This window comes from Rousettus aegyptiacus, unplaced genomic scaffold, assembly GCF_014176215.1.
Source record: "Rousettus aegyptiacus isolate mRouAeg1 unplaced genomic scaffold, mRouAeg1.p scaffold_m13_p_8, whole genome shotgun sequence".
NCBI classification, from domain to species: domain Eukaryota; kingdom Metazoa; phylum Chordata; class Mammalia; order Chiroptera; family Pteropodidae; genus Rousettus; species Rousettus aegyptiacus.
In genome coordinates this window covers 30,277,147-30,392,755 of record NW_023416311.1, presented here as the reverse complement: position 1 = coordinate 30,392,755, position 115,609 = coordinate 30,277,147, and the positions used below count along the sequence as shown (strand labels likewise).

The following is a 115,609-nucleotide window of genomic DNA, read 5'->3' as shown; positions in this document are numbered from 1 at the left end:
ATGCACTATTGCCATAGTTTGCTCACCTCTGCTGTAGAAATGCAGCACTCTGCTAATAGACACAACTTGTGGGGAAATGACAACTTAGGAAAGAACCCCAAACTTATAGTTATCCTAGAAGATTAGAAGAGCTGTTAATGCAAAGGAGGAAGTAACGTGTCATTTGTTGTCTCAGATATCTTAACAGAAAAAATAGGTAGGGGGTATCTTTCTTTTCAACACAGAAAACTTTCTAACTGGAGCTGTCCAACAAGCAATTGACCAAGCAGTGCAATTTCTATGTTATGCTGATTTCATTGTGACAGGGATACTGTAGACTAGAGAGACTGTCATAGTAGGAAGCTGCATTAGAGCAGTGATACGGAGAAAAGAAAGGGAAGGCATTCTCAGAATCTCTGAGGCTGTTGTAGTTTGAAAAAGCATAAGAATGACACGCTTTTGATTTTTCTTATATTTGACATCAAATAGCATTAAAGGATGACATTTAACTTAAACAGAGGAGTAATATCTAAAATCCCTTCCACAACACTTTTTTGATTCTTTAAGAAGATCTAGTTCCTACACAAGACATTATATTCTCTAAGGATCCAGGTCATAATGCCCTAGGGGCTTCTATTCTAGCCTGCCTGGCCTGCCTGTCCACGAGCTCCGTGCGTTACCTGTCCTTGTTTCTGCATAGTCCCATCATCCCCCAGGAACTGGCTCTCTTCTGTTTCTCTCTTCCACTCCAATTTGCTCAATGCTCCTCCCTTCCCCCAAGAACTTTTGTAGATTCCGATCCCATCATTATCTGTGGTCCTCATATTACCAAAGCGCCTGCAATCCTCTCTTTAATCGGTGTATTCTGTACCCTTGTCCTAGTTCCCTACCAGCTGACTCCTGGAAGTTGGACTATTAGGTCTGCCATTCCTTCTCGCCTGGATACGCACAAACGTGGGCTGGCCAGCATCCCTCAGGGAATCTCGAGGGATGGGGCGCCCTCCCAAGTCCGGGGCTGTCACAGTCATCACTGGTATATTAGCTACAGAGGCGCCTAGCGGGGTTAGCAGGGAATGAGGTGAGGCCGGGAGACCGACGTGGAACAGCCACAGAAGCCAAGCTCCAAGAGTCCCAGCCCTGATCCCGAGCCCTCATCCGGGGGCCGGTCTTCTGCACCCGGCCGTCGGGCTCCGCCTCCGGAAGTGCCACTGAGAAGCACCGCCTCCGAGCGACATAGAGCGACCGCCCAAAGGCCAGAGTTGGCCCCAGGAGCTAAGGTGTCTGCGACTGGACGGCAGCTTGGCCCGACGTTCCGCTCGGGTGAGTGCCGGGAAGCCTTTCTGGGGTCGCAGTGGGGATGTCTCTTCGTTAGCCTCCCGGGGAGGAGGAGGAGGCGCCCGGCCCTGCGGACGGCGGTTTACGTCCCCAAGAGCGCGCGGGGCCGGCGGTGGGAGGGCCTGATTCTCCTCAGTCCGGGTTTGCTCCGACGCTCCGCGGACCGAGGGCCTCGCTGTCAGAACCCGGTGACAGTGCCCTGCAGTGAGCTGGGTCTCTGTGGCCCGCCTCGTCCTTTTGGGACCGTGTCTTCACCTAACAGGGAAGTGGGAGGAGGGCAGCGTCGGGCGAGGCCTTCAGAGGACCCGGCGCGAGGGCCCTTTGAGGGTTGCGGAAAAGGGACGGGATCTCTGTTGCGTCCTTGGGTTTGAAGGACACCAGTCAAACCTGTTTGAATCGCAGTACTTCCCTGGGTTATTGTCAGGATTGTGGGGAAAAGCCCTGCCTCCCTAGTCTGTTAGCGAAGGTTCTGACTCAAAAAGTGGAATTTTGTTATTAGTCAAGACCATTTAGTAATTGATAGTGGGTTGACAGAGTGTTTACTGAGGTGCCTGCTTTTAAAAAAATAATGAGTAATCATGACTAGTATATTTCTCTTGGTACAAACTTGAGCCTTGAAAGAAGTTGGTAAATTTTAAATATTTTAAACTTGCCACAGAAATCTTTACACAATTAAACCGTACTTTCTTGATTTTTTAATTAAATCTGAATTAGTGGAGTCCAAATAAACCTGCATATGATTGGTTTTTAAATATTTGAATTTAAATAGTATCCATTTTTCTTTGATATTTAATTTAGGTGTTTAACAATCATCAATTATTTTTGAGTATCTACAGTGTGTAAGATACTTTGCTAAGTCCTAAGGTTATGAAATGATGGTCTTTTTAAAACTTAGTACAATAATTTCTACTAATCTCACCCCACAGTGATGGTCATTGTCCTCCAGAACGAGAATGGAGGAAATACCGGTTCAGGAAGCAGCAGGATCACCAAGGGTCCAGTTTCAGTCTTTGGAGACCCAGTCTGAGGGTCTACCCCCAGAGCCTCAGCTCATACAGGACACCGACATGGAACAGGGACTCTCTGTGGGTAAGGCAGCGAGCACACTTATACCGAGGAGAACGGAAGTGTAGAGAGACTCCTGGGCTTGGTGTAAGAGGCCACAAACTTCAATAAGAAGATGGCCCCTAAAGGGAGGTCTGGAAGGGAGGGAAAGATGCAATTCAGTTCAGTCCTGATGTGGGCCCCTCTATTAAGTACAGCCTATCTTTCCTTAATAGGCAGAGTGGTAATCATTTACTTTGCTCCAGCTGTTTTTGTTCATACACCCTTCACTTCATTCCAGTTACCACAGTCACAAATTTTCTAAGATATGTTGCTCTTGCTGCATCTCACAATCCCTGCCTGGCTTTTATTTCTTAAGTGTAGGAGCTCTTCCTCCTTCTGTTCCCTTCACTTAATTTCTTCCCTCCTTGACCTTTTGTGCTTTGCCACATGCCATTTTGTTGTAATTGCAGTGTTGGTGACTAACCTAATTTTGATCAAGAAAGCACCTGTTTAATTCCTTGGTTGAGCACAATGCCTGTGAATATATATATGTCACATATTGACTATACAATAACATTTTAATGTATAGATAGGTTGATCTGTCTTTTCCTTTTTTTGTAAGAATCTTATCTTTGATTACTTGTGGCCAACTGCAGTGCCTGAAATAACTTGTGTCAGCAACACTGATTGAGTGCCACATTGTGTAGAATGCTGTGGGGAATTGTGGGAGTGTGGAAAGGATTGTGAGGAAACAGATGACCATTCCTTATTCTTAGGGGCCTTACACTCTGGTTGCAGAGACAGTGTCCATTCACAAGAATAAGCTTAATGATATTTATAGAACAGTGTCTGGGAAAGGGTCAGAACTCACTAAATAACCATGGCCTGGGACAAGTCACTGCAAGTCTTTGTGCTTTGCTTTGCCCGTCTGCAAAACAGGTATAGTTCTTACCCTTCTCTTTGAGGAATGTCATGTCATGAGGTTAAAGTGAAATATGAGATTTCGTAATCAAATCCTGTTTCACGGGTCTAAACATGTGTAAGCAGGGCATACCAAGTGCTGAGAAGGAGCAGAATACCCATTCAATACCTGATAAATGTTCATTGGTTTTACTAGAATGTTGATGTGAAGAAGGGTCCCACTGACTCTCTTCTGTAAGGGAGCCCTGGGGAAGGGCTGCTCTCACTCTTGGCTCCTTTCTCCTCCCTTAGCTCCACCTGTTCCCCAGGTGCCTGCTCTTCCCCACGAGGGAAGCCCAGGAGACCAGGCAGCTGCGCTCCTGACAGCCAGGTACCAGGTGAGCTGAGGAACCCTCTGCTTTTCCTCAGGGATTATTGCTGCTGATTGACTGTGGCCCTTCCCTCATCCCATCTGTAAACCTTGCCTGGAATTTTTTTCAGTAGCAGACCTGAGTTTGGAAACTGATCCTCCTCAGAGACCTGGACTTCACACAAACCACTTTCCCATTTCCCCCAAACCCCCAGCAAAAAAACACTGTTTCTCCTTTTCTCTCTGGTGCTGTCATGGGCGCTTATTAGGTGTTAAAGGGTTATGGAACTTGCTCCCTAGATTCTAATCTGTTCTCACTCCTCCCCAACATAAATGTACACTGGAGAGTCTACCTCTATCATTTCCTTTATCTTCTGGCCATGATGCTATAGTGGCCTCATTCCCCAGAGCAGCCAGGCTGTGTTATTTCAGGAGTTTGTGACATTCGAGGATGTGGCCGTGCACCTTACTCGAGAGGAATGGGGATGCCTGGACCCTGTTCAGAGGGATCTCTACAGAGAAGTGATGTTAGAGAATTATGGGAACGTGGTCTCGCTGGGTAAGGACTGTCTTTATTCGGTTTACCTATTGGGATTTCTTATCTGAGTAGGTATGAGGTTTCTGAGAAAGTAGAGTGTGGCTTAGATTCTAGATTTTAATTTTCGAATCCTCCATCTTTAAAGTCGTCTCCTCCAGGAGTGGTTTTCCTTTGGGGGTTTAAAGACGAGATGTTCTACTCCTTATCCTGAGTTATTGGTTCTCGCTTTTGTGGAGTATCTGTTTCCCTGGTAGAAAAGGGAGACTTGCTTGTGCTTTGCTTAAGTTCTCACTTTCCCTATCTTTTCCTTTTTTATGAGACTCTAGGGCCTCCAAACCCACAACCATACACTTTCCTTCCTGGTAATTCAGTGCCCATGTATCTGACAGTTCCTCATTTTCCTCAGAAGAAATGCTTTTTTAAAAGAGAGGTTAAAATCTTTTTGAGTAATCCCTCACCTCTTAGGATACCTAAATCTATATCCAAGCAGGCAGAATTTGAGAGACTTCATTTCAGTGACTACATTTCTATGAGTCACCCAGATGATAATCCTAAGTAATCTCATCCCCAGCAGCAGAAGTCTCAGAACTTAAACCGAGTCTCTCCTTGGTCATTTGATGGTCCAGTAGGCAGCTGAGATTAGGTAACCTGTGGTGCCATGGAGAAGCATCAGTAGGGGTTGTTGTTGGCAGCCCCCCTTGATGTGAGTGAGCATTGTTCCTTTTTCTTTTTTAGCCTGGCTCTGCTTTTGTTCTTTTTATTTACGTATGTATTTAATTGCATTTCTGTCTCTCTCCTTCCCTTCCTTTCTCTCTCCCTCCCTTTGCTTTGCCTATGCTGAAGGAATCCAGGGTGTTGCTTTGTGTCCTTAATTACACAGGATTAAAGAGGTCTTCTTGACTGTGGGGAGGCAGCCTGCCCACTGGGAAGGTTTTTAGCGTGTTTTCCATTCCTGGCTCTTTGATCTTTGTAGGCATACTTCTCCGTCTTCCCACCAACCGGATTCATAGTGTGAATTCCTGTCCGGCCCTGAGTCATACCCAGGCAAGTGCTTTCTCTGGAGAAACACTTGCAGTCCTTTCAGCAGGAATCTCCAAGAGATGGCCCAAGTATCGGCTTCCCATCGATATTGCTCATCCCCGCTCGGAAACTCCTTTTCCACAATTATAAGATTACACTTGATTGTTGGAATAGATGCTCCCCAGGATGCTACCACTATGTAAAATTGCAGCTCCTCAAATGACCTTTGTTAAATTTCAACCTTTGCGTCCGCCATCCATTGCAACCAGATGCATTTTGAATCCTGAGTTCTAAGTTCATTCAGAAACCACTGTTGGTGGTCATCTACTTGTGTTTTGAGAAACCAGAGTTCAGCTCCAGCTCTTCAGTTAATGATCTTTCGTGTTATGTTAGGGTGTGGAATGTATGCTGCGTGCCCTTCCTTTTCTGTAGTGAACAGAACCCTACCCCTTCTGTTGCCTAACTCTCCTGTGACCCCTGGGCTTTCCTCATTTAATATTCTAGTCTTCTTTAAGTCCCTGTGGTCCCCTCCAGGGTCCTGCCTTTGTCCCTTTATTCTTTGTTGCTAAACTGATTGATGCATTTATATGACCTTTCCTGATCAAGTGTTCCTTAGCCCTGTCCTTGATGGGGGGCGGGGGGAGGGGGAAAGGGAGGGCAAAAGAATTCCATTTCTTTATTTCAGGATATCAAAATTGAATGTATATTTAACAACTTTGTATACTGTAAAATGATATGTAATTGTAAGATACTGTTAATTTTATCTAATAATTACATAATTTCCAACAGTTAACCTGTCTACTTTTTGAAGTAAAGAAACTTAGCAGCTTAATCAGCTTGATAGCACAGCATGCTATAAGACTGAATTTCATACTATTTCCTCTGTCATCTCTGCACATGCATAGCACATGCATGCACATTCACATATACTGGGCACAAATGCACACAAGAAACCTTCCTACTTAATTTGCTTTTGTTTCCAAGTCAGTAGCCTCTCCTAGTAATTATTTTTTACAGTCTTTTGGAAGTCATTTTCTTATTTGTGGGTTCACCAAACTCCATGTGAAATTTAGTTATACAAAGTTATAGCAGTAGCTCTGAGTTGTATTTATCACAAACATCAGAACTTTGGTCCTTTGGTTAAGTGCTTTGACTATATTGTAGTAAATATGCAGAGTATGAACAGCTGAGTAAAAGTGAAAAAGTAGGTAAAAAGTCATACTTTTCATTACCAAATCTAAAAATCACATTCTATTGACAGTGAATGAATTACTGGCTTGAGAGTCATACTCAAAGGGAAGTTATCTGTGACTCAGTGCTTAAATTAAGATTAAGCATTGGAGATTAAGACTGGGAAAGAGGCCTGGATTGCATTTCACATGGGGCAATGTGGCAGGTGCCCTCTTAGGTGACAGCATTAGAAGCATGCTTATCAGAATTCTAGTTGGTAAGTGAGTTGAAAAATAAGGAATGTTTTACATATACTCCTTACTTTTTGAAGTTGATGTCCGGGGGACAAAAATGATTTTGCATAGACAATCTTTTACTGCCATAGCTCTTTACTATTTATTGAGTAACCAATATGTTACTAGGTACTAGATATCATTTAATCTTTACCATTATCCTGTGAGCAGGTATTATTCTATTTTATACCTGAGGAAACTGAGGCTCAGAGAAGTTTAAGTGATCCACGCAGGGTCAGAGCTAGGTTTGGGACTCAGATCTGACTCTGAAATCCATGTTCTTTTTCACTATTTAGTGCCTCAAAACAGTTAGTCAAACCACATTTTGCATTTTTTATGTTTTTATGGCTTTGTACTCATAACAAAAGTGGCCATGATAAATTGGACAGACAGGAGTAAGGTTGTACATTTTGGGAGCAGAAGAAACATTCAAAAAGAAGTAAAATTGTGTAGGCATATATTCCATTATACTAGGTATACACACAATAATGATATTGCTAAGAAGAGAATTTATTTGTTTATTTGTTGAGGACCAGGAAGAAAGACGTGAAGTTTCCAAATGGCCAAATCTTAGCACAACTCTGGTACAGGCAGCAAACTAGATAATGAGGTATATTTTAAATATTTTTAAAGACTGGATTAAGTTAAAAATAAATCTAATTAGAAAATGATCAAGGTTTAAATTAAAAATTCGAGTAATTTTAGGTGGGAAAAAAATTTAAAGCAAATGCATATTTTGAAAGCATAAGAGTTTTGACTTAAATTTAGGAAAAAGCATTCAGGCCACTGGCAAGAAAACTTGCCTTTAATGCTTTCTGTGACCTTTAGTATGGTAGATTGGAAAGACTATAAACTGTGGAATCAGACTTGAGTTCCACTTATCAATTGTGATACACCAAGCAAATATTTAAACCGACACTCATTTTCTTTATCTATAAAACATGAACAATAATGTCTACTTTCTGGTTTGTCCCAGGGATTAAACTAGATTATATTTGAGAAGGACAGCAAATGATATAAGATAGAGACCAGATTGTTTAATACAAACAAAATTTCAGGGGAGTGTTTAAATTATTTATTTATAGTGGAATTTCTTCAGATTGTATATTGCTCAAACTGTGTCTAAAGGTTTGGATTTTTATTATAAAGAGATTTTTTTTTTTTTTTGACACTAATGAACTCTTAGATCCTTTTTAATTAAAACATCCAACAGATCCAAATCTGTTGGATCCTGGCTCTCTATGTATTCTTCTAATCACTATTTCTCTGTTGTTTTTGTTATTTTCAACTTTTTCTCCATTGTCAATATATTGGTCTTTTGTTCTCTTTCTGTACAAATTTTGGAGGAAGGGATGGATTTCATTCACAATCATTATTTTTTACTAGTAGATTATTTAAAATTTAGGTTCTGAAATAAGACTGTCTGGTTGTGCCCTAGCTTAACCATTTATGACCTTGGACAAGTTAATTAACCTCTCTGAAGCTTAGTTTTCCCATTTATAAAATAGGTACAATAATAATTCCTACCTTATGAAGGTAGGGTGAGTATTAAGTGAGCGAAAGTATCTAAAGCTCTGGGCATGGTCCTTTGCACCTTACCAATTGCTTAGTAAACCTTGTCTTTATATTTTGATGATATAGTGACTAAGTCTATATCTTGAACCCTGTTCTGTCTTCTAAACTGCAGTCTTGTATCTTTAACTGCCTGCTAAGCATTTTCTCTTATACCTTTCTACATTACCTTAAATACAAGTCTAAAATCAGACCGCTGGTACTACATGAAGATAATCTTTTTTGTAATTTAAGTATAGATATAGAGTAAATAACCAAAATTTGTTTCAGTTCTCAAATACTGAGAAATATCTTAATGAATATTTCAAAAGTTAAAAGTTGCAAATTATGTTATCAGAATTTTGAGCAGAATAGTTGCTATTTCATGCCACACTAATTGTTTTTTTTTAACTTGCGAAACTATTTCATTTGACATGGAGGACCTTAATTAAATAAATGTCCAAAAGGAGAATTCGCTGTATTAGTATCCAGCAGGAAGTCAGAAACATAGTAAATGTCTTTTTTAATAAATGTCTTTCTTATATCTGTTCTGATCTCTCTGCTCATAGGCTCTCACGTGGAATCCCAAGAGGGCAGCTGTTGATTTATCATATTTTCAAGGTCCAAATGCCCTTTTTAAAACATCGGTTTTCTGTTATATGTTGATACTGGGGCACAAAATTGGCACTAGTAAGTAGCTCTTAAGTAAATGAATCAAAAGAAGTGCAAGATACAAGATAAATGATCCCTGATATGAAAGAGTTTACAATCAGGTAGGGATGATGATAACCAATTTAAAGTACCTATGAATTCCATCATATAATGACATGTCAGGATAAGAGGAATAAATAATAAATTTTGTAGACATTCAGTAAGTGGAGAGGAAGGCTTTTGAAGATGAGAGGCTTGATCTAGACCTTGTATGTGTGCTACTAGAAGCTTTATGGGCTGAACATGTATTAAAAAAAAAATGCCCCTTTGATACTGTAAGAGTTCTGCCCCTTCAAAAGCAGACTGCCTTACTTATGCTTTAAAAGAGATTAGACCCTTGCAGTCCATTATACCAGAGAAAGACCATTTTATGTGAAGATGTACTTATGTTGCACTTTGCTCACTATATCATAGTTAGTTTATATCTGTCTCTGCAGTTAGGAGTGTAAGGTCCTTGAGGGGATGGACCTTATCACCTTGGGTTCTTTATCCCCTATGTATTTTGCATATGGGAGGCCCCCATAAATATTTGTTGGATAAACAAAAATATAAGCTCCTAATGGGTGAGAATGTGTCATTATTCTTTGTTTCCTCATGTGAACTAAAAAGAATTGTTTCTTGAGATTGGTTTTAGGAATATTTGTTCAGTCATTACTGATTCTGTTGCTACAGCTCAGCTCACCATGCAACGGGTGCTTAAATATACACCTTTCTGATGACATCTATTTTGACTAGGTCTGATACTATAGATCAGGTCTAATACAAAATTGATCTATAGGCAGCAGATGAAAAGTGAAAATGATAATTTCTGTGAAATTATCCCATGCACAAATTTCTTTGTCTGAGTAATGTTTAAATGACTGCTCTTGCTCCCCAAAGTCATCAACTTGCCCCTTAACACATCTCTTTTTAGAGCACAAATAGGAGCTCCTTGTAGAGGATCTTTGTCACTCTCACTCTCCAGGCCTTCCTAATGTCTTCTAAGAATTTACTTTCTCCATTAACCATTAGTTAATAGAAAAAGTGGCTGGCATAGTATCCGGGGACAAATTGCAATTTGCCACATCCCATTTCCTTCTCTATGAGCAGGATTTCCAATTTCCAAGCCTGATGGGATCTCCCAGCTGGAACAAGATCTACAGGTCTTTGATCTGGAAACTAAGAATAGAGAAGTCTTAAGAGATGACTGCTCAGGTGAGTAAGGCAGAATTAATCAGATGGAATTAGTAGGGAAGTAAAATCCATTTGTTGAGCCAAGTTATAGCTGCTCAGGCAGTCAAAAGGAAGAGCTCTGTCTATATCCAAGGATGGAGAGAGCTCTTTCCTTTTCCCTTTAGTTTTGATGAACTCTTTGTATTTATTTTGTGCCTATTGTCTCTATTCAAGTTGCTTATCATAATTCTTTTGAACTATTTTCCTATTAACTCCTTTGAAGCATCTTAATTGTTCATTTTCTTACTCTGTTGAAAGTGTTTTCTGTTTCTACCACACCCCGAACCATTTGGATTCTACCTCACTGCTTCTATTCGTGCCTTTACATCTGCTGTTGAGAGTTTGTGCTTGTGTTTCAAGTGTAAATAAACTTCTCTTATCCTGGTAGAGTCTAGCTAATTTAGTTTTCTCCTCTCTGAGTTTTCTTTTTCTAAGCACAGGGTACAGATTACATTTGCATTTTCTATTTATATATTGAATCAGATGGAGAAACCAGAGAAGAGAACAAGCTGTTGATTCCTAAGCAGAAAATTTCAGAAGAAGTGCATTCATACAAAGTGAGAGTAGGAAGACTGAAAAAGGATATTGCCCAAGTTCCTGAAACTAGAGAAGTGTATAAACCTGAGGACAGATTAGAAAGGCTTCAGGAAATCCTAAGGAAATTTCTATTCCTGGAGAGAGAGTTTAGGCAAATAACAATCAGCAAGAAAACCTTCACCAGTCAGAACAATGAATGTAATGAACCTGAAAAAAGCTTCAGTCTGGAAACTACCCTTGATACAGATCAGAGAGATCTTAGAATACAGAGTGTTGATGACATTGATAAGTATGATATGAGCCGCAACCAGAATTCAGCTGCTGTTAAACATGAACAAATAAATCTAACACAGGATTTTCAAAGTAGTGAATATAAAGAAAGCTTAATGGATCTCTCCCACCTTAGTAAATGTGAGAGTATTCCCACTGAGAAATCCTATAAATGTGATGCATGTGAGAAAATCTTCCATCAGAGCTCAGCACTTTCTAGACATCAGAGAATTCATACCAGAGAAAAACCCTACAAATGTAAGGAATGTGAAAAATCTTTCAGTCAGAGTTCAAGTCTTAGTCGACATAAAAGAATCCATACTAGAGAAAAACCCTATAAATGTGAAGCGTCTGATAAGTCCTGTGAATCATCTAATAAATCATCTAGTCAGAGCTCAGGCGTAATTCAGCATAAGAGGATTCACACTAGAGCAAAATCTTATAAATGTAGCAATTGTGAGAGAGTCTTCAGTCGTAGTGTACACCTTGCTCAACATCAGAGAATTCACAAAGACATGCTCTATAAGTGTACTGTATGTGGCAGTGACTTCTATCATACCTCATATCTAGTGGAACATCAGAAGGTTCACTGTGAAGAGAAAGCCTATGAATACAATGAATGTGGGGTGACGTTTAGTAAAAATCAAGGAATTCATCTCAGAGAAAAGCCCTATACATGTCATGAATGTGGAAAAGACTTCAGATCGAATTCCCATCTTATTCAGCATCAAAGAATTCACACAGGAGAGAAACCACATGAATGTGATGAATGTGGAAAAGCTTTCAGTCAAACCTCATGCCTTATTCAGCATCACAAAATTCACAGGAAAGAGAAATCCTCTGAGTGTAATGATTATGAGGAAAGGTTTAATCATAGCTCAGATCTTGTCCTGCAACGAGAAGTCCTCGCCTTTGATTGTGATGTATGGGAAAAGAACCTCAATCAGAGAGCACACCTTGTTCAACATCAAAGAATTCATACCAAAGAGAAACCTTATGAATGTAATGAACATGGGAAGACATTTAGTCATGTTCAGGCCTCATTCAACATCTGAGAGTTCACACCAGGGAGAAATCACATATGTACTGAATATGGTAAAATCTTCAGTCATAGTTCAACCTTTATTCAGCAATGGAGAGTCCACACTAGAGAGAAACCCTCTGAATGTGACGAATGTGGGAAAGATATTAAACTCTTAATTGATGCCTGCAAACCCATACCAATGAGACCTACAAATATGTTGAATGTGGTAAATGCTTCATGCTGTGTTCATACCTTAGTCACCATTGAAGAAGTCCTATAGGAATAAAATTACATCACTTTAATGAATGTGAAAAAGGCTTCAAAGAAACTACCTTGTTCAGCATCAGATTCATTTTGTGTAGAAAGCCTATGAATGTAATCGATGTGAGTGTATGGGGGGGAGATTCAGTCATATTTCAATCCTTATTCAACATCAAAGAAGCCATACCCTAGAGAAGTCATTTGAATGTAGGAATTTAAGTCTTTTTCATCATCAGAATATTTACTACACCAGAGCAGAATCTGATATGCAAATGGAAAATTTTACTTCCATATTTCAGGTTTTCTTCAGCATCAAAATATTGGAGAGAAAATTGTTGATAATTTGTATGTGAAATTGCTAATATATAGTCACAGTCTTTTTCATTGCAGAAGAATCTAGTCAGAGGAGTGACTTGGTGAATATAGTGCTGTTTTCTCATGGCATTCTTTAATGTAATAGGTGTTGTAAGTAACTATGTATACTTTATTTATGGAATTCATTTAAGCTATTTATATTTTAATATGGCCTAGAAGCATTTTTATTTTTCTTGAATTTGGTACTTGTTCTTCACAGCTTTCCTAAAGTATTGCTATTACACTAATGTTAAAACATCTCAGCGTCTGGAAAGTAAATCATTTAGTTTTTTCTGCTTTTCTCAGCCCAGATTCTCTCCAAAACAGACTATTAGGCCTGCTCTTTTCTGAGGACTCTACTTATTTGTTTCCAGCCACAATACTTAGAGTCCTGTTGATTTTTCCATTTTCTTAAGCATCTTGCAAAGATGGTTTCCTACTTTTAACTTTTCACCAGCAGGTATGCCCTCCCTACTTTATGTTGCTATTTGGGTGTCTTCTTTCTTAAAATGAAGCATCTTCCTTTAAAAGAATTGGATTTTGACATCCTGTGCATCTATGAACATGGAGGATTCTGTCTCCCCTGAGTTTATGGCAGGCAGCTAAACATTTTCAAGTGATGCCCAAGTTCTTAGCTGCCTTGTCCACATTCACAGCTCTCTAAAAGAGATGATAAGGACACAAGAGGGTCAACAAGACTCTAGTAGTCTAGTTATGTTCATTTGTCGCCCGTTCTATATATCTTAAGTTTAGAATTTATATACTTCCATTGAAGTCCAACAGAATGCTCAGGTCATCTTTTGATAGGGCAAAACATAATGAACATATACGAAAAAATCCGAGAGCTTCATAAAGCAGAGAGCTCAGCCTTCCAACAAAGATATTGGAGTTCTTATGTAATATCTCTATCAAGAGTATTTCAAGAGAGTGATAGATCTGTTCCTGGTAAAATTTTAACTGTTATGAATTGCTTTTTTATCTGTTTGGATTTCTGCCCTCAGTCTCCATTAATTCGGGACAGTAATTGAAGTGTGGACGCTTTTTGTGTATTTATTATCACTTTTTTTTTTTTTTTGTATTTTACTACAGTCTAAAGGCCATATATGGTTTTCTTGATTGATAAAGATGATCACAGATGTTGGCTCCAGAGTTCAGGGTCACCATCATAACACCTAGCAACAGTTCATGATTCTTTAGATGTCAAAGCATTTTGTTATATTTTTCCATCTTAAGCTTCATAACATTTCGTGAATAAGACAAGTGTTATTTAAAATTCTAGTCATTCCAGCAATTGAGGCCTTCATAGTTCAGATGTTATAATATTCACTAGGGATCCTCAGCAAGTATATAAAATGTATTCCTCCTTTTATAAGCATCTTATGGCTAACCTCTAAGGTAGTCTTACCACTACATTTTACTTCTTAGCCATCAGCAAGCATAGGATCACAGCAGGGCAAGGTAGGGATCTAAATGAATTGATCTAAATGTAAAAGCAAATGAAAATGCAGGTTTTTTCTGTCAGTGAACATGTATACCCTCACGTATAGAGACTAATAGTCACCTCCAGTGATTATGAAACAATCCCTAAATAGCAGGATATGTAAAAATCACATGTATGCATTTGGTTTAGGAATGTGCTCTTGTACCTCCACTTGAATAAAGGTATGTTTGATACTCAGAATCTGTTTCAAATAAAATCTGAAGGCCTTTACCAGAGCATTTGGGAATCTTGGAGTCACCTTCCTGATTGCAAACTCAGTTTCTTCCAGAAACCTGCTTCACAACAAGAGTGGATCATTCTCCTTTGTACTGATACTTGCTCTTCCACAAACCTGTAAAAGAACAAAGTCTGAATATTTAGGATTTAAAGGGTTATTCAATCGGGGTGCTGTCAGTACATAAGAGTAAATCATTAGAGGTTTCAGTCTAGGCAGAATGTGTGTGTGTGTGCGCTTTAAAAATACACTTTAAAAAAAGAAACCAAAATAATCCTTGAGGGCAAGTAACTTGCCACTTAACGCTTGTGGATATATAATCTGTGCAATATGATATGAGTTTATGTTCTTAGTCTTTCAATCTTGAAGATTTGAGAGGGAAGAAAAGAAATCTAATAGTTGAGGGACACCTAATTTTATTGATCTTTTGTCCACCCACCAAGATGTACATGTCTGTACATACATATTCAAACTTAATCCTTAATTCTTCAAGGGAACTAGCTCTGTTTTACAGAGGAACTGAGGTGTAGAAGCTAACTTGCTAGGGTCACACAGCAAGTTCAAAGTCAGGTCTGTTTGACTTCAAAGCTTTCCATCATCATGAAATTGATATTAGACACCAACCACAGTTTTCCTTGGTAGCTCTTGAATTCTGTTACATCCTAGTGATTCACTATTATTGGTTTGCAGCTGATCCTAAATGCTCCTAAAGCTCTCTGGGGTACTAGGAGAAAATATTTCAAAATATATTTTGGGATCTGGATACCCTACACCTCCCTCCTTGAAATAGACAATTTTGACAGTTACAGGCTACAGGTCAAAGCTCCCAAATTCATATATCCTGCCAAGACACTCCCACTTCCATTACTAGACTTATATTTTCATTTTTCAATGACCAAACACACTCTTAATTTTTTCTGCTAACTAGAACTTGCTGATGAACATGTATCCTTACCAAGATTTACTGTCACCTCTGGTTATATTATAGCAGTGGAGTAAAGTGGGTAATGGGAAAATCAAATTTGATTCCTAGGTTTTGGCTTGAGCAAAGGAGTAGGTAGAGGTAGACTGGAGAGATGCAGTATGCTGGAAGAGGAGCAGAGAGTATTTCAGGCAAGAAGAGAGCATGTCAGAAGGCCTACAGTTGAAAGAACATGGCATTTTCAGGGTAATATGCTCCATGGAGAAATGCTTCACCTTAGGAAATAGTATATGAGTAACTGAGGAAGTTTAAGAATAAAGTTCAAAGGAGGCCCCTGGGTGTCATCTCAGCAAATCATGAGATTCTCACATCTAAAAATGTAACCTCATCTATCTATTCAATCATACAATTGCCAGGTGCTATGATATTCAGTGCTAGCCAGTGGATACAGTTAACTTAATCTAATGAATTAAACCATCCACCAAGTAAAGACAAATTAGAGTAGTTGTCAAAGCAGTGGCTTTGGAATTAGATATACCTGCGTTTGAACTTTGCTGTTTACTAGCTGTGTGATTTGGAAATTTTACTTAGCTTCTCCAAGTTTTTCTTGACCATACAATGTGGTTAATAACATGAAAATTAAAGAGATAATGTAAAAGGTATTGGTCATACAGTGCCACAAAGTTATAAATACTAATATAAAAACATAAAAATAGAGATGTTTGTATAGAAATGAGATAAAATCTAAAAAGGGGAATAAGCAACTATTTAACAGTGCAGGACTAGTATTACCCAGGGAGGGATACTCTTGGTTTGGAGAACTTAAATATGACTAAAGAAATGATCAGGCATCCTGGGCTGTGGGTAGGAACTACCTCCCAACAAGCACTCCCTACTGGAGTCAGCAAACTGTGACATCTGTCTCAGAACATTCATATCATGACAGCACATTTTCAAAATATGAGTGCACGAAGGAACCAATGTTGAATGCAAGACTGTAAGAGCGATTTCAATCAGAAATCAGATGGTGCCCTGTACAAATCGACAAGAAAATGATACTGTAATTTTTTTATTTTGCCGATGCATTCTATTTGCTCTCTTCATTTTAGAAAATGGTTAACCTCTTATATTTGTATTTCATTCATGTTTATAAATTTAAAACTTGGGCATAATTACAAGTGTCTGTCTTTTTTCTTTTCTGCAGTTGCTCATATTACAAATCTCCACCCAGGCTTTCTTCGTAGTCCTTCCTGGGTGCAGGTAGACACCAGGCTCTGGTTTGAATGACCAGGGTTCAGATGCCTCTAGTTGCTTAATACCTCTGCAGCTTCTGGCATGTAAAATAGTAAATGTACCAACCTCATGGGATTATTGTGAGGATAAATACGATGTCAGTTTAAGTACTCCACAACTGGTACCTGTTATTTCCGAGTCTAGCAGGAAACTACCTTTGTCATAACTCATTTTCTTAACATGTTTTTTCCTGCTTCAATATATCATATATGCTGACAAATCTGTACTCCATGTGGAGTAGGGTCTTTGGATCTAGATCTCTCTAAAGTTTTTCTTCCTCATGTTGGTATGGGTACACTCCTGCTTGTTTATATACTCCAAGCAAAACTGGGAGGGGCCGGGTTGAAGGGACAAAGGAAGAGGAGGACAGGGTGGACTGAGGGCCTAAGTAACGAATTCAGGCCCAGCAGGGTTAAGCTGGCCTGTGATTATGAAAAAGGAAGGTGAGATGGTGGTAAATCAGCAGGAGTCAAGCTGAGGAGGCAGATGGGGTGTGCACAGATAGGGAATGGCAAAGAAGGAAACAAACCGATTTAGATCCTTGGTTCACTTAGGCGATGGTAGGGCAAATAGAGGAATCTGTTCCATCCTCTTACAATCCTTCCTGGGGAAAGCACAAATACCAAAGTAAGGCCCTATCCTCAGGTTGCTATGGACCCAGCTCCCCAGCGGCCCCTAGAAAACCCTCTATCGGGATTAGAGAACCCGCGGTCGAGATTAGACCTCCGAGTTGCCTAGATAGTACCCGGAAGTGTACGCCTAGGAACCTGAGTTTTCAGGGGACCCTGAGGTCACTGACAGGGCGGAGCACAAGGATCCGGCACGGCGAGTGAGTGTCCGGGCCCAGAGACCCCGGGCCCGGGTAGGAGAGTGGTGTGGCTCGCACAGTCGCAGTGACAAACTCGGACTGTGGTGGCAGACTCAGGCTGGGGGCACTCTCTTGGGATTGATGTGGGGCTGCAGGAACCTGCTCAGTCTGGCCGGTGCGCGGCGCCTGGGGCCTCAGGCAGTATCGGTGCTGCCGGCCGGGCAGCCTTCTCTCGGCGGGGCCCAGTCGGCTTGGAGAGAGAATGAAGCTTCTCAGACCCTGTCCCGGGTTGGGCGTCTCTTATGGGAAAGCTTCACCTACCATTTTCCCTACATCTATCCCCTTCTCCCACCCTTTCCTGAAGTGCCTGCCCGTCTCTTGTATTGTGTTCTGAAGAATTTTTAGAGAAGATCTTGGCCTTGGAGCAGCACCGAAGATTGGACCCAGCCCATGGAGAAGCTGCCTGAACATATGTCCCCGGAGTCCCTGTTTCCAACCCCCGAGCAGGAGCCTCGAAAGAGCAAGGGTGAGGAGCTGACCTAATTGGCTTTCTTTGTCTAAACTTTGTCCTTCTAACCGGGGCCTGAGATCAAATGGACACGATTTACCTTACACTTAGAATTGTTCTGGCACAAGAGTACTGATTTTTAAAAAATTACTATTATCTAAAGTTCTACCGCATGTAAATAAAGCCTTTTAACTAATTTTTCTAGAGACCGTGTGGGGCAAACCTGCAGGAGCATTATCGTAGCACTAAGTCTTGAGCTGTCATTCCAGCACCTGCTAACTTGTTTGGCCTTTGGAGAAGCTCAGTGAATGTCAGTGATAAATGAATGAACCCAGCAAAGCCTCATACCCCAAGTAGCAGGAAAAGAGTGGACTCCTCCCCTCACTCAACCCAGGCTCTCCTTAATCATTAGGGAAGACACATTTTCCATCTGAGGTATAAATTGCCTGTGGTGCCTTGCCTGTGGAGTACAGTAGACAAGCCAGCCACTTGCTGTTGGAAAATGAAGTTAAACTATAAATATCCACATTTTTATTTCAGTCTTCCATTTCACCATTATCTGGCATATCTGACCAGATAATGGATTATTGAATTAGGACGACAGTTTAGATAATCCAGATCATGGACTTTGAGATGGCTTGTGCTAGGGGAGATTTTCTTTTACACATTTAGCCTTCTAGTGATGTTTTTAGGGTAACTTTTAACTTGATAGTATTTATTGAGTAATGAGGTGTCGAGACAAATTGAGAGGAAAGCTAACCTCTACTCACCCAGGAGCTTAGAATTGAGTTGAAATAGTTAAGTATTAGAGGCAATGGGACAAAAAACAATGTAGAAGTTCATAAGAGATCTCTGTGAATTGAGTATTAACCCAGAAAGCCTTAGAAAATCATGAGTTTGGCCTTGGAAGAATTTAGGGTAAGAAAGAAGGTTTTAGAGGAGAAAGGATAGGATAGGCCCTTACCGCAGACTCCTTGCTGCTAGTCTTTATAAGAGGCCAGTGTCTGTATTCACCTTCCAAAAATAGTCATTTATTCATGTTAGTTCACAGTGCCCACTGGACTTAGTACATACTTCTTAACCTGGCATTCAGGATCCTCTGCAATGTGGCCTTAACCCAACTTTAAAGTCTTACCCTCTGTTCCTCAAGGCAAACCCAGCAAGAGTGGTCTGCCTATATAGGTAATGCAGAAGACACTGTGCTGTCCACTATTGTGCATTTGTGCCCTTTTACTCACATACACTACTGCTTCCTATATTCTCTGTCTATCCATACCCCACACATCTCAAAGTCCCATGCTTGAAGACTCAGTGCAGAACAGCCTCTTCCTTGAAGCTTCTGAAATAGACCAGGGCTGTGAATAAGGAAACAAATTCAAGAGACACTTACCTGGAAACCTGCAGGATTTGGTGACTGAAGAGTACAGGGAAGTTGGTAAAATTGCCTTCACTATCATACCTTTTTAAAATAAATCTTCACCAGTTGCTAATAACTTTGTAATTGCCATTCTGTTCTCAACACAGGGCACTGTTTCTACACCATCTCAGCTGGTTATATTAAGTTGCCAGTGGCTTAACTAAGGAATCCATTGGACACATTTTTTTCAGCCCTAATTCTTTTGACACCTTCGTGTTTATGTGATCACTCTTCCTTATAACTTGTTCTTTGGTTTTGGAAGCATCATTTTTTCCTGGTCTGCCTCTTGCCTTCTCAGGGCTTTTCCCACTCCTATTTCTCCACCTGTTCCTTAAACATTGATTTTCCCCAAGACTGTTCTCAACTCCCTCATCCTCTTACTACTGTGGGCAATTCTATCCCCTTACATGATTTTAATTACCACTATATGCTGCTTTTGCTTCCAGCTGACTCCTGAATAGTAGATGTTCTCTTGAGCTCATCCCTTTACGCCACCTCTCACCCTGACCTTACCTTCTAATAACTACCTTGGTTAATTTTAGTAACTGGCTTTCCCAAGCCAGAAAACTTGGAGTCATCCTCTACTGTTTGCCTTCCCTTCATATTCAGTCACCAAATCCTATCAGTTTTTCTTCAGAAAGACCTGATTCTGTTGTCTGTCACTGCTACTTCCTTATTTTAGGCCCAGTATATTTTTTCTGGGTTGACGACACATCCCTATGCTTTGGTCATTTCCCTCCTCCATACTGCTGCCAGGATAAATGCCCCTGGAAACAAATATAATCATGCTCTTCTCTGCCTATAGGATAAAGTCCAAAATCCTGAGTATGGCTTACATGTCTCTTCATTATCTGGCTCTGCTCTATTTTTCTGCCATATCTCCTGCTTTCTGCCCACACAGAGCATACATTTCAGTCACGTTGAAAAATTATTTTAATATACCTTAAATTTAGTATCTCCTTTTAGATTTCTGAGCCTTATCATATACTGTTATTTTTGTCTGGAATACTCTACCTTATTGGTCCTGGTCATAGTTCAAGACCAAGCTCAATGTCATTATTTGAGGATGCCATACCCAACTCACCTAGGTAAGTGTTGTCATTCCTGATTTTGTGCTTTGGAGCACTTTGGTCATATATATCCATTATAATACCTCTATCAGTGTCTTACATACAGTAGATGGTACATATATTTGTTGATTGGTAAAATCAAACAAGAAGTATATTAGTTTCCTAGGGCTACTGTAACAAATTACCATAACTGTATGACTTAAAACAACCAAACTGTATTCTGTCACCATTCTAGAGGCTGGAAGTCCATGAGGCCAAGCTCCCTCTGAAGGCTCTAGGGAAGAATCCTTCCTTGATTGTTCTTAGCTTCTGGTGGCTCCCAGTAATCCTTGGCTTGTAGCTGCCTAATTTCAATCTCTTTCTCCAGGCCTTCCCCGTGCATGTCTGTGTCTGAATCTTCTCCTTTATCTTATAAATATATCAGTCATGGGATTTAGGACCCACCCATATCCATTATGACCTCATTTTAACTTGCTTCTGCAAAGACCCTGTTTCCAAATAAAGTCACATTCTGAGATTCCAGGCAGCCATGAACTTTTTTTTCGGAGGCAGTGGAGCATGGAGGTGGGATACACTATTTCCCAGTACAGGAAGCATTGTTGCTCATTTCTTCCGCTGTTAGAAGTAAATGTACTTGGGATCACATACCTTTTAGTTAAATTACTTGAAGAACTATAAAGATTTCCCCCTTCCTTTAAATTAGAAGATCAGACAAGAAACTTTTTTCTTAAACCTTTGGCTGTAGGGACACATTTTATTTGCCTGTTATTTCAGGAAGCAGTTACCCTTCCCTTGGGCTTTTCTAGCTCTGCCTCAGACTGGCTCTTGTCTGCTGAGGCATTCTAGGAGGTCCTACCATGGAGGGATATAGCTCTCTGAATTCCATTTGCATCTCAGTCCAGAAGAGTTTTAATAAATGGTCAGTTAGGACCCTCAGTGATTTATAGATTCTTCTCTTGGAGTAGAACTTCCTTTTAATGGATTGCTGGGAAATAATCAGGAGCACTTTTAAGCACCTAATGTGTACAGAGTTCTTTACCATAATCCTGGGGTTGGAGAAAATGAAATGGAAGACATCTTACTCCAGAAATCTTTTCAATATAAACTGAAGGGAACACACACACAAAACTAAAACTATTTCTAAGGTGAGGCCCAAAAACACTGGTTAATGAAATGCCATGAGGGAGGCAGAAACTAAAGGCTTTAGTGATTAAAAGGAAAGGAACCACTTCCAGCTGGAGGCTGGAACAGGGTTTCATTTGACAGAGGAGGGAGTGGCTCCATGTGTAGTGGTTAGCATGTCTGCTTTACACGCAGAAGGTCCCGGGTTTGCACCCCAGGTGGGGCCATGAACTATGCCCTGGTGTGCCGGGGCCTGGTGCGTGCCGCCATGAGCGCATGGCGGGAGATGCCCTGCCTTCAGAGATCTAGCTCTTAAAAAAAGGGAGATGGCAATATCCATGGGTCAGGGGTGGAAGTAGAGGGGGGAACTAAAGAGGGGAAAAAATAAAAATAATAAAAAGTAATTTCACAGGGGAGGCTACCTTTGAGCTGAGTCTCGAAGGATAAATAGAATTTTGATAGTTGGAAGAGAGGCTCTTCGGGTGTAGGGAGAAGGGTGGGCAGAGAAGGAAGTGTCTGGGGACATAAATGTTCAGGAGACATTAGTTCAGATTAACAAGCACAGAGAAGATGTGATGGGGATGACACTGTAAAGGTAGAGTGTAGTAAGATTGTGGAAAATGAATGCCAGGCCTAAGAGTTCGGATTTTATTTGGCAGAGATAGTGAGGCATATTAGCTTTTCTTAACAGGAGGATAGTAGCTGAGTGTTGTATCTCAAGAAAGAGAATCTGATTTGTCTAGGGAGTTGAGAAATGCTTAGGATCTGACTTTAGGATGTTAGCAGTAATAACAGGAAGGCAGGGACAAAATCAAGAAATATGTTGTAGGTAGAAGCAATACTAGCTGTTTACTGAGTGGATGTGGAGCAAAGAAGGGAGTCCCCGATCATTGTTGCCCCTTTCTTTTCTCATTCTGAAAAACATTAAAGCTACAGGAGAGTTTCAAAAATATTATACCAAATACTCATATACACCAGAAGGAAGAGCAGCTTTGGAACTGGTATGAGAGCCACATGGAGATGCTGTTTACAAATATTCCCCATCTCAGTAGATGGGAACACCACTCCTCCAGCTACTCAACCGAGAGAGCAACCTTTGTTTCTCTCTTACCTCTTACCTGTATCTATCAGTCAGTAATCCTGTCATTGCAACCATCAACATTTTTCCCTAGAATCCAAGTACTTCTTACTAACTCCTCTGCCACGGTATTGGTCCAAATTGCCATCATCTCTCACGTGGGTTATTGCAGTAGCCACCTGGCCGGTTGTCCTGTCTCTACTGTTGCCTTTCTACAGCTTTTGCCCAACATAACAGCTAGCCTGAACCTGTTGAAATATCATCTCTTGTCGTCTTCTGGTCGGAACCCTCCAGTGGCTTCCAGTCTTTCTCAGTGAATGGCAAACCTCTTATAGTCTATAGGGTCCTGTGCTCTCTGATCCTCTTTTTATGTCTCTGATCTCATTTCCTACTACACTCTTCCTTGCTCATTCTGCTCCAGTCACACTTGCCTCCTTGAATACCGAGGACTTTTGCACTTGCTGTTTCTTCAGTGTATAATGCTCCTTCCAAGATACCCTTATCTACTTCAAATTTGTTTAAATGTAATTTTCTTAGTCCTTCTTGGGCCATGGGGTTTAAAATTGCAATCCTTCTGTCCATGCACTCCCTTTGGCACTCTAATCCTTGTTCCTTGCTTTTTTCATCTATAGCACTTTTATCACCTTCTAATAGTATATAATTGACATAGTTTATTATTTATCTTCCTTTCTAAAATGAAAAAGAGGACAGGAGATTTTTCTGTTTGGCCCCCTGATGTATCTCAGAGCCTGGAACTGTGCCTAGAATGTTGCTGGTGCTCAGGAAAATATATCAAATGAATGTGAATGAGTGAAGTATCATATGACTTGTAAACGTGAGAAATATTTCCGGAACAAAGGAGAAGGATCACCTTTCAGCTTCATGGACAAGGTGATGTTGAACGGGGCCTGAAAGCAGTAGGAGTTACATTCTTGAATATGTCCAGCAGGCTGTCAAATTTCTGGCAATGGGCCAAATAAAAGGCACATCCTCTAACAGAAGCCCCCAAACTTCGTGCTGTGTACTGGTCTGTGGTCTGTTAGGAACTGGGCTGCTCAGCAGGAGGTGAGCAGCGGGCAAGTGAGCAAAGCTTCATCTGCATTTGCAGCCACTCCCCAGCATTAGAATCACCACCTCAGCTCCACCTCAGATCATCAGGCATTAGGTTCTCATAAGAGCACTGGTCCCCAGTGCCAAAAAGGTCAGGGACCACTGCTCTAGAATGTCTAAGTCTGCACATGTTGTGGTAGAGAATGAACAGAGTGGTTCAACAGATGTAGAAAAGGCTTTGTATAGGGGAGAAGATCAGAATGAGACTGGAAGGCGTAGGTAGGGGCCTATCAGGAAAACAGAAAAAAATCTTCATTTTAATATTTGCCTAAGCCATGTACAGCAGGCAATTATTATGAAGTATTTCAAGTCCAAATGGAGACATGGTCCAGCTGTTGCTCTTTCAGTTGTTTGATGAGCTGATGGAGACTCTGTTGTCTTCTCTTTCTCGTGTTTCATCTTATTTAGTGAATCCAGTTTTGAAGGGCTTTTAAGTTTAAGTGTCCCAAGCCGTGTGGGACAGATTTGGCAGATTTAGAAAGCTCTAGAGTTGTACTGTCTGGCAGGGTAGCCACTAGCCACAAGCGGCTAACTAAAATTAATTAAAATTAAATACAATGAAAAGTTCAGCTCAGTTGCACTAGCCACATTTAAGTGCTCATTAGCCACTATTGGGTACTGTATTAGACAGCACAGATGCGGAATGTTTCCATAACCATACAAAATTCTGTTGGATTGTGCTGTTTAAGGCATCAGTGAATGACTTGAATCAATTATGGTACCTATCAGACCTAGTCCCTGCTCTCCAGGAGTCCGCAATTTGTCTGACACATAAGGTGAATGCAGGTGCAAAGGGGTAGAAAAACATTAAACCAGTAATCCACCAGTAATTCACACCTATTAGAATGGCTGTCTCCGGAAGATAAAAGATAATGTGTTGGTGAGAATGTGGAGAAAAGGGAACCGCTGTGCACTGTTGGTGGTAAATTGGTATAGTTATTATGAAAAATGATATGGAAGTTCCTCAAAAAAATTAAAACTAGAACTACCATATGATCTAGCAATTCCACTCTTGGGTATTTATCTGAAGGAAACAAAATCATTATCTTAAAAAAATATCTTCTCTCTCATGTTCATTGCAGCATTTATAATGGCCAAGGCATGGAAACAACCTAAGTGGATGAATGGATAAAGAAAATATGGTATACGTATACCATGGAATATTACTCAGCCATGAATAGTAGGAAATCCTGCCATTTGTGACAACGTGGACGGACTTTGAGGGTATTACACTAAGTGAAATAGTGAAATAGAGAAAGATAAATACTGTATAATCTCACTTATATGTGGAATCTAAAAAATCCAAACTTGTAGATGCAGAGAACAGATTGGCCAAAGGTGGCGGGGGGAGTTGGGGGTGCAGTATTTGGATAAAGGTGGTCAAAAGATAGACACTTATAGTTATAAGATAAATAAATTGTGGGCATTTAATATGCAGCATGGTGACTATAGTTAACAAAGCAGATTATATATTTGAAAGTTGCTAAGAGAATGGGTCTTAAATTTTTTCATCACAAGAAAAAAAATTGTTATAAATCCTCCAAATATCCAAATTGAACACACAGAAGATGAAAGCATATCTGGAGGTGGAGAACAAGTATATATATTGTTCTGTGATGATATCACAAATCATTAAGTCCTTAAAGGCAATGACCATTACCTAATAAAGTCAAGACTGCGTACGTGTTAGGCTTTCACTGCTGATGGAAATGCTGCAGTGGAAATTCCTCAGCATCACCTTCCAGAAAGATCCCTCTAAGCACAGGGCCTGCTTTCTCTACCATCACTGCAAAACAACTTTAGCTTCAGTAAGCTCTATTTAATAAGTAACACTGATTTGTATAAAAGTACACAGGAGACTTTTTTTTTTTATCATGTCTCCCTTAGATGCAGTTAGGGTACAGAATTAGTTTTTGTATATTCTCTTAGAGTTGAAATAGATTTGGAAATATTTCTCGTACTATGCTTCATATTTTAAAGAACCTTTTCTCCTGTTCTTCCTTCTCCCCACCTGCCTTTATCAAATTCTTCCAATTTGCACTATTTCTAAAAATTGCATATAAGGTCTGAGTGTGTCTGTGTTCATGAGCAAGCATGCGAGCGTCTGTATGTAGAGAGAGACTCTCAACAGGAGTGAAGAAGGTGTTGGTGTCTGATTATGTGCAGAGATAATCCATGTAGCCAGGGTACCATGTAGACAGAACCTCTTGAGTGAGGTTCTCTTCTATTCATCTGTTCAGACCCTGTCCCTCCTCATACATATTCCCCAACATCACCCATCCTGTAATCTGAGATACCACACTTCCCTCAAACTCTGCTTCCCTTTTCTGTTAATCCTACTATATCTGTCTGTTTGGCTACTTCATATATAAATCCTAACTTTAGCTTCCCTACCACTTTCTGGAAATCTGCTCAACTTGTATCCATCTTTTCCCTATATTGTAAGGCCATTTTCCCTACTTTTTTGGTCATCCTGTTTCCCACTAGGAACTTTTCTTATTACATTTACCTATTTTATATTTTCTGTCAGATGGTGAGACCTGGACTGAGGATCAATTAATTATAAAGGAGAAAACTCTTGAAGTAGGGACATGACTACATGAAGGAGATGGATGTGAATAAAACACACATGAAGGAGCCTTTGAATATGGACGAAACTTCGGTAATATGGCAAATGTTATCCAACAGCCACAAATTCTTACTGAAGAAAAATCTCAAATGTGCAATATTTGTGGAAAACTATTCAAGCGGAGCTCATACCTTATTCAGCATGAAAAAATCCACACGCAAGAGAAAACTTATGAGTGTTATGAATGTGGAAAAGCCTTTGGCCATAGCTCAAACCTTATTCAGCATCAAAGAATACATACTGAAGAGAAACCCTATGAATGTAGTGAGTGTGGGAAAACCTTCCAGCACAGTTCACACCTCATCCAGCATCAGATAATTCACACAGGAGAGATGCCTTATGTGTGTAATCAATGTGGAAAATCTTTTGGTCGGAGCTCAAGTCTTATTCGACATCAGAGAATCCATACTAGGGAGAACCCTATGAATGTACTGAATGTGGGAAGGCCTTTAGTCAGAGCTCAAATCTCACACCAAAGAGAGACCATATGAATACAATGACAGTGGGAAAACTTAGTCGTTAACTCACACCTCATTGAACATCAAAGAAATCATACAGGGGAAGCTCCTTATGATTGTAATGAGTGTGGGAAATCTTTTAGTAGGAGTTCACTTCTTATTAAACATCATAGGATTCACCAGAGAGAGACCCTATGATTGTAGTTAATGTGGGAAGGCCTTTAGTTGGTACTTCCACCTTATTCAGCATCAGAAAACTCACAGTGGAATCAAACCCTCTGAATGTAAACAATGTGGGAAAACCTTCAAGTATAGTTCACACCTTATTGGTCATCTGGGAATTCATACAAGGAGGAAACTGAAATGAAGGTGGTAACGCCTTTGGTTGGAGTTCAGATCCCATTGAACATAAGAGAATCTGCATTGGGAAGAAACACTTTGGGTGTAGTGAGTGGATGGTCTGCAGTCCTAGTTCAACCCTTATTAAGACCTGAAAGTCCACACAGTGGATAGATCTCATAGATGTGTTCAGTGCCTGAAAACCTTTAGACTGAGTTCCTCCTGCCTTATTCAGAATCAGCAGGTTCACTTTGGAGGAATGATGGATATGGAAAAAGCCTACTCATGTATCAGAGAGGGGCACAAAAGGGGCACAATGCAGTACTACAAAGCTGAAGACTAAAGTGGAACCTTAGAACTACTTTTATTTGATATTGAGGATCTACATCAGAGGGAGATTCTATGGTTTGCTTTTCAAATGTCCATAGTCATCCTCTGAAAATGGAATGAGTTAGATCCATTCCAGAGAAGAAAGAATCAGGGAATTTTGGATTCAAACTCAGATCAAGAAAGTTGTAGGGTGAACTTTGAACCCCATAGCTTTCCTTCTATATCACCTGTTCTGTTGTAACTAGATGGAAGTTGCTCTTGGGTCTTCTTGGGCCAGTATTTCGCTCCTCAATGTCCTGCAGACTACTGAATCTATTTGTTTTATGTGACTTAAATGTGAAGATTTTCTAAGCCAAATAATTTCTCAGTATGACATATCATGGCTTTAATGTGCTGTGGGTAGACTGAATTGCATTTGTCAGAATTCCTGCAGTTCATGTGGGCTCCAAGGAGATTTTTGGAGGGCAGAAGAAAAGCAGCAGTTATTTTATAACTCACACATGATGTTGCTGATCTGCTGACTCACCTCACTGGCTTGAAGCAGCAGTTGGGGTGTGTGTGTGTGTGTGTGTCCATCCTGGCTCTCCTCTGACTGAATCCTAGTGACTTAAAAAGAAAATTATAAGTTTCAAGATTCCTATCAGAAAAAGCTACTGTTCAAACTCCTTTCTCCCCTTATAATAAAAATTCTGCCATAGCTTGAGGTAGAGCTTCACTACCACCTAATTGTTGAGGGAGAAGTTTGCAAAGCAGTTGAATAGTGTGATACCTAATTGATACATAAATAAAAAAACTTGGAGCACCCATTTACCATAAATATTTTAATCATTAGAAGTTCTCAGAGTACCTCAACTAGGTAGCACATTGTTAGATTTGTTGTAAATGCTTATTTTTGAGCTAAAAAAATATCAGATGTTCTTCCACTTAGTCTGGATTAGTGGTTACCTAAAAATCATCGGTGAAAATTATATTTATGTTGTGGACTGTTGAATTGTAAGATGCCTCCTGTAGTCTCCATGCCTGGTCTGGTGCTGTGCACACTGTTGGTGTTCAGTGGATGGCTGCAGAATGCATCTGTTTACTGGAAACCAAGGTCTTCTTGTTTCAGCTCTCTGCATTCTTCCACCTTCCTTCTTCTGTCATTCCTATAGGTGGTTATTGACATTAAATAAGGGTCACCTGACTCTAAGGACCACCTTGCTATCTGGATGTCCTGAGTATGAACTTACACTCTGTGAGGTCAGATTTGAACTCTGAGCTACTGGGCCCACATACTCTGCTTGGCATGTGACCTTCCTTGAGTTCCTCTCCACCCTCTTACACCATAGAAAAGGCCCTTCTGTGAGGTCCGAGAAGCTCTGGGGATGAGGCAGGGCTTGAAGAATTGGCTGTGAAGGTTGGGCAGGATTCTAATAGACAGAAAGCGTAGCAGGGAATGACACCCAGGACAAGGTGAATGTGCAGGGTTGCATGCCAGGCTCCAAGGACGGAGGTGTTTATGGAGGCCAGGAAAGGGGAGAAAAGAGTTTGTCTTGCAGCAAGGCTCTGGTTCTTTGGGCACAAGTACCACTAGTGAACAGACTAGTTCACCAGGCTCTTAAAGCTCAATCAGGTGAATATGGGGGGTAACTAACTTACTACAATTTGCCAGAACTTTCTCAGTCATAGCATTGAAAATCCCACATCCTGAAAATGTTCAGTCCTGTGCAAACCAGGATGTTTAGTCACCAGAACCCATAGTGACCTCATTCCCCTGCTTCCTCATGGCACCTAGCTGTAACAAGACACAATAGAACAGGAATTCTCAACTTAGGTTGTATACTGGACTCGCCTGGGGAGCTTTCGAAGTACTGATGCCTCAATCCTGGTCTCAAGAGGTTCAATGTATTTGCTGTGGGGTATGGCCTGGATATTGGGATTTTGTAAGTCCTCAGGTAATGCGCAACCAAGGTTGGGAATCTATACAATAGAGGATATCAACATTTCATAGGTGCTGAGAGGACAGAGACTACATAAGATCTGGTGGCTTGGTTGTTGAGAGCTAGTAAGAGGGCAGGACTCGGAGTGTGGAGAGCATCAGGGGCCTATGTGAAATGAGAGGGCGTCCTGGCTAGATGGAAGGAGCAGTGGGAGGGGGCTATTGCATGGGGGTGAAGCCAGGTATTGGGTGGATTCCCCAATGGCAGTAAGCTGAGATTCACAGGGGCAGGGGCCTGCTCCTTTCTCAGTTCTGTTACACAGTGTAACTACAGTTTGGGGCTCAAGAACCAAGGATCAAGGGCAACTTTGGTGCTCTGGACCAAGGAAGCACAGAGCCTGAGGGAAGTCAGAACTCTAGACTCCAGTCCCTGCTCCCTTTCCCAGAAGGCAATCCCCTCTTCCCTTGCCTGTCCCTCTATCCTAGACCTGGGAAAATACGAAAATGCTTCCAGAGGAGGCTATAACCTAAACTTGTGTACACAATCTAAAATTTCCACTCCTAGGAGGGGCTGGCCTGGCAGTCCTTAGCCATGCCTTATACATAGGCTTGCACACCCCTGGGCAAAAGGCATTTCTGTGCACTGGCTAAAGAGGTAGAAGTCTTTGGGCAAAGGGGAGATAGGAAGAGGAAGATGAATTTTAGCACTGGTGCCCAAGTGTGACAGCTTTAATCCCATCAAAAGACCCTCATGGCCCTCAGGATGAAATCTGATAAGACCCTTCGTGTCCCAGTTCTGACCACTGACCACTGACCACTGACTTCTCCAGCGTTCTTGTGGCCACTCCTCCCAGTCATTTTGATATTGGTTGGGTCCATGAACCCAGTATTTTTCAACTATAGGTTAAAAGCCAATAGGTCATAAAATTAGTTTATTGTAATGAACTGCATGAGCACTAAGTGTAAAAGAAAAAAGCAGGCAGGACTAGAATGGAATAGAAAACATCCATGTGCACTGCATGTAACAAAGGTAAGTAAGACTTGTTCTGTGTGTTGGGTGCACACACATGTGATGTACAGTATTTCTTGCCCATAGAGCAGGTGAAAACCCCTGAACAATGCAGCCACATTTTGGGAATAAGATTCTATCTAAATGATGCCTCCTTGACAGGTCTTCCCTTGGACTGAATTGTTCTTGCTCAGCAATTCTCATAGCATGCTATGCTTCCTTCATGCACTGATCATACTTTTCAAAAAATGATTTAGTCGTTTGCCTGTTTTCTGTGCTAGATTCCAAGCTCTAGGAGGGCAGAGACTGTATGCACCTAACACTATCTGTCATTAGAGAAGGTTCTCAAATATTCAAGTATTGAGTGGCTGGATGATAAACCTAAATTTAGGTTCCAGCTGTGTGTATGTTCATGTTTTTGTTTTATTTTGTTTTTTTTAAGGCGAGACAACCCTTGGTTGACCTCACAGATTGCAAGGACCTCGTCAGCTTACAATCCCTTATTTTTTATTTTTTTTACACCTACAGCACCTGGTTTTCCTAGGTGGTCTCCCATCCAAGTACTAAGCAGGCCTGACCTTGCTTGGTTTCTGAGATCAGATGGGATTGGGCTTGTTCAGGGTAGCATGGCTGTAGACTGTATGTGTGTGTTCTTATATAGTTCTCTTTTTCCAGCTTTTTATCTGAAAGATTTCAACATACAGAAAAAGTGAAAGAATAGTATAACACCTTATATAGCCTCCACTTAGATGAACAATTATTAATGTTTTTCCATATTTGCTTTTTATCTATATACTTTTTTTCTGAATCATTTGAAAGTAAATTTGAATATAACCTTTACCTCAAGATACTAAGGCATGTTTCTCCTAAGGGTAAGTTTATTCTACATAATCAAAATACTATTAACATGCCTAAGAAAAAGAATATAATCCCATAACTAATCTAAAATATAGTCCATACTTAGATTTTTCCCAGTTACCCCAAGAAAACTATTTTATTTCAAATCAGAATAAAAGCAAAGGTCACATACTGCATTTGGCTTTATGTCTTTCTTTTTATCTGTAACAGTTTCTCCACCTTTTGTTTTTTTAATGATACTTTTGGAGGAGTCAAAACCAGTTATCCTTGAGAATTTTCCACAAAACCACTTTCTGTTTTCTTGTGGTGATGTTTAACCACCTTCTCAACTTTTGTATTTCCTCTAATCTGAAATGAGGTTTAGAGAATCGATTAAATATTTTTGGCAAGAATAGTTCACAGGTGATGTCTCCATGTTGTATCACCTCCAGAGCCACGTGGTGTCAGATTATTCCACCCAAAGTAGTGCTTTGTTCACTATTTAAGATCTCTGCTATGTAAAGATATGTCTTCCTTTCGCAATTAGTAAATTTGCAAGGATGATCAGCACCATGCAAAGGATCTATTCCTCTACATCCTAATATTTTTAGTGATCATCATCTTTTAGCAACCATCCATGATCGTTTGGGCAAGTTCTTATCCTGAGACTCAATTTCTTAATCTGCAATGTGGGGATAATAATACCTGTCATTTCTGGATTTGCTATGTAATGATATTTAAAAGTAATGGATAAGAGTGCATATGAAAATGCTATCATGGTCTGCCATCATTTCTCTCTCCTTCTGAGAACACTATCCCTCTTCCTTTAAGAAAGTTCTCTCTACCTTACTCCAAGTATGTGGTTAAAATTGCTGGCTATTTAGATGACCCTATCTGCCTGGCCACTGAGGCACAGCTGACTAAACTTTGGCCAGAGTGGGATGAACATGTGACCCAAGCTGAGCCAATCTGAATGCTTCCTTGGGAAATTTTGAACCAAGTAGGGTGGGAATAGGGAGAGGAAAATATTCTTTTTCCCTAGGTTGCTGAATGTGAGGATGTGAGTCTGGAGGGTGACTATTTCCCTTGCTACCTGGAGAATGAAAGCCTATTAGGTGGAGCTATCTTTGAGATCAGGGCAGAGAAGAGTTGTCTAGGGGTCTTCCTGACCTGGCTCCAGTTCTCACTAGCTGTACCTCTGCCCTGTACCAGCTAAGCCAATAAAGGCCCTCTCTTGCCTGAAGGCTTACAAATTGGGTTCTGAATCTTATGACAGAATATAAATATCACAAGGCCTGTCATGTGCCTTTCACATGATAAATGACTCAATAAATTAAGGGTCCATGCACTCTCATCCCTTCCTGTTTTAGTGGAAAGGTGTGAAAGGATGCCAGACATAGTCCTGGTCCTAGATTTTAAAAATCTTATGAATTTTAAACGTATTTTCCTAGTAAGTGCAGACTCAGAGCAAGAAAGGCTGGTGATTTAACTGGCTCCAAGCGTGGCTGCTATTGCCACTAGAACAAGCTCCCCACCCGGATCACCGGGGCTGGAAGCCAGCCCTGCCTCCATTGAGTGTCCTCTCTTGTAAAAGTTTAAAACCTGCCCGGGTGCTATGAGGTGCAGACAGCCTTAATCCGGGAGGGCAGAGTAGGGCAAAGAACGTGAGGGGCAGGGAGGCACCAAGGCGATCAGAGCGCATGCGCGGGACAAGAGCGCGGGGATGGGGGATGGGAAGGTCTGGAAGCGAGGGTCTTGGGGTAGAGGAGTGAGCTGAAGGGGCAGGAAACTGAGCTTCTCGCAGGCTCCATGTGGAAGCTGCTGTTTGTGTACCACTCTCTCTGTGTGGGGTCGATCGTGACGTTTTTTCAAGCCATTTCTCATTGGATCCTTTCTGCCATCCAACAGGCGGAGTTACTATTATTATTCCCCTTTCACAGATGAGAAAACTGACACCCAGGAAAGAAAAGTAACTTACCTAAGGTCACCCTGCTGGTAATGGCAGAGCTGGCATTCCAATTCAAATCCTGCCAACACTAGATTGCTCCAATTCCGACTGGATTCTGCGCACCGGAGAGCGAGGCCCCTACGCATCAGCCCCAGAGGCCGGGTTCCCCCTGTCGGGAGACCAGGTGAGCGGCGGGGGCGGCCGACCAGAGGGGTGAGCTCCGCCCTCCTCTGCGAGGCCCTAGGGCTCGGGGACTGCCCAGAGACCAAGCAGACCGCGCCGGGCCTCCAGGACCAACGGAAACCCGAACCGCGCGGGCCGAAGGGAAGTACGAGGGACAGCGGCTCGCCCCGCGGCCAGGGAGCAGCCAGGAGGGAAACCCTGCCCAGGAGACCTGGAGACCGGGACAGTGCCCCGGCGGAGGGAGGGGAGACCAGTAGGGGGATAGTATGGAGAAGCCCCCACCCCAACTCGCCACTCCTGGGCCAAACAAAACCCGAGGGCCTGTTGGGATCCACGGGGCGTGATCTGAGGGCGGATAGCCAGGTCGGGGCCCTTCTTTGGGTCTGGAAAATGTCACTCTTTGGGACCACAGAAGGGGTGTGCAGGGAAAGGTTGTCTCTGGGAAGAAATAGTGCTCCTGCCCGCGGCTCACACGGTTCCCTCGCGGTCTCGTCTCCATTCCAACCCAGGTGTACTTTATGTTGCTCACCTCTTTCATCCCCCAGTAGAGTTCCTAGGGGTGCACAGGTCCTGGGGAGGTGACAAAGCTTCCCGCAGGCTGCTACTGCAGGGTGGTTCAGGGAGACTCTCCTAGAGGAACCCGATTGAGGACCCTCCACCGAGCTGGTGGTTCCCAGATGCTGGTCCAGACCCCGCAGAGGAGTATGCAGCTCTTCTACTTGCCAGTGTTGTAGGTCCTTTTTAAATAATAATTAAAACAGTCAATGATAATAGATGACAGTTTTTGTTTTGTTTTGAATGCCCTTAGGAAAAAAAAAAAAAAGACTACATTCCTTCATTATCTCTTTCTCACACATTCACATGAACATATCTATTAGAAAAAATTTACGGTTCCACAGAATTCCACATTTGGGGGTCACTGAAATGAACTGCTGGCCAGTGGTGGCTGGTGAGGTAGGGGGCCAGCCATGTGACTTTTGGCCCCTGGTTTGCACAGACTGACTGTGGGATCCTGTACTAGTGGAGCCTTCTCTCTGGCTCTGTATTTTCATCAAAGGGATCTACAAATCCCTTTTTATATTAAAATGTCTGTGGTCCTTTCAGTCCAGCCTGTATCAGTGCATCCCCCAAACTGCATATCCCTGGGGCATAGTAATCCCGTCCCAGCACAAAAGGCTGTTCCATGCAGGATCCTGCCCTATCCCTGGAGAAAGGCTGAACAAGGTCCTTCTCACTGGAGAGCAGGGTGGAGGGTGGAGAATGGTGGGTGGGGGTGGGGTGTAGACAGGAGGTAATACTATGGGGTATACTGGGCCCCACGGTGACCCCAATCTGAGGAGAAGAAAGCACTGTATCATGTGATGTGTTTGTTTATCTCTCTTCCCTGTAGTTCTCAAGAGCCTGTGAGTTCCTGTCTTTTTCATACCTGAATTGCCCCCATTGGCCTAAGCTGGGTATGGGACGTCCAGTAAGTGCACAGTTAATTTTTGTGGAGGGGATGGATAATGTCTGGTGGCTGGGAGGTCTACATGGAGTAGACCAGGACCAAGCTGAGTTTTGCAGGAGTAGCTGGACTTAAAACATCTGGAGGAGCAGAGAGGGCACCCCCAGGGAAGGAACCGAGGCATGGAGGCTACAGGTGCATGAGGCCGACTGTGATTTTCCAGGACCAGAGGGAGACAAGGCAGGTGTCGGGGCAGAAAGGATGGGTGGTTGGGGAACTCTGTGAAAGGAAAACTAAGAAGATGAGGAAGGCTCTTGAGCTGGAAGCATGGGAGAAAGGGAGAAGCCAGCATGAGCTTCAGGCTAGAGTTTGGGTGATGAAGAGAATGGCTGAAACAGGGACAACACTCAGGTCAGTTTTAGACAAGTTGAGGTTGTGGGGGGTGGACAGAATGGGGCACAGGCCATCAAATAAAAACGTCCGTGGTATTCCATCCCAACCACGGGATGGGGTCAAGATGTAGCCATGATTCCTACATAGAGAGTTTTAGAGCTGGGACTCTACAGTCTCTGGTCCCACAGACTTCATCATTTTAGCGTGAAGGAAACTGAGGCCCTGAAGTTCAGGTGTCTCATAAGCAGGCCTGGAGTCATGGAGGGGAGATTGAAACAGGAGCTTTGGAGAGAGGGGAGGATCAAATTTTTCAGGTTGGAGAAGAGAATCTGGTGAATGACAGAAAGGAGGAGAAAGCACATTAGAACATTTCCAAAGCACTCTGACAACGTTCAAAGAGGAGCAATGGTCTACCCATTTATAAACAGCATAGTTGGATGGGTGGTGTAGGAGGGCACCCATACCTCTGCCTTCTGCCATTAGGCTTGTTCTACTATAGCAATCAGTATTCAAGGCCTCAAAGATACTCCTTGCCCCCAGCAGTGAGGGGGTTCTGCATCAGAACAGTGGAGAGGCCTCAGTCCCTGGACATGAGCAAGGGTGTTTGCACAGGGTGCGGAGAGGAGAGAGCAGCTCTGACGGCCCTGTCTTCTGCACTCACCATGCACAGCTTGAATCCTTGGTGCTGCCAAATACAACCCTGCTTATTCAGGAGTCTCCAGGCCTGGCTTTGGGCATGACTTAGAAAGAAGGGTTATTGTCTTGGGGTGCCCTTACCTCCCTTGTCATGTCTCTCTCACACCTCCTGATGCTTCCCTTCTGTACCACCAGGTGGCCAGGGTCATCACAGTGCCATCTGGACACCTCCTGACCAAGCCTGCCCTACCTGCAGCACCTCAGATTCCTACCCAACTCCTTTCCTTCCCCCATTTGATCCTCTCCATCTTGGGAAAACTTATTTCTCAGGGCTGCCGGGTTGACAAAGACAGAAAAGGAAGCAGACTAGATGAATAAATTTGCCTTTAGGTGGTAAATGGCCACCAGCCCACTTAGGAGAAGTCTGTCCCCTAAAGGCCGCCAACTTTAATTAAGCACTTGAGTCCCAGCACTGTGCTTGACCCTTCAGTATGCAGTATTTAATTTGACCCTCCAAGTGACCTCACAGGGCAGGCGTTATGTCCTCCCTTTCCAAATGGTGGACCCAAGCTCCTGAGAGTTTTAGCAAGTTCCCCAAAATTGTACAGCTAGCAAATGATAAAGATGAGATGATAGTCAAGGGCTTCTACAGGCAAGTCCAGCCAGCTCTTCTACATCACAGGTGTTCATTTAAAAGAAGGCATCTTTCATCACGGATGGTGGTGAAGGAGAGGATATGAGGGATCCTTAACTGAGGGCCTTGACCACCAAGCCTAGAGGGTACCCAGGGCTTCAGAAGAGTCTATGAAACTCTAAAAACTATTTGTAAAACTTACCGTGTGCATATGATCTGCTCATCTTTTAGTGGAGGGCTCCTCCTGGCCAGGTGGACCCCTCCCAATCTAAACCCCAGGTCCTGAGGCAAGAAGGCCACTCACTGAGTAAGGATACTTAGACCCTAGTCTTATTATCTTCCCCTGGTCTTCATTCTGTAATCTCAAAAGGCAAATAGCTGTGAAAGAAGGTGGTGGAGGGGTTCTTCTGTGGTCAGCGGGTGGGTATTAATATAATTGAATGGTTAAAACTGTAGAGCTAGAAGAGATTGGGGATGGCCTAGTCCAACCTCTTCATTTTAAAGAGGTAGAGATTGGGGCTCAGAGAATGGACCCCATGTGACCAGGATCACACAAAGAGTTAGGTCACACAGAAAATGGTTTATGTGTTTTTTGGGTCTGCTGAAGAGGTCTGTAAGGCTATCAAGTTTATCAAGGCAAAGAAATGGGCATTTACTGAACCTCATGTGCGTGCTAGCATTTTCACAGGCATTATCTTGTGCCACGTGAGAATTTTGAGTAGGTATCCCACTTCTCACCCTCACATTTCCCTTACACAGGTGATACTGACTTTAGAGGACGACGACATGAAGGGCTACACATGGGCTATAGCCCCAGCCTTGACCGCCTTGGGTTACTTGCTCATAGTCCTAGTCGCCATCTTCCCCTTCTGGGTACGCCTTGTGAATGAAGAGTCCCGTGAAGTGTTTTTCAGTGGCTTGTTTGAAAACTGCTTTCATATCAAATGCTGGAAGCCTCGACCCTTATCCAGTAAGGAAGGATGGAGGTGGGGGTCTGGGGAGAGGAAAATGGGGCTAGTGTTGGGAATAGAGGTGACAAAGGACTGGCTGGGGGCAGAGAGAACAGAATTTAATATGCTCAGAAGGGCATTTTTCTGAGTCTCCACTCTCTTGGTGTCAGAGGAAAGTAGGTGGCCGGGAAGGGGTTAATAATGTCAGGCTGACCACTGGAGTCAGGAGCAAATGTGTCAGCAACAAAGTTTATTTCTGGGGAAGCAGCAGCTCTATCTGTGATGAGGGAAAAGAGCCTGCCCTACTCCGTGAGGCTCTCCCACTTTTTGGCCTCCATTAGCCCATCGAGACAGCACCCTTCTGGGTGGGCATGACTCCTAGCTGGGGGAGCAGCCAGGTTAGAGTGCAGGCAGGATTTCAGCTTCCACTTGTCCCCTCGGCCACACACCTGTCCAAATCTGGGTGGCAGCTCTGCAGATAATGTGCTCAGACCTGGGTACCACATTTTCAAGAGATGCTTGAGACCATGTTTTACAAGGAATTTGGGAAGTTTGTGATGGTGTCTGTCTTGGAAAAGAAGTGACCCTGGGAGACCCAGGGGTTATCTCCTGGTAATAGGTGAGAGGAGCCACTTTGGGAAAGATGGGCCAGACTCTGTGTGTAAGCTTTTTGATTCAGGGTTCCTCAACTGTAGCGCAACTGACACTGGGTTGGATAATCTTTGTTGTGGGCTCTCTCTTGTTTCTTTCAGGATGGTTAGTAGTACCCCTGCCCTTTTCTACCCACTAGATACCAGAAGAACCCTCGCCTCTTAGTTGTGACATCCAAAATTACCTCTCGACATTGTCAAATATCCCCGGTGAGGGGCAAAACTGCCTCTAGTTGAGAAGCACTGGTTTAGCCCAAGAGTCGATTCTAGAATTCTGGATCTTCAACACTTTTGTCTCTTTGTTCCACCTCCAGCTGTCCATCTCTGCATGCTCAGGAGTGTATACAAACTCATTTTAGCATGGGTTTGAATCATGCCAATAGTAGAATAAATCACCATGTTCTCAAGACTCTGACTCTGCTATTTTGGTCTGTTTCATTAATTCTATTAACCAGGACGATTAAATAGGGGTTCCCCACAGAGTTCAGAACATCTTGACCTCATAAAGTTCTGATTTTCCACCTGTGACTCGTTTCAGTGTGACCAATACAGATGTGATTCTTCACATTTCCATATGTAACAAATTTTATCATGAGGGTTTTATATTTTTTATTAAAACCATCATTTGTTTTGTTCATCTTTCTTTCTTTTCTTTTCTTTTCTTTTGTTTTTTTTTTTTTTTTTTGTATACTTCTATGTCATGGGGAACTTAATGGGCCGAGTATTCCTGGGAACAAAGTGGAAGGACCAGAACCTTGGTCCCAAGCCACACGTTGGGACCTGAGGGTGGCAGAGCTCCAAGGACCGTGCCCAGGTTCTGTGGGCTCTGCCTTTTGGGGTCAGGGTGCCCAGCGCCAGCCTGCTCTCCCTCCCCTGCAGTTTACATCATCCTCGGCCGAGTTTTCCTGCTCTCTGCAGTCGTCTTATCTTTCCTCACCACCCTCATCATGGTGTCCTTTGCGTCTCAGCTCTTTCCGAGGACCCGGAAGCACAATTTTGTGTCAGCCTGCATCAGCTTCCTCACAGGTGTGAAACGGGCAGGCAGGCCTTGTCCTCAGGCAGGCCCCCACCTTGGGGAGGGCCTGGGGCAGGGCCTAAAGACAGGGGTGGGGGTGGTATCTGTGATGTCAGGACAGAGAAGATTTTAAAGCATCTCCTCTGTAGCCTTCTCTATGAAGTGTCCCACCCTCAAGCCCGGTGTGAGGATGGATACTTTATAACTCCTCCCCTTTGGGGCTTTCCGGCACTCTGCACTTCCAGCTAGCAAGGCTCTTACCACCTTGGCTTGGAGTCATTTGTCTGGGCGCCTTTTTACCATAATTATCCCAGCGACTGCATAGAGTCTGGCATAGAATTCTAATGTAATGAAATATATGATATAAGTGAAATATAAATATTTCTTGGATGAATGAATAGAAGAGATCATTTCTGCCTTTTGGAACCTTTGACTTTAAAAGCCTGAAGGCTGACCAAGGCTGTCTCCTGGGAGGCTCCCATTAGATGGAGGAGATAGATGGCTTGCAGTGAGAAAATCAGGTTCAGTTTCATCCAAAGCATCACACCCAGAGGGCCCAGCCTGAATCAGCTGAGGTCACAGGCACACAGGATACCTAGGAAAGGGATTTCTAGTTAGGGGCCCCTGAGAGGTGAGGTACATGGGCTTTGAGATGAGTTGGGATAGAGGGTGAGACAGGTATTTGGGGTGGAACTTACTGGCTCCGAGAGGGCAAGCAGTAGAAAGGAACCCTCATGCAGGAGCCATATAGGTTATGTTTAAGTCTGAGGAGGGCTAGAGTGAAAGAGGAACCATGGAGGAGAGCAAGGGTGCCTCTCTGTGACCCTGCAGGGGCCTGTGCTTTCCTGGCCTTGTTGCTGCATGCCCTGGAGATCCAGAGTCTGAGGATGAAGCCCAGTCCCCCCCAGTTCACCGTGCAATGGCCTTACTACATCCTGGGCTTAGGCACCATTCTGTTCATAGTGGCTGGTGAGTGTCCAGGGGCTTGCACCCCTCTTTCTGCCCTCTGTCTAGATTCAGGAGCTGTGGATGCTCTAGAGCTATGCTTTTCAAAACTGCAGTTGCTAAGCTACATGTGGCTAATTTAATTAATTAGAATGAAATGAGGTAAAAAATTCAGTGCCTCAGTCACAAAAGACACATTCCAAATGTTCAGTGACCACATTACTATGTGTTTAGTGGCTACCATATTGGACAGTACAGATACAGAAATTTCCACCGTTGCAGAAAGTTCTACTGGACAGCACTGCTCTAGAGCTCGACCCTATTCCCTGTGTTGTCCTTCCCATTCTGACCTTTCTTGACTTGGGAACCATACTCTTGCAAATTTTTGTACTCTTCCTTATACCATCCTCCTTCCTAAGGCTTTCTATTCCTATCTCTATCTTTATCCTGAAATCTGTGATCTTATTCTCACCCTACCCCCTTTATATACTATCACCATCTAAGTTCTTAATTGCATCTAATTTTGCCCCTACTCCTAAATCCACTTGCTATGTTAACCTGACTCATGATTATAATCTATTTTAAATCAATTTTATTATACAATGAGTATATATAATAGAGAATACTTACATCTGTGAGATATAAGTAATAACAATAAACCACACTCATATTTCCACCATATAGTATAAGAACTAGCCATATTTCATTGAATCCATAGTTTGTAAGTTACACTCTTATTTTATATGCCACTAAGAAAGAAATATTGATACCAAGTATAAGTCTAAGATGCTATAGCTTGTAAGATGCTATAGCTTGTAAGATATATCCTCATTTCAGAGATATTAAAATGTGAAAAAAAAACTAATTTGTCAAAATTAATGAAATATGGTAGAAAAGTATCTTTGAAGTCTCTCCCATTCAACCACGTGGCTCTTCCTGATCTCATCCTCTTCTCTCCCCACCAGAACCAATTACTCTGAAATTTACGCTAATCACATTTACTACACATATATATTCATAAACAATATATTATTTAATTTGCATGCTTTAAAGCTTTGTATAAATATACTTATTCTTCTGGAACTTATTACATTGGTCAACATTATAACCCTGAGATTCCTCCATGTTAATGCAAGGAACTGAGGTTTATTTATATTTACCACCTTAAGTATTTAGTTGTATAACTAATTCACAGTTTATTCATTTTCCTGTCAATGGACATTGGATGGTTTCCAGTTTATTTTTTCTACTACCAACAACACTGTGAACTTTCTTGTGCATGTCTCCTGCTGCACATGTGCAAGAGGGTCTCCAAGATGCCAAGTACTAGACTTGCTGGATCCAGATTATGCATAATTTCAAGTTTTCTAGATAGTGCCAGATAGGTTTCCCAAGAGATAGAGAGAATTTGCACTCCTACTGGCAGGGTGAAAGAATTCATGTTGTTTCACTTCCTTGTCAACATTTGAAATTATCAGACTTTTAAAACTTTGCCAGTTTAATTGTTGTAAAATAGTATTTTATGCTATTATATGCACTTTCTTGATTATTAAATAGGTTGAACATCGTTTTATATGTTTAGTGGCCATTCGTGTTTCCTCTTCTAAGGAATTCTTATTTAGTATTTTGCCTATTTTTTTGTCCTTTTAAACTGATTTGTAGGATTTCTTTATATATTTTAGTTAATGATCCTTTATTAGTATTGGTATTACAAATATTTCTCCTAGTTTAGGGCTTGGCTTTTTTACTTCTTATATGGGGTCCTTTGAGGAATAGAAATTATTAATTTTACTGCAGTTAAATTTATTGATATTTCCTTTAAATTATTTATTTCCTTTGTATATTAAGAAATGTATTCTTATGTTCTAAAGTTTTCTAGTTTTGCTTTCCATATTTAATTCTTTAATCCATCTTGATTTATGGTGTGAGGTAGGGATCACTTACATTTTGTTTTTCAAATGAATATTGAGTTGTCATAGTGACAGTTATTGACTAGCCTATCATTTCTTCACCAATCTGCAGTGCCATTTGTTATTAATCAAATTTCCATGTTCCATTAATTTGTCTATTCTAAAGCCTAAACCACATTTTCAAAGTTACTGTAGCTTTATGATTTCTTGATGTCTGGTAGGAAAAATCCTCCCACTTGTTGTCCTTTAAAGATAACTTAGCTATTTTGGACTCTTTTCTTACATATAAGAAAATTTTTATTATATATGTATGTATATATTTTTTTACATGTAAGAAATGTTTCATTACATTTTACACACAAAAAAATCTGTTGAAATTTGTTTGGAATTATACCAAATATATGACCAATTTAGAGAGAACTGATTTAAAAAAAAAAACAATATTGATCTTTCTATCCATGATCATGGTTTTTCTTTGCATTTCCTTAACTCTTCTTTAATGGTTATTTAAGTTTTATAATTTTGTCTTTTTGTTTGATTTTACCCCCTAGATATATGTACCTCTAGTACAATGATAATTAGAAGTGGTGATAGTAAAGGGATATTTTTGATGTTTCATTACAAATTATGGTGTTTGTACATATTTTGGGTAGACAATATTTGTCATATTAAGGAAATTACTTTCTAGTTCCAGTTTTTAAAGATTTTTGTTTTTTTTTTAATTATAAATGAATGTTGTTTTATTGGATGCTTTTTAGTTTTGTGTGTATCGAGATCATTAAGTTTTCTCCTTTAACCTGTTAATATGGTAGATAACTGGCAATATGTCAATTATGTATTATCTTTTTTGTTGTTATTATTTGATTTTTTCACTAATGTTTTCTTTTGGATTTTGCATTCATGTTTTAAGTAAAATTGGTCTTAACATTTCTTTTCTTGTACTGTCCTTTTCTGATTCTAACATCCTGGTTTTACAAGCATCATAAAATGGGTTGAGGGTGTTCTCTTTCTCTGATTTCTGAATTTATATTTCTTATTAAATTTTTTCTGTATAAGCTTGCCTTTAAAAGGAGTATGGTATTTCTCCATGGGAGAATTTTAAGCTCATGATTCAGTTTCTTTAAGGATTACAAAGCTATTCAGGTATTTTATTTCTTCTCAAATTAGTTCTGGTAATTTATATATTTCTATAAATTTATAAATTTTATCTAAGTTTTAAAATTTATTGACAAGTTACTCAAAAGTTTTCTTTTTAAATTTGTGCTGCATTTGTAATTATGTGCTTTTTTCATACCTCCTTTTCTCCCTTTTCATCACAGGTTTTGTCAGAGGCTTATCATTTTTTAGACTTTTCAAAGAGCCAGCTGTTAGCATTTTTGAACCTTCATATTTTATGTTTTCTATTTAATTAAATTTTGCTTCTTATTTTGAACTTCCTTCACTACTTTTTTTCATTTATTTTTCTATTCCTTTTCCAACTTCTTAAATCAGGATCTGAGTAGGCATTTAAAGCTTTAATTCTAAGAATTGTTTTACTTGCATCTTCCATTTTGATGTGTAATGTTTTTTGTTATTGTTCTATTTCAAATATTTTCTAGTCCTTATGATTTATTCTTTAATCCATCATTATTTTAAAGTATAGTTTTAAAATTCTAAGCATAGAATTTTGATTGCATCTCTATGTTAATGATTTTAACTTAATTCAATTTGATGAGAGATCATGGTCTATACAATCCTAATATTTTCAGATTAAGATTTGCTTTATAGCCTAGTTTGAGGTCTGTTTTCATGTTTCATATTGAATGCAACCTTTTACCTATAAACATTAGATCAGTTTGTTTATGTTGTTTAAATCTTGATTTACATTTGTTATATTTTACTAGTGAATTGAACGTATTATGCTGTGATCCTTTTTATTCCTAGTAATGTTTTATTTCTAGTAATTCTTGTTGTAAAATCTGTTTTTATCTAATATTACTATTGCAATTTCTGTATTATTTAGGTTAGTATTTGCTTGTTTTTTAAAGTCTTTTACTAATTTTTTTAATCTTTTACTTTAAACCTTCATGTTTTGGACGTGTCTTATGAATAGCTTGTGACTGGATTTTTTTAAATCTTGTCTTACAAACTTTGACTTTTTTGGGGTTTTTATTGAAATATAATTAGTTGCTTGTATTTACATTGTACAATTCAATGAGTTTTTTTTTTTCACTTATAGTTGGCATACCAGTTTCAGGTGTATAGCATAGTGATCAGAGATCCACATAACTCACAAAGTGATCACCCCACTAAATCTAGTACCCTCTTCCCACTTACATACTTATTACATTATTAACCATCTTCTCCATACTACACTCTACATCTGCATGTCTCTTCTGTAATTATCCATTTGTACCTCTTAATCCCTTTGCCTTTTTTTCCTGTTCCCCAACCTCCCTCCCATCTAGTATCCCTCTAAATATTCTTTGTATCTATGAGTCTATTTCCACTTTTGTTTTTGTTGTTGATTTTGTTCTTTAGATTCTACACATATTTGAAATCATGCAATATTTGTCTTTCTCTATCTGACCCATTTCATTCAGAGCAATACCCTCTAGGTCCATCAAGGCAATATTTTTTTTCCATCCCCTTCCTTTTGGTCTGCGTCTGTCTTAATCTGAAGTGAGTCTCTTGTAGGAAACATACATAGGGGTCTTGTTTTCTTATCCATTCAGCCACTCTATCTTTTGGTTGGAGCACTTAATTCTTTTCCATGTGAGGTACTTATTGATAGGAATGTAGTTATTTCCATTCTTTATTCTTGTTTTTGATACATGTTTTTTCTTCTTAAAGAAGTCTCTCCAACATTTCCTGTAATACTGGCTTGGTGATAAATTCCTTTAGCTTATTTTTGTCTGGGAAGCTCTTTATCTGTCTAACTCTAAATGAAAGCTTTGCTGGATAAAGTATTCTTGGTGTAGATCCTGGGTCTTCGTCACATCGAATATTTTGTGCCAAGCCCTTCTGTCGTGCATAGTTTCTTTTGAGACATCAGCTGCCAGTCTTATGGGTGCTCCCTTGTAGGTAATTAACAGCTTTTCTCTTGCTGCTTTTAAGATTCTCTCTTTGTATTTAACCTTTGGCATTTTAACTATGATGTGTCTGGTTGTGGGCCTCTTTGTGTTTCTGGTTTTGGGGATTCTCTGAGTTTCCTGGGGTTTTATGTCTTTGCCAGGTTAGGGAAGTTTTCCATCATTATTTCTTCAAATATATATTCAACTTATTGCTCTCCCTCTTCAGGATCCCCTATGACATGAATATTTTTACCTTTAACAGTGTCCCATAGACTCTTTAAATTATTATTATAGTCTTGGCGTCTTTTTCTTGCCATTCTGATTGAGTGTCCTTGGTTTTTTCATCCTCTATATAGGTCATTTGATCCTCTTCTTTATTCACTTTGCTTTTTCCATTTAATATACTTCTCATCTCAGGTATTGTGTTCTTCATTTCTGACTGGTTCTCTTTTCTAATTTCCATTTCCATTTTAATGTTTTTTATCTCTTTGTTAAAGTTGTCACTGAATTTATCTACACTTGCCATGAGTTCATTAGGCATCTTTATAACTAGTGTTTTGAACTCTGCATCTGTTAGATTGCTCAATTCCATTATTTCTGGATCTCTGTTCTATTCTCTCATATGGTTTCTGTTTGTCTTCCCATTTTGGCTGCCTTTCTGTGTCTGTTTCTATGTACAAGCAAAGGTCCTAAGTCTCCCAGTCTTATTAGTGTGTATTTGTGTAGTAGGTGTCCAGTAGCACAGTCCTGAGAGTTCAACTACAGGCCAAATTTAGCCCTAGCCTGCGCCCCTCCAGGGCCACCTGTTAAGATTCAGCAAGCAACCCACAGGTGCTATGCTTATAGTTGCCTCAAAAGGCCACACCAGAAACTAAAGCCAGCTGCCACCTGTGTGAGTCTAGGCACTGCTCAGGAAGGGGCACCCGACTAAGCGAGGACACATCTGGATGTGGCTTGGGTGGGGCCACAAGTTGGGGGAGGCATGTTTCAGGGAATCCTCTGGATGGAGTGACCTCTGTTATCCAGTTTGATGATGTCATGCTATGTCGGCACTGAGTCTGCACACTGGGATCAGGGAGGGCTCAACAGAGGAACATTAGATACCGCCGGCACTTTTCTACAGGGCAAGTCACACCTCGGCTCTCACCCCGATAACTCAGTGTTCCCCTGTAATTCTCTGGTGCCTCCTGCACAGCCAATCAGCGCTGGTGCTCAGAGCAAGCAGGTCCATCACTACGAAAGTCCGCTCGAGGCACGGGCCTTTAAGAGGCGTCTGCAGCTGCCAGCTGCCATGCCGCTGCTATGGCCTCTGCCCACTCAGCTGCTAGGGCCAGGCAGCCTCGCGTCCTCACCCTGTCCTACCATCTGTCATTTCAGGGTGATTTCTTAGATTTCTCCCTAGTTGTATGGCTTGTTCATCCATATCCCAGGTGATTTTTCCTTGCTGTTTGCTCCTTATTTCTGTCACAACCTGATTTGGTCACCAGAGGAATGAACAGAGCCTCTATCATCTATGTCATTTTCTTCTGCTCCCCCACAAACTTTGTCTTTTAAATAGAACATTTAGTTGATTTACATTTATTGTAACTACTGATACATTTATATTTTTTCTACTACCTTAATTTGCGCTTTCAGTTCTTTTTTGCTTCCCGCTGCCCCCAACTCTCTTGCCTTACTTTGAACTGACTGAATTTTATGTATATAATTTTCTTTAAATTTGTCATCTCTTCAGTTTGGAAGTTATATGGTACATTTTTATTTGTTTGGTAATTGTTCTTGACATTTTAAAATGCTTATTAACAAAGTTGAAAGATAATCAACATATTTATTCTCTTCATAAATAATACGAGAACTGCCACTCAATTTATATGCTATTTTGTCCAATGTTTTAATTTCGTCATGGTTTTTAAAAATTCTGTACATTTTGTATTATTACATACATTTAATATTTGTTTAAACTCTCCTACATATTTATCAACTTAGTTGCTCATCAAACCTTCTTAGACCTTCTAAGAACATTATCGTTCTGCTTGAAAATATACTCTTTATAATTCTTTTTAATGATGGTCAATTAAAGACGCCTCTCATATTTTGTTTGTATGAAATTGTCTTTTATTTTTGTTCATTAAAGTTAGTTTTGTTCAACACATTTTTAACTTGACAGTTATTCTTTCAGCATTCAAGATATTTATTATTCTATTTTCCCACTTCTATTGTTGTTGAGAAGTTGGGTCTCTGTAAAAATATTCTTTTGAAGGCAGTCTTTCTTTTCTCTAGACTTTCTTTGGTATTTTGTAGAGTATGGGTATTTGCGTTAGAATTTGTTCTGTGAACTAAATCTGAGTAGTGTCTTTCAGCATCTTTATCTTCTCATTTTCTTTTTTTATTTTTTTCCTTTGTGGAACTCTAGGAAGACATCTGATAGACCTTCTTACTCTGTCCTCCATGTCTTAATTTCTCTTTCATATTTTCCTTCTCTGTCTTTCTGGGCTACATTCTTAATAACTTACATAGATGTATCTTCGATTTCATCCATTCACATTTTAACTGTGTCTGACTGCAATTTAACTTATCTGTTACATTTTCATTTCAATCTATTTTCATAACTAGAAATTGTATTTTCCTCTAAATTTTGTCTTTTTTATGCTTTCTTCTTCCTTATATTTTTAATTTAGTTTCTAAATGAACATTCATTATACATGTTTAACATACTTATTTTACATTCTGTGTCTTATAAGCTTAGCAAATTATTTGCAGGTTTGACTCTACTGGCTGCTGTTTCTGTAGGCACTTGGTTGTGGGTTTCTTTTGTGTTTTTTTGGCAGTAAATTTGTTTTCCTTGGAATTTTTTTTTTTTTGGGAGGGGGGGTGGAAATTCTTGAGGCTTGTCTTGAAAATGTTTCCTCAAAAAAGGATCTGCATTTGCTTCTGCTTGGTGTATGACTATACAACTAGCTTAGGATCACAAAAAAAATTACATAGGTATTATGAATTTAGCTGCAGATGCATATAACAGCTAGCCTATGTTTATGAATTCTTGGTCAATACAGGTAACTTTGAAGTTCCAGCTTCATATGGCAGACTCTTAGTAAATTCTCCATCTTGTGCCAGTCCCAGTTTTTTAAGAAATATTTTCTTTAGAATTTTTTTTTCTTTTTTTTTTTTTTTTAGTGGGAGAGTATCTAGTATTTAGTGGGAGAGTATAATGCTGAAAGTAGTTTTCTTTTATCTTAGTGTTAACATTAATACAGCATTTATGATTCACTTAAGGTATCTCCATTTATTCTTATAAACATCAATTCTCTTTTTCCTTTCTTTACTTTACCAAAGGTCTTGAGTTGAGCATCAAGAGGCCTGGGTTTTGTGTTTGACCTTCCTCTGTTAAATCTTGTTTTCTGAACTATTAATGGTTAGACAATTGCTAAGATGCTCTAGCATTGGCCATGGTTCTGTGGGTTCATCCATCTGTTTGCATGCCTGGTCTTCTGATGTATTCTGTTTCTTCTCTGTCTCTGTAATACACTAGGTTGGGGGGGCATATTAGGGCAGGTACAGACTAGAAGGAGTTGCATTAGAGGGCGTTCCTGACCTCTTGGGCATGAAGTACAACACTCTAATCTGAGCCAAGTTTTTGCTGTTATCTAGGTGCCATCTGCCTCTTTCAAGGAACAGCCTGCTTTAGGTGCCGTTTGTTGCCCATTTCCCAGAAAATTGAGGTGACTCAAGAGATCTTGGACCTTGACAATCTGGAGAGTTTGGGAGAACTAAGCTCAATACAAAAGGAGACACTGCTGAAGGAAGAGACAATTATCTAGTCCAGAAGAGTCTGTCCTCTGCCCTTTACCAAGCCGTGTGAGTGCATGTGTTGTGGGTGTGTGGTGCTCCCTTCTCTGCCAGTCTCTACTATTTCTAATGAGCTTCTCAAGTGTCAAATTAACCCATGACTTCCCTATAAAGTTATTCTATTTCGCTCATATTTGAAATTTAAGTTTGTTTGTTTTTTTAAATTCTTCAGAGCTTCCTGATTTTCTTTCTTGCCTTTCTTTGCAGGTGTTTTCAATAAAAGGAGGACTACTGCCTATCAATCCATACCTCAAAAACCTGGCATGGAGGGCAGGAAGGGGAGGCAGGGATATAACAAAATGATAAAATGAACTTTTATAAAACAAAAATCGAACAGAATGTAACCACAACAAAAGGTGTTTGAATTTGAAAAGAAAAAGTGATGTCCCCATACAGAAGTGCGACTTGATGCAGGAAACTTTTCTTAAGTATGTGTTGAGGGGGAAGGGCTAGGTGGTGTTAAAGGTGAAAACGTCCCCAAACTTGAGTTCCCAGGTCTGGAAGCCTGAGCCTTATGAGTCTATACCTCTGGGAAAAATGTAAGGCAAGTTAGCCAATCAATGTCTCAGCATTCCATTCTTCCACTAGAGCAAGAAGCCTTCTGAGTACGCCTCTAACATGCCCCCTCACAGTCTTTATGGTGGTTATAGACTGGGGAACACTCAGCCTCCCAGCTAGGATGGGTGTAGCTGGGAAGTGAAAATGCTTTGGGGTATTGGGGGGCCAGAGCAGTGATTCAAGACCCTTCATCTCAACAATACCAAGTAACAAGGCCTCTCCACTCCTTTCTCTAAGGAATACATGTGGAAAAAGCCCCTAGTACTTAAGCAGTATATTTTGTTTCTCAGCAGTATGTCTTTCTTTCTTTCTTTTCTTTTCTTTCTATTATTTATTTATTCACTTTTTAATGCCTACAGCACTTGGTCTTCCTAGGTGGGTCTCCCATCCAAGTACTAACCAGGCCCGACCGTGCTTAGCTTCCAAGATCAGACGAGATCGGACACATTCAGGGTGGCATAGCCATAGACTGTATATGTCTTTCTGGAGAGAAGTGATGGACGTGGCTGGTCAAGTAGGCTCTGTTGGGACTGTCGGTGTTCATTAAAGCTTAACCTTGTGCACTGTACCACAGGGGTACACAAAGGTTCCTGTTCACCATAGGCTCACATCCAAGCAGAGGAGCTAAGACATATATATCTGAAAAACAGCCGCTGGGTGTTTTAATTATAATTTTTAGTTTCTAATGTTTCTCTCCAAAAGGTATCTTGGGAGTTTTTTATAAAGATATGGTGACAGCCTACTTTCAGCTGTCTCACTTTTTCTCCCCCAAAAATTCACATAGGAACTATAATTGTCAGTGAAACTAAGAATAAAGAAAATCTACAAACTCTAAAATATGTAATTGTGGCCCAAACCACCCTAAACCAGCAGGACCAGTATGAGAAACCACAACTGGAAGAATGGCATGGTGGGCACAGTTGAGAGAGGGGAGTCAGAAAATACATAGGAGTACTAGTGAGGGCAAATTCCAACCATTAGCAAATATTAACCTACAGATGTCTGTGAAGGACCCACCTTGAAAAGGAATGGCTATGAACAGGATGGAGAAGAAACTTGGGGCATGTGTGTTGAGGAGGCAGAGAAGGCATGGAAAGTGCATGGGAGTCTATAATGGGAAAGATTTAAGAAAGCACCACTTGTAAAAGAGGTGATAGGAAGGCAGAAAAAGAAAGTATCCCTCAATGTAACAATGGAAGAAAAAGCCCTGGCACTGAGAAACTGGGAATTCTACTTACCTGACTCTTGACTCCTTTCTCACAGTATCCTCAAAATAGCTGGTCCAGGAATATCAAACTCATTCATATAAAAGTGAAACTAATATGAATTCAAGGGTAGCACAGGAAGAAGAAGTCTGGATATGAAGAAAACAACAAAAGTGTTACCATAAAGTAAAGGAAAATTATAATCCAATATTCCAAGATAAAAAACTTAATGAAGCAATTGCAGATAGGAAAAAAAAAAAAAGCCCACAAATCAGAATTATAGGAATTTAGAGAAGAAATGTCCTGACAACATAAGATGAGGGTCAGATAACAGTGAGATGTGAAATAGGAACTTTTAGAATTCAAGAAAACTGGAAAGAGTCAGAAATAAAGATTAAATTATAAGAAACACCAAAGAAAATAGATACCATAACAGTAAGACATAAAGTATTAAGAATAATACAAGTGAATAAAATGAAATAAAAGGATTAGAGAGAAAGTAAAAGCTATAAAACTCATGTAAAGGAGATCCAACATGTATCATTGGAGTCCCTGAGGAGGAAAACTGAAATAAATAGAACAATATTTAAAACTAAAATTGAAGAAAATTTTACTGAAAATTCCTTTCTATCAAAAAGGAGTCTACATTTACTCCCCCCCCCCCAAAAAAAAGTCAACTCCTTCCATGATTGGGGCAGCGCTTTGTTTTTCACAGGAATAGACACTCTGGAACAAAGCACTACCCCATCATGGGAGGCCTGGAGCCTCTTCTTTTATGCGCAAATACTGATTTACAATGCAAAATTACTAGACATGCCAAAAAAAAGTGACTGATGGAAAACAATTGCAGATGCTATGATGATCCAAATATCGGGGTTATCAAACACAAACTTTAACCACTATTAAGTTATTAATGTGTTAAAAACTTAAAAGAAATGCAAAATTTCCAAAAAGTTGAGCAAACTATACCAAAATGCCATTTCATGCAACAGATTCTATTGGCTAATCTGTGGGTAAACAGGCACTGTCATATGTTGTGGTTGGAAGTGCAAAATAATCTGTACTGAGGGGAATCTGGCAATATCTACAAAACTGCAGAAGTATTAATGCTTAACCCAATATTCTCAATTTAAGAATATGCTTGCACACATTTAATAATGACATAGGTGCAAGGTATTAATTGCTGCAGCATTTGTAATAAATGATTAGAAGCAACTCAAATATCCATCAATACAGGACATGTTAAATTATGTTATATGCACATCAGCTTTAAAAAAAAAGGATGAGAAAGATCTCTAAGTACTGATGTGGAACATTATCTAGGACATATTGCATGATAAAAAGCAAGGTATCTACTTTTTTGTGTATACCAAAGGAGGAAAAGATAGGGAAAATATACAAATATTAGTATTTGCAAATAAACACTTAAAGGGATACAATAAACTAATAAATCTTTAGAGACGGGGTAGACTAGGAATGGGCTGTGTGGAGTGGGCAGAGGTAGAAGCAATAATTCTCTAACTTTTTATATGATTCTGACTCTTGAATCATGTAAATACATCAATTCAAAAATTCATATTAAAACTTCTAAGAGTAAATTGGGTAATATAAGTCAAATATCCAAAACTATCGATACCAGCACTTTGAACTCCTATGACCTTCATTTCCGTAGTTAATGCTACAAAAGTGTTCACTTCTGCTATTTTACTTTGTCCTGCTAAAGACAGGCCTGATATTCTACCCATATTAATAAAGAACCGGAGAGGTGAAATGTTTACTCCAATGCCAGACCTGACACCCCAGGCCCTTTAGTGTTCAGTATAGGTTTTTAAATTTTTTATTTTTAACCCATTTCCTGTTTAGAAAAAAAGTGCAGCAAGCTGCCAGCATTAATTTAATTTTACATAAACATGTTCTTTGAGGCTGAAGCAAATCTGGTTTTCAATGTGAAAATAAAATATGAAAACTGTTCTTGGAGTTATTTCTAAACAGAACTTGTCTCTAATCCAAATATAACAGAAATGCATATCATGATCAATATTTAATAATTTTTTTCATGTAGTAAATTTCAAAGCATGGAACAACACAAAAGCAGAACATCTAGGATTTGACTTTTTCAGCGATTGAGAATTATCCACATTTTTTAAGTGGAAATACCACTACTAAAAACAATGTATAAATAGAATGATGTCATTTGTTTCCAAAGACTATCAATATACTAGAGCGATGCAAAAATAATAAAAGTGAGATATTTTGTGGCAAACTTTGGGGGTAAGGTTAAGACTGCCATCCCCGAGTTATCTTGGGGTAAACGGTGGAGCCACAAGTGCCACCGGCCAGTATTCTCAGGGCAAATGAGAAGTGGGTTAACTAAACTCTGCTGTCTCTTCTCCTGTTTCCTCTCCATGGTAATGACAACCTCTAGCACCTCCTTCTCTATTTCTGTATTTCATTCAATATCCTCATCTCTTTTCTCTTTGGTCAGATAATTTTTTTCCTCTCTCCCTCTACCCCTCTGTCCTTTTCTCTTTCCCTTCTTCTTTTCCCCACTTGTTCTCAGGCCCTCTCAATGCTCCCAATTTGTTCAGTATCATCTTGTTTGCTAGAAAAAAAACCAAAAAACCAAACAAAAAAGACCTTCATTTTTGCAGAGCTCACCTCTGAAATTTGTCTCCTTTTGGCTGATGCCATTTCTCTTGGTTATGGTCTGATCTCTCAGGGCCAGGAGCTTGAGGTTGGAATGCGGCTGGTTTCTTTTGCAGTTTTCAGATGATTTTTTCTTCAAAAGTTTCTTTTATAAACTGTAAGAAAGAAGAGTCAGTGATGTAGAAAGCTCTTCCAAATAAAAAAGATATTATAAAATTGCAGTAATTAAAACAATTTGTCAGGTCCTGACACAGGGTACAGACAAGTTACAGAATAAAAGTCCAAACATCGAGCCAACTTTACATAGGAATATAATACTTGATAAAATTTGCCCTTTAAATCAAAAAGAAAAAAACAGATCCTTCAACAGGGTTGAGGAAATCTTGCTAGACAGTTGAAAAAAAAAATAAGGAGGCAAGATTTCTATTTTTTTTTTTCTTTGATCAGATGCATTTCAGACAGAATAAGATTTCAACTTAACAAAACCTTACATATATTGGAAGGGAATATGGGGGATTTAAAAAATCATATGGGGGATTCACTTCACTATGGAAGTGAAAAAAGATTCAAAGAAAAAGGAAATATAAATTTGAATTCATAAAACAACCTTGCAATGCATGAAATTCCATTAAAAAAGATAAAAAACAAATAGGAAAATATTTAATAAAGGGCTAATTTTCTTAATGACTAAACCTCCCCCCTCATATTAATAAGAGATAACCCAACAGAAACAAGATAAAAAGGATAAAAATAGCTAGTTCACAGAAAAGGAAATACAAGTAACTAATGAAGGTAGGAATAATAATGAACTACACTCATAATTAAGAAATGCAACTAAAACGTGGGGGCAAATTTGTTTCGCTTATCAGACTGGCAAAGATGAAAAAGTTTGATAACATCCAGTGCTGATGAGATTGTGGGGAAATGAATATTATCCTTTACTGTTTGTGGAAGTGGAAATTGGTGCAGCCTCGTTGCAAGATAATTTGACAACGGTAGCTGATGAAATTCAAAATAACTTTTAGATAACTTTTAGACCCATGAATTCCATGCCCCGGAATTCATCCTTCAGATTTATTTGCAAAAAGTCCACAAGGAATTATGTATAACAATGTTCATTCCTGATTTCTGGTAAATCCTAATGCTGGAAACAACCTAAAAGTCCACTGATAAGCGTCATAAGTCATGGGAAATACATGAAAAGAAATACTCCACAGCTAGTAAAAAGAATGTGGTAGATCAATATGTATAGACTTGGAAAGATATATTGTTTAGTGCAGGAGTCCTCCAACACCTGGGCCATGGGCCATGGACCAGTACTGGTCAGTGGCCTGTTAGGAACCAGGCCATACAACATGAGGTGAGCAGCAGACAAACAAGCAAAGCTTCATCTGTATTTGTAGCCACTCCCCAGCACTAGTATCACCACCTCAGCTCCACCTCAGATCATCAGGCGTTAGATTCTCATAGGAACACCGGTCCCTGGGGCTAGCAAGGTTGAGGACCGCTGCTATAAGCAATAGTTTCTATTGATACTCTTTAAACTGGTTTAGTGAATACAAGCGAAGTGCAGAACAGAATATGGAATGACTCTGTTTGTGGAAAACAGAGAAATTATGCAATTTACACTTAGTTTGCCTGTAACATTTCTGGAAAAATTCCTGCAATATGCTTCACAGCTTTATCCTTACTTCTAATTCCTCAGCTTCTCCTTGTTTTTCTTGTTGGTTTCTATTCCTCCTCTCCGTTAGCTTAGATTCCATGGTCACTTAATACAACCTTCTCCTACCAGAGCCCTCCTTACCTCCCATGTGGCATTCTTCATAATCAGCATGATAAATCCCAATATTGGGTTAATCCAGCTGTTTGTTTTCTGCAGATCTTCCCTCCAGATTGTATAAGCAACTGTGTGTATTGTGTTACTTGTTTTCAGTCTCACTTGGGTGTTCAGTGTGGCTTGACAATCTTTCCATTAGCCCTACAATTTTTTCCAACATCATTCTTCACAACAGATTCCAATTTTTGCTCCATTATTTAAGCTTGAAGCCTGTAATTGTCTCTTGCACTCTCAGCAGATAACATCACTGAGAAGAGGCCAAGAATGAACTACTTAAATACCTCTCTAGAATAATCTAAAAATCTACTTCAGGAGTTGCAAACTGTAGCTCTTGTGTCAAATCTAGTCCTGGCTGTGAGCTAAAAATGGTTTTCACATTTTTACAGGATTGTGAAAAATAAAGGCTACTCAACAGATTATGTGTTCCACAAAGCCTAGGAGAGTTAATACCTGTTCCTTTCTAGAAAAAGTTTGCTTACCCCTGACCTAGACCATCACTCATCTTTGATTTTTTTCTTCTCAATTCAGGGGAGCCTCTTTCTCCTTTCCAAAGCCAACCTAGAAACCTGTGATCTGACTCAGTCTCCTTCTGCCCCTTCCAGTTTTTTTTTTTTTTTTAAATCAGGTCATTTTTTCCCAGATTGTCTGAGCCAATCCAGGCAGATTCCCTTGGCATTATATGGTAACTTCTGGTCTTATCCCTCTTGGATTTGAGTATGTTAGTAAATGGAGAAAATCTGATGCTATTTCCAAGATGGACTATTAATGTCATTTGTAATATAAAAGAATCTGAGATCCTAGACGTGGCCCTGGTGTGTGATAGAAGGTTATGGCCCCTACTTCTCTCTTTCCAGATAACCAACCAGTTGTCTGCTTTTAAAAAGTTTATTATCGTATTGATACGCAATATGGCCTTTGTCATTTACTAAATTATTCCATCTTCTCTCTCGTCCTCCAGATCCAATCAATCCTCAAACCTTGCCTATTTTACTTCCCTAATAGTTATCATATCTAAACCCTCCTAGCAATCCCTGGTCTCACTAACTGCCCAGTTCTCTGTCACCATTATTCTCCTGGATTGCATTATTTGGCCACATTTTACGGCGGCAATCTTTTTATCTCTCCACCTCCCTTTCCTCTTGTCCAGTCTTTCTCGTAGAGTTCTCAGTAGCATCTTTCTAAAATTGGCTTTCCGGACTTTAAACCTTTCCGTGGCTTCCCATAGCCTTTAGGTTATCTTCTGAAATACCTTTTGTAACCTTCTTCTCCAGTGGCTCTGATGGTGTGGTCATGCCGTTAATGCCTCCCAACTCGCTGGTATCATCGTGCTCCTTCGCTTGGGGACACTCTTACCTCCTCATCTTTTGGTCCACCCTTTGAATCTGAGCCCAGGTGCCAGCTCTTCCCCCTCCTCCCCAATTACTGGGGTAGAGGTCCCTCTTTGTGAACCTATAATATTTAGTGCCCTTGGCCCCGTCACCCTTGGCTCCCACGCCTCCCACAAAACACCCTGGTGCGCGGAATGAACACGCGTTGACCTCCTAGACTCTAAAGCCCCTCCAGGGAGGCGCTGTGCCCGATGTATATCTGGAGAGTCCTTGCCACAGAAGGAAAACAGGTGCAAAGACATGAAGGCGAAAAGGGGCTTGGTGACTTAGAGCCCCGAAGAGAGCAGTTATCTTGGGAAAGAGACCCTTGCGTTCCCGCGCAGGCTCTGAACGGTCCCGGGGACGAGCGACCATCGAGACGCCCTGACCTCCGAGAGTCCTAGAGAGGAAACGGAAAAGCCCCTTTTCTTACACACCTGTTTGACAGCGTCCGCGGCCCACTTCCGGTCCGCCGAGAGCACTGGCGATTCTGGCGTGGGTACCCCGCAGCGGGTGAGATCGGGTCTGTGGCCGCGCGGCGCGGCAGGGCGGCGGGCCGGGCGCCAGGGTTCGGGCTGCGGTGCAGCTCCAGGCCTCGGCGTCGGGGCTCACGCTGCGGCCGGCGCGTCTCCTCGGAGCTGCCTCCTGCGGCGTCGAGGCCTGGCTGGCTGGGAGCTGGCGTGGCTGCGGGCGCCTGCAGTAGGCTCAGGTAGGAGAGAGCGAGGCTGATCCCACCAGGCCAGGGTTGGTCTAACGCAGAGGTCTCCACGAACCGGAGACTTTGAACCAAAATAGAACTCTCTGGAAAGTCAAAGTAATTATTTTAGAGCAAGACGCAGGCCACTCCTTAAACGAATAGCAATGGGACGCCTTCTGTTTGTCATGTTTCAGGGATAGAAAATAAGTGAGAACCTTTTTTGCCTTTAGAGAATCTGGTAGACACAAACACATTGGTAAACGTTTGCAGGATAGTGTGATAAAGGCAATAGTTAGCAAGTCATGAAAAGGTAATCTCAGTTGATGCAGGAGAGAAAATGAATAGACTGAAAACGTAAAATAGGTTTAAGAAAGGTGGATAAATACACAAACACCTGATAGGATATTAAGCAGAAGCTTCACAGGTGCCTCCTGCCAGTTGCTCATTTATTGTTCCATTTAGAGTAATCCTTCCTGCTCCCCCATCCCAAAAATGGAGCCCCTTACCGCTTTGGACTTCCAGGTCTGATTCCCCAGCCTAGGTCACCTCCTCTAACCCCCAACGGAATTAAATAGTTCTCACTCTCCAGTCTAGTACAAGCATCTTCTTTCTCATGAGTATTTTAATCTACATTTTCCTTTTTCTTTTTGGCTTCCCATGTTTCTCATCTAAAACATACATGGTGGGAGGCTGACCTTGGCCAGACATCTCACCTCTTAGATCTTCAGCTTCTTCATCTGAAAAGTAGGGGAAGTAGTACTCACCACACAGTATTGTATTAAATGAGAATGTGTATTCACATGCTTTCTAAATGGTAAAACCTACACAAGTTAGAAATCTTTCTATCAATTATAATGGTATATATGTTGCTCTATTTTGTTTAGGTTGAGCATATATCTAAGCTGCTAGTAAATCTGTTGGGTTTACCTCTAAAATGTCTTGACTTTGCTTCTTTGCCACCATCCTGATCTAAGTGCTGTCTGGATCACTGTAAGTACTGCTTCCCTTCTTTTCCCTTCTAATCTGTTCTCAACACACGTTAGGCAAAGTGACTTTGTAAAACAGGTAGCTCCCCACTAAAATAAGAAATAAGAGTAAAGCCTATAATTCTTAATGTGTCCCAGGCCCTGGATAATTTGGTTTCCCCTACCTCTGCCACCACTTCTTGTATAGCTCTGTCCCTCACTCACTCTGCTGAAGCCACAGTGTACTTTGGCTTTTATCAGGCAGAGTAATTTCTGGCATCAATTGCTCTTTAAATGACCGGCTCATTCTCGTCCTTCAGGTCTCAGCCTAAGTGTCCTCTCTTCAGAAAAGTCTTCTTGAACTTTGTTCTATGTAACAGAGTACCCTACTTGTTTGCTTTCTAGAACTTACTCCCATTTAAAATTTTAATTTATTTGGTTATTTTTTTTGTCTGCTTTACTAGCATATGCATTTCAAAGGACAAGCACCTTGTCCTTCTTGTTTTCTGTTGTATTTCTAGTTTCTATGGGCCTGGCATATAATGTGTTGAATGTATATTTCCTGTAGTGTTAGAGAGTGGACCCTGGAGACTGACCTAATTATCACCCATCTTATATTATTCTCTGATTGTAGTGTTATCTCCCTAATGGTATCCTAAAGTATTTGCGGGAATAAGCTAAGTCTTGTACTTTTTGTATTTACTTTCTGCTCATACTAGGTGGTTAGCAAATACTGAATTGAATTGACATGATTTTCAAGGTATATGTTCAGTCTTTTGAAAATGCCTCATAGAAGGTAATTACCATGTACTATAGCAGAATAGTCATTGATGTAGAGACAGCTGGGGTTGACTGATTTTTCTGTCTCATTTATACTAATTGTCTGTCTGGTCTTCCCAACAGATCATCAGTCTTCTGGGTGGAAGTGCGAAGATGCTTAAAGAGCGTCTGGGGATGGCAGAAGATCCTCAGCAGCAGATGGGTGTTCCTGTGGTAAAATTGGAGAAAGAATTGCCATGGGGCAGGGGAAGGGAGGACCCTAGTCCTGAGACTTTTCGGCTGAGGTTTCGGCAGTTCCGCTATCAGGAGGCAGCCGGTCCCCGGGAAGCCTTCAGGGAACTCCAGGAGCTTTGTCGCCAGTGGCTAAGGCCTGAGCTCCATACTAAGGAGCAGATTCTGGAGTTGCTGGTGCTGGAGCAGTTCTTGACCATTCTACCCCGAGAATTCTATGCCTGGATTCGGGAGCATAGCCCAGACAGTGGCAAGGCCCTGGTGGCCATGGTGGAGAACTTCACAGAGAGAACACTGGAGGCCAAGGCGGTGGGTGAGAAGGGGTCTCGGGTCTTGTTTTGTTGGCATGGGAAGGGGAGAATTAAAAAATCGAAAGGTTTAAGGAAGTAGTGGGAATTGATGAGGTACAGAATCTCTCTCCTCTGCTCCCAGATGCCCTCAGGTACTTTTTGGGAAGCAGTGGAGTTTTCAGCAAGAAAAGCCATTCGCAGGGCTTCTCTTTGGGTCATCAGGGCAGAAGCTTGGCCTTATTTTCCTTGCAACCCTCAGGCCCAAAGAAGGCAGTTGTGATGAATTTCAAAGTCCCTCCTACACCCATTCATGTTTGGGCAGAGCTGCATGTGGGGACATAGGGAAGTCCATTTGGTGAATATCTCACTAAGAGTTATTTGTAACTGCTGTTTCCACATCTGAGATGTTGCCCCAAATGGCTCACATAGCAATGCTGTGGTGGTATCTGATAACATCAAATAACTGCACCTCAGATACTTCCTTGGGACTCTTGGCCATTTCTCTGTCACTCTCTTATACAGTCACCTGATTTTGGCTGGGAAAGAAGATAGCAAGTTTTTCTTACTAGCTAATTCACTGAAGAGTCTGAATTTTTAATACTTTACTTTTATCATCTAACAGGAATTTTTTTCCTAATGGTGAGTGTTTTAGGCTAAAGTTCTCAATATTTAGGCTTTCTGTGATGTTATTCAGGGTGGAATTTGATTTGTATCGAGGCAGACAGAAGGGACTCTTGTAAAATGGCATGGGCACATAAAAGTTGCTCAGAGCCTGAGAAAGTTAGTTTAACTTCCTTTTCACTTTCTCACTGTTGTCCTGGCAAAGAGCAGAGCCAGCTTGTCTTCCTTTCCCCTGCAGCTGGGATGGTTCTTTTCTTGACTTTACTTTTTGGTTTTAATTCAGCCCCCTTACCAGGCCTTGTTCTAATAGGTGTTGGGGACTGTTCTTAGGTTCCATGCCACATGCAGGGACAGCAGGAGGAGACGGCACTTTGCAGAGGCCCTTGGGAAGCAGGTGTCCACCTGGGGCCAGTGGAGGTCAAGCCTGAGTGGGGGATGTCCCATGGGGAAGGAGTTCAAAGACTAGACCAAGGCACAGAGGAGCAGCTCAATCAGGCCCCTGGAGCTGGGACGCAGACCTTCCAGGAGCAGGGTAAGATGCAAGCAGTAAAGGAGCAAGGGCGTAGGGAATGGTGCTTTGTGCCCTCCCCCTCACCTTTTCCTTTACAAACCCAGCAGTTGATAAACTAAATTTACCTGCAAGGTATAATTCTAAGTTTTCCTGGCTACTTCGTTGACTTCAGTAGAAAACAGACGAAGTGAAATTGTTTCTATACCTTGACTCTTTGCTTTCTGCAGGAGATATCTGGGATCATGCTCTCTTGTCATTTCTTCTCCTTTTCCTCATATCACTTCTAGAAACCACAAGGAAATATGCAGCTAATATGTAGAGATATATTTTTTTAAGTAGGCAGACAAACCATATCCCTAAAAGTAATGTGTGACTTTATTGTGCTGCCGAATCTCAAAGGGAGTTATTCACAGGGCAGGGAGCACGAATAGCCCTGAAGGGGCAGAGTGTATTGAGTTGGGACCATCCCCCAGCTGAGAACAGGTTAGGGTACACCCAAACCCCTATCTTTCTGGAGTCTCCTTGTGGTTCCTGGTTTTTTTGTGTGTGTCAGGCAGTGGACACCTTTGTGAACTAATTGCAAGACAACACTAACACTGCTCGTGCTTTTTTCGTCCCCGCTCAGCTCTGCCAGTTCTTCAGGCTGGTCCTAGCCTCCCCACTGTGAACACCAGAGACCAGGAGATGGCAGCTGGATTCCTTTCGGCTGGATCTCAGGTAAGCTGTGCCTTCACCGTTCTGGTGATCATGATATTGCTTTCATTGAGGCTCACTTTTCCCGAGATTTCTCTGCACAACAGAGCTCTACCCACAAAATTGAATAATTCTACTTTCTTTTTCTGATGGGCATGACAACTTTGTTCTCTCCACTTTACCACCCTTAGTTATTTGAATCGAGCCTGAGGGTCCAGGCATAAGGCTAAATTCACTTGTTTGTATTACTCTTTGATTTTTTTAAAACTGACTCAGTAATACTCTTCTAATTGTGAGGAAGACATTGTTGATAGAAACCCTATAAGCGTGATCTAGGCTGTGGTGGTTGGCCAGGAGATCAGTGACCCTTTGTGGATAACCTTTATGGATACTTCTGCTGCTGCTCTTCCTCTGGACCTCCTCTCTTGCCATGTCAGCCAGAGGGCAGCTGACTCATGGTTGAGGGCTCCCAGGAGTGCTGAGCAAACTAGTTTCTCCGGCCCCTACTCTGGTCACACCAGGAGTTTTGGCCTATTCGTATGTCTTAGCCTGCTGTGAGTTGGGTAACTAGAGCGCACATGGGGTGCTCTTGCCACGGTGTAAGTCTCTTCTATGAGATGCTGAGCATTAGCAGGGAAGTGAGGGATTTCCAGTGTGGCACCTCTCTGAAGGGGACAATGAATCCTACAGTGAAGAGTTCCTTGTAGAAGGAAAGATATAATTTGGCAAAAAAAAAAAAAAAAGTCAAGTCTAATATAGCTAAAGCGCTATTAGTCAGGGTTTGACACCCCTGTCATTTCCTGTTCCTGTTTTCTAAGGACAGGGTCTGGAGAAATGCAGAATGACAGCATGTTTTAATTTGGTCAGACCCTCCCTGTCTGCCATGATAGTTCTTCGTGGTGTCATGCATGACAGTGCATTTATTTAAACATGGCATCGTTAAAACAGGGCTTGCCCAAATTTTTACTTATCTTTGAGAGAAAATCAGTTTGAAATGAGAGGATAAATAGCAGCTTCCGGGTTTGATCAGGCTTGAGGATTGAGTGGAGGTAATTGAAAAGTGGAAATTAGATGTTGTGGTTGTTAGATATAAGCTAAGTGTGCAGCAGAGACTCACAAATAAAGTGGCTCAGACAAGTCCATTATTCTCTGTTATTAAACTCTTGAGAGGTAGGCACTTCTGCTCCTGGGCCCATCTAAGGACTGTGGTTCCTTCCATCTTCTTGCTCTGTTCTTCTGTAGAGTGTTTCCCCTGTGTTCTCGCTCCTTTTAGACTGCTCCTACTTTGGGCTTATTTCTTTATCCATAGAAATCTCCTATTGTTTCAGGGGTTGGGGCCATTTAAAGATATGGCTTTGGCCTTCCCAGAGGAAGAGTGGAGGCATGTGACCCCAGCACAGATTGACTGCTTTGGGGAATACGTGGAACCACAAGACTGTGGGGTCTCGCCTCCAGGTAAGACTGTTTCCATCCCATAGGTAGGACTCTGAGGTGTTTTGGATACTACAGGTTTGGGTTCTTGCCCTTGCCCCAGATTTCAGAACCTGGTGCTATACCGACAATAGAAGGGAATTTCATGGCAGGTGAGTAAACTGGACCAGGGAACAGCATGGATCAAGGATGTGAGAATAGGCTAGATGCATTCCTATGTCAGGAGAGGAATGGACAGAGGCAAGAAAACACAAGGTAGTTATTCTGGCTGTGATGAGATAGGTTGATCATTAGGATTCCCTGAGCACCTACTCTCTGTTCACAATTGAATAGTACTGAGGGCTTGAGAACAAGAGAAAAGCAGCAGAAGGTGGATCCCCAGATCTCGTTCATTCAGTAGGTATTTATTGAGTGCCTCCTGCATGCGGGCCCCATGTTAATAGCTTTGTGTTGGGGCAAGATTAATGAAAGTGAAACCTTTGGAGCATGCAGTGTGTGTAGAGGAGGGCACAACAGCTTACAGTAGGATTTTAGAGACAGGAGGGGTGGGTGTGAGCCCATGTCACAGAGCAAACAGAGCCTCGGTCGGGCATGTCTCATATGAGGAGGAAGCTGGCTATCACACACGTGGAAGGAGTTCATAGGAGAAGAGGGAAGCTCAGATGAAGCCCTTCTGGAAAAGCAGCAGGGGCCACTGCAGGGGCTTGGAGACTGTCAGTGAAGAGCAGAGTGGAAAAATCTCTGTGCACTGAATGGGGAGTGGAGTGGGGAGAGGAAAACAAACCTGGTTGGGAATAGCCCTCACATTCACTTGCTTTTATTTTTAACTCTTCGTAGTGACTAGCGGAGTGTTAACCACATGGTAAATTTGGTACATTTTTTTATCTTTTTTTTTTTTTAATCCTCCCGTGCCTCTTGTTCTTCTATAAGTGTTCTGTTAACTCGGAGTGTAAGAGGGATCAGAGGAAGGACTTTTTAGAAGGGGCAAGTTATTTCAATAGCATTCATGTGCATTTTGGTCCTAAAAAAGATGGTAACGTGAAAGTGGTCTGTGACAAGACCACCTGTAACAAGAGCGTCAGCGACAGACTGGGTTCATTTGTTCATCCAGCAGTCACTAAGCATCTTCTCTGAGTCAGTCCCTTGCCAGGCTCGCAGGAGATCCAATTAATAAAAGAAGGCCAAGTGGAGAGAGCAGCATGAACGGGGATAGCGAGCTGAATAGAGGATGTGGAGAACTGCAAGTAGTTCATTGCTGGAATAGATTTATAATCACTAAGGAAGGCAAAACATTTGGATGAATGTAAAGTAGCATTTACAACAAGGTCACATAAATAAGTGCAGAATAAACAAAGTGCTAATTGAATACATGTGTGCTGAAGAGACCCAGGGTAAGAACAATCAGGGTGTGTTTGTTTCTTAGGGGAAATGAATGAGTTAGGTATTGAAGGAAATAAAAGTCTGAATTAGAACGTTAAGTCTGAAGACATTAAAATGTGGCAGATTATTCCGTAAAAAGGCATGGAGTTTGTCTTAGGTTGGGCTGCTGCAACAGAATACTAAAGGCTGAGTGATTCAAACAACACATATTTCTCACAGTTCTGGAGGCTGGGAATTCCAAGATCAAGGTGCCAACAGATTCGGTGTCTGGTGAGGGTCCTGTTCCTGGCTTGCAGGCAACCACCTTCTTGGCTTGTCCTCACATGACAGAGAGAGAGAGAGAGATGTGTGTGTGTCTCTTTTTTTTTGTAAGGGTACTGATCCCATCATGAGCAATCATAGTCACACGACCTCTTTGTGTTTATTCAGAGAGAACTCCGGTTCTCTCTTCCTCTGGTTCTCTGGTTCGTTCCTCCTTTTCTTATAAGGTCATTAATCCCATCAAAGGAGGGGGGCATCCACCCTCATGACCTTATTTATTTGCCAAAGGTCCTCCTAATAGCATCGCATTGGGGTTTAGGGCTTTAAGCTATGAATTTGGTTGGGAGATGGACACAAACATTCAGTTCATGACAGAAATGGAAGGAAGTAAAAGAAATTCTGACTTTAGGGTCAATGAAAGTAAAATGTATTGAGGTTGTTGGTCAAAGGATAAAAGAAGGAAGGAATTGTTATGGGACACCCTTAGAAGACAAGTTCTAACATAAATTTACTTTCATAGCTGCTATAGAATCAGTCTGTATCTTATCCTATAGGTGGTGAGAGCAAGGAAAAGGAGGCCAAAACCCAGCCAGCAGACCTCAAGGGGGCGCTTGCTCAGGGGATGTCAGAGAGGTTTGGGGAAGCCGCTCTCCAGAGCCCTGAGCTTGGAAGAACCTGTGAGCAGGAATCCGGTAGCTCTGTGGGGCCCATGCCAGGGCCGCCTCCTCCCCAGCGTGGTATCCTACCCCTGCCCGATGACCTCACGACCCAAGGCTCCTTCTGGAAGCCTTTTCAGTGCCCCGAGTGTGGAAAAGGCTTCAGTCGGAGTTCAAATCTCGTCAGACACCAGCGAACCCATGAAGAGGAGAAGTCTTATGGCTGCGTTGAGTGTGGGAAAGGGTTCACTCTTAGAGAATACCTCATGAAGCACCAGAGAACCCACCTGGGAAAGAGACCCTATGTGTGCATCGAGTGCTGGAAAACCTTCAGTCAGAGGCATCACCTCGAGGTCCACCAGCGGAGTCACACAGGAGAGAAGCCCTACAAGTGTGGAGACTGCTGGAAAAGCTTCAGCCGGAGGCAGCATCTCCAGGTGCATCGGAGAACTCACACTGGGGAAAAGCCCTACACCTGTGAGTGCGGCAAGAGCTTTAGCAGGAATGCTAACCTGGCTGTGCACCGGCGGGCCCACACTGGGGAGAAGCCCTATGGGTGCCAGGTGTGTGGGAAGCGGTTTAGTAAAGGGGAGCGGCTGGTCAGACACCAGAGGATCCACACTGGGGAGAAGCCTTACCACTGTCCTGCCTGTGGGAGGAGCTTCAACCAGAGGTCCATTCTCAACCGGCACCAGAAAACTCAGCATCGCCAGGAGATCCAAGTGCAGTAAGGGTGCCCTGTGGAAATGCATCTTTTTTGCTAATGGAAGTTGCTGGAGAAGGTGGAGCCTTCCAGGACCACCAAGTGAGGGAGACCTCACTGGAGGATGTCATTCATCTTTACTCACTGAAGGGCTTTGGGTGCCGAGAGGTAATGGGGTGCAGAAAGGCCCTTGGACCCGCTTTCTTCTTGTTCAAAGGGAAAAGAGTGAGGCCTGATTTGTTTTGAGTTCCCAGCTTCTCACATCTCTTAGCCAAGTGGTGCTAACAGTTTTTCTTACCATCTTCTGGGGAAACAATATTCTGAGTTTCAAGTCAGGTTGAGGTTTTTCTCCTTTGGTGGAATATTCATATCCACCTGCGCAAGTCTGGTGGTAGTCAAGGCAAAATTTCGTCCAATGTTGGCAGCTTGAAGCTAATTTTGCTGAGGTCTGTATCCTGCCTGCAAAGATAGACTCTCCCTCCCTACCCCCACTCTCTTTTCCATTTAACAAATATTTATTAAACATCTGCTATACACCTGGCACTGGGGATACAGTGGTTAACTAGACAAATGAGACCTTGTTCTCCCAGAGCTTGTGATTTAGCACTGGAAGCACACACGTAAACACTAATTCTCGTGTTCTGAGTTACATTTGTGGTGAGTGCTGTGTGGGAAGGTATTTTTCTCATGCTCACTCATTCTGCCCTGCCTGCTTGGGTGCTGGATCTTTCCTTCCCTGGTTGGGATCACTCAGGCAGCCTCATTTATTTTACTTTATTTGTAGTGCCTTTTGTAACATTCTGCCCTCATCTGTAAAGTTGCCTCATTCCATTCCTTGTACTGTAACAACTGTCTACACATGTATTAGAAAATAAGTATTTTGTTATTGATCAACTGAATAAACAGAGTATTTTAAAAACCATTCAGTTCTGTATAAAGATCTAATTAGATGAGTCTGAAAGATGAACTAGTATTAATACTCTGTATTGGATGGCACTTCGTAGTATATAAAATGTTTTTCTCTGTATCCTTACTTGATTCATTCCAGCAGTGTGCCAGGAATTCTTCTAGGTGGTCATATATCAGTGAACAAAATGGGAAAATCCGTGACCAGATGGAGCTTACATTGCAGTGAATGTATTTAATCTTCAGAATCACCCGAGGTGGAACCCATGGATGCTCTCATGAGCCCTCTGGACCTGGGATCTGAGCCTGTGCCTTGGTCCTGTCAGCTTCTTACCCTTAAATGTTTGCTACCTACTTCTTATTAATCTCTGTCCTTAATGCATCTAGATTGTTACCATCTGCGAGGCGCTTGGGGTTCTGAATGCCAACTGGAGATGAAGAGATGGTAGCAGTCTGTTTTGCATGAGTGCCAATTTAGGAAAAATAAAGACATTTTAGGCATTTAAAAAATACATTTCTTTAAAAATGAGAAGATGCAGTATTTGCAGTTGTGTTTAAGCTTATATTATTTTGCCGTCACTAAAGGGTTTCTGTTTGAAATTCTGGAGACTGAATAACTCACATGGACTATACTGCGGTATTGTAAATGCTGTGCCTCTGAACGCTGGCTGCTGAGTAAGTCTTGACAGTGTACTGTAATTGCAAGATGTATGTGTCACATGATGCCTCAATATTTTTTTTACTGGGACTCCTCCCACCCCTCATTTCCTATTGTAAATAAGAAATTGTAATGTTTTTAACTCAGAGATTTGCATTACTCAGTTCGCTTTGGAACACATCATTTGATCACTCATTTATTGGTAGAGACCAATGGTGTTTAACTTCAATTTAGCAAATGCCCTACTGGCTCCTCAGCTGTTTTCACGAGGCTGTGCTAACCAGAATGTATTTTGAAACATCCACTGTCTGAGGTGCTGGGCTGCTGCTACTTCTCAGCAACATCAAGGTCCAGATGCAAAATCAGCTCTTTTTTCCCCACTTCCCAGACAAGCAAGGCAAAGGTTATGGCTACCTGGCAGCCAAACCCAGTAGAAGGCTTCTGGTCTGTAGGACCTGGGGCTAACTGGATTTAGTTGAGACTTCTCTAAGAGGTCCATATTCCAAAGCTGGGCAGGAGCATGAGGCCATCATGAATTGGGAGTTACTCATCAATGGTCTTTCTGTTTACCTGAACTAAATTTGTAGATTCTTTTTGATCATATGCTTAGCCAAACAGGACTCTTGAGTTTTCAGCCAGTTGGAATCTCTTGAGAGAAGCTTCCGAAGGAGTTGGGCTTGGCTGTTTTTCCCATGGGGGCTTCCCTGTCTGCCTTCAGACCAAAGCTTATGGATGATACTTCAGAAATGTCTCAAAAGAATTTTTCCATGTAATTGTAGTATCCTTATTTTTTAATATCTGTGTTAAATATTTTATTTTTTTATGGTCTATTTAGAGATTTTTTTATAATAGAAAATTTCAGACATGTATAAATGAACCTTCATATATTCATCATTCAGCTTTACCATTATAAACTTGTAGCCAGTCTTACTTTATCTCTAACCCATCCTCCCCATATTTCTCCCTCACTAAAATATTTTGAAGCAAATCCCAAATGTATAAATATTTCATTGTGTACCTCTAAAGGATAAGGACTCTTAAAAAAAAAAAATTACAATACTGCTATACCTAAAAAACTAACAATTCCTTAATTCTCAATGTTTTTAAAAATCCACATTTTTTAGACACTTCTTTAAGATTCATAAATTGTAATTTGTTGCTTTGTCTTTTAAGTCTGGTTATAGTTCTTATTCCCCCCCCCCCCTTGAAATTCATTCACTGAAACAACTGGGTTATTTATCCTGTAGAGTTTCTTATATTTTGAATTTTGTTGTTTATACACCCATGGCATTATTTAACATAGATCTCTGCCCTCTGTATTAACTTACAGATCTAGAGGTGTAATCATTCATATTTTACTTTGTGGCAAGAGCATATAGATGATGGTGTGTCTGGTTGTTTCTCTTTACATAATGTTAGGATCTTAGATCCATTTCATTAATTCTATAAATGATTTTTCATTTACTAGCTGAAATGCTATAAGAAATTTCACATCATTAACTATTAGGTTCCTCTAAGATATGGTTCATAGAAGAAAGGAAATGCTTAATTCTTCTTTCCTCTTATTTACCTGTTTTCACAATAATGATCTGGTTTCTTTGCTTCCCGTAAAAGTGATCAATCGCTTTTTAAAAATCAAAATATATTCATGGATTTAAACTAATCCACTGCGATTCTCTCTGATGTTCAAATCACTTCACCTTTGGCCTGTGAGAACCTCTTCAACTTGGCTCCTGATTCCTTTTGACAACTTTAATCATCTGTGATAGCTTTTTTGAAGCTTTCTGGTGGGACAAGACATTACAAGGTTCTCTTGTACATTACCTGCCCTTTTGAGAATGAAGGGAGGTGCTATTTATGTCAGGACAGTAGTTAAACTGGGACTTCAGGGCAGACACAATTTGGTCACCTTATAGCCCTCATTGTAATGATCAGATGTCTGCAGTTGCCTCACACCAAATAATGCTGTGCACTTGCAGGGCCTGGCTCCATGGGCCATGCTGCTGTGACGATGAGGAAGGGTGTCAATCTGGGGATATGATCTTTGTAAGAGAAACCCCTTTTTATCCCTGGTGGGGGTGGGGGGAGGTGACAGAACAAGGTAACTTTCTGTTCAAGCTCTGTCCTGGGGAGTGATTGCATTAAAATTTATTTTTTCTCAAAATGTATGTCATGAATATTGTCTGCAGGCTGATTAATTATGCTTAAATACTTTTAGTACCTGTTTAATTTCAGTCTAGGGGCACATAGAACCTTTGCTTTTTTAAAAATAGGCTTGTTTCACGTCCCATCCCTCTACCCTGTGATACAAGTTGACTTTACCTCTGAGGCAGGAGCAGTAACTGGCAGAATATGCTTCTCGCGTCTACATGCTCTTTTAAAGTCCACTTCGGCACTATTGACATTCTGTGCCCAATAATTCTTTGTTTTGGATGCAGTCCTGGTCGTTACGTGCTTTGTAAGATGTTTTATCAGCATCCCTGGTGTCAACCTACTAGATGCCAGTAGTATCCCCCAACTGTTACAACTAAAAGGGTTTGCAGACATTGCAAAATACCAACCACATGGAGGGAAAAATTGACCCAGCTGAGAATTACGCTCTCAACATTCAGGATAATAGCTAAAGTGAATTAGACAGTTTACCTCTTGAAAGAAGGGACTGGCACACCAAGGATGAGCATTTTCCTGCTAAGCTTAAAGCCCCAGCCCAACTTTCTAGAAAACAATTTTATTAGGGATCGCTTGATTTAAATTTAGTATTGCTGAGCAGAGCCAAGAGCTCTTGAAGTAGAAGCTCAGGATAGGGGCCTGGAAATCTATAATAAACACCCCACATGGTTCCTGTGCAGGCAACCTGGATTGTTGTTTTGGGTTTCTTTCAGGTGAGCAGCTGCTATGAAGCCTCTATCAAAAAGAACTTTTGCTTGGTGCCTAGATTCACCTTCCCCAGTACATGCATAGGTGTTGCGGGGACGACTTAAGCTCAGTGAAGCCAGTTTCAGGCTTTTTTCTTCCATAATAAGGTCTCCAAGGTACACAGTAGACAGTAAATAATTGAATGAAAAGTCTGGGTTTCTACCATGTTAGCTAGAAGGCTCTCAATGCAGGTACCTTAGTAGGAAGGAACAGTGGAACAGGTTGCCCCCTAGTGGTTTCCCAATCTGCAGCCACTGTAATAGTGCCACTAACTGCAGTTAAATTGAATTCGCTTGGAAATTCTACTAGCCAAAGAAATTCACTTGGGCTTCCTACAATTTTGTACTCCTATCTTGCCTTTTTTTTTTTTCTGTATTGTCTCAGTGAAGGACATACTTCTAGAGATTCATTGTGTTCAACTCATCCCCGGTATTGAAATCAATAAAATTTCACTCAAAACTTGTCATGAAGACAGGTACAAGGGCTGCCGTCACTGCCACACGCACTAGTCACAGATTCATCATCTAAGTGGCCAGAAACCAGGAAATGGTAGCAAATCTAAGAGCTTACTTCATGTTTTCCCTTCCTAGTAAAAACTTCAGTCTCTTTGAGAGGTGGTAGATTAGCTTTTAGATAGAGATTGGAAGACAAAAGAATTCTGTCAGCCTTCTTGACTCCCACCTAGGAGCTGTTTGAGTATTATAGTATGTGTCTGAAAAATTCATCTAGAGTATATATCATCCTGGAAATTTCATTGGCTCCCACAAAGGGGCACAACATGTCATATGAACAGCGTAAGTAGAATGAATGATAAGTAGTTTATTATTGAGAGCCAGTCTTCTCACTAGGTTTTTCCAGTCTCCATTTCTAAGGGTTCCTGCTGCCTGGACTAAGGCACTGCTAATGGAAGGAATGGAAAATAAGTGGTGAAAAAACTGACAGTTAAAGCCGTGGTGCTAGCACATACATATTCCAATGGAACAGAATAAAAAGGTTCAGATAGACTTGGTTCTGTATAGAAATGTAGTATATAATAAAGGTAATATCAAGTCACTAGGAGAGAGAGATTTTTTTAAAAAAACAGTGGTGGGATAATTGGGTCACCATTTGGAAAAATATAAAAATAGGTCCACTTCTCACACCATTTTCAAGAATAAACTCCCAATGAATCGGGTATTTAAATGTGAAAAAATTATACAAGTACTAGAAGATAGTGTGGATGAATGCCTCTGAAACGTGGGTTCAGAGAAAGACTTTCAAACTGACTCAAAATCAAGTTACAATTAAAGATTGACGAATACTACATAAAAAATTTTTTAAACTTACAAAAAAATTTAGCAAAGCCAAATGACAGTTCGGGAGAAAATATTCGCAACATAAAACAAAGGTCTAATATTCCTAATATACCAAAAACTATTTTGAAAAATTGAGCCAAGATAACAGACCCCAAATTTCATAGAAAAATAGGCAAATGAATTCACAAGATATAAAAATAGCTCTTAAACATATGAAAATATAACCACTCGTAGTAAGGGTCAATTAAAACTACACTGAGATATTTCTTATCCATCAGATTGGCCAAAATTTAAAGGTTGACAATACATGTTGTTAATAAGTTTGTAGGAAAATTCATGTTATGCATTGCTGATGGAATGAAAAATGGTACAACCTCATGTGGAGGGGAATTTAAGAATAGCTAACAATTATGTAAAATATACTTCGAAGAACATCTCTAACAATATGAAAATACATATGCATAAAGCATTCTTTGTAACAGCAAAAATATTGGAAACTGCCTAAATATCCAAGATAGGTGATTGAAAAAACTGTGGTACATACACTCAATGGACTATCATGAAGCTTAAAAAAAGTATTATTGAGCCAACTGACAAAATTGAAATATGGATCTAAATTGGATAAAATTATTAATGTTAAACATAAAGGTTGATAACTATGCTGGTTATGTAAGAACATTCCTACCCTTAGGAAATATCCATTGAAGTATTTATGGATAAAGGACTATTGTGTGTGTGTGTGTGTGTACATTCACTGAGATAATAAAGAAAAAAATGGGAATACAAAATTGTAGGAACCTCGAGTGAATTTCTTTGGCATACGCACGTGTGTGTGTGTGTGTGTAGAGAGAGAGGGAGAGAAAGGGAGGGAGGAGAGGGGAGAAGGAGAGAGAAGGAGGAGGAAAGAAGAGGGAAGAGAGGAAATGGGGTAAAAATATTAATGATAAGTGAATCTGGATAAAGGATATATGGGCATTTTTCACTATTATTGCAACTTTTTTGTAAGGTTGAAATTATTTTTATATAAAAGTATAAAAAGAACAGGATCTGCTAGCTATGAGTGTGGGAGGAAAAGGGTTTCAAGCCATTGTCAGATGATAATTGCCCTGAGGTAGGAGTGGGAGCGTGAGGCAGCATGTAACTAATGAGATATACTGATTTAATCACACCTCGTCTTGCACAAGAGCTGCAGATGTATTCCCGTGATGTTTTCGCTGTGTACATGGTTGGCCAAACTCATTGACATGGTGACGAAAGGAGGATCTCTGGTTCTGGCAGCTTCCTTTCGTTTTCAGTGTCTGTCTTCATTCCTGGCCTTGGTTTTGTGTTGGTGTCCTCACAGCATACTTTCAACTCGACAACCTTTAGAATGATCATTTGCTTAAGGCTTAAGGCTTCATGGCCTCTACAGGTGCTTTCAGCCATCTTATACCTCCCGCCCCAAATTAGACAGCATTTTCCCCAAAACTGCTGGTTTCAGGCCATTTTGTCAGTGAGCATCGTTGGTAATTAATTTATGTTATGGTTAATGCATACATGCAGATATCTCTGTGAAAATTAAATCTCATAATGTTCTAGAATGATTTATTTCACAACTTGTGAGTTACTTGATACTCATGACACTCTAGCACAGAACAAAACTGATGGTCAAATAAATGAAATCTGGAGGGGTAACATTTGAGCAGCGGACAGTTAAAAGGGGGAAGTTTAATTTTAAAATTGTTGAATATGAAATAACAGAAGTGTTGTTAGATGTTGGTAATTGGTCGTCCTAAGGCAGGTCAGGGTTGAAATACGCATGCGTGTGTGCGTGTGTGCGTGCGTGTGTGTGTGTATGTGTGTGTGTAATTCAGCTGATACACTGTGAATTAGGTACCCAGAAAGCATCAGCTTGATACCCCTCGTTTGTAACAGGCCTTATGTACCACCTAGAGACTGTGGGTGTACATCTGGAAGCTCCTCGAACACCAGACCGTAAGAAACCTTGTAGGAACTCAGCTGTAGCCCACATCTAATATTTTCATGTACTGTTAGATCAGCAGGAGCTGTTGTACCTAAAAACCCACAACATTCCAGTGTCCTCACTGTTTCTAGCTTCTCTGCCCTCCCCGACTCCAACTGTGTTCAAATACCTCTCCCGTAAATCCTGACTCTAATCATACCTGTACTTTGAAGTACTTCATACTTCAGGTAACTCAAAGGAGCAGTAGGGTAGGTAACTAGATCATGTGGAGTTTGACTCTAGAACAGCAATCCCCAACATTTTGGCACCAGGGACCTGTGCTCCTCTGAGAATCTAATGCTTGATGCTCTGAAATGGAGATGAAGCGGTGATGCTAACACTGGGGAATGGCTGAAAATACAGATGAAGCTTCGCTCCCTTGCCCGCCACTCACCTCTCCCTATGCAGCTCAGTTCCTAACAGGCCACGGACCCCTGCTCTAGAAGATAATTTCCTCATAGAATGATGACATCTGACTCAAAACTTTCAATGTGGTGAATCTAGGTAGTATCCAGCTCTGTTGTCCTAGAAATTTTCCCTGCTTTTCATGATACTGTAGAGGATATTGCTACCTCTAGGTGGTACTCAAGACTCAGCGAAACCAGCTCTATTAGCTTGCTGATAAGTGTTTACAAATTTGCTTGTGGTGGAGTTGGCAAGTCCCTGTCATACTTAATGCTCAAGTGAAAGCTACCCTTAGGATATTTTAGATCAAGATTTTGTCCTTCATGCTGTTAATTAATTAAACAAGGAGGCCATTAGACCGAAGTGATTCTAATGCCTTGGCAGCCTACACAGGCAAACCAAAACCTAAGCCTGTAAATGCCTTAAGGTTATGAAATGGAAACCTAAGGGCAACCAATCACAAACAGCCAACAGGCTTTTCCATATAAGGCAAACTTAAGCTACAGCCAAATAATTTTCTTGCTTTACCTCGGTGTATTCTCTGTACATGTCTTACCTTACATCCTGTGGGTGGAGAACTGTTAACGATTTATGATTTGTGCTCAAATAATTTCTTAACATTTTCAAGTATGCCACAGTTATCTTTCAACAGTGCTTTTCAACAGTGATTCTCAAAGAGCTTTCTGAAGACCACTTACATCAAAATCACCTGAGGAACTTGTTTAAAATGTATTTGGGGACGAAGCAGTTTTCTACTAGGACCTAAGAATCTTCATTTTACCCAGCTCTTCAGGTGCTAATAATACACATAAATTTTGAGAATGATTGCCCTGTTGGTTGAACACTGTGACTTCATCAGAGCATGCATTCAAACATTTGAAAAGATCCTAAAGTTTGCCTGCACCAGCCCAAAGCAGATAAAAGAAGGCCCCCTATACATGGACCGCAAGATGCTATTTTATGACTTTCAGCCACAGCATGTGAATCTCTTCAGGATAGTTTCATCCTGATGTCTCACTAGAAAAAGACTTCGATTTTGATTTTATTTAATCTGGATTCCATTCACTGCTATGTCTCAGTACCCAGGACAAGGCCTAGCTTAATAAGGCTGCTTAGTAAAGATTTCTTTTACAGTGGTCACCTATTATCTTCTTCTCTGCCTGGTGCCCCCTCTCTAATTTTCTTGGTTGCCATTGCTTTACTCCATTTTCATGTGCCTATGTGGAGGAGGCAGATAAGCACTTTCCTTTGGGCAGCGCAAGAGTGCAGCTCTATGCAAAACACTTGAATTCTGATATAGATAAGGTTGTGCTTATCTGGATGCTGGGCTGGGTGTGGAGAGGACAGCAAGGCAGATGTGATAGAACTGCAGGAGTCAAGTGTTGCAAAGGGTTCAAAGGAGAGGGTTAACAGAATCACATCTGTAAGTTGCTTTGAAATCTGTGTCAGTAAAATTTATCTTTTACCAACATTCTTTTAAGTAAACTGATTGCTCTTTGTTCTGTATAACAATAGAGGAGGACTCAGAGGGTGTTGAGGGCCTTTGATGGGGAGACCACTGAAATAATAGAGGAGAGTTTGGTTGAAAGAGCACAACCTCTGTGACTGACTGAGAATCAGTCCCAATCCAGAAGCCAGATTCAACAGAAGATGGAACTGGATTCTAGATTGTTTGAAATCTCTATTCAAGAAAACAAAACAAAACAAAACTTCCTGTTTGCTTTATTTTGAATAAGGTGTTGTTTTATTTTATCATGGCTTCTTAGTGAGATATCTTAAGATGTAATTCTTCTGTGCTTAACTAAAATAAAGGAATGTGCTGATTTGTTGAAGGAAAAGGAAGGGTTTATGCAACCAAATCTGAGTGGCTGAGCTTCTGAACTTTTTCAGTTAACATATGTGTAGGATGAGGAAGAGAACATTTCTATTTCTATCTATTTACTCATCCGCAAGCAACTTCTGGGCCAGGATGAGAGCCAGTCTGAAAAGATTTTTTCCATAAGAGAAGAATTCCTTTACCTTACATCCTTTCTCCTGGTTCTGAGAGTTCTCAGAACCAGAAAGCTTTCTCACAACCCATCAATGAGCAAGGTCAGGTAAAAGTCTTTCATATTTATTTATTGCTGCTCATCTTTTTTTTCCTTGATCAATTTTTTTATTCTACCTTGGAGCCAAACCATTGTATATTTCATCATTATAGCAAATGCACGTTAAAGGAAGACCTCTTCTCCATGTTGACATCGATTTTTCTTCACATTGTTTTTATATGTTTGGGGGGAGATTTTGGAGATTTTGTTGCTTTTATTGTGATTTTATGTCAGACCCAGAGAAGCCTAAATTCTACCCTGTCCACCATCCCAACTCCTGAGGGCTCCCAAGGAAACAATGTGCTCCAGGAACAACAGCAAACTTTGAGCCCAAAGTACCACTTTGTTTGTATGAGTTACACCCAATTACCTTCCATCATGGGCTCACTGGTAAAAAATGAGCTGGAAAATAGTCTAGGTTTACCTTGCTTCCTTCTCAGAGCCCCAGATGTAAACTGAGAACCTGTGTGTTCAGGCATGATGTAGAGACGGGGAGAGGTGTTTGGACTCCATGTGAGGACTCCAACCAGACAGAAACAGAAGACTAATCAGGGCCAGGCTGGAAGGAAGGGAGCTTCATCCCTGGGTGCTATCCCTTCGGGGCCCACTGCCCTTGGTAAGATACAGGCCAGTGAACTCCTTGGGCTCTGATAATAGTGACCCTTCTTCCTCTGAGGGGGCTAGGGAAACAAAAGGTACTGGTTAAGGCAAAATCATGGGGAGAAAAGCCATAAGTGTTCTTTCTCTGGGGTTTGCCATTGTTGTCATTGTAATTTTCATCATAATCTATAGCAGTATAATTTTATTTAGTCATTGCTTTAACCCAGACACTGTGATAAGGTCTTCTGAGGATATGTTTGTTAAGATGAACAGGACCTTTTATAAAATTTAAAAAGGACCCAATGATCCTGCTTGGAGTAGAGTTGAGGAGAACATAAATCTTGCAAAGTAGAATATGAAAAGGGGTTTAACAGAATTTGAAGTATATGAAGTTCTAGAGGAGAGAAATTCTTTTGGCTGGGAAGGCTCGAAGTGGCTTCATGAAGGGCATGCTACTTTATCTGAGCCTGAAGGACAACTGGAATTTTGATAGAAATGGGCAAGATGGGCCTGTTGGAACAGCATAAGTAGGAACTGCAAAAGCATAGTGTGTTTGGTAGAAAGGTGAATTTCAAATGGACTGGAGTTAGATGTTCAGTAATTGCTGGGGCCAGGACTAGAAGCCGGTTGTTACAACTTTCTGTGTAATGTTCTCTTCATCTCTACCACACTTTTTGTAGCCTAGGGTATTACCCTATTGGACAGGAAGCCACATGCAACTTCTCCAGCCATAAACTCATCTTTATGAGGCTTTTCCTTTTTGTCTCCTTCTCCAGGTACTTGTAGAGAAACACATTCATAAGGATTATGATGGCCTATTCCCTTCATGTTCTTCATACTCATAGAATCAACTCTAAGTTTAGCCTCTCTTCTCTCTTTACCATGTGGATAGCAGAGCTTTCTTTCATAAGAAACAAAGAGAACACCTAAGTGGGACAGTGTGGGCTCTGCTTAGGTGCTCAGATGAGATAGTCGCTATAGGCATTCCTGATACAAGTATCTAGAGCTATGGAACTCCATCCAGCAGGGGTCAGGGCCAATAGTAGGACAGCTTCGGGGAGGATGATAAGCCTGTCCCCAGAGCTAGGTTCAGCTTGGAATGTGAGGATGATGGTTGAGAAAGTGGGGGTGGGGCAGAAGAGTTTGGAAATTGGGATACACGAGAGTTAAGAATTTAAAGAACATGGGGGTGAGTGGGGCTTTCAGAGGGCATCCCTTTGGCAGAGGTATTAGCACAGGTCACAGAGTTCTATGAGTTCTTTTTCATGTGGAATGTATAGCCTTTTCAACCCTTTTCAGGAAGTCTATAGATAAAGCTAGTTTGCATCTGTTTACGTGGTTCTGTCTCTAGGAGAGAGTTTATTTCCTTCTCAGTAGTATGGGCAGTCTTCGCAGCGGCCAAGAAATTACTTGCAAATTACTTACGAAGTCATGGCCATGGCGATGAGGTCTGTGTTCCTCTTACCCTCCATATGTGCAGCTTGTCCCTGGGGTTCATTCTCTTCCAGCACAAAGGCTCAGAGAGGGAACTCTGCTATCACAGCCCACAGGATAAAATCTTCACACCAAACAGTTTCCTTAGAGCTCCCTTCATGTCTTTGTTTCTCAGGCAGTAGATGAAGGGGTTCAGCATGGGAGTGACCACCATATACATCACAGAAGCCAGTGAATCCTTGTCAGTGGAGTAGGAGGATGAGGGATTCAGGTAGACCCCTATGATGGTCCCATAGAAGAGAATGACTACAGTGAGGTGGGAGCCACAGGTAGAAAAGGCCTTTTGTTTGCCCCGGGCAGATGGGACCTTGAGCACAGCAGACACGATGTGGATGTAGGAGATGAGAATTCCAAGGAAGGGGATGAGGACGATCAAGCCCCCCACTAGCAGAATCATGAGCTGGTTGAGTTGGGTGTTGGAACAGGAGAGTTGGAGCAGGGGAACAAGGTCACAAAAGAAGTAAGGGATGATGTTGCTGGCACAGAACTCCAGCTGAGCCATGAGGAGGGTGTGTAGCAGGGCATGAAAGCTGGCGATGAGCCAGGAGCTCCCCAGCATCAGGGCACTGGTTTGCAGACTCATCATAGTGGAGTAGTGCAGGGGGTGGCAGATGGCCACATAGCGGTCATAAGACATTGCCATCAGGAGGAAGTTGTCCATGTTGGCAAGCAAAATGCAGAAGTAGATCTGAGCTAGGCAACCACCATAGGAAATGGACTGAGTCTGCATTTGAATGTTCACAAGCATTTTGGGGACTGTGGCGGAGATGAAGCAGAAATCGACCAGGGAGAGATTGCTGAGGAAGAAGTACATGGGCTTGTGGAGGTGAGAGTCTGAACCAATGGCCAGGATGATGAGCAAGTTCCCTGCTACTCCGACCATGTACATGACCAGGAAAAGCCCGAAGATCAGCTGCTGCCTCTCAGGCTGGCTGGAGAGCCCTAGGAGAATGAACTCAGAGGCACTTGTGTGGTTTCTTCTCTCCATGGCTCGTCTGGTCCTGCTGGGAGATCCAGACCAGGCACAGGCTATAGAGAGGGTAGAGGTGTTCGTGCCTCCCTCCTTCTTTTACACAGTTTCTCAACTGACATCTGGCCTCACCTCTGTGTTCATTTGGTACAAACCTCAAAAAATGTTTTCCACCTATCAAAGGGAAGTCAGGGTTTTCATTATTTCACCACCAAAATGCTATTGATCCTGAGCCCCACAAAACCCTATCTCACATTCCTCCAAGGAGAATCCTTGTGACATATGATAAGGTACTCAGTAGTGGCAACAACGAGAGGGCTCCTTAGAGTGTTTTTGCCCCCCAAATTTCTGTCATACTCTCACTCTGATATGAGCAACTGATGTCTCAGTATAAAGTATAGAGCTATAGAAACATAGTTTCTTCCTACTCCTGATAAGATTGCCACCTGAAGGCCCTTTCTCTACAGGATTTTGGAACCACAGTGGCACATATGTAGAACCATAGGACATTATTTGTATATACTTTCCTTCCCCATGAATATTTTGTCTCCTCCTGTTTCCCACCCACTTAGAACCCAGAGCTCAGGGTGCTCCAGTTGACACTCATCACTGACTCTGGGCCACCTTGGTCCTGGTGATGATGCTGTACAATGGAGGAGGTCAGAGCAAACCTGGGCAGAAGAGCCTGCTGACTGGGACAGCTCAGCCAGCCCTTCTGTCTGGGCTTACTTAGGAAGTGACTTGCTTCTGAAGGGTAAGAGTTGCCCCTGGAGATAACAAAGAGAAACCACAGGTATAACATTTCTCAAAGTAACAGAGTCAACATCAGGGTAACATAGGGACCCCACTAAACATGTTTTCAAAATTGTTTGGTGCAAGCTTAGCTGAAGTTTTATTAGATATAATATAAATTATTTTTCACTGCTTCATAAGACCTGGTTGGGATTTGAATCCTATGAGAATATAAATCATAAACAGGGAGGGGAGAAAGAAAGAACTGGAGCTAGTGTGCTTCCTGGGGTTGGGGGGGGGGCGGAAATCAGTGTGGAAAAGCTATGGGGACAGGACAATGGCCCACCTGGGAACTGGGTAGGGAGAAATAAGAGGGAATTTTCTTGGGAGGACTTTGCCCAGTCTGCCATTTTGTTGAGGTAGAGGCTGCTTGGAGCAAAGGAACTTACCAGTGCAGCTGGGGATATTATAAGGGAATGGAGATTTCAGCTATGTAGCAGGTCCCAACTGAATTCTTTGCCTGTGTGGAGAGCTATTCCTTACTATGGAAGATAAATGGCTCATTTTGAATTAATGTTTTACGGATTTGATTTCTTTTTTCTTTTTCTTTTTTTTTTTTCTTTTTTTTTTTTTTTTTTTTTTAAGAATTCAAGTGTTTGACAATCCAGAGGCAGAAATCTTTGGGTGAAGGACAACTATAGGAGCACAGGAATCTAAAAGGAGGGAAATCTGGTGAAAAGTAAAAATGAAAGGGCACCATTTAATGTTATTGAGATTTTCGTTTGATCAGTTCGTATTAAAAGAGCTCTTTATTGGGTGGTATGAGAGATAAGGAGACAAGAAAGGACATTGTTCTCATTCCCAAGAAACTTCTAGTGAAATGTAAAATGTTCACTTAGGGAATCACTCTTAGACTAGGAAATTGACATTTGCTGAGCTATGGGGCTAAGCAAGTGCATGTATTTAATTTAATCCTCACGACAACCTATATAAGAAACATTATTATTCTTATTTTGTGGATGAGTAAACTAGGACTGGGAGAGTTTAAATAATTTCCCGAAGACATCACAATTCGATTCCAGGTCAGTCTGATTTCAAAGCAGTACTCCTTCAATTTCACTGCTTTGACTTAAGAAGCTCATACAGCTGGGCACACTTAAACTTGGGTCACCTGAGTTAATGGATCAGGGATTCCTGGAGAGGCCAATGTTGAGACAAGAGAAAGGGAATATAGAGAAGGGGTTCGGTGGAAGGGGACCTGTTTATGTGGCTACATGCAGATTCTGAGACTGACTAAAGCATGTGAACAGGAGTGGCAGTGTGTGTAGCAACAAAGGCTCTGTCTGTCCCTTCCTTCACTATATTCCTTTCAAACCAGGGTGACTCCATCCTCTCTTTTCCTTTCAATCCTCCCACTTCCCCTGATAGGGGAGAAGAAAATTTTCTTGTTACTACTTCTCACTGTTTAGGAAAAACACTCTTTCCAAGTACTTCTATGTTAAGGAAACTAAAGCTAAGAGAGTCTAATTTAAAACTGAAAGGATTTTCCCTCTAGTGTCTGGTTCATTCCTGTCAGCATGCAGACATCTCCCAGTTTAAAAAATCTACCCTTCACCCACATTTTCTTTTAGCTGTCAGCTCATTTCTCTACTTCGCCTGTCCACAAAAGTCCTCAGAATGTGGTCAGGACTCATTCTCCAGTTCTCTTCGTCCTGTTCTCTCGTGAAGCCCCCTTTTCAGGCTTCCCCACTAGGCCATGAAACTTCCCCTGTCAAATCTGCCATTACTACAAGTTCGTTCTCTGGCTCCATCTTACTAAAACCAACGAGCCAGAGTTGGCATAGTGGGGCACTCCCTCCTTCAGACGTGTTCTCCGCTTGGTTTCGAAGCACAGTTTTGTATTGGCACCTTTCCTGTCTCACTGTCGCTCACTCTCAGCGTCCTTTGCTTGTCCTCATTCTTCTGATCTCCAACTGTTGGGATGCCTCATCAACTCCTCGAGCCCCATTTCGTCTCTGTTTACACTCATTTCTTAAGTGGTCTCAATACTCCCAAAGCTTTAAATACCACCCAAATTTCTATCTCCATTTTGGGATTTTCACCTTGAAGTTCAAACTTATTTACATCTAACTGCCTACTCTAACTGGCGCCTCAAACTTGTCTGAGACTATCTCGTTGACCTTCCCCTCCTCAAACCTGCTGCTTCCTCAGCCATCCCACTTATTATTCTGATTGCTCAAGCTAAAATTTTGGTACCACCCTCAACTCCTTTAGGTTGTTATTGTCCTCATCCAGTATGTTGGTAAATCTTGTCATCTCTACCTTTGACATATGTCAAGAATGGGACCACCTTCACTCCATGTCCACTGCTATCTTGATGGGCCAAATAATGATTATTTCCATCCAGATTATTGCTTTAGTCTTTTAATTGGGCTTGCTGTTTCTATCTTTGCCCTACCTCAAATGGTCCGAGGTTAGTTTCTATGTAGCAACAAGAGTGAACATTAAGAAACGTTAAGTTAGACCATGTTCCTTCTCCGTTCAAGATCCTCTAATGGCTTTCCATCTCACTCAGAATAAAAAACCCAAAGTCCTTGCTGAATTCTACAGGGCTGTGCGGGACCCAGACCTCTGCTCTCTCCCTGATCTCACCTCCCTCTATTGCCCCCTTACTTTCCATATGTTGGCTACGATGGCCTCCTCACTGCGTCTGGACACATCAAGCACGTTCCTGTCTCAGGGCCTCTTCACTTGTTACCACTCTGCTTTCCTCAGTCCTTTACTTCATTCCGATTTCTGTTCAATGTCATCTCTGTTCAGGGTTTCCCCTTGCCACCTCTCTAAAGTAGTACACCCACCTGTCTCTGTCCTCCCCCTTTTGGTTTGTTTTTATTTTTGGCACCATTTATATGTTAGTCTATCAATATATGTCTGTCTGTCTATCATCTTTCATCTAACTATTTTTCTATTTTTCTAGAATGTAAGTTCATGAGTTCAGGTATCACTATATTCCTAGTTTCTAGAACCATGCCTGGACTACATGAGACACTCAGTGTTTTCATGCTGTTGTTGACCGAATGGATAACTGTTCTTAATGTTCCCCTTTGTGACCTTATGTCTTTGAGGTTGAGCGAGACCTTAAAGATAATTCTCCTTCACCTGCTATTAATCTAGTGTCTCCCAAACGTCAATCATATTTACTTACCGCTTACATTGTTGTGTCCTTAATACTGTTGTTTAATTCACTAACTTTGTTAATTGAAATGCATCTATTAAAAATTTTTGTATACCATGACACATAAAAAGAATATAAAGTCATAGAAAGGAATTAGGGAAATAGCACCAATCTGAGTATTTCTCTTAAGTTGTCAGAAGGCTTGAGAGAAAATTCAAAAGGGAATCACTTTCTTACCATGTGATTTGATGCTATTTGTCTCCATCTCTGTAAAGCACCTACAGCTAACTTTCAGATCCTGTGCTAAGTGTATAGGACAGGCTTTATACCCTAGAAAAAACTGCAGTAACCCATACATACCTGGACTCAGACACCTATTCATGTAGGTCTGATTTCTGTTCCTGATCCTGGGACAGCCAGCATACGATTAACCTTGTTTTCTTGCTTCAATTGTAGCAATTCCGCATTTCTCTTTGGTGACTCCCAAAGCTCTGGAGTTTGTGTTGGCTTAAACACTGGACCTATTTTGTGAAACCCCCAGGGGTGGATAAAATGCTTGCCTTTGACTTTGGGGTCCTCATGTTTAATTACCTTCTGTATTTTTGTATAATGATGAGCCATAATTAACTCTGCTTAAATAATTTGGAAGGGGAAACAACAAATTAAGATATAGATATAAAACTAAAAATAGAACAAATGATGTAGAAAAAGAAAAAATAATTATGCAAAAATCTGATAATTGATTCTTTGATAAATAAATGAGAATGAAAATTAAAATGAAGTCAGGATTTGGAAAATAATATAAAAAATTCACAATTTAAGTTGAATATTATTTTCAAATATGAGCTAATACATTTTATCAAATAAAATAGATGACTATTTACAAATGAATAAAATATCCACCCAAAGAATTAGAGAATGTAAATATAATACTAATAGAGAAAGAAATATAAAGTTATAAAATGGTTTTTAAAAGGGCATCTGACACCAATGAAGAAAATCTGAATTTCCAAGAACCAATAATTAATTCGGTAATAAAAAAATTTAAAAACAGAGAATTATATTAATAATCTATGAAAATGAGTAGAGTAATAATATCTGCTTAAAGGGGTTGTTGTGAGGATTAAATGAGGAAATATTCATAACATGTTAGAACAGTGCATTGTGCATAGTAAGCACCCAGATAACTTGGCTATTATTATTATGCAATTTGTTTTTAGAAGCAAATGTGATTTTAAACCCAAACTAAACAAAGGCAATAAAAGGAATATTTTAGACCAATTTTATTTATAGACATAGGTGCAGATATCCTAAATAAAATATCTGCAAACAAGAAAATGACACATTAAAAGGGAATCCCCTTCTCACCATATGATTTGATGCTATTTGTCTCCATCTCTGTAAAGCACCTACAGCCGACTTTCAGATGTTGTGCTAATTGTATAGGACAGGCTCTACACCCCAGGAAAAAGTGCAGTAACCTATAAATACCTGGACTCAGACTCCTATTAATCTAGTTTATAACAAACAAAATGTCAAAATAATGTAATTAGATCCAAATAAAGCATCCAGATCAATTTATCATCATATTATGAATTAAAACATTAGGAATGTTTTTCCTTAATATGATCAACTGCATATTTAAAATACAAGAGTCAACATCATATTTATTGATGACTTAAATATTTTCCTAAAAGGAAGAACAAAATATGAGTGGCCTCTGTTATCATTCTTTATTTACTATTTCACTAGAAATGCTGATGATGACTACCTGAAAAGAAAAAGGTAAATAAAAATATAATTTTTTGCAAAACATTTATCTATGACTAAGCTATTAAAAGAAAAGAAGTTGTTGTTAAAAATAAAGTTAGCTGAGCAAACTTTCAGGATATATCACACAAAAATTAGTAAATTGCTTACTGATATATCAAAAACAAATACCCCCCTCTCAAAAAAAAAAAAAGGAATAAAAAGGTAATTTCATTGTCCTTGATGATGAAGCTAAATATTTGGATTTTAACTGAGCTTGAAAAGTGAAAATATTTTTTCAAATAAAATTATAATGTGTAAAACAAAGGACTATATGAGATATGGATTCTAATTGAAAGGTTTAAGTATATTCAGATGATCATGCTTTCCCAGTAAGCATATAGATGTTATTATTAATAATAAATTAATTAATATGCACTCTATAGAGGGCACTGTACAAAGTACTTAAATATTAGCTTTTAAATTTTACCCAAAACTCTATAGGTAGGTACTATTATCTAACTTACAGAGCTTTATAGAAATTAAGGAAATATATAAATGTAGGAATTTTACATTTGGGGCTTTAGAGCAGGAAGCAAATCAGATAGAAAAAGAAGATAATCTGTTCAAAGATATTTGTTGAAATATTATTCCTAAATTTCAAAAAAGATTTAAAACAAGAAAATGTTCAAATAATAGAATAGTTAGCTTTGCAACTATAATGTATCAATGAAATGCAACACTACACTACACAGATATTAAAAATGAAAGAAAGTATCGATTTCTGGATGTTTGTCTATGATATAGATTTTAAAAGCTGAACATTAGTTAGCATGTACATACAGATGACATTTATGCCAGAATGTTTGTACATCTGTTAACAAAAATGTTAATTTGGAAAGTAATGAGAACAATTTGAGGTTTAATTTCACGAGTTTTTCCTTGCCAAATTGCTTACATTTGACATGATATGAAAATTAGGCCATTGTAGGCAGTCAGCTGCTTTGTTTCTGAGCCTGTCTTAGCACTGGCAAACACTTTCAGATGTCTTTGCTAAGGATAAGCATTAGAAAAGGTTGCAATTCCATGGTCAGGAATGAGGGCAGGGCTGAGAAGGGTTGTCTGGGAATCTAATTGCATGTAATTTTAGGAAGTCTGTACCCTGCTTTCTTGTCTGTAGAGTAATGAGGCTAGATCCCTACGTGATTTCCAAGGTCTCCTACAAGTCTATGGCTCTGCTTGTCTTTGAGAAGTGGAGGAGGGGAGGTGTCTTTAGACTTGTATTTGGGGCTTTGAGAGAGGAATGTCTCCACCTACACCCATGTTGGCACTGACCTGTCCGGTTAGTCTGATTTCTGCAAACCCCGCCCAAGAAAACTGCTTCTTCCTGAGTTGCTTTTTCTTGATAAGGAGGGGCAGATGGGTCATAAGCAGCTTAGAGTCAGAGATCCCACCATGGGGCCCAACCAAAAATAGGAGCAAGTCTGTGGGTGGAAGGCAGGGAGCGCAAGTTGCTGAGAGAGCAGGGCTCCGTTCCCTGATTCTTGGGCCAAGGAGAGGTGAATGGGCCTCACACTTGGGTGATTTGCAGGGCTACTCTTGGCCTCTAGGGAGCAATACCCAATGGGCATTGTTAAAAATAAATGTACAGTAATTGCCTTGGGTCTGACTGGACCCAAATCTCCTGGGCTCAAGACACATTATCTCCTTAGGGCTTTTCTACTGGAAAGTTATTGCCTTCCGTGGTTTAATTTGTCACTCTTGTCTACAGGGGAAATATTAATATTTTTTTACTTTTAATTTTCATTCCAGGGAATTTATCTTCTTTATTTTATTAGATCAGAACTCCAAGGTTTATGTTGATGGTCATTTAAAAAAGTTGCGACAAAATGCACATAACATGAAATTTATCATCTTAACCATTTTAGAGTGTGTAGTTTAGTAGTATTAAGTACATTCATATTATATGCAACTAATCTCCAAAACTCTTTTCATCTTCTCAAACCGAAACCCTCTATCTATTAAATAACTCCCCATTCCTCACTCCCCCTAGCCCCAGACAACTACCATTCTACTTTCCATTTCTATGAATTTGACAACTTTTGGTACTTCATATAAACAGAATTATACAGTATTTATCCTTTTGTGACTGGATTATTTTACTTAGCCTAATGTCCTCAAGGTACATCAATGTTGTAGCATATTCCAGAATTTCCTTTCATTTTAAGGCTGAATAATATTCTAATATATATATTAGAATATATATATATATTACATTATGTTTATCTATTCATCTGTTGATGGACACTTGGGTTGTCCCCACATTTTGGCTATTGTGAGTAATGATGCTATGAACATGGATGTACAAATATCTGTTCAAGTCCTTGCTTTTAATTATTTTGGGTATATACCCAGAAGTGAACTTTCTAGATCATGTAATTGTTCTATTGTTAATTTTTTGAGAAAACTGCCATACTGTTTTCCATAGCAGACACACCATTTTACATTCCTCCCAATACTACACTGAATTCCAATTTGTTCACATGCTCACTAACACTTATTATTTTCTTTTTTCTTATTAAAGATAATTAGACAGAAAGAAATGAATCTGCAGAGGAAACATCAATAAATATAAAATACATATGAAACATTGGGAGAGTCACAGGTCACAGTGTCAGCAGGAATGTGTGAAGATAGGAGGGTTGTTAAGACTTGAATGCCTCTATATATGAGTTTATGGTCAAGGAGCTAAAACTTTGTCCTACCAGAGGGATGTCAGTGCACCAGCATGAGTTCAAAGGGCATGAATTCAGTGGTAGGTCACCAGGAGAGATGTAATGCTAGATTCCTGAGATTTCTCCCTAGTTGTGAATTTTGGTTTCTGCTTATTCTTTCCCTCTGTGAATAACTTTATTTTTAATTTTTATTCTAGTGGTATTGAACATAAATGTATAAATACCTCATTAGGACAGGCAGTCTAATCTGAAGGTGGAATTAATTTTGTCTAAGGTGTTCTTAGTGATAATTAAAACCCTTGTAATTATTTAATACAACTTGGAAGGAGGTGGAGTAGATATTTTATATATGTATTAATATATTATTATAAATTAATATATTATTATATATTCATATATAATGTACATATTGGTAACCATCTTAATAAATGTGAGGTGGTATCTCATTGTGGCTTTGATTTGCATTTTCCCAGCGATTAATTCTTTCGAGCATTTCGACATGTGCTTGTTGGCCATTTGTATATCTTTGGAGAAATTTCCGTTTAAGTCCTTTGTCAATTTTTAAATCGGGTTTTTTAAAAATTGTTAAGTTGTAGGAATTTTTAATATATTTTGTATATTAACCTCTTATCATATTATCTGTAGGTATTTTATCTCATTCCATATGTTGCTTTTTCACTATCGATTATGATCTTTGATGCACAGATGTTTGAAATTTTGATATTCAGATCTATTTTTTCTTTTGTTTTCTGTGCCTTTGGTATCATAGCTAAGAAATCATTGCCAAATCCAATGTCATGAAGATTTTCCTTTGATTTTTTTTCCCTAATAGTTTTATAGGTTTAGCTCCTTCATTTAAGTTTTTGATTCATTTTTGGTGAATTTTTTATATGATGTAAGGTAGGGTCCAACTTCATTATTTTGCATGTGGATATCCAGTTTCCTAGCATCATTAGTTGACAAGACTGTTCCCTGCCCCCCATTGAGTAGCCTTGGCATCCTTGTAGAAAATCATTTGACAATATATGTGAGGGTTTATTTCTGGATTTTCTATTCTGTCCCATTTATTTATATGTCTATCTTTATATTAGTACTACACTGTTTTCATTACTGTAGCTTCGTAGTAAGTTTAAAGTTAAAAAGTGTGAGACCTTCAACTTTGTTCTTCTTTTTCAAGATTATTTTTGCTATTCAGGGTACCTTCAGATTCCATGTAAATTTTAGGATGGATTTTTCTATTTCTGAAAAGAAATGCCATTTGGAATTTAATAGAAATTGCATTAAATCTATAGATTGCTTTGGGTAGTATTGACGTTTCAGCAATAAGTCTTCCAATTAATGAATATTGGGTCTCTTTCCATTTATTGGTGTTTATAATTTCTTTCAGAAACTTTTTAATAGTTTTTAGTATACAATTTTTGTTTTTTTGCCTTTTTGGTTGAGTTTATTCCTAAGTATTTTATTCTTTTTCATGCACTTGTAAATGAAATTGTTCTCTCATTTCCTTTTCAGACTATTTATTGTTAATATATAGAAACATAACTGATTTTTATTTTGATTTTATATCCTACAATTTTGTTAATGAGTTCTAATATTTTTTGTGTGATATCTTTAGGGTTTACAACATATAAGATTCTTTTGTCTGTGAAAGAGATAATTTTATGTCTTTCTTTTTAACTTAGATATCTTTTATTTCTTTTTCTTGCATAATTGCTCTGGCTAAGACTTTTAGTATAATGTTGAATAGAAGTGGTGAAAGTGGACACCCTTGCCTTGTTCCAGATCTTAGAGGAAAAGCTTTCAGTCTTTTACTTTTGAGTACAATGCTAGCTGTGGCCTTGTCATATATGGCCTTTATTACATTGAGGTACATTCCTTTTATACATAAGTTGTTGATAGTTTTTATCATGAAGGCATATTAAATTTTGTCAAGTGATTTTTCTGTATCTGTTGAGATGATCAAATTATTTTCCTTCTTCATTCTGTTAACACGGGGTATCACATTGATTGATTTGCATATGTTAGCCATCCTTGCATTCTAGGGTTAAATCCCACTTGATTATGGTGTATAATTCTTTTAATATGCTGTTGAATTTGGGTTGCTAGTGAGAAATTTTACATCTATATTGATCAGGTATATTGGCCTGTAATTTTCTTATCAGGGTAATGCTGGCCTCGTAAAATGAGTTTGGAAGTATTCACTCCTCTTCATTTTTTTGAAGAGTTTGAGTAGGATTGGCATTAATTTCTCCTTAATGTTTGATAGAGTTCACCAACGAAGCCATTTCTTCTTAGACTTTTCTTTGTTTAGAGATTTTTGATTATTGTTTCAATTATTTTACTAGTTATAGGTCTATTCTGATTTTCTATTTCTTCATGATTCAGTATTTTGAAAGTTGTATATTTTTAGAAATTTATCCATTTCTTCTAGGTTATCTAGTTTGCTGGTGTATAGTTGCTCATAGTAGTCTCTTAGGAACCTTTGCATTTATGTAGTATCAGTTGCGATGTTAACTCTTTCATTTCTGATTTTACTTCTTTAGGACTTATTTCCTTCTTAGTCTTGCTATAAATTTGTAATTTTGTTTAGCTTTTCAAAAGATCGACTTTTAGTTTTGCTCTTTTTTTCTATTGTCCTTTGGTCCCTATTTCATTTATTTTTGCTCTGATCTTTGTTATTTCCTTCCTTCTTAACTTATGAAGCAATCCCCCCAATAAGTCTAAAACCCCCTTGACGCCATAAATAGTTATTACAATATTATTAACTATGTTCCCTATGCTGTACTTTACAACTCCAATATTATTTTGCAACTGCCAATTTGTACTTCTTAATCCTTTCAACTTCTCACCCAGCTTCTCAACCCTCTTCCCACCTGGTACCAATCAGTTTGTTCTCTGTATCTGTGAGTATGTTTCGGTTTTGTTTGTTTGTTTATTTTGCTTTTTGGATTCCACACATAAGAGAAATCATACGGTATTTGTCTTTCTCAGACTTATTTCACTTAACATAATATTCTCTAGGTCCATTCATATTGTCGCACGTGGTAAGATTTTATTTTTTTAAGGCCGAGTAATATTCCATTGTATACATGTACCACATCTTTTCTTTTTTTCCCCTCTGGTTTTATTGAAATATAATAGACAATTAGTTGCTCATATTTACATTGTACAATTTGGTGAGTTTTTTATAGTTGGCATACAATAATATATTTGTTTCAATTATACAGCATAGTGACAAGAGATCTATATAACTCACAAAGTGATCACCCCACTGAATCTAGTACTCCTCTTCCCCCCTTACATGTTTATTACAATATTATTAACTATTTTCCTTATACTACACTTTATATCTCCATGTCTATTTTGTAACTATCCATTTGTACTTCTTAATCCCTTTGCCCTTTTTTTACTGTCCTCCTCTTCCCATCTAGTAACCCTCAAAATATTCTCTGTATCTATGAGTTTATTTCCATTTTTTTTTGTTGTTGTTGATTTTGTTCTTTAGATTCTACATGTATGTGAAATCATGTGATATTTGTCCTTTTCTATCTGACCCATTTCATTCAGCACAATACCCTCTAGGTCCATCAAGGCAATATCTTTTTCCATCTCCTTCCTTTTAGTCTATATGTGTGTTTTAATCTGAAGTGATTCTCTTGTAGGAAGCATATGTAGGGGGGTCTTGTTTTCCTTATCCATTTAGCCACTCTATCTTTTGGTTCGAGCACTTAATTCTTTTCCATGTGAGGTACTTGTTGATGGGAATGTAGTTACCACTGTTCTTTATTCCTTATTTTGATACGTGATTTTTCTTCTTAAAGAAGTCCCTCCAACATTTCCTGTAATACTGGCTTGGTGTTGAAAAATTTTTTTAGCTTATTTTTTTGTCTAGGAAGCTCTTTATCTATCCTTCCCCTCTAAATAATAGCTTTGCTAGATAAAGTATTCTTTGTTGTGGATCCTGGGTTTTCATCACCTCAAATATTTTTTATCAAGCCCTTCTGTCCTGCATAGTTTCTTTTGAGAAGTTAGCTGCCAGTCTTATGGGTGCTCCCTTGTCGGGAACTAACTGCTTTTCTTGCTGCTTTTAAGATAATCTCTTTGTGTTTAACCTTTGGCATTTTAACTATGATGTGTCTCGGTGTGGGCCTCCTTGGGTTCCTCTTTCTTGGGACTCGCTTAGCTTTCTGGGGTATGTCTATTTCCTTCACTGGATTAGGGAAGTTATCCATCATTATTTGTTCAAATAGCTCTTCAATGTTTTCTTTTCTTTCAGGTATTCCCATGACACAGATATTTTTACATTTAATTTGTCCCATTGGCTCCTTAAATTATTTATAGTCTTGGCTTCTTTTTTCTTGCCATTCTGATTGAGTGTCCTTGGCTATATCAGTGGTTCGATCCTCTTCTTTATCCACTCTGTTTATTCCCTGTAACATACTCTTTATCTCAGATAATATATTCTTCATTTCTGACTGGTTCCCTTTTATAATTTCCATTTCCATTTTTATGATTTTATCTCTTCGTTAAAGTTTTCACTGAGTTCATCTACACTTCCTCTAAGTTCACTGAGCATCTTTATAACCAGCGTTTTGAACTTGTCACCTATTAGATTGCGTGACTCCATTATTCCTGGATTTATGTTTTGTTCTCTCTTATGGTTTCTGCTTCTTCGTCTTCCCATTTTAGCTGCCTTTCTGTGTTTGTTTCTATGTACTGAGTGAAGCTCCTAAGTCTCCCGGTCTTATTAGCATAACTTTGTGTAGTAGGTGTCCAGTGGCACAGTCCTGAGATGAGTTCAGCTGCAGGCCAAATTTAGCTCCAACCTGTGGCCCTCCAGGGCAACCTGTGGAGATTCAGCAAGCAATCCACAGATGCTGTGCTTATAGTTGCCTCAAGAAACCACACCGGAAACCAAGGCCAGCTGCCACCAGTGCAAATCTTGGCTCTGCTCAGCAAGGAGCATTGGACTTATGAGGGCACAACCGGGTGAGGCATGGGTGGGGCTGTGAGGTGGGGAAGGCAAAGTTTCAGGGAACCCTCTGGGAAGAGTGATCTCACTATCCAGTTTGATGACATCTCAGCTATGGTGGTGCTGCCTCCACACACTGGGAAGGGGAAAAGCTAAACAGAGGAACAATGGATACCAGTGGCACTTCTGTCTGGGAGAGATTCTCACCTTTGGCCCTCGCTCCAACAAGTCAGTGTCCCCTTATAAGTCCGTGTTGCCCTGTACAGCCAACCTGGCACTGGTGCTCAAAGCAAGCAAGTCCATCCCCGCAAAAGTCGGCTTGCGGACATGGTCTCTTTAAGAAGCATCTGCAGCTGCTGGCTGCCTCTGCCTCTGTTCCACTCAGCCACTGGGGACCAGGCAACCTCGTTTCTTCGTCCCCTCCTACTTTCTACTATCACAAGTTGATTAATTATTTTTATCCCTCCTCGTAGTGCTTCTGTCCATCTAGATCCCTGGTGACTTTGCTTGCTGTTTGTCTGTGTTTCTGTCACAACTTTGATTTGGTCGCAAGAGGGATGAACATAGCCTCTATCATCTCTGCTATTTTTTCCAGAATCTCCTACATATGCCTTGTACCATATCTTCTTTATCCAGTCATTTATCGATGAACACTTAGGTTGCTTCTATATCTTGGCTATTGTAAATAGTGCTGAAGTGAACATAGGAGTGCATATGTCATTTCAAATTAGTACTTTGGTTTTTGCTTGGTAATATGGGAGTTCTATTTTTAAATTTTTGAGGAACCTCCATACTGTTTTCTGGAGCAGCTGCACTAATTTGTAACTTCTCCAATAGTGCATGAGAGTTCTCTAATCTCCACATCCTTGCCAACACTTGTTTGTTGATTTATTGGTGATAGCCATTCTGACAGGTATGAGGTGATATCTCATTGTGGTTTTAATTTGCATTTCTCTGATGATTAGTGACATTGAGCATCTTTGCATATGTCTATTGGACATATGTATGTCCTCTTTGGAGAAAATGTCAGTTCAGGTCCTCTGCCCATTTTTTAATTGGATTGTGTGATTTTTTTGGTGATAAGTTGCATGAATTCCTTATATATTTTGGATATTAATCCATAATTGGGTGCATCATTGGTGACATTATTTTCTCATTCAGTAGATTGTTGTTTTGTTTCATTCAAGGTATCCTTTGCCATACAAAATCTTTTTAGTTTGATGTAGACCCATTCATTTATTTTTTCTTTTGTTTCCCTTACCTGAGGAGACATGTCCAAAAAATATTACTAAGGGCAATAGAGTTTCCTGCCTATGTTTTCTTCTAGGAGTTTTATGATTTTGAGTCTTACATTTAAGTCTTTAACCCATTTTGAGTTTATTCTTGTATATGATGTAAGAAGGTGGGCTAGTTTTATTTTTTTGCATGTATCTGTCCAGTTTTTCCAATATTATTTATTGAAGACCGTCTTTACCTTATTGTGTATTCTTTCCTCCTTTTTTATAGATTAATTGACCATATAGTCATGCATTTATTTCTGGGTTCTCTATTCTGTCTATTAATCTACATGTCTGTTTTTATGCCAGTACCATGCCATTTTGATTGCTATAGCTTTGTAGTATAGTTTAATATCATGTACCATGATACCTCCAACTTTCTTTCTTTCTTTCTTTTTTCCCTTTCAAGATTTCCATAGCTATTTAGGGTCATTTATAGTTTTCTACAAATTTTAGAATTATTTGTTCCAGTTTTGTGAAAAAAGCCATTTGTATTTCAATAGAGGTTGTATTGATTCTATAGATTGCTTTGGGTAGTATGGACATTTTAACAATGTCAGTTCTTCCTATCCATGAGCATGGTAGATGCTCTTATTTATTTTTATCTTCTTCAATTTTTTTCTTCAATGTCTTAGAATTTTCGAAGTACAGATCTTTTACCTCCTTGGTTAAATTTATTCTTAAGCATTTTTTGATGCAATTGTAAATAAGATTGTTTTCTTTAAATTTCTCTTTTTGATAGTTTATTATGGTATATAAAAATCTAACCAATTTTGAATATTAATTTTGTATCCTGCTTTTTTACTTCATTATTTAGTTTTTTTGGTGGATTCTTTAGGGTTCTCTATAGGTAGCATTATGTCATCTGCAAATAATGACAGCTTTACTTCTTCCTTTCCTATTTGGATGCCCTTTATTTTTTTCTCTTGTCTGATTGCTGTGGCTAGGACTTTGTTGACTAGAAGTGGTGAAAGTAGAAATTCTTGTTTTGTTCATGGTCTTAAGGAAAACCCTTTCAGCATTTCTCTGTTGAGTATTATGTTCGCTGTTGGTTTGTCATATATGACTTTTATTATGTTGCAGTATGTTCCTTTTATACCCACTTTGTTGAGAATTTTTATCATAAATGGATGTTGAATTTTGTCTAGTGATTTTCAGCATCTATTGAGATGATCATGGGATTTTTATCCTTCATTTTGTTAATGTGGGATATTACATTGATTGATTTGGGAATGTTAAACCATTCTTGTATCCAATTAATCATGTGTATGATCTTTTTAATGTATTGTTGAATTTGATTTGTTAGTATTTTGTTGAGGATATTTGCATCTATGTTCATTAGGGATATTGGTTTTGAAATCAGGGTAATTCTGACCTCATAAAATGAGTTTGTAATTGTTCCTTATTTCTTAATTTTTTGGAATAATTTAAGAAGAATAAATATTAACTTCTTTAAATGTTTGGTAGAATTCACAAGTACAGCCATCTAGACCTGGGTTTTTGTTTGTTGGCAGTGTTTTGGTTTTTGATTCAATTTCATTACTAGTAATTGGTCTTTCCATATTTTCAATTTCTTCATGATTAACTCTTGGAAAATTGTATGTTTCTAGAAATCTATCCATTTATCCTAGAATACCTGATTTGTTGGTGTGTAATTTCATAGTATCCTCTGAAGACCTTTTGTGTTTCTGTGAAATGAATTGTAATTTCTTCCTTCATTTCTGATTTTATTTATTCGGGCCCTCTCTATTTTTTCTTTTATATTATTAACATTTTTATATTTTTATTTTCCAATTATAATCAACATACAATATTATATTAGTTTCATGTGCACAACACAGTGATTAGACACGTATAACTTATAAGTGATCATACCGATAAATCCAGTTCCATCTGACACCATGCATAGTTTTTACAATAGTACTGACTATTTTTCCCATGTTATACTCTATATCGCCATGACTATTTTGTAACTACGTATTTGTACCTCTTAATTCCCTCCCCATTTCACTCATCCCTTCACTCCTGAATCTGACAACCATCAAAATGTTCTCTGTAAATATGAGCTTGTTTCTGTTGTTTGTTTATCCTGTTCTCTGGATTCCACATAGGGAATTTGTCTTTCTCTATTTGACTTACTACACTCAGTACGATAACCTCTAAGTCCGTCAATGCTGTTGCAGATGGCAAGATTTCCTTCTTTTTTATGACTGAGTAACATTCCATTGTGCATACGTACCACCTCTTCTTTACCCATTCATCTATTGATGGATGCCCAGGTGGTCTCTATATCTTGATTATTGTAAATAATGCTACAATGAACATATGGATTCACATGTCCCTTCAAAGTAGTGTTTTAGGTTTCTTCAGATAAATACCTAGAATTGAGATTACTAGGTCCTTCTTTGTCTTTTGTTATAGCCTTTGTTCTAAAGTCTAAATTGTCTTGTATAAGTATTGCTACCCCAGCATTTTTTTTTGTTTCTTCCATTTTCATAAAACATCATTTTTCATCCATTTACTTTCAGTTTGTGTGTACCTTTCATTCTGAAGTGATTCTCTTGCATGCAGCACATGTAAGGGTCTTATTTCTTATACATTCATCTGTCCTATCTTTTGATTGGAGCATTTAATTCATTTACATTTAAAGTAATTGTTGCTAGCTATGTAGTTATTGCCATTTTATTATTCATATTTTTTATCTTTTCTCTTCTTTATTCTTCTTAAAGAATCCCTCCAACATTTCCTATAATACTGGCTTGGTGTTGATGAACTCCTTAAGCTTTTTCTTGTCTGCGAAGCTCTTTATCTGTCCTTCAATTCTGAATGATAGCTATGCTGGATAGAGTAATCTTGGTTGTAGGTCCTGGCCTTCCATTACTTTGACTATTTCCTGCCAATCCTTTTGGCCTGAAAAGTATCTATTGAAAAATCAGCTGACAGTCTTATGGGAACTCTTTTGTAGGTAACTAACTGCTTTTCTTCCTCTGCTTTTAAGATTCTTTGTCTTTAACCTTTGGCATTTAAATTATGGTGTGCCTTGGTGTGGGGCCCCTTTGAGTTTACCTTGTTTGAAATTCTCTGTGCTTCTTGGACTTGTATGTCTATTTCTTTCCCCAGGTTATGGAAGTTTTCAGTCATTATTTCTTGAAATAGGTTTGAATTCCTTGCTTTCTCTCTTCTCATTCTGGTACCCCAGTGATGAAAATGTTGTTATGCTTGATGCTGTCCCAGAAGCTCCTTAAACTATTCTTATTTTTTGGATTCTTTTCTCTTGTTGCTGTTTTGATTGGCTGTTTTATGCTACCTTAATTTCTAAATCACTGATTTGATCTTCTGCTTCATCTAATCTACTGTTAATCCCTCCTAAGGTATTCTTCATTTCAGTTATTATATTCTTCACTTCTGACTGGTTCTTTTTAATCTTTTCTGTCTCCACTTTCATGTTTTCTATCTTTTTGTTAAAGTTCTCATGGAGTTTCTCTACTCTTTCTCTAAGTTCATTGAACTTCCTTACAATAAGTCTTTTAAATTCAGCATCTAGTAGCTTGTTTGTCTCCATTGTGTTTAGGATTTTTTCTGGAGGTTTGTTCTGTTCTTTCATTGGAATGTGTTTCTTTGTCTCCTCATCTTGGCTGCCTCCCTGTGTTTGTTTCTATATATTAGGTAGGACTTCCAGTCTTAGTAGATTGGGCTTATGTAATAGGTGTCCTATGGGTCCCAGTGGCACAGACTTCCCTGGTTACCTGAGCCAAGTTCCATGTATGTCCCTTGTATGGGTTGCATGTGACCTCTTGTTATAGTCGAGCCTTGGTTTCTGTTTGCTCATCAATGAGAGGGATTGAATCTTGGGATGATTGGTTGTGATGACAGGCCATGACCAGCGGAGGAGCTTTTTTTTTGTGCATGGGCTGACCCTACTGTCTTTCTTGTCAATACCATGCTGTTTTGATTATTGTCACTTTGTACTATACTTTGAAGTCAGGCAGTGCATACCTCTGGACTTGTTTTTTCTTCTAAGGATTGCTTTGGCTATTTGGAGTCTTTTGTGATGGACCTATACATTGAAAACTACAAGACATTATTAAAAGAAATGGAAGAAGACATAAAGAAATAGAAAGATATTCTGTGTTCATGATTTGGGGGAATCAACATAGTTAAAATGGTCATATTACCCAAAGCAATATATAGACTTAATGCAATCTCCATCAAAACCCCAATGTCATTTTTTTAAAGAGATAAACAAAAAAAGAATCTATGAACACAGAATATCTTGTCAGTGTTAGTGACAGTTTTGGTACCATTTGCTCAAATTCCCCTTGGGCTCTGCAGTGTTCTGTCTTGGGATTTGGCGGGAGGGTGCCCTCTGGGTTGGTGGGTGGGAGTTGCTACTATATCTGTGTCTTAGCCTCGTGTTTTGCAACAGCAGCTGCTAGGAACCAGCTGTTGCTGCTCTGTAGTTAGTTCCTGCTCTGCTTTCTGCCCTGATCCCTGGGCTCTGCTGCATGGAGCTCATAGATTCCTCTGGCAGGACTGTTCAGGAACTGGCTGCAACTTCTCCTCCTGTAGGGAGCTCTGGGTACAAGAGGTAGCTTCTTTGTTCCTCCCAATCTACATCCTGACTCCCACTTCTGAGTAAGATCACTTGCTCAGATGTGCTCATGTGCAGGTTGGGTGTTATTTGTTGAATTTAAGATGTTCAGCTTATCATTATTTCAAGGGGGGAGATTCAGGGACTCTAACTCTGCCATGCTTCTGACATCACTCCTCTATAAGTGTGTGTGTGTGTGTGTGTGTGTGTGTGTGTGTGTGTGTGTGTCTATTGTTTGGTTTACATAAAACATCCTATGTATATAACAATCTCTTTTAAGTAGATAGTAACTTACATTTGGACACATTCCAAAACTTTACATTTTCATTCTCTCCCATGTTTTATTTTTTTTGATGATACATTTTACGTCTTATTATTTTATACATCCTTCAACTAATAATTGTATTTTTAATTAATTTTACCACTTTTTTCTTTTTTCTTCACACTTGCTTTATAAGTGATTGATTTACTAGCTTATTATTTATTTACCTTCTCCAATATGGTTTTTACTTTTGTATGTTTTCTTATTATTAACTATATTTTGTTTTTCTAGCTTAGAGAAGTTACTTTAACATTTCTTTTGAGGCTCATTTTGTGGCAATGAATTCCTTTGGCTTTTGCTTATTTGGCAAACTTTCACTATCTCCTTCAATTCTGAACGATAACCTTGCTAGGTTGAGAATTCTTCATTGGAAATTTTTCCCTTTCAGCACTTTGAATATGTCATGCTGCTCTCTTCTGGCCTGTAAAGTGTCTGCTGAAAAATCTGCTGATAACTTTATGGTGTTTCCTTTGTACATAATATATCATATTTTTTCTTGCTGCTTTTGAGATTCTTTTTAACCTTAACTTTTATCATTTTAATTATAATGCATCTCAGTGTGTTTCTGTTTGAATTCATCTTATTTGAAACTATCTCTGCCTCCTTGACCTAGATACTATTTCCTTCCTCAGATTAGGGAAGTTTTCAGCCATTATTTCTTCAAATAATTTTTCCCAACCTTTTCTCTTCTACTTCTGGGATCTCTATAGTATTTTGCTTGGTGTTGTCCCATAAGTCTCTTAAGATATCTTGCTTATTTTAATTCTTTTTTTTTAATTTTGCTGTTTAGTTTGGGTATTTTCCATGCTTTGTCTTCTATCTCATTGATTCCTGCTTTTATTTAATCTATTCTGCTGTCGAACCCCCCTTTAGTATATATTTTTTGTTTAGTTGTAACTTCTGCTTGGTACCTTCTTATATTTTATCTCTTTGTTGAAGTTTTCACTGTGTTCACCCATTCTTCTTCCAAGATTAGATTCTCCCAAACATCTTTATGACTATTACTTTAAATTTTTTATCAGATAGGTTGCTTACCTTTGTTTCATTAAGGTCTTTTTTTTTTTTTTTTTAATTCCCTGAGGATTTGCTTTCTTTTCTGGTTTGGAACATATTCCTCTGTCTCTTCATTTTTCTTGTCTCTCTGTGTTTGACTATATGTACAAGGTGAAATGGCTACCTCCCTTAGTCTTAAAGGAGTGATCTTGTGTAGAAGCTGTTCTGCGTAGCCTAGAAGCACAATATTCCCTGTCCACCAGAGCCAGGCACTCTACGAGCTTCACTCATGTGTACTGCATGTACCCACTAGCTGTGGTAGGGTTACGGCTGCTATGTGGGGAGGTCAGGGCTCTAGATACTCACCCAGCAGATTGTGGCTAGACCACTGCATAGTGAGGGCAGGGTTTAGGGTGCTCACCCAGTCCAGCTGAGGCTTGGCTCTTGCACACGGATGGTGAATCTCAGGGTGCTCATCTGGCCCTGTTTTGGTACTACTGCTGTGTGTAGAGGGTGTCTGGGGACACTTGCTTATCTTTGCTTGTGGTTCAATCTCTGCATGGGATGGGTGAGATTCAGGGCCCCACCCTGCAAGAGGGAGGGCAGGGCTCAGGGTGATTTCCAGATTGAGTTCTGGTGATTGCGTAAGAACAGCAAGCCTTGCAGCACTCACCTGGTCAGGTTTCAACCAGGGTGCTGTGTGAGATGGCTGGGGTGTGGGATGCTTGTCCAGCCCCATTACCTCAGGCTGGATGGAGCACACCCTCTGTTGCTAGCAGGCTAGAGGAAGGGCTTCAAATGTGGTGCCTGTCATCTCTGTTACCAGAAGGTTAGGATGAAATTGCAAAAATGTGTCAAAAATGTATCCCATCTTGACTCTTAGTGGCAGACGTTAGAGTTACCTCATAATAGTGTGGTCCTTGAGTATACTGAGTTCATATTCTCAACCTGCCTTAACTAGCCCTATTATAACATAAACTTCCTTAGGTTTATGTGCCACACTGAGGTCATTGTTTAATATTTAACAAAGATTATGCCAGCGAGGCAGTGTTGTAGGAAAACAAGATAATGTCATTGGCAAGTTCATTTGATTTGGAACATGTTCCGTCTAGCTAGCATCCTGCCTTTTATCTCTGTCTACTAGGTCTGCAACCTTGGAAGTTTTGGACTAGTTTATAGAACCTAGTACCTAGTCACTGGGAACATGTAGTACAATGACCCTATGTGACAGACAGGGAGTTGAGAGTGGACAGGTCTTGTCCATAGTCAAGTAAGTAAATGACAAATCGGAGTGGGACTCTGGGGTCTAGACTCCTGTAATGACTTCTTCCCCAAACTACTGTTCCAATTGTCTCTTCATTTTCTCTATAATGGCATGTTTAGTCTGATCTGCCATTTCCTGCTTTCCACTCCATGCCTTCAATGCAAAGGAGGTCCTTGGTTACTCTGTGATTCAGAGACTCCCTGTGGCCCTTGACTGCATTCTTAGTGGGAATACTTATCCTTAGTTTACAAAGCAGTTCTGGGTAAAGCTGATGGGAGGCCTGGGTCTTGCCCATTTGGCATTGTGATCTTCTGACACCTGTTTTCCACCTCTGGAGGTAGCCCCCGATTGTAAAGAGATAATCCAGAATCAGACTTGACCCTTTGGCTTATCTTGGAGTGCTCACTCAAGCTATTGCCCTGTTCCTTCCTGCTCTGTCTTTCATCCCTCTAAATATATCCTCTGTTCCAATCTAGCAATTCTGTGTATTGGCTCCATGCAAGAACTTTGCCTTCCAGAGCTGTGCTCGAGACAGCTTCAGGCCCTTGGGAGAGGTTTGAAGAAGGCTCTGGAATAGAAAGTGAGGGCAGTATCAGCAATTGGCAGGCCAGGAGGCAAAGGCTGAATGTAAAAGACCCTCACTGTTATCTAGTTGCGCAAGCATGTCTTCCTAAGCAATTTTGCTCTTGCCAGGCATGGTGCTTGATGGTGGAGAAATAAAAATCTTACTTCTATCAAGATTTCCAGCCTTATTATCTATAATTTCATTCTCCTTAGAACTTTGGTGGTATATGCTCCAGGAAAAAAGGAGAAAGGAGAAGGAAAACTAACATTCAGTAACCCATATATTAGAATAAATGCTTTTAATGCCTTACACTTATTCCTGCAGACAGTTTCCATGCTGAGGGCTTCCTGTGCTTTAGTGACTGAGGATGCTCTTTGCCCACTGGCATGTGCATGGCTCATTGAGGGGCAGTTAGGTGGCTAATGCCCAAAGGAGCAATCTATCATAAATAAGAGGTGAGAAAAAATCCCAGTATCCCTTTCCCTCAACACAATTCTGAGGCACATTCTGCATAGTTGATCAGATGGTCTTTCGTAGGCTGGAGATCCCGTGACCCATAGCCGTGACCTGCTCATGAATATATACTGTATTTGCATTTTTACTTCCTTGAATCCTCAGAATGCTTCCGGGGATCATCCCTTAAATTAACTATTTACATCCCAATACTTGTCTTAGGGTCCACTTTTGGAGGAAATTCAAACTAAGGTCTAATTATGTATTAAGGGTTTACAAGCATGATTGCATTTACTTTTCACATGAGCCTGAAATATATATCAAATCCTTTTTTAAAGATGAGCATATTGAGATTCAGAGAAGTTAAACAGATTCCTCAAGGTCACATAGCTAATAAGGGTAGAACCAAGAGTTGAAACTGTATATATGACTCCTAAGCCTGTCCCATTTCTACCATTCCAAGCAGCTTCAGAGGGAAACCCCTGGTTAGGGGTCCGGAGACTTAAGCTCCACGTTTAGTTCTTCTACCACATTAATGTGTGACTTCGGGCAGACCCCTTAGTTGCTGGTGGTCTAGATCTCATTCGCATCCCTGTGCAAGTTATTATCTATCATTGTATGGGATGTTCTTCCTCCAGTTCTCTCTGTGTCAGATGTCTGAAAGTTCAGTGAGTGTGGTTTTTAGGACATCTGACACAGAGAGAACTCAGTAAAGCTTTTATAATCATAGTTATGCTTTATTATAGCAAAAAAGATACAGGGTAAAATTAGCAAAGGTAAACAGTATATAGGACCCAAACTTCCACTTTTCCCCTCCCAATGAAGTTGTACAGACAGTTTTCCCTAGTTTTCTTATTATTTTTCTCTTCTATTTTCCATCTACTTGGTTCTCTTTGGGAGTGTATCAGTTAACTTCACTTTTATACCTTTCTATGGTCTGCTACATCTTCTGTTATATTTTTTATTTCCAAGAGTTCTTTTTTACTCCCTTCTGATTTTATGCGAGCACCTCTCTCAGGTCTCTATGGCTGTTTTCGCTACCCCTAAACTGTTTGTTTTCCTTTGAGCTTCTTTCTCTGTCTGTTTTGGCATTTTCCTTAAATGCTGGCTGGTCTTTTCCTGTCTGCCTGTATTTGAGAGTGTGTGAGATTTGTCACTGAAGGGCTTTGGTGTAGAGTCATCTGACCAGAGGACCCTTAAATCTCCACATCAGTAGCTCATTTGAATTACCTTCTACAGGAGGAATTCACTGGTCTTCTGCCCAGGAGGTGGAGGGTGATGGAAATCTCACGATTCCCCCTGATTCCAGTATAGCACCTCCTTCTCCTCTCTACCAGGGGTCCCTAAGTCCAAAATGCGTCCAGTTCAACAGGCGTATAGTCCACAGGCTTCTGTAGGGTAGGAGAGGTAGCTGTAACAAAGTACTACAAACTGGGGGGTTTAAAACAACACTAATTTATTCTCTTACTGTTCTGGAGACCAGAAGTCAGAGATCAAGAAGTTGGCAAGGTGGGTTTTTACTGGAACCTCTGAGGCAGAATCTGCTCCATGCCTCTTCTAGCTTCTGGTGGTGGCCAGAAATCCTTGGTGTTCTTTGCCTTGTGGTAGCGTCTCTTCAATTTCTGCCTCCTTTTTCACACTGCTGCCTTCCTTCGATGTATCTGTCTCTTCACATAAGGATACTAGGCGTTGAATTAGGGCCCACACACTCCACTGTGACCATATCTTACTTAACTAGTTACATTTGCAAATATTCTGTTTCCAAATAGTGTAACTTTCTGAGATTGCTGGTGGACATGAATTCTGGGGGAACACTATTCAACCCAGCACAGGAGGGAATCTGGAAATCTACTTCTTTATTATGCATACTTTAAACAACCCTCTGATTTTTAGTCTCACACCTCCTGATTTCAGATGTATCTGTACATTCAATTCCTGAGTCTTTCTGGGCCTTGTGGCCTGGTTCTGCTTGCTTTGGTCTCCCCAGTGCTGTGGGCTTAGCTTCAGCTTTCTCTGTTCTTCCCAGTGAGTGACCTTTCATGGCTGATATACAGTGATCATGGGCATAGACTTTGAGGCCAGACCACCTGGGTTTAAATCCTGGCTCTGTAGCTGTGTGACCTTGCACAAGTGACTTAACCTTTCTGTGCTTCAGTTTGCTTATTTGTTAAAGGAAATTGATAATAAGAGTATCTACTGCATACCACAACTGAGGGGCTTAAAACAATAAAAATTTATTCTCTCACTGTTCTGAAGGCCAGAAGTCAGAGATCTAATGAATGTTCTAATGAGTAAGGGAAGTGCTTAGAAAGGTGTTTGGCAGGAAGAACTTGCGATGACCCTTGGTTACTTCTACTTCTAGGTCCAAATGTTTGGTGAATTGTTTCCTCTGGTTGTCTTTGTCTCTGCGGATTTATGACTTTTAAGAAAATCTTTTACAACATTTTATGACTGCTGTGGGTTTCAGAGGTAAATGCATATTTTCAATTGCTGTGTTTAAGTTTCTGAGAGGAATCTTAAAGATGAGGAGGTGATTTAGAGAGAATAGACAGGTGGAGCAGCATTAGCAAGTGTGGAGATGTGAGGTAGCAGGGGGTGTGCAGGGACCTGCAAAGACTCCATTCCGATGTATGGTGAGGTCTGAGGAAGGGCACTAGTAACCCTGGGGCAGTCGCCTCTCATCTGGATGTGGCAGTCAGGGTTCATTGTGGAGAGGTGAATGTTGGAAGTATCCTGAATAGATGCGCAAAGGTCAGCCTCTGAAAAAAGGTTAGACAGGGGGCTGTGGTTACAGTCTAGGTCACAGACGATGATGGTCTGACTAAGGTGTGGGTGTGGAGGACAATAAGAGAAGGAAAGTTTAAAAGATATTTAAACTTTTAAAATTCCACTAATAATATCTTCCCCAATTTTTATAATGATAATTTTCAAATACAGAAAATTTGGATGAAAGATGAAAAAAACTGTATAGCAAACACTATGTACTCACCACTGAGATTCTACAATTAGCATTTCTTTCTTTGGTCTATCACCTATCTATCCACTCCTCTATCCATCCATCAACCCATATTATTTTTTTATGTATTTCAGTGTAAGTTGCAGAATAAAAACACTTTGCCCTTGAAACTGCAGCAGGTGTGTAATTACCTAGATAAACTTTGATATGTAAACAAAATTAATCTACTGATCCTGTCTTTATTGAAAAATTTAATATTTTGTTCCTCATATTTTTACATTACTATGGATTATTTTCAGATATCGCATTACACTGCAATTTAAAATGATTACTGAGATTTCTGAAAATTTTGCACTCAAACAGAATATCTCATTCTCCTTGCCCTAGCCTCAGCTTTGCCTGGAAGTCCCCACTGAATTAATAAACACCCTGTGTTGGTAAGAAGGGAATGAGCTCTCCTTACTCCTTTTTATGGTTCCTTTTGGTTTTGTCTTTTCTCTGCCTATAAAGTATTCAAACAAATTCTGCTCACACAAGGAGGGTAAGAGAGATTTCAACCAATGGGGGCCTTAAGAGACATCAAGGGTAGGGAAAAGTGGGTTATGGTGTACCCAGACAGACACTGCCAGCCCTAATTAGAAATCCTGGAAATTAAGTCTCTAAACATTTATGAGCTCAGTGGCTTCTTAAACAACAAGTCATTAAAAAATTGTTTATTTTACTTTTTTAAAAGTTTCACTTTATTGGGGTAAAGTTGGTTAATAACAGTATGTAATTTTTAGATATACAAGATTATAGTTAGACATCTGTGTACTCTGTTGCATTCTCTGCACCCAAAGTCTAGTTTCCTTCTCTCATCATATATTTGAGCCCCTTTACCCACTTCTCCTTCCTCCTACTTTCTTTCCATTCTGGTAACTACTATTTAGTTTTGCATATCTATGAGTATATTTTTGTTTGTTTTGTTAGTTTGTTACTTCTTTTTATATTTTACATATGAATGAAATCATTCAGTTTTTGTCCATTTCCATCTGACTTATTTCACTTAGCATAATACTCTCCAGATCCATTCATGTTGGCACAAATGGCACTATTACATCTTTTTTATGGCTGAGTCATATTTCATTGTCTATATGTACCACATCTTTATATAATCATTTGTCAAAGAACATTAAGGTTGTTTCCATGTCTTGGCTATTGTAAATAATGTTGCAATGAAAAGAGTGGTACATATATCTTTATGAATAAATGTTTTCATATTTTTCAAGTAAATACCCAGAAGAGGAATTGCTGGATCATATGGTAGTTCTAGGCTTATTTTTTTGAGAAAAGTGCATACTGTTTTCCATAGTGGCTGCACTAATTTACATTCCCACCAATAGTATATGAGGGTTCCATTTTCTCCACATTCCCCCTAAAACTTTCTTGTCTTTTTGATAATATTTACTCTGATGGGTGTGAGGTGGTATCTCCTTATAGTTTTGATTTGCATTTTCCTAATAACTAGTGATGTCAAACATCTTTTTATATATGTTTGTTGGCCATCTGTATATTGTCCTTGGAAATGTGTCAATTTAGGTTTTCTGTCTTATTTTTTTTAATTGTTGTTGACTTGTGTGAGTTTTTTATATATATATTTTGGATATTAGCTCCTTATTAGACATGTAGTTTGCAAATACCTTCTTCCATTTGGCTGGTTGCCTTTATGTTTTGTTGATGGTTTCTTTTGCTGCACAGTAGATTTTTAGTTTGATGTTGGCCCTTCATTTAGTTTTGATTTTACTTCCCTTGCCTTTGAAGTCAAGTTTACAAAAACCCCTCTGAGACAAAGATTCATAAGTTTAGTGCCTATGTTTTCTTCTATGTATTTCGTTGTTTCAGGTCTTACATTCAAGTTTTAATATACTTTGAGTTAACTTTTGTGTGTGATATAAGACAGTAGTCTAGGTTTATTCTTTTGCCTGTGGCTGTCCAATTTTCCCAGCACCATTTCTTGAAGAGATTTTCCTTTCTCCTTTGAAAATTATTGGCTTTTTTTGTCAAAAATTTGTTGCCCGTATATTTGTGGATTTATTTCTGGGCTTTCAATCCTGTTCCATTGATCTGTGTGTCTGTTAATACCATACTGTTTTAATTATTATAGCTTTATAGTATAATTTGAAATCAGAAAGTGTGATATCTCCATCTTTGTCCTTTTTCCTCAGGATTGCTTTTGCTTTTTTTCTTATTTCATACACATTTAGGATTTTTTAATTCTATTTCTGTGAAAAATGCCATTGGGCTTTTGAAAAGGATTGTATTAAATCTGTAGACTGTTTTATGTGATAAGAACATTTTAACAATGTTAATTCTTCCAATCCATTAATATAGAATGTCTTTTTATTTCTTGGTATCTTTTTCAATTTCTTTCAACAGTATGTTGTAGTTTTCAGTTTATAGGTTCTTCACATCCTTTATTCGGTTTATTTCTAGGTATTTTATTCTTTTTGTTGTGATTGTAAATGAGACTGTGTTCTTCATTTCTCTCTCTGACATTTTGTTGTGAGTATATAGAAAGGCAACAGATTTTTGTACTTATTTATTTTTTCTAATCATTTTTTGATGGAATCTTTAGAGTTTTCTTTATATAGAATCAGGTCATCTTTATTTTATTTTATTTTATGTCATTATCTATTTTCTTTTTTTAAAATGCCAGTTTACTTATTTGTTTTTCATACTATATATACATAATTTTTTTTTAGCATTTTATTTTTTTATTTCCCCCCTCCCTTCTGGTAACCACTAGTCCATTGTCCATGTCCATGAGTCTCTGTTTGTACTGTTCCTTTGTTGCTTTTAGGTTTATATCCCACATATAATCACTTATATGTAATTTTTAACCTTTTCCGTCTGGCTTATTTCGCTTAGCATGATTATCTCGAGGTCCATCCATGTTGTCGCAAATGGCAGTATTTCATTTCTTCTTATGGCTGAGTAATATTCTATTGTATATATGTACCACAGCCTTTTTAGCCAATCATTTATCATAGGACATTTCGGTTACTTCCATGTCCTGGCCATTGTGAGTAATACTGCTATGAACATCAGTGTGCAAATATCTTTTCGGATGTGTGTTTTCCAGTCTTCAGGGTAAGTACCCAGTAGAGGGATTGCTGGATCATATGGTGGGTCAATTCTTGGTTTTTTGAGGAACCTCCATACTGCTTTCCATAGTGGCCGTACCAATTTGCAGTCCCACCAGAAGTGTATGAGTGTTCCTTTTTCTCTGCATCCTCTTCAACATTTATTCCTTGACCTGTTGATTATAGCTATTCTAACATATGTGAGATGGTATCTCATTGTGGTTTTGATTTGCATTTCCCTAATAGCTAGTGATGTTGCGTATCTTTTCAAATATTTATTGGCCATTTGTATGTCCTCTAGGGAGAAGCATCTGTTCAGGTCCTCTGCCCATTTTTTGATTTGATCCTTTTTTGTTGTTGTTATTATTAAGTTCTTTGAGTTATTTTTATATTTTGCATATTAGGCCCATATCAGAGGTGTTGCTTGCAAATATTTTTTCCCATTCGGATGGTTGTCTCTTTACCTTGTTGATGATTTCTTTTACTGAGCAGAAGTTTTTTAGTTTGATGTAGTTCTATTCATTTACCTTTGCTTTTATTTCCCTTGCCTTCGTGGTCAAATTCATCAAATCCTCTCTTTATGTCCAAGGTCCTTAAGTTTAGTTCCTATGTTTTCTTCCGTGCATTTTGTTGTTTCAGGTCTTATATTCAGGTCCTTAATCCATTTTGAGTTAATTTTGGTGTGTAGTGATAGACAACAGTCTAGTTTCATTCTTTTGCAGGTGGCCTTCCAGTTTTCCCAGCACCATATCGAAGAGGTTTCCTTTCTCCACCCTATGTTTTTGGCTATTTTGTCAAAAGTTATTTGCCCATATAAATATGGGTTCACTTCTGGACTCTCAATTCTGTTCCACTGGTCCGTGTGTCTGTTTTGCTGCCAATACCATGCTGTTTTGATTACTGTTGCTTTGCAATATAATTTGAAGTCAGACAGAGTAATGCCTCCAGCCTCATTCTTTTTTCTCAGGATGGCTTTGGCAATTCGGGGTCTTTAATGCTTCCATACAAATCTGATTTTTTTGTTCTATTTCTTTAAAAAATGCCAGTGAGATTTTGATGGGGATCACATTACATAATATAGTCATTTTAACTACTTGATTCTTTCAATCCATGAACACAAAATATCTTTCCATTTCTTTGTATCTTCTTTGGGGTCTTGTAGTTTTCATTATATAGGTCGTTCACATGCTTTGTTAAATTTATTCCTAGGTATTTTATTCTTTTTGTTACAGTTGCAAAAGGAATTATTTTTTCCACTTCTTTTTCTGACACTTCATTATTAGAGTACAGGGACACTATGGATTTTGAACATCGATTTTGTATCCAAAGATTTTACTGTATTTGCTTATTGTTTCTAATGGTGTTCTTGTGTAATCTTTAGGATTTTCTATATAGAGGATCATGTCATCCACAAATAGTGACAGTTTGACTTGTTTCCTATTTGGGTGCCTTTTATATCTTTCTCTTGCCTGATAGCACTCGCTAGGACCTCCAATGTTATATTAAATAAGAGTGGTGATAGTGGATAGCCTTGCCTTGTTCCTATCTTAGAGGGAAGGTTTATAATTTTTCACCATTAAGTATAATGTTGACTGAGGGTTTGTCATATATGGCCTTTATTACATTGTTATTTTCCTTCTATACAGATTTTGTGAAGTGTTTTGATCATAAATGAATGCTGTATCTTGTTGAAGGCTTTTTATGCATCTATTAATATGATCATATGGTTCTTATTTTTTAATTTGTTTATGTGGTATATCACATTGATTGATTTGCATATGTTGAACAATCCCTGTGCCTCTGGGATAAAGTCCGCTTGATTGTGGTGTATAATCTTTTTAATATGTTGCTGTATTTGGTTCACTAGTACCTTATCTGGGATTTTTGCATCTGTGTTCATGAGAGATATTGGTCTGTAGTTTTCTTTTTTTGTGTTATCTTTACCAGGTTTTGGTATCAGAGTAATATTGGCCTCATAAAATGCATTGGGAAGTATTGCCTCCTCTTTGATTTTTTGGAAGAGTTTGAGGAGAATAGATATTAAATCTTCTTTGAATGTTTGGTAGAATTCACTGGTGAAGCCATCTGGTCCTGGACTTTTACTTTTTGGTAGGTTCTTGATGAGTTTCAATTTTCATACTGCTGATTTTCCATCTTTTTGATTCAGTCTAGAAAGATTGTATTATTCTAAGTACTTGTCCATTTCTTCTAGGTTGTTAAATTGTTATTATATACTTTTTCATAGTATTCTTGTATGTTCCTTTGTATTTCTGTGATGTCAGTCATAATTTCCCCTCTTTCATCCCTGATTTTGTTTATTTGTCTCCTTTCTCTCTCTCTCTCTCTTTTTTTTTTAGTGAGTCTAGCGAGGGGTTTGTCCATTTTATTAACTTTCTCAATAAATCAGCTCTTTGTTGCATTTATTTTTTTCTATCGTTTTGTTTTCAATTTTCTTTCTGCTCTAATTTTAATTATTGTTTCCGTCTGCTGACTTTAGGCTTTATGTGTTCTCCTTTTCCAGTTTTTTAAGATGAAGCATTAGGTATTTATTTGGGCTCATTCTTGTTTTTGGAGATAGGCCTGTAATGATATGAACTTTCTTCTTATGACCTCTTTTGCGGTGTCCCAAAAGTTTTGATATGTTTTACTATCATTCTCATTTGTTTCTATGTATCTCTTGATCTCTCTTTTTATTTCTTCTCTGACCCAGTTATTCTTCAGTTGCATGTTGTTCAATCTCCATGTATTTGTGTTTCTTCTTGCTTTCTTTTTGCAGTCGATATCTAGTTTCAAAGCATCATGATCAGAGAATATGGTTGGTATGATTTCAACCTTTTTATATTTACTGAGACTGTCTCTGTGTCCCAGTATGTGGTCGATTTTTGAAAATGTTCCATATGCACTAGAAAAGAATATGTAGGCAACTATTTTGGGATGGAAATGTCAATGGTGTCCAGTTAGTCTAATGTGTCATGAATCACGTCATCTTTGAATAGTGTGTTATATCTTCCTTCCCCATGTGAAAGAAAGTTAAGCACAGAACTGCCACATAATCCATCAATTCCATTACAAGGTGCATACCTTAGAGCAGAAGTCCCCAACCCCTGGGCTGTACACCCGTATAGGTCTGTGGCCTATTAGAGCTGGGCCACATAGCAGGAGGTGAATGGCAGGCAAGCAAGCAAACTTTCATCGGTATTTGCAGCTGCTCCCCACTACCAGTGTCACCACCTCAGCTCCACTTTCGATCATCAGACATTAGATCCTCATTGGAGCACCAGTCCATGATGCCAAAAAAGGTTGGGAACCACTGCCTTAAAGCACTGAAAACAGTTTCTCAAAAAAAATTCGTTTACTTGTATGTTTAAAGCAGTATATTCCAAAATAGCCAAAAGGTGGAAATAACACAAAACAATGGAGTAATGGAAAAGCAAATTGTGGTATATACAAACAACACAATAATATTCAGCAATAAAAGAAATAAAGGACTAATACATACTACAATAAGGGTCAACCTTGTAAACTTTACCCTGAATGAAGGAAGCCAGATGCAAAAGGCCATATATACCAATTCCATATATGTGAAACATCTACAATGAGTAGTAAACTCATAAAGCCAGAATATACATTGGTGATAGCCAGAGGCTGGGGAGAGCAGAGTAGGGAGAAACTGCTCAAGAGGCAGAGGAATTTATATGGTGCAATGGAAATATTTTGGAACACTGAATTGTTCACTCTAAAATGGCTAATTTTATGTTATGTGGAGTTCACCTCAGTAATTTTTTTTTAAATCCTGGAAATGTACTCTAATAAGTACAAGACAGGTTACCATGAGTCCTACCAAGCCTAGTGTCTGTTTCCAGAGGTCCTGTCTAGCCTTCAGTCTGCTGCTGACTGGTCAAGGCTGAGCCTTGGCCCAGCAGCAGAGGATCCCTAGCTTGGCCCGTAAGTTGATTACTTCCTTATTAGCAGTAGTAAGAGTTGGTATGACTCAGACACTATACTTTACAACCAGGAAATGACAAATATACACGATGATAATCATGCTTTAAAGTTAGGCCGTTCTTGCAGTCTGAGATGCCGTCTCTCTTCTTCTTTTGATCAAATACTCCTCTATTCATGGTAGTGCAAGCGAGTGTCATCTCCTCTGGGAAGCCCACTCACCGTTCTAGGTGGCTTCAGATCCCATTTATCTTTGCCTTTCAGAAGCTCCCAATGCCTTTGGAGGTGTCGGCCTACAGTGTCGCCACTTAGGTTGTCTACATAAGCACCCTTTGTGACAATCTTGTTCACACCAGTCTTCATGATGCATCAAAGCACCAAGCACAGTAAAGACCCAGCTCAGACTGATAGAGAGGGCCCTATGGCCCTGGAGACAATCCTATGACTGATCAGAATAGAATGTCTTATGCCGGAGTTCAGAAGTGGGCTGAACTTGCCTAGACAGGTCCCCTGGAAAGAGTCACTGTGCTTGGCAGGCACCATGATGACATGTCTCTTTGGGAGCCCCCTTGGAACTTCATGCAAAGTGATGAATGTTTGTTTATTTCTGGGGAGATTAGTCATTACTTTTATTCGATTATCAAAGGATCCCATGTTTTGACTAAAGGTCAAAAACTCCAGCTTATGAACCCAGATGACCTCAACTGAATAAATCTCTTGCCCTTTCCCTTCCTCCATGACTCTTGCTTACCTTAAATCTGACCAGTTCACACAGACACTTAAGTGGGGAAAATTATTTGATTTTTTTTTCAGTGATTTTCAAACTATTTACCCCAGGATTCACAAACAGGATTTCTGACAAAAAGAAGTAATAATGTTCTTTATTATTAATTAACAATAAGTTAACTGATAGGATTTTTTTTATTTAAGAAAATTACTATTTTTTAAAGGGCTATATGTGTACAAAGTAAAATATTAAATAGTGTAAGAGAATAATACTTTCATGCTATGAAGAATGATATTTCCTTTAGGTTTTTTTTTGGTAGATACTTTTATAAGATTAAATTAATCCCTGCTATGAGTAGTTTAACATTTTTCTATATCATAAAAGTGTGTGTGTGTGTGTGTGTGTGTGTGTGTGTGTGTGTGTGAATATTATCAAATGCTTTTTCTGAAACTACTGAGATGACATGACTTTTCTACTGTATTGGTTAATGTGATAACTGATAATTATATTTTTTCTCTGTTAACCACCCTTGAGTTCCAGGGTGAAATCCCACTTAGCCATGTATAGTCACTGCTGGATTTGGTTTGCTGCTATTTTGTTTAGGATTTCTGTGTTGAAGCTCTTGAGTGTGACTGGCATATAGTCTTAATTTCTTGCACTGTCTTGTCTGATTTGGAACAAATTAATACTATTCTCATAGAATGATCTAGGCATGAAATTTTTTTCAATTCTCTGGATAGCTTTTATGTGACACTGTATATTTTTTGGCTTCACTCTGGTCGCATTCTCAAAGACAGAATGAATGGTCCCTGCCTCCTATTAGTCACACGCATGTGTAATTCCCTATTTTTCAGGTGGGCTGGATCATGAGACTTTTAATGAATAGAATATGAGTAAAAGGATGGTACACCACATCTGAGATTAGGATATAAAAAGTCTACGGCTTCCATCTTGGGCACATGCTCTCACTCACACACTATGAATGGAGCCAGCTGCCATATTGTGAGCTGCCCTGTGGAGAGACTCAGGTGGAAGACACTTGAGGGAGGCCTCTGGCCAACATGCAGTGCTAAACTGAGTCCATGAACTTGTGAGGAACCAAAACTTGCCAGTGACCACCTAAGTGTACTTGGAAGTGGATCCTTCCCAAGCTGAGTCTTTGGATAAGACTGCAGTCCAGCCTGACAGCAGATAGTAATCTCATGAGAGAGCTTGAGCCAGTGATTCCTACCTAAGCCATACAGGACTCCAATAAACTGTGACAGAATAAAAGTTCATTGTTTCAAGCTGTTACATTTTAGGGTAATTTGTTGGACAGAATTAATTAATAACTAATTGACCTACTCCCCTTGGTTCATATTCCATAACAAAATAGCACAAAAGCCTGTGTCTTGGGCTCACGTTTTTGGAATCAAGTTGAGACATATTTGTTCCTTGAAGGTTATTGGAAAACTCTATGGACATGATGTTTTCCTTGTGGGACGATTTTGATTTCTGCCTAATGTTTTTTTAAGGACTTATTAGATTATTTAGGTTTTTATTTGTTCTTGGGTTGGTTTTGGTAAATTACATTTTCCTAGGAACTAGCCTATCGCTTTGAATACTTCAAATAATATTATCCCCAATTCTTATCAACAATTACAATTTTCTTGAGGTCAGGTTTTCAGTCCACAGATTTTTAAAAAATTACCAGTATGCTCTACTCATTAACTGCTATAAAATGCTTGCATTCCATAAAGTGAATGAATACACAGGCAGCAAGTGAATAATAATTGAACGACTGAGAAATGACCAATTATGCCTTTTTCCTTACAGACATGTACTTATAGATGTAATTGTATACTCTAACTCATGTGTCATAGTTTTGTTTTTGTTTTGTTTTTGTTTTTGTTTTTTGCTTAGTAGTATATCTCATAGTTGGTATGATAGACTAAAATATCAATATTTTATAAAAACAGGCTCATGGTTTCCAGAAGCAGTTGCCTCTTGATGAGCCTTGAGAACTGCTGGCTTTTCTCCATGTGTGGCCAGGAGTGGATCCAGCCATGAGCTCCACCTTCTCTAGAAGTCCTTGCTTTGAGTCTGGTCCACTGGGGAGCAGTGCTAACAGAGGTCTCCAGAGGCTCTCAGATCACAGGGATGAGAAGTTTACTTGACATGGGAAACTTGATTTTCCCACCTCTGGAGCAAACAATAGCTTAAATAAACACCTTAAATGGTGTTTGCATTACTTGACATGACTCAGATGGCTGCTCCATGTGATCAGTCACTTCTTCTTGGTCATTGTTCTCATTACTTGACTGTTTCCAAAACTGATCTCCCTGATTATTAGCTTACTAACTGGTTACCAGCTTAGGAGATGCTCACTGTCCCATTTGCTACTGTTTATTATTTGCGAATTCTAGGCTGTCCCTGCTATCATCTCGACTCTCATTAATTAACCTTCGTCAGTTTGATTCATTCAGTCAATCTTCCATTCATTCACAAACATTTACAAGTGTCTGTGATGTGCCAGGTCGTGTGCTAGGCCAGGGGTTCAGAATGGAGAAGACAAAGTTGTTGCTCTGAAGGAGAAAAATTCATGCGTTAGGTACCATATGTCCATTAGCACTCCTTGTCCCTGGCTGCATGCTAGAGCAGCCTGGAGGAGAAGGTTTTTAATTTTGGTGGTGCCTTTTGTCTAATGCTGATGCTTTTTTCCTACTTTCAGATATTCCGGTGGGCCCAGGTACCCTTTATTTTTAAGCGCTCCCTGCACGTGGAATGTAAGGAGAATTCTGGGCAGTTGGTCACTATAGTGTCTCTGTAGGAACTATAAACATGCTCAAGTGGGGGTCTCCAATGCAGTGGAATGATGCTTTGGCTGACTCCTGGAGGATGGCTAGGAATTCACCTGAAGGAAAATGGGTAGGGGCCTATTCCAGGCCAAAGAACAGCCCACATGGACACAAGAAGATACAAATATATCCATTTGGGGAGCTTGGGTAGTGGCAAATCATATTATTTGCTTAAACCATCATGTTCACATGGGAAGTGTACTAAAAGAAGACCGAAGAAACCAGGCTTGGGTAGATGAACAGGTTTTGCAGTGGTACCCTGAGGTGTTTAGCTCTCAACCTGTGCATGATGG

General features: G+C 39.8%; 4 protein-coding genes and 2 pseudogenes across 15 annotated transcripts; 3 read left to right on the top strand and 3 right to left on the bottom strand.

The window, feature by feature from the left end:
• The first annotated feature begins 1,193 nt into the window (after positions 1–1,193).
• On the top strand, positions 1,194–28,177 carry ZNF655 (zinc finger protein 655). 5 transcript variants are annotated; one of them, XM_016120621.2, is made up of 6 exons: positions 1,194–1,299; positions 2,241–2,403; positions 10,004–10,108; positions 10,610–17,331; positions 17,675–17,836; positions 26,146–28,177. In XM_016120621.2, exons 2-4 carry the CDS (start codon positions 2,268–2,270, stop codon positions 11,986–11,988), a joined length of 1,620 nt encoding a protein of 539 aa, XP_015976107.2. In that variant the 5' UTR covers positions 1,194–1,299; positions 2,241–2,267; the 3' UTR covers positions 11,989–17,331; positions 17,675–17,836; positions 26,146–28,177. The 5 variants fall into 5 exon arrangements, with proteins under 5 accessions (XP_015976107.2, XP_015976117.2, XP_036082152.1 ...); XM_016120631.2 differs by lacking the exon at positions 10,004–10,108; XM_036226259.1 differs by lacking the exons at positions 10,610–17,331; positions 17,675–17,836; positions 26,146–28,177 and adding exons at positions 3,574–3,659; positions 4,064–4,190 and having other exon boundaries at positions 10,004–10,603.
• TMEM225B (transmembrane protein 225B) lies at positions 17,707–49,296 on the top strand. 3 transcript variants are annotated; one of them, XM_016120748.2, is made up of 8 exons: positions 17,707–17,836; positions 33,076–33,267; positions 34,657–34,734; positions 37,133–37,343; positions 38,853–38,999; positions 39,820–39,957; positions 48,542–48,748; positions 48,947–49,296. In XM_016120748.2, the coding sequence occupies exons 3-7, from the start codon at positions 34,723–34,725 to the stop codon at positions 48,709–48,711; spliced, it is 678 nt and encodes a 225-aa protein (XP_015976234.1). In that variant the 5' UTR covers positions 17,707–17,836; positions 33,076–33,267; positions 34,657–34,722; the 3' UTR covers positions 48,712–48,748; positions 48,947–49,296. The 3 variants fall into 3 exon arrangements, with proteins under 3 accessions (XP_015976234.1, XP_036082160.1, XP_015976245.1); XM_036226267.1 differs by lacking the exon at positions 17,707–17,836 and adding an exon at positions 30,885–32,585; XM_016120759.2 differs by lacking the exons at positions 17,707–17,836; positions 33,076–33,267 and adding an exon at positions 33,274–33,996.
• Positions 30,818–30,936, bottom strand: LOC118607436 (annotated as a pseudogene).
• Positions 49,297–49,647: 351 nt separating the features above from the next.
• On the bottom strand, positions 49,648–49,767 carry LOC118607362 (annotated as a pseudogene).
• A 7,076-nt stretch (positions 49,768–56,843) lies between these two features.
• On the top strand, positions 56,844–67,006 carry ZSCAN25 (zinc finger and SCAN domain containing 25). Of its 6 annotated transcripts, none has more exons than XM_016120681.2 (6): positions 56,844–56,875; positions 58,918–59,334; positions 60,267–60,468; positions 61,073–61,164; positions 62,469–62,595; positions 64,767–67,006. In XM_016120681.2, exons 2-6 carry the CDS (start codon positions 58,948–58,950, stop codon positions 65,597–65,599), a joined length of 1,641 nt encoding a protein of 546 aa, XP_015976167.2. In that variant the 5' UTR covers positions 56,844–56,875; positions 58,918–58,947; the 3' UTR covers positions 65,600–67,006. The 6 variants fall into 6 exon arrangements, with proteins under 6 accessions (XP_015976167.2, XP_036082150.1, XP_015976187.2 ...); XM_036226257.1 differs by having other exon boundaries at positions 56,848–56,865; XM_016120701.2 differs by lacking the exon at positions 56,844–56,875 and adding an exon at positions 56,882–57,061.
• A 10,971-nt stretch (positions 67,007–77,977) lies between these two features.
• Positions 77,978–78,922, bottom strand: LOC107498109 (olfactory receptor 1F12-like). Its single transcript, XM_036226264.1, has one exon. It carries the CDS (start codon positions 78,920–78,922, stop codon positions 77,978–77,980), a length of 945 nt encoding a protein of 314 aa, XP_036082157.1.
• Between the last annotated feature and the right edge of the window lie 36,687 nt (positions 78,923–115,609).

What these genes read in the sequence shown, in the direction of transcription:
- ZNF655 (XM_016120621.2), top strand. Translation starts at nt 2,268, where the DNA reads ATGGAGGAAATACCGGTTCAGGAAGCAGCAGGATCACCAAGGGTCCAG. An exon ending in GGAACAGGGACTCTCTGTGG is followed by an intron (nt 2,404 to 10,003) that starts GTAAGGCAGCGA and finishes CTCTATGAGCAG; the next exon opens with GATTTCCAATTTCCAAGCCT. An exon ending in CTTAAGAGATGACTGCTCAG is followed by an intron (nt 10,109 to 10,609) that starts GTGAGTAAGGCA and finishes ATATTGAATCAG; the next exon opens with ATGGAGAAACCAGAGAAGAG.
- TMEM225B (XM_016120748.2), top strand. An exon ending in CTGCATCAGCTTCCTCACAG is followed by an intron (nt 39,000 to 39,819) that starts GTGTGAAACGGG and finishes GTGACCCTGCAG; the next exon opens with GGGCCTGTGCTTTCCTGGCC. An exon ending in CATTCTGTTCATAGTGGCTG is followed by an intron (nt 39,958 to 48,541) that starts GTGAGTGTCCAG and finishes GCTGTTATCTAG; the next exon opens with GTGCCATCTGCCTCTTTCAA.
- ZSCAN25 (XM_016120681.2), top strand. Translation starts at nt 58,948, where the DNA reads ATGCTTAAAGAGCGTCTGGGGATGGCAGAAGATCCTCAGCAGCAGATG. An exon ending in GAACACTGGAGGCCAAGGCG is followed by an intron (nt 59,335 to 60,266) that starts GTGGGTGAGAAG and finishes GACTGTTCTTAG; the next exon opens with GTTCCATGCCACATGCAGGG. An exon ending in CTGTGGGGTCTCGCCTCCAG is followed by an intron (nt 62,596 to 64,766) that starts GTAAGACTGTTT and finishes CTTATCCTATAG; the next exon opens with GTGGTGAGAGCAAGGAAAAG.
- LOC107498109 (XM_036226264.1), bottom strand. Translation starts at nt 78,922, where the DNA reads ATGGAGAGAAGAAACCACACAAGTGCCTCTGAGTTCATTCTCCTAGGG.